At 38.7% G+C, this 144,179-nt stretch overlaps 1 protein-coding gene across 3 annotated transcripts; it reads right to left on the reverse strand.

The window, feature by feature from the left end:
- Window positions 1-15,800: 15,800 nt before the first annotated feature.
- Window positions 15,801-116,150, reverse strand: LOH1 (RNA-binding CRS1 / YhbY (CRM) domain protein). Of its 3 annotated transcripts, none has more exons than XM_089415709.1 (4): window positions 115,761-116,150; window positions 115,379-115,646; window positions 17,253-17,660; window positions 15,801-16,701 (listed from the first exon to the last, which is right to left on the reverse strand). In XM_089415709.1, the coding sequence occupies exons 1-4, from the start codon at window positions 115,859-115,861 to the stop codon at window positions 16,114-16,116; spliced, it is 1,365 nt and encodes a 454-aa protein (XP_089271835.1). In that variant the 5' UTR covers window positions 115,862-116,150; the 3' UTR covers window positions 15,801-16,113. The 3 variants fall into 3 exon arrangements, with proteins under 3 accessions (XP_089271835.1, XP_089271834.1, XP_089271836.1); XM_089415708.1 differs by having other exon boundaries at window positions 115,379-115,679; XM_089415710.1 differs by having other exon boundaries at window positions 115,379-115,657; window positions 115,761-116,149.
- Between the last annotated feature and the right edge of the window lie 28,029 nt (window positions 116,151-144,179).

Raw genomic sequence — 144,179 nt, forward strand, 5'->3', positions numbered from 1 at the left:
CTAACAGCTCTATCTCTCATAAGATTAGAGCACAATGATGATGAGACCAATGACTTCTAGACACCTTAGTCATTGTCTCTCGATGTACATACCCACCCGGGTGTTCACTAAGCATGACCTTCTAGGACTATTCTTGTCTTGGGTTCCCAGCCCTCAAACAATATCGGTCCTCTTGCCTACTCTTGTCTTGGATGCCCTACACATCCTCAAAGTGTATCGAATTCCAGATGATTAGCCAATCCTCCCATTCTTTCTTCTTGAGTGAAGACAAGAATGTTGTGTCTATCTCTTCCTCATAATTGAGAAAGACATGCCCAAGTATCCTCTGACAAGGATCTTGTCCAAGTTCCTTTGAAATTGGGAACTTGTTATAACTCCCTCTTAGTTAGGGACTTGCCCATTCATCAGCAACTTCTTCTTTATGGGTCCTTCAGCTGCTTGATCTCCTTCCTTCCTTTGATGTCATGAAGTCTTTTGTTTAAACTTCTTCTTGGTAGGGCACTGGCCATCGATCACTTTCCTTCCTGGCTTGTCATGTCATTGTTCCTTCATGGAAAGTGTCCTTCTTGATGTATGTCAGGTTCTTTCATCGTCTGGCTACTCTTTTGTCATTTGTTTATGATTTAGAATACTTATCACATAGATGATTAGTTGTATTTGCTTGTTTCCATGCTTTGATTTGGTAGCCCTTCATGCCTTCATATTGCTTCAAAATTAAATAGTGCTTTGGTTGGATGGATTCTTCATCGTGACATCTTTTGTAGAGTTGAATCAACTATCTTTATCTTACTATCTCCAAGGCTTTCATAGGTGTCAAGGGTCATTTGATCTTTTTCTTCTTTTGTCAGAGTTGTCATGCCTTCTTTCGGGAGATGTCTTTTAATGGATCTTATCATATAGTGATTTCTTATGACCATGGAGTTATTCACTTGCTTGATCTCTTTCATCATTTTCTTCTTCTTGAATTGTTTAGATAACAACCTTATACTTCCTCATGAGAGCACTTTCTTCTTTACCTGCCTCTTGGACTAGTCAACATTTCTTCTTCACTTGCTTCTTAGTCAGCAATCTTATACTCGTTAGGAGAGTATTTCTTCTTCACTTGCTTCTTGGACTAGTCAACAACCTTATGCTCCTTATGTGAGCATTTCTCTTGTTGACATGTCCATGCTCTTAAGTATGAATTCGGTGAAAGAGATCATTTTGTACTATTCCCATGACTTAATAACATATATGATGACATGACTTAAACTTTTGATGCATACATACCTCATCTTGATCCTGCTTTGATCATCTCAGCTTCATTTGATGGTCCTTCTTGATTGATGTAGCCTTTATTGCTTCATTTATTCTTGCATACATGTCATCCTTTCTTGTATTCCATGGAATTCTTGTTGATACATATGCTCTTATTTATTAACCTTCTTTTGAAGATTATTTCCATAAGATCTTGAAGATCCTCATCCTGCAAATGTTTCTTCCTTTTGATGATGGAGACCTTCTATGATTTACAATCATGATCAATTAGTTTCTTTATCATGGATGAGGTCCTATAGTAGCTATGCTCCTTCTACATGAATATTTTGAGCTATATGTACATCATGCTCCTATATTCTAGAAGATATTTCTAACCATGCATTTTGTTTTATTCTCTTTCTATGTGAATATGTTGAGTTATATGTTCATCATTCTCCTATATTCTAGAAGACATTTCTAACCATGCATTTTTTTTCTATTTCTACATGCTCTATGCTACTCAAAACTTTTAAAGAAGACTTTAAGTAAAGAAGTATACATAATCATAGTATAGATCTATAGGATCTTCCTTCTTCTGCTTCTTGTAATCTTATTTCACTTCTTGAGTCATGTGAGCTCTTCTCTTTTTATTTTGTTGTTTTTGTCCTTCTTAAGTTTACAACAATTCGTTTTGTAGTGTCCATATTCTTGGCATCCAAAGCATTAGATTTTGGACATATCTCTATTGTTTGTTCTTCCAAATTTGCCAAATTTTCCCTTTTTCTTGGTCGTGGTTGCAAATGCTTGCTCCTTTGATCCCGCATCATATTTTGCTTTGACTCTAGTTTCCTCTATCTTTCATAGAGACCATAATTCACTTAGTGGGGTAGCTTCCTTCTTGGCATATATGCTTGATGTGAAGTTGCCCCAATCCTCAGGTAGAGCATTGAGTACTACGGTTGTCATTTCTCTGTCATACATGACTTCTCCCAGCTCTTGAAGTTCATCCCTCATCTCAGATATCTTCGTGAAATATGGATCTATTCCTTCCTTGGATATCTTCATCTTGTACAAATCATTTCGAAGAGATATCACTTCTCTAGTTGTGCTTACTGATAATAGCTCTATTAGCTTGTCATAGATTTCTTTTGATGCTTCAAGTTTGGAGACATAAGGAATGACAGAGTCTTTGATGGATTCTATTAGAATCCATTGAGCTCTTGTCTCATCCTTATTGTACTTGGATAAGGCTTGAGTTTTTTCCTTAGCAGGGATAGTGATATTCCCTTTGATGTATTCTAGAAGTTCATTTTCCTTGAGAAGTAAATCAATCCTCTTCTTCCATGCAAGGAAGTTAGTGGTCCCAACCAATTTGTTGCTTTCCTTGCAAAAAGACATTGAGGTATAATCAGAAGGGGACATATAATTACTTGATAGAATTTGAAAAGTGGTGGACTTTCTTTCTTCTTGAAGGCTTGATGGCTTGCCTTCCTTAGATCTTGATGTTCTTCAAGTTGCTTTCTTCAAATGGACTTGTTTGATTGCTTGATGACTTGGCTTGTAGTTCTTTTCCTTTCGAAGATGGTGTGGCTTGATGTAGGTCCCTCCTTGATTTTCTCTTCTTGTAGGTGCCTTTATAAAAAGGCTTCTCCTCTTGGTTTTGTAGTCTTCTTTTTGTCCTTTCTTGTTCTTGATGTGATTGAGACTTCTTGGCTTGATGCTACAACTTTGTAGATGTCCTTGAGATGTTCTTCCTTGATGAGTCACCTTATGAGTGTTCTTGAGATGCCCTTTCCTTGATGTGTCACCTTAGCTCTGATACCATGTTGAATAATCAAGGGAAGTTATGCATAGTAGGATTCTTCTAGACTTGATAACAATTTGTGAATCACTTTTACAAATTATCTTTGTTAGCTTTATCTTCTTCTTATTATAAGTGTGTGTGTTTACTTCATCAAACTTCTACCAAAACACAAGAAACAAGAACACGAGATGTTGGATCTTTTCCAGGGCCAAAACATCTCTCTCTTAGAGAGGAAAACCCTTTTGTAATTTTCTCTTATTGAAGCTTTTATCGATCAATGTCAAACCCTAGACCCTAGACAAGAATGTCCTCCAAGCACAAGTCAATTCCTTCCTTTCTGCACTTTGTTCCCTGACCCTTTGTTCTCCTTCTTCTGGCACTTCGTTCTCCTTCTTCCGGCACTTCGTTCTTCTTACAACTTGTTGGTAGTCCTTGTTGTACTTTCCCTAGAAGAGACACTTATCCTTGGTCTCTAGTGAGGCCCTTTACTAAAGATGATTTCTTCCTTCTTCTTGACCAACTGAGCTCCTTCTTCAATGTGTAGGTGCAGACTTGATATGACAGTCCTGCAGCCCTAAATTCTCTCACGTGTGGGAGGTTTCGTGGTGTATTTGGTTCCTTTCTCCTTCGTATGAGAGAGTCTCTTCTTTGCTCTAGTGGGAGGCCTTATAGGCCTAAGTTTCAAGCCCAAACAATGAGGAGTATGAGACTGTTGTCTTGTTGTTGTTATGACCACAGTAAGCCCTCCTTTTCTCGCACATGTGACTATGTTTTTCCCTAGAAACAATCCTACAACCTTCACTTAGACTTCCTTCTCCTTCGCTACACTAGAGGCTCCTTATCTTCATCCTATTTCATTATTTTCTCGGCTTCTTGTCTTTGTTGATTTCATAGATGCTTGATTGTCATTATGAGGGAGTGGCCACCCTCTATATATAGAGTATTGTCCTTCCTTTAGGCCGACTTGAGGCCGACTTGGAGATTCTTCATCATTTTTTATCCTTGGATGATGTCATTGCATGGAGAGGACTTGACTTTGCTTGGAGAGATTTCTTTTTACTTTTATACAAGTATATACATGGTGTAACATGCCCTTAAGGGTCTTCAATAAATACATTGACTCTTTGACTTCCTAGAAGCACTTAAATATGTGCTTGACCTACTTCAATGAGCAAGAAACTCATTGATAAATATAACAAAAATAATTTTATTTTTCTTGAACAAATACAAATATCAAAAGTACATTTATGAAGACCGAACCTAGTTACACTTTCTTCAACAGGTCTCACTCGTCTAAATCAGAATATCATAGCAAAGATTCTTTGAAACATGAGAGAATTTCCAAATATTATTAATTATTAAATTCCATAAAACAATATGCATTAGCATGCATCAATAGATATGTAAATGATCATTTGCAATTCCTTAACTAACTATATCTAAGCATAAAGTAAACAAGACAATAAATAAGTGAGAGCTTCAAACAGTAATAAGTACAACAATAAATCCATAAAGCATGTAGTGTTAATCACTTAAAGCATATAAACATAGATATGTATCTTAACACTTGAGTAACTCTCATCTAAATATCACTATCGTACAATATAAGGACCATGATTTATAGTGGAAAGGCCATTTCAAAATGCTCTCTTGCGTTAATCAATGATACCACATTCTACTACCAACCAAACTCTACAACATTAAGAATAGATACACAAGACAAGGAACCCTATTGGGTCTTGTGATAACAAATAACAATCATATCTCACTTAGTTCACTAGAGGTCCTTCCTGCCTGTGATATCACAAGCACTTCATGTCTCAAATCTTTGAGTCACCTCTACTAGTTGGTATTGTAGTGCACCTCTCTACAAGTTGTTATGCAATAGATTATAGGAAACTAAATTCCTCCCTACTTATTGTTATTGTGACTCTCCGCAAAGATTATGAGGCACTATAATCCTCCATGTTAATATTTATTTCCACTTCCCACAGTAATCATAGGTCACTATAGTCCTCCATGCAAGTTATTGTTGCAAATACTCAAATATTATAGCACTAGTACCTTACAAACTATCATGCCTATGAATTTCCCTATTTTTCCTTGCCAATCATCTTCAATGTATGGTATGATCTAATACCCTACACATGGATAAATACCAATGTTTTCCCTCCAAATAGGAAAGCTCCTACAGTGGAAATGTCCAATTGAACTACATTATTTTTGAAAATAATTGCTATATAGGCCATACTAGATGCTTAGCCTAAAAAACTTATCCAAATGTGTTGTTTCTTGTAGTATAAATTATGTGTGCATAAATGTACAAGTATCTTCCCACTCTAGCAACTAAGTGTACATAAGCATCTAAGCCCTTCTAAATTAGCAACTCAAAGTTGCATAGTCATGCAAGCAATTTTAATCTAAGCAATGGATGCACTTAACCATCCAAATTATTTCCTAGATGTACATGTTGGAGCATCTTTCCAATTGTCCCTTATTACATCTCCTTGACATCTTCCTTTTGTGTGCATTAATTTAATTTTATGAATGTGTATCATTAATAATTTTTTGACTATTTCATTATAATATTCACCATATTATCAAAACAATCTTTCAAATAATGGTCTCTTTACACTGGCGCCCCCAACTGTTTTAATACATTATTCATCTCCTCATAAGCCATTGGGGTCCTAACTAATTAGCCTATATTCTTACATATATATATATATATATATATATATATATATATATATATAGATATATATATATATATATATATATATATAGCTTACTCATGGTCACGTTTTTTTTATGAGACAAATATTACAGTGGTTTATGCCAAATTGGATAGTAGTTTATATGAAATGTTACTTTTGTAAATTTGCTTCTGAACCTTTTGAATAGATGAGGATAAAAATCATTGAATGTGAAACGCAACATGCATGCTAGCTAAGCTCTCTCTATACATCTTCCCTGCCATAGGGAAATGTAGCACACCTCTAGGAATATACTTGTATAAGATCATGTATGGTCATTTTCATTGAACATGTTATACATGAGGTGCAACCATTTGTACCATACCAACCCCCCTATCCATCATGCAACTCCATCTCATTATCATATTCCATGAAGAACATGTCATTTGTTAAACACAATTTTTTCCCACACTTTGAAAAATTGTAGATGTTTTGAAAAAAATCCTCGAAAATTAAGTATTTAAATTTTGGAAAAAAAAAAACAAATTAAAACATTCAGGTTTAACTGATATAGAAGTCAGATCGCACCTCTAACGATCATTCTCATATTTAGTGAAGAATATCATTTTTTAAGCATAAAATGTTTCCTTATAATTTTAACTTTGAAAAATTTTAGATATTTTGGAAGTCCTGAAAATTTAGTGTTTACAATTTGGCCGAAAAAAGAGTAAAACATACAATTTTATCTAATATAAAAGCCAAAATTTTAATGTTTAATTTTTACTGTTTGGATTTCTTTATAGATAATAAAACATAGCCTTTTTCAGCGAGATAGCTCGCAAGTGCAGTTTATGTTTTAAATTTTATAATATTCTAACATAAATGAAATCTTTTCTAAAAATTCGCAATTACTATTTTTAACATAATATTATAATATTGATATCCACCTTGTTACTAAAGAGAATGGAATTAGATGTTGTTTTGGCTTTAAAAAGGTCTAAAATTGAACTATCAGGTTGACTCATTTTTTAACATTTCAGATTCTACATAGGACATCATTTCCAACATTAAATCCCAATTTGGTCTTTGAATAGGCTTCAAAACAAGTCTACTTGGACTATGTATTTGGATGTTATATGCAACCAAATTAGCAACCATTAGAAGATTCCAACATTGGTTTATAAAAAGGTCTAAAACTAAGTTATGAATTGTTGAAAATTGGTATCTTCAGTCGTATTTTCATTGGAAAAACAAAGAAGAAATTATGAATTTTCTTGTTGACCAAGTCGGCCTATGGACAAGTGAGCCCCACTCAATGAATGGGTTTGACTCTATGGTCAAAACCCTGCTCCTAGCACACATATAAATTGGCATTTGATTGACCTCATTTGGCATCATCAACATCTCATCCATTCAATCCGAAATAAGAACAGTCCACACATGCGAAGGAGAAAGAGGAAGATTATTTATGCGTTGACCAGCTCTCTTGACTTCAGTTTGGCCTCTGTTAACATTGGTTCGTTTCTCTCTGCTTGACCGAACTCTTGACTAACTTTGGAGGCCGATATTCTTTGTGATTCGTTGACTAAGGTTGACCAAAGCTTTTCTCTTGTTCTGGCTCGTTGACCACATGTCAACTTATGTGATTTGACCAAGTTTTGATTGTGGCTCATTCACTGTGATTTGATCGAATTTTGGCCCCTGTTGACTAGCTACCTCAAGACAAAATTCGGCCCTCTGTTGCATACTTTGACTTGGACCAACATTGATTATTTCTCTCTCCTTTGACTGGTTTGACTTGGCATTTATTGAGGTCAAAAGTTGGAATTTTGATTGCAATACTCTGATGTATGTTTTGATTAATTGAACCTCTGTCATAAGGAAAGATTTTTGGGTTTTCCCTTTGTGGGTTTTGCCCTAGTTATTGACCTACATATTGGTGTCTCTTGTCTCATTGTTTACAGTGATCTCTATTGCTCTATTGAAGAAGTTATTGGTTGAAATTTTTCATGTATAACTGCTTAATTATTGGAATGCTCTTAGAAGTTGAATTGTATCATTGGAAGTCATTATCAGTTTGAAAATTTGTATTATTCTTCATTGTAGTAGAAAATCAACATGGTATCAGAGCTTTGGTGAAGGGAAAGAGCATAGAGATCACCTTGAAGAGCATTGAGATCACTTTGAAGAGCATTGGGATTCTACATCTTTTGTTTTGATTGATCATCTTCATCATGAATTCCTTCATGAAGACAGTGAACAAGCTTGAAGGAGCTACAAATTACAAGGCATGGAAGACTAGGATTGACCTAGTACTTGCAAGGCATAAGGCCTCGGGTATTGTATTGGGAAAGGTTAATGAACCAATTGATCAAGCAGGGAAGGACAAGTTTCATGCGAATGACATCTTGGCCATGAGCATCACTGTGGAATCTATTAGAGACCATTGGATTCCTTATATTGTTGATCTCAAATCCTCTGAGGAAATGTATGATGCCCTTATTGGATTATACACCATCAACAACATCAATCAATCTATAAGTCTAAGGAGTCAGCTTCGTGATGTCAAGATGACAAAGAATGATATTGTGGCATCATACTTTGTAAGAATATCTCAAATAAGAGATCAACTCAAAGTTATTGATCAAGAAGTATCTAAAAAAGAATTAGTAGTTGTGGCAATAGGTGATCTTCCTAACCCTTGAGATTCTTTTGTAGCAAGCATTAGTGGCAGAGAAAATGCACCTACATTTGATAAGCTATGGGTTGCCTGCACTCAAGAAGAATCTAGGCTCATGTCCAAAGGCAAGATTCCAAATCCAACTGATGATTCTCAAGTTTTTGCAACCCATTCAAAGAATACCAAGGGAAGAAGAAACTTTGGAAGATTTCAAATAAGTTCAAGTAGAAGACTTAATTCAAGATGTGCTCCAGAACCTACTCCACGAAGAGGACCTGCTCCATAAAGAAGATCTCCTTCTCCCTCTCAAGATAGAAGAGACATGACAAATGTTCAATGTTATCGTTGCCAAGCATATGGTCATTATCAAAACAAGTTTCCTCAAAGGAATGATGATCGAAAAAGGAAAGGGAAGCACCATGCTTCTGCAACTAACCTTAATGAACCATCTCATAAGAGGAGGCCTAGGAAGAAAGATTATGATGATGAATATTCATTTTATTCTATTTTTACATGTTCCATTGCAGATCATGACGAAATTTGGTTGGTGGACAATGGTGCCTCTAAGTACATCACTGAAATTCATGAGAATCTCTCTGAATTGGTTGAAAAGAAGATAGATCAAATGGTTGAGCTTGGAGACAATGGCAAGTACAAATTCAAAGGCATTGGTTCATCATCCTTCCAATTGGAATCAAGAGGTAATGTCTTTACAAACAATATTTTATATGTTACTGGTTTGAAGAAGAATTTGTTGTCTATTTCACCTCTTGAAGACAAAGGGTATAGAATTACATTCATTGATGGACAATTTCTAGTATGGAAGAAAAACTACTCCTTTGAATCTACCAAGGTCATTGGTGTACAAATTGGAGGCCTATATCGTCTCTTTGGTCGCTCAATTCAAGCCTTGATACACAACACATTTGATCTTTGTGAACTATGGCATTGAAGGTACACTCATGTTCATTATAAAGCTTTGTCTAGAATGAAATATTTTGTTAAAAATGTACCCAAATTAAAATTGAACATGATGGAGTTTGCAAAGGATGTACCCTTGGGAAAAATGTCAAAGGACAATGTACTAGCAGTGATAGTAGATCAAAAGGAATCTTGGATCTTGTGCATTCTTATGTGTGCAGGCCTATCTCTGACAAATCATGGCATGGTCATTGGTACTATGTCATTTTCATTGATGATTACTCTCGCAAAACATGGATTTATTTCTTAAAATTAAAGGATGAAGTGTTTGGAAAATTTCGAGACTTCAAGGCATAGGTTGAAAATCATACATGAAGAAGGATTGAGACTAAGGTATGACAATGGAGAGTATGTATCCAAGGAGCTAATTGCTTTCTACAGGGATGCGAGAATTAAAAGGGAGTTGATAGTTCCCTACTATCCTCAACAAAATAGAATTGTCGAAAGGAAGAATGGGACTATTATGGAAGTTGCTAAAGCCTATGTTTCTGTGGGGAGAAGCTTCAAAGACAATTGTTTATGTTCAAAACAGATGTCCACACCAAGTATTGGATTACAATATTTTTGAAGAATTCTTCACAAGTAAGAGACCCGATGTTGAACATTTGAAAATTTTTGATTGCCCTATTTATGTTCATGTGCCCAAGGAGAAAAGGACAAAGTTGGAACCTTCTGAGAAGAAGGGAACTTTTGTTGACTAAGGTGAAAATTCAAAGGCCTTCAAAGTTTATGTACCAGGACAACGTTCTATTGAAATTGTAGGGATGTCATTTTTTGTGAGGATGTTGCTTTTTGGAAGTCCATGGGATCACACTTGGACTAGGATGATGAGATACAAGTGGCTCCTAAGAATGTGGAATCGAAATCAAAAGAGCATGAACCTATGGAACAAGATCCTCAAGAAGAGTTTTATTATCCACGCAAATTTGTTGATTCACCTAGATTCATTGTACCTAAGACTAGAAAGAGACTTGCTTGGCTTGAAAGAACTGTGAAAGAAGTTGAAGGACATGCAGCGCCTCGTGGGACCTTCAAAGAAATCAAGAGGCCAAAGAAGTATTCAGCTTAGGCAACATTGATGAGTAAGATCATTGAGTCTGAATCATCCACTATGAAGATGCAGTTGAACATCAAGTTTAGAAAGATGTTCTGATTGAAGAGTACTTGTCTATATTGAATAATGATGTTTGGGAAATTGTGACAAGACCTTAAGGCAAATTTATTGTGTCTTCCAAATGGATCTACAAAATCAAGCATGCCGCTGATGGAAGTATTGAGAAGTACAAGGCAATATTTGTGGCCCAAGGATTGTCACAGAAAGGAGAGGACTATGAAGACACATTTGCTCCCATTGCCAAGTATTCTTAGATTAGATCCATTATTGTTCTTGCTTCTATTACAGGTTGGAAATTGTATCAAATGGATGTTAAGACTACTTTTCTGAATGGAGTCATTGAAGAGGAAGTTTATATTGAGCAGCCTCAAGGCTTTGAGATTCATGATAGAGAGACACACGTTTGCAAATTGAAGAAAGCCTTGTATGGGCTTAAGTAGGATCCTCGTGCATGGTACTCTCGCATTGATAGCTATTTGTTGAGCCTTGGTTTCAAAAAGAGCGATGTTGATCCAAATTTGTACTTCAAAGTTGTTGAAGGTGAGCCCTTGATTTTATTGTTGTATGTAGATGATTTATTTCTGACAAGGGTTGAGTTTCTCATTGTTTAGTGTAAGGGAGAGTTGACTTTTGCATCTGAGATGAAGGATCTTGGTCTTATGCATTACTATTTTGGATTTGAACTTTGGCAAAAGCCAAATGAAATCTTTGTTGGACAAGGAAAGTACACCATTAAAATCCTTTAAAATTTTGGCATGATGGACTGCAAGTCCATGGACACTCCCATGGTAACAAATTTGAAGAAGATATGAGATTGTGATTATGATCTGATTGATCCATGTATGCATCACAAATTGATTGGCCCATTGAACTACTTGGTGAACACCAGACCTAATATTTGGTATGTTATGAACACGAGCCAATTCTTGGTTGAGCCCCTACACGTGCATTGGGTTGCAGCGAAACGTATATTAAGATAATTTCGTGGCACCATTGATTATGGTTTGAGATATGGTTCTAATGGAAAATGGCAATTGCATGGTTTTATTGATGTTGATTGGGTTGGATGCATTGATGATAGAAAGAGCACTTATGGTTTCTGTTTTAGCTTGGGCTCTATTATAATTTCATGGTGAAATAAGAAGCAAACTTATGTTTCTCTTAGTATTGTTGAAGTTGAGTATATAAGCGCATGTTCAACCTGTTGTGAAGTTGTGTGGCTTCGAAAGCTATTTGTTGGTTCGTTTGATCTAGTGCTAGAATAGAGCATTGTATATTGTGATAATCAAAGATGTGTAAATATTTCTGAGAACCCAGTTTCTCATGACAGGTCGAAGCACATTGAGATCAAGTATCATTACATTCGAAATATTGTCCAAAGAGGAATTGTGAGGCTCGAATACGTACCCACTGATGAGCAGGTTGCTAACGTTTTAGCGAGATCATTGTCTCCGATGAAGTTTGCTTATTTCGGATAACAACTTGGAGTTGTTAAGAATCCCTCCCTGGGAGACAGGGAGCATTGGTTGTATAGCATCACATGATTAACAATTTTCCTTGGGCTTAGTTGAGAGACCAAGGTTTATTATCGAGGAAATTGTCCTAGTTACTCCCTCGGGTCATTGAGATTGATTGAGAAACCAATGTGGTTAGTGAATTTGGTTTTGAGGTTTGGAGTGATCCCCTAAGTCATTGTGTTTCACTGAGAGACCAGTGGGTTTGGTCGGGGACATTGATTTTTAGTTACCTTCCTTGATTCATTGTGTTTAACTGAGAGACCAAGTGGACTTGGTCGGGAAGATTGATTTTGTGTACTCTCTTGGGTCATTGTGCTTGACTGAGAAACCATTCCATACGGTTGGAGAGGTTGGCCTCATTGCTTGATCCCATTGGCCAGCTAGGTGTTGACCTTGATGCCATTGTGTTTTAGCTTATGGGATGAGTTTGGTGCTATGTATATTTCCTTGTGATGAGACTTGTACATCTGATATCTCCCTTGGGTTATTACTAAGAGACCAATGGATTGGTTGAGGAGATTGATCTTGAGAGAGAGAGAGAGAATGAAAGTACCTCCCTAGTTAAGAGGGAGTGTTGCAAATTGGTAGCTTCAGTTAGTATTTCCATTGGCAAAACAAAGAAATTATGAATTTTCTTATTGACCAAGTCGGCCTCACTTGGAGAAGTCAGCCCCACTCGTTGAATGGGTTTGACACTATGGTCAAAACCCTCCTAGCACACATATAAATTAGCACTCAATTGACCTCATTTGGCATCATCAACATCTCATCCATTCGATCTGAAATAAGGACAGTCCACACATGCGAAGGAGAGAGAGGAAGATTATTTTTGTGTTGACCAACTCTCTCGACTTTATTTGATATGTGCTGACTTTGGTTCAATTCTCTCTATTTGACCAAGCTCTTGACTGATTTTTTAGGGCGAGATTCTTTGTGATTTGTTTTTCTCTTGTTCTAGCTCATTGACCATAAGTCAACTTCTATGATTGGACCGAGTTTTGACTGTGATTTGACCAAATTTCGGCCCTTGTTGACAAACTACTTCAGGGAGAAATTCGGCCCTCTGTTGTAGACTTTGACTTGGACCAACGTTGACTATTTCTCTCTCCTTAGACTAGTTTGACATGGCATTTGTTAAAGTTAAAAGTTGGAATTTTGATTGGAATATTCTAATGTACATTTTGATGAATTGAACTCTCTATCATAAGGAATGATTTATGGGTTTTCCCTTGTGGGTTTTTCCCTAGTCATTGACCTAAATTTTCATATCTCTTGTCTTATTGTTTACTGTGATCTCTATTGCTATATTGAAGAAGTTATTGGTTGAAAAATTTCATGTATAGCTGCCTAATGATTGGAATTTCTAAGAAGTTTAATTGTACCATTGCAAGCAAATATCAGTTTGAAAAATTGTACTAGTTTTGATTGCACTAGAAAATCAACATGAATAAGGTCTATTTTTTAACATGTTGGATGCTACATAGAACATCATTTTCTACACTAGCATGATATCAATTTGGTCTCTGAATAGGCTGCAATGGAAGTCTCTACTTAGATGACCTGTTTGGATACATGCAATACAATTAGCAACCACTTGAAGATTACAGCTCTGAGTAGTAAGTTTATTTCCAAGTTTTTTTTTAAACTAAGTATGCTTATAATTAGCAAGTTTGCTAGTATGTATTATCAACCCTCCCCTGGGTAGAAGTAACCCAAGGTTATTCAAGAGAAGTACTAATTAGGTTCCTATTGTAAGTAAACAAATAAAGCATTTAGCACAAAAAATCCATTGGAATCATTGTTATCTGGAGCAACTTAATTGATAATTCATTCCTTGTTGAAAACACCTTGAAAAGGTCCCATGTTTGCCTTACAATAATCTATAAAGTACAGGGTATGACATAATGTACCACCTTGGAGCTAAGTAGATTGATTCCATATTCAAGAGCGCCCAGACACCATAGACCATGGATGATAAGGGATTGCATTAAGTATGTAGCCTGAATGATGAGAGATAAAATTTATCTTGTCTATAATCTGACATGTAGGTGTCAGTTTGATCTAGTTTATATTGTCTATAAGCCGACAGATAGGTGTTAGTTTGAACTAGGCTTTTGTCCGGTGGAGGTTACGAAAGAAAATATGTTGATATCAAATAATACAAAATTAAGTGTCAAAAAAGGAAGTGCATTAAAAGGAACATTAGAGACTACTAATAAATCGACGCCCGAATTCTTGACCATACCAAGATTCGCTGTTATAGACAACTTTCTTTAATAAACTTGTTAGTAATAGGACTTGGGTTGCACAAATTGCGTAAGGAATGACCTCGCTTTCCCCAGATCTTTCTACTGCCTAAAGTTGCTCGATGAATTGGATAATTATGTTCTCTTCTAGAATTCGATTTCAGGCTCAATTACTTCTTTCTTTTGTGTGACTGTGCATAGTTCTACCTGCAAAGAAATACCAGGAAATCAACGAAAACGTTGTTTTTAGATCATCTTCTGAACCAAAAGTTTAAAACATTGATTCCAAATAAATCAACAAAGCACATGCTTCATTTGGAGATCTCCATTACAATGTGAAGGGGACCTTATCTCTTCAAGGGCTCCGCAAATCAACTCTATCTTTCCTTCGTCTCTTTGGAAATCGGGATGCCCCCCTAGGATGATCTTCTTTGCGTGGCTGGTATATTACAACAAGAACCTGTCGTGGGACAACCTAAGGAAAAGAAGTTGGCACAGCCCAAGCAGGTGTTCGATGTGCGAATCCGACAAAAAATCAAATCTCCACATGTTCTTCCAATGCAATTCCTCTCAACAAATCTGGTATGATCTGGCCATTATTTTTGGTTTTCCTCATATTGTTTTTGTCTCTATCCATGCAGCTTTCGACTGGTGGCGCAACCAACGGAAGCCAAAGTGTTTTCTCATCGTCATCATGATATGGTGCGCCTGGAAATGGAGGAACCACAAAATTTTCCGTGATTCCAAAGTTCCCTATACTTACATCCTCCATCGCATCATTGCTATTTATGATTCAATTTCAAATCAGCTGGCCATTTAGCTTCGGGATTGTCTCATCTCAATGGTTTCTGCTTTTTGAAAATCGATGTTGTTGTCTTTCAATAAGGCACTCCGAATATGTATACCCCTAATACTGCTTTAAATGTGATGGAATATGTCCCATGCTGCCTGCTTTTTGAGACTTGTTTTAATACTGCTTCAAATGTGATGGAATATGTCCACATGCTGCCTGCTTTTTGAGACTGTTTTGAACATCTGCCCACAGATGCTTTCTCAAACATCCTGGAAGTGGCTTCATATGCCACCATTATGTATCTTATGATGGCATTTATATTGTCTTAATATAATGCATTTCTGCTTTTTTCTCTGAAAAAAAAACTAAGAAGAAAGCACATGCTCCAAATTAATCGACAAAGCACATGCTTGATTTGGAGATCTCCATTACAATGTGAAGGGTGACTTGTAACTAAGAAGAAAGCAATTTGTTTCAACAAAATTATTCAAATTGAATTATCATGAAAAAAGGCATAGTCTATCTGTTATACATTTTAGAGATTTTTCCAGCATATTTTTTGGTCTAATTTTCCCAGAATCCAGCAAGGATTTGTTGGAATCACAAGTTTGAGTTGTAAACTCTTCACAATCCGAGTGCCCAGGGGTTTTTCAGGGTGCTGTATCCATATATGCAGTCAAAAACCCATTTTAAACAACAGAGATTAAGATTTGACCAAAAACAATTCGCCAGATTCTGGCCAAAAACTCCAAAACGTATTATACTTGGGCAACACCTGATAAAAATACTTATTTCCAGTTCATTCCAAAGAGAATATGGGTCATAAAAAGGCACTAGTACTGTCATGTGCATACAGAAATGTAGAGAAAACTACTAATATGACTCCTTTCTAAGACACCATTTGTTGATTTTCATGATACAAGTAAACAAGCAGCTTGTCATCTAGCCCCATGAACACTCAATTCTGCCTGCTTTCCAACACTATCTCGACTCTCGAGTACCAAAAACAATGAATCTCGTTCAACCATCCCAAACAAGTATTGTCCTTATTTTTTCTTTTTAAGAAGTGAAGCAGCACGCAGAAACATCTGGTCCACCTCGTCAAGTTCAGAAAGGCCAGGATCATCAGCTGAGCCATCAGCTTTCTCTGACTCTTCGGGCATTTTGCTCAAATGCTCTGCAAAAGATGAAACAGTTTTCTTATCCTCCAGGGGTGCAGCATCAATCTTGTCCAAATATAAAGAATGATCAGGTTCATCAGAGGACTCTGACTTCATCTCAGAATCAGTTTCAAACAAATCTGATAATGCTTCTGAATCTGAAGCCATCTCAAACTCTGCATCTGAAACATGCTCCGTTTCAGTCCCACTAGACTCAGAAACATCATCTAGCTCTCTGGTATGCTCTGCCACATACTTACTATCCATAGGCAAATAATTCTGCAAGGGAACCTGGTCTTCTAGTCCATGCTCTGTCTCAGTCTGATCTTTTATCAACAATGCCCTGCTGTGCTCAGGGTTTATCTGACTTTCAGCTTTGATCTTCTGGCGAATCAATTCCAGATCTTTTTCCAGTCTGGATATAAAAATCCTTACTGATCGAAGAGATTCTCTATAAGTAGATTTATCTAAAGCCTGTAACTCAAACAAAGGGCCACATTTCATTTTAGTATGATTTCCTGTACCCCAGTAAGGTAAAGATTAACCCACAGTAACTCCATCCAACTATCTACCTCCTCACTCCAAAAATATCAATGCACATCATAAGCAGCAACATTTTCAGTAAGACCTATATTTCCACAATCCCCAGTCCCTTTTGTCGTAACATTTCAAGTTAAAAAAATAAGAAATAAAACAAATTTGAATTAAACCAAAATGATGCACAGGATAAAGAATGTTCCTGCTATAAAATATTGCCCTAAAGGAAACAGGTAGTGCAAGTACTATGTATGATGGGAGTTGTAACTAGACAAGATAGATAGAAGTGAGAGGTTTAGCTCAAGCAGTCGTGACTGGATGCGAGATCTCTCCCCAAAGTTGGGGAGGTCACAGGTTTGATTATCTTGATCCCCTTGGGATTAAGCTCCATAATCAGGGATGACTGTTTATCACATTTACCATCCATGGATCATGGGGAAGGTTTTCCTTGGAAAAATAAAACGATAGATATAAGTGAGAGATATTACCTTTCTCTTGGACAGTGCAATTCTTGGTGACATGATCTCAGTTGGCGGTTGTGCATAATTCCTTCCGCGATACATAATAATTGTGTTTCCTTCAAATATGTCAAGTACAATACCACCAGTTAGTCTTACCAATTCTGCTGCTATTTCTCGAACCTCATCTGGAGTAAACGTCTTGACAATCACTTTAACAGTTTGATGCTTCTTCCAATGCAAATGCATATTCAAGATTACACCATTGAAAACTCCACGTCTGCCAATTGGAACATAATTCTTGGATTTATGACCCATTTTAAGATAATAGAAGTGCTCCTCGGGAGTAAGAATTTCAGGATCATGAGTGGGATCCGATGATTCTTTAGGCTCGAGTTTCTGCAAAGCTGCTACCAAGCGCTCCTCTTTTCTTCGCGCCTTTAATAATTAGCATAAAACAGATGTAAGTTTACTATAGGACTCAAGTAGCTCCTTTACAGAACAATCTACAGAAACTTCGGACAACTTAAAACTTCTAATAAGCAAGCTCAGAATCACTCTGTCAAATCTTCACTTTAAAAGGCAGAAAGAAAAACTTCAGAACAGCATTAACTCCAGTCCATTAGATTGACTGCAACAAAAGCAAGACTAGATCACAAATGTAGGAAAGATGCATGTACAAGAGAAAGACCACCAATGCAAGAAAATTCTTATATCCTTATACACACATTCATTACCTTCAACAAAATTCTTTCTTATGCAGGTTGCTAAGTTTCACATATTACTGCCTCGTATCTGCATTTTGCAACGATTTACTGGAAGCCTCTACTAACACTATAATTTCCAAAGTGATTGTGCATACATATTCTTCTATCAAAAGCTTCTCACAACAAATCAGTATGACATTGTAACAGCAGGAATGTACCAGCGAAGATTGATTCACTACAAAAAATCATATCAAATACTTGGAAAATAGCAAATTCCGAAGGAATTAGATTACTGCCCAATAGTGACCACTGACCAAAGATAAATGGGACTCAGGTGTACATCCAGTGTTAATAGCCAAACAGGGGAGTCATTAATGGTACTTTCAAGTTTCAGGGTTACTCCAAAAGTGCATGTTTGGGGGTGTTTCATGACTTGTGGGGTGCATAGTGTATGGTTAACCCTTGGTTGATCTGTAATGGACTTGCACATTGGAGGTGGCTTATTCATTGTTCATTAGACCAATGTTATGAGGATTGGACTGTTCATCGAACCATTTAACTCCAAAAATGTGAACTGGACAGAACCAGAAAAAACTGGACCAAAAACCTGGGTGACCAAAAAATACATTAAATATTTAAATTGAAATAAATAAATACATATATTCATGTGCATCTATATGAATCCAAATCATTATACACAAATATGCAAAGTTTCTCATATATATAACAATGGTGCATATAACCAAAATAACACCAAGTGCAGTCCATCTCTAAACCAAAAACACATCAACAAAGAGGCCCTAAATGGCCTCTAGAGTTCAAAAATATCATGCTACAACAAATAACTACATATCATCAAATTCATTTCCTGTATAGGGATCCTGATCATCAATATCATCCTCTAAGCATTTAAATAAGATAGAAAAATCTTAACATGACAAACCAGAGATTTTGTTTCGGTGATGGGTACGTTTTTACTAGGGTCATAACAAAGGAGTTCAACAATCAATGCCACCAACATTAAGCAACATAGGAGACTTCATGCTCTTGATTAAATACTAATTCCCTACCCTCATACATGACAGAATCCAACGGAAATGTTGCAATTGTGTCAATCCTAAAATCCTGAAAAAATGTTAAGTTCACTGAATTTTGAATGGGATCTAAGACTCTACTTTCTCCATATGAAATCCAATGAGTCTAGAACCACTCAAAAATCCTATAACAATTAGTGTTAATGTTATAAATTGAAGTAAAAGGATGAAAGTGAAATATAAAGAAGAATGCCACTTGTACTAGAGTGAGTGAATTGGACGGGTAGGGTCTCTCTTTAAATAGCATTAGTATGGCCCTAGGGTTAGGTATTGTGCTTGGAAATCGCTTATTATATTGCTTTTTCATTTTAAAAATAGGTTTAGGTGGTCCCTAGCTACACAATATGACACTGTACAAAGACGGCCCAGTTTGGTGCTTTAAGGCTAGTTATCTACCAAACTAACCAAAAATGGTTTAGATCACCCAATTGAACCAATTTTTCCTCCAAACCAATCGAACTAGGAGTTTAGACCTCATATGGATACTTTGTTGACATTCTTCCTTGGAGTGTTGGAGATCTTCAAACAGCTTGGTACATTCTATATGTTGGCCAATTGAGAGGTTGCTTGCTTGGAAAATGCCCTATGTTGTAGGAGGAGGCATTGGGGATTCCAGAGGAGGGTGTTGGGCTGTAAAGGGCATTGGGTTTGAGCTATTTTTGTCATTTTTTCTTACCCTAGCAAACTAGCAATTAGTTCCAAGCAGATTTATGTCTACTAAATAAAAGCACCAGTTAGGGTATTAACAAAATAAATTCAGCAGAAAGCAAATTTACTAATCTCAATCACACAAGATTATGGCCAATCAGAGTTGATTGAATTTTTGAACTTTCTTGGGCTCCCTTCCTGGGAAAATGGCCCACGAAGGAATTACATACAACACTGGATCTAATCCAGTTCATCAAGCCCTCCTTGGTTGATCTAGATCTCTTTGTTGCCCTTTCCTCGGACCCAACACACTCACTAAGATGCCTCTCTCAAGCTTGTGTTGTTGTATGGTATCTTCTCCTTCTCCCTAGCCTTGTTTTTATAACTTTACAATGAGCTAAATCCGTAACCCTAATCTCCTAAGTGATTGATGACCGAGATTAGATCTCGCCTCACTTGAGATCAAGGGTCAAGATTAAAACATATTCAGTAAAGTAATTTACTTTACTCTTACCAAGCTTACTTTAGCTCAATAATCCAACATAATAGTTATGTGCTTTTCCTAAGTTAGGTTAACTTACATCAACAACATTTTCATACTAGAGCGACTGTCTAAGGAGACTATGGGCAACTTCCGCACACCTAGATACTAAGGCCCATGCAAAAGTACCTGCCCGAGTTACAAACAACAACACTCACTCTTAACAAGGGAGGTACTTATGCACCTTGGAATTGACTACAATCCTACATCCGCTACCTTGGCTACTCCCTCTAATCTAGAAGCTTTTCCTGCCCTCTAGTTTGGAAACAGCATTGAAATCTTACTGTCCTTAGCCTAGTTCCTAGAAGTCTCTTGCTCCTAAACATCCTGTAAGATCATCCATCCTACCAAGAGACCTTCTTGACATATTTGTTGCATCCCTCCTAAACCTGAAGGTTGATTCATCTAAGTTGATCAACCTTCGAAGTTGCGTAATCCTTTTTCTTTGTCACTGCTCTCCTTCATGCCTTTGCTCAAATAGGCTAGCCCTTTAACCTTGTTGCTGCCTTGCTTACACACCTAAATTAATGTGGGAAAAATCCTCAATCCCACAAGAATTAAGCCTATGATCAATCTCATGATTTCTTTCAATAGTCCTAACTTGATTTTCCATGGAGAACATATTTATTTGACCACTTGTTCCCACATGTTCACCTCCCATCATGCCACTTTCCATGATTCTCCTTACAATGGGGCATGTGGCTTCCTCATGAAACTCATCACATGGTCTACAATATGGGGGAACTTGATCCACCATGTTGGTGGACTCCAATGGATTTGGAGGCCTATAGTCTTGTGAAGGGCCCTTACTCTTTTGCCATCTATCATTGGACCTAGGTTGGAACCTTTGTGCTTGAGACCTTTCCATGTTGACCAACCTATTTTGCATGGCACTTATTTCTTTTGCATGGTTTTCTTCCATGGCCTTTATTAATTGGGCTTGGTGGAGCTCCATATTCTTTATCATTTGTGTTAGCTCCTTGATAGGATCCTTATCAACCTCCTTTGCTTCAGTTTTCCCTTTGGACTCATGTGATCTTGAAGGACCCCTATTGAAACCAAGGATCTCGAACTTCCAAGAATCCTTTCTAGCCTTTTTCATATTAGGGCTTTTGTTTGAGCTGCAATTAAATTTGCAAGCTCCTTTCTTATCATCTCATAGGATTTATCAACACCAAAAGCATCAATATAATAGATCAAAAGAAACTTCTTTGGAGTTTTAACATCCTGAGGTAAACTCTTCACAATATCATTAAATCTCTTGTTAAACTCCTCAACCATCTTATTCTCATTCTTCTTAATATAGCTAATAGCGTTGAGCAAATGTATTTCTTCTCTTTTATCTCCATACCTCTCATTGAAGGCATTAATAATCAACTCCAAAGAATCAAAAGAGTTAGCAAGATACTCAATAAAACAATCAAGAGCATCCTCACCTAAAGAGAGGACAAAAGTCTCATCTTAACATCCTCATGGTTAGCATTATTACACCACTTACTCACAAAGGTGAGTCATGGCACTAATGGCATTGTTACCTTGAAATGAAGGCAACTTCTCAATAGCTTTATCCAGAATATTATTCGGATAGCCATTGATGTTAGCAAAGTTACAAGGAGAAACAAGTCATCCATGATGTCTTGTTCAACTTGTCCTTGGAAAAGCAAATGGATATCAGAAATAGCCTCCTGCCCAAGATTAGCAAGAAGTCTACGAGAAGAGAGCTTGTTTAGTCTCACTCTAAAAACCCTTTCAGGATCAAGAGTGGGGCTAACCAAGCTACTTGGATTTCTCCTAGTAGAAATTCTTGCAAAAAATGAGCCAAGTGGAGTCACCACTTGAGCAGGAATCTAACTCTAAAAATCCAAAATGCAAGAACCGAAAATTAGTCATATTCCGAGTACAAGAGGGCTTATCCCCGTCAGCGGCACCAAAAAATGTCGTTGCCTTGCTTACATACCAAAGTTAATGTGGGAAAAATCCTCAACCCCACTAGGTGTGTCCTTGGTGGCAAAGCTCAAAGAAGGGGTTGTCACCTAATCCTGACTCTCTTTGTTTGGGCTCTCTCCTAGCTAAAGCCAATGGGGGTGGACCCTAAGGAAGATTTCTAAGGAAAACTTGCTAAAACTAACAAGCTGTTAGGCCCCTATACTACTAGTGTAACCCCTTATTGTTATTAGTACAACCCCCTTATTATATTGTTGTACCCATGTAATCCCCATATTGCTACTATTGTGCCCCATAGAAGCCCACTATTGTTATTATTGTGCCCTTACATTATTATTGTTATGTCAGCTCTGATTATATTATGACCCCTTAGACTCCTATATATAGAAAGGAGGTTGCCCCCTCGAAGAGGTTGAATTCTAAGGCGTTGATCTATCTTTTCTATCTTTTTGTGAGCTGGTTTCATAACATTTGGTATCAGAGCTTTGGATTCTAGGGTTTCGCTGCTCCAAACAGGTAATCGTGGCATTTTCACTATAACTTTTTGTCTGCAACATTTCAGACGCTAAAAAAAACCCATTTGGGCCGAAATCGTTCTAAATTTCAGGCCTGAATTTCAGAGCTTTTCGCGCTATATTTACGGAGATATGATCTACGGAAGTTGGCCTTTTTGCAGACTCCCGAATTACATTCCAAACAGGGGACCTGGGGAAAACAGTCATAACTTTTGTTTTGAGCATCATATTGAAATTTCGTCAGAAGCTATAGAAAGCAGACAGACTGTAGTTTCCTATGGATATTTTTCAGATCCTAAGGTCAAAAAAGTGACACGTGGCACTTCATACAAGTTCGCTCTTCTGAAAAGGTATATAATCAATTCATATTGGGAGATTGTGCATAACTCTTTCTTGAAGAATCTAAATTCAATCAAACTGGTAGCATTGGAAAGAGGACGCAGAGGGCTACTGCAGGTCGCAATTTCAGAACTGGAAGAACAGAAATTACAGAGTTATAGTCGTTTCAAGATCGAGCTCCTAAAATCAAGAAAAGGCGATATGAGGAAGTCTGATGGCAAGGATCCGGTAAATTGGATACTTCGGATGGAGCAATATTTTGATCTACATGGTGTACCACTGTTAGAAAAGGTATGTATTGCATCTTCATATTTAGAACCGGATCAATTTTTATGGCATAAAGGGCTTTGTTATTGTAAACAACTTGTTACGTGGTCAATTTTCACGAAAGAAATGATAGCATATTATGAGGATACAAAGAGCAACACCCCAACAATTGGCATGAGAAAAAGGGCTTTGTTACAAAGTCGAAAGTAAAATTATGGCAACAAGGAAGTCTACCCCTCACAACTATAATAATGGAAGTGTTGTTTCTCCTAGCCTTCCACAACCTACAAGGGTTACACCACAACAATTGGAAGAAAAAAGAAAAAAAGGGCTTTGTTACAATTGTGATAGCAAATGTACTAAAGGTCATAAGTGTGCTGAGAAGAAATTATTTTACATAGAGTATGAAAAGGAAGAAGAAAAGGATCAAGAAACATCAAAAGAAGAGGATATGCGCCAGGACCAAATCCCAGAGAAAGAAAAAATGAATCCGACCATATCTTGTAAAGCATTGGAAGAAATTACCACTCCCCAAACTCTCAAGATAGAAGGACATATCAAGAAGAAGAAGGTTCAAACAGTGAAATATCAAGAAACAACAAAAGAAAAGGATAATCACGAGGAACCACCCCCAAAGAAAGAAGAAATGAATCCAACCATATCTTGTAATGCATTCGTCGGAATTACCACTCCTCAAATGGTAAAGATAGGACATATCAAGAAGAAAAAGGTAATAGTGTTGATTGATTCGGGTAGTACCCATAATTTTATTAATTGTAAGATAGCCAAGGACTTGAATTGCTTCCCCGATCCAGCACCAGAGTGTCAAGTGACAGTTCTAAGTGGAGGAACCATAAATTGTTCTGGAAAGTGCCATAATATCAAGCTATCCATGGGAGAATATGTATTGAATAGCCCAATGTTTTCCGTTCCAATGGGTGGTGCTGATGTTGTACTAGGAGTCCAATGGCTACATTCCTTGGGTACAATAGCTTTTAATTTTCAAGAACTTTTTATGAAACTTTCTTCAAAAGGAAAGGAAGTGGAATTAAGGTGTATCACAGGGAAACCAAGAAAGATAATCAACTCTGACGGAATGACAAAGCTTCTAAAGAAAGAACAACAAGGCATAATTGCACAATTATGTTCACTAACTTTTCGCACATCGAAATCATGTATTTCTCCAGATCCCCAAAAAGTCTTGGACAATCATTCCAAGGTATTTGAGACTCCCAAAGGTCTCCCACGTATTCGTGATAATGATCATGCTATTCATTTTATTCCAGGATGTGTTCCTCCAAACATCAAGCCTTATAGATATCCATATGCTCAAAGGAGTGACATTGAACATATGGTTGCAGAAATGGTAGAGGTTGGTACAATTATCCAACCAAATTTGATAAGCAAAGGAAGGTATGAATGGAAGAATGGTGAAGCAGGGTGGGAACTCATTCAAAAGTTGCCGAATATCCCAGTTCCAACAATATTGCCAGAACTTGAAGAGGAAAGAAAAATCATATTAGAACCTAGGGCAGTCACAGAAACAAGAACCCGACAGCTACGAAATCGATCAATTTCAAAGTATCTCATCAAGTGGAAAAACTTACCTACTAAAGATTCCACATGGGAGGACAAGAATTTTATACAGAGGCATCAAGAAATACTCAAGTGTTGAGGACAACACTTTTTGAAGGAGAGGGGCATGTTAGGCCCCTATACTACTAGTGTAACCCCTTATTGTTATTAGTACAACCCCCTTATTATATTGTTGTACCCATGTAGTCCCCATATTGTTACTATTGTGCCCCATAGAAGCCCAGTATTGTTATTATTGTGCCCTTACATTATTATTGTTATGTCGGCTCTAATTATATTATGACCCCTTAGACTCCTATATATAGAAAGGAGGTAATGTCATTTGAATCATCAAAGAATTGTTCATTTGTGTAATGTAAAGGAGGTTACCCCCTCGAAGAGGCTGAATTCTAAGGCATTGATCTATCTTTTCTATCTTTTTGTGAGCTGGTTTCATAACACAAGCTCTAGGAGATAATTAGTTTACCAATTATAGCATCAACCATTCAAAGACTTGAAATGTAACTTGAAGCAAGAAATAAAGACACAGCAAGTACAAATGATCATGAGCATGTAATAATCATCAAAATATAAAGAGATCAAAGTGGTTCAAAAATATATAATGCAATGCAAATTTGTGTAAGCAGACCAGTGCCAAATAATATAAACTTGCAAGAAATAAGTATGCTCAAGTAAATGAAAAATACTTGCAATAATCGAAATGCTTTCAAGATACTCAAGTACAATGAGATGAGATGTTGCAAGACAAGTGTTAGTAAATCAAACCAAGATTACAATCACAAGATATTAGATACAACATTGAAAAGATGGGCAACTTAAAAAAATGGAACTTGCAAGTAGAATAAGGCTTGTACTTGGAAATAAATATGTTCACATATAATGATATAGCATGAAATGGAAATTGAAGATAAGTACATGAGCATGAACCAAATAAGATACAAGGATGTAAATGAAACAAAGTACTTGCAATAGAGTAAACATAAGTGCTCACAATTCAACATGCATGTATTTGAGAAAGAGCTCAAAAAGATGAGATAAACGATAATAATATCACAATTGCATGCAAGTTAATCCAAAGTTGTTAGAGTAAGGTGTGTGAGGTAAGTGTTCTTTGTTGATTTTAAGTTAAGTGCCTATCTAAGGTATTACTTATTTTCAAATCCTTCAAACTGGTAAGGGATGAGGTGATTGCAAGAGGCCTTAAGTGGAGAGGTATAACATCATTAGCAAATATCCACTTAACCCATCAAGTCAACCCACATGCCATCGTTCCTACAAGGGACCTGGCCAAAATTGAACCGCGTAGTCATGTGTTTAACCTCTTCTCCAAACTCAAATTTGGGAAGCTCCAAGAAGATTTCCTAAAAGTCTATCAACCAAGCTTATGCTTGGAGGTTGATTTTAAACATGAAATGCAAAGTACAAGTGAGAAATGCTAAATTGCAATTGTAGATTGATACTCAAAATGGAAAAGCAAATTGCAATTAAGTTAAAATGAGGGAAGTTGTGAATTAAATAAGTGGAAACTAGATTGTTGCTTCAATAAATCAAACTAGCTAAGTTAGATATCACGTACATGTGAATGTGGTCCAAATATAAAAGCAAGTACAAGTGAAAGTGAAAAATGAATGTTAAATGAAATGACAATTATTACACGAAACTAAATCAGTATGAAATTAACAAGAATTGCATGAAAACCAAGCTAAGATGATATGAAAATTGGATTGCATGAAATTGAGTGAGCTTAGCAATGTATGAGATGAAACTTGTAGTGAAAGTAGATCCTTAAGAGTACAAGCATGTAAACATAAGATGAAATCATGAAACTTGAAATGTAGCTCAAAAGGTGGTGCGAATAGCTAGATCTATAGCATCAGCATGTGAAAATGAAAATGGAGATGCTAGAAGCTAAATAAATTAGATCTACTTGAAAGAAAGGAAGTAGAACTCAAACCAAACACCATGCAAAAGAATCCTCTCTCAAAGGAGAGGAGTGGGATGCCAAGGGGAAGATCCCAAAGCTCCCTCAAAGAAACTTTTACTTTATTATTGTAATATGAAGCCCCCTAGTAGAAAATGAGGGACTTAGGCCTTGTTACTCACCATCTGTGAGTGGGGTATCATAGGAGAATTTTTTTCCTAGATAGTCCTCATCCAGGAGCCACCAGCCACCAGATAGCTCGATGTGCCACTATCTCCGCCACCTGAGCCAGCCATGTGGTCCCTCGCCCATCTGTTATGATCGTATATTTGAAGGTGGGCCTCCCACCCCGAAAGTATGGCTTTTCATTGGTATAGTTGAGTAACTTTGTTTACTTATCATGGAGACTTTTGGGCATGGATTGGTGGGGAGATTCAAAGGAAAGAGTTGGCTAGGTTTGTACTCTTGTCTCCTTTGCCTAATTTGGTGGTTAGCCTTGTATCCTGGTACCATGGGATCTCCTTTACTGGCTATTAGCTTTAGGGCTGGCACTACAGGGGAAATCCTGATTTCAGTTATGTGATCTCGCTTCCCGACACCATATACATTACTCCCCTCCACTCATTACAACCCCATTCATCATATTTCCCATCTAGGTCCACATGTGTCCACTGGGTCCACAAGGAGTTAGCCTCCCCTTCCCCTTGTCCACACCTTGGGTCAGTCCTAGAACGATGCCCTAGAGGTTGATGCAGCTAAAAACAAAAGAAAAATCATATTTGGCCACTCTCAACAGGAAATTGTACCATAAAATGCAAAAGATGGTCGAGACATACACATTTAGCACGTGGGAAAAAGCCAAGCATAAGCTCTACCCCTTATCTGTGGCCATCACCTTGGTTCCTATGGGCCCTAGATGAGCCCCCTCCACATTAAGGAACCCATGACTGTCCCAACCCCTGGTGGGTGATGAACTGCCCCACCTTAAAAGGGGGTATCTACTGCTATATACTACACATCATGCTCTCATTCCCTGGAGCCCCGAGCAATTATGAAGAAAAATCAATCAAAGGCAAAAGGCATATGAAGAAGGGTGGAAAAACAAAGGCCTGGGGTAACTTATGTACCACGATTTCTCCCTCCTTCACTCATATACCCAAGTGTGGGCTTCCCCATTATAGCTACCCTTGTACCATGGCACGTGGCTTGGAGCTTCTCCCTTGATCCCCACTCCATTTCATCATTATATCACATGCCACCTACCACTCCAAAGATGTACCATGGACATATCACCCCCTTTAAAGGTTGAAGCCGACTAATAGGGTCATTGGTTAATCCCCTTATTGAGCTTGGAGACACCTGTACATGCCAAAGCCCACTATGGAAGGGCATGCCACTATGAAGTTCCCACTTGATTCCATGATTTGTAAACTCTTACTTGATTAATGTAATGATTCGTTGTACTGGAGGGCAAGGGGACACATTGGATCTTATGCAGGATTGCACGTGCATCTCCATTTGGGTTTGGTCTCCCTATACGGGTCCAAGCCCTCCAAAGGGTCACATTAGCACTTGTAGGGTGACCATAGAGATCCATGGGCCTCCACCATAGCAAAGAGCATTTCATGGATCCCCAGTACCATTTAGTGATTGCTTGTGCTCCACCTTTTTGGATGAGGATGATGCACCTGGATCACCATGCCTAGTCGGCATCACATTGCACCATACACTTGGCAAATGTTCCAAGGTCTAGATGAGGATCTGTCTCACCACGGGAGAAAAAAGGCGGGCTTATGTCATCATTCTATCCCTTATAGATGGTTTACAAGCATTATCGATCCATTAAGAGAACCATGAGGATGTCATTGTGCCCCCACACCCACTCCGGGACACCACATGTGAAATGCTTGGATATCAAGGGGCCAACCCCTTATTCACTATGTTTGGAGCTTACTATCACGCATTGGCACACTTTGCACTCCATTAGGCCTTCTCAATGGCCCAATGACTCATCATGCTTACTATTTTTCCAAAGCCACTATGGAAGGGCATGCCACTATGAAGTTCCCACTTGATTCACTTGTACATGCTAAAGCCCAGTATGGAAGGGCATGCCACTATGAAGTTCCGACTTGATTCCATTATTTGTAAACTACTTTACTTAATTAATCTAATGATTTGTTGTACTGGAGGGCAAGGGGGCGCATTGGATCTTATGCAGGATTGCATGTGGGTATCCATTTGGGTTTGGTCTCCCTATACAGGTCCAAGCCCTTCAGAGGGTCACATTGGCACTTGTAAGGTGACCGTAGAGATACATGGGCCACCATAGCAGAGAGCACTTCATGGATCCCCAGTGCCATTCAGTGATTGCTTGTGTTCCACCTTTTTGGATGAGGATGATGCACCTGGATCACCATGCCTAATCGGCTTCACATTGCACCATAGACTTGGCAGATGTTCCAAGGTCTAGATAAGGATGTGTCTCACCACGAGAGAAAAAAGGGGAACTTATGTCATCATCCTAGCCCTTACAGGTGGATTACGGGCATTATCGATCCATTTGGAGACCCATGAGGATGTCATTGTGACCCCACTTGGGGACACCATATGTGACATGCTTGGATATCAAGGGGCCAACCCCTTATTCACTACATTTGGAGCTTACTCTCACGCATTGCAACAATTTGCACTCCATTAGGCCTTCTCAATGGCCCAATGACTCATCATGCTTACTATTTTTCCCTCTTGAGAGGCTTATTTTTCTATTTTGAGCTATCTTGGTGGGCTTGTCACCAATGAATCATGTTATTGTTGCACATTGTTTTATTATTTGTGGCTTAATTAGGCCTAATTAGGCAAATCAAACTGTTTAAAGAGGATATAAATTGATAAGAGGCTCATTCATTCTCTCATCATCACTTGGATTGGATTAGTATCTCTTGAGAGATTTTCGCACTTTTGCTGGGATGAGTTGTTTTGGAGTTTCTAGATGCACTATGATATTTGGATTTTCGCTATTGTCTTTGGAGCTTCTTTCTAATGCAAAGTTGATGAATGGATATACTCTCTCTCTCTCATATAAGTGAACTTTTAATGTTATTCTTATTATCTTACTTGTCAAATGCATGTATATTGTTATCATTATTCTTCTATGGGTTAATGTAATGTGAAATTGTCGTGGGACCTTTGAATAAGTACTTTAATGCACAAGTTGCTCCTGAGGGATTGGGTGAATGTTCGTAGAGGCACCTCTTAGGTTGACAGACCTCGAAACTTCATCTCTCTAGCAAATTTGACATATAAATCTCTAATAACCTAGTTGTTTCCCTTGACTAGGTTGGCGAAGATGAATTAGGGCTCCTTAGCTCACGATATTCCTCAATCTAGGTGTATCTTGACTCCATTAAGCCCCCTAAGCAAGGCACTAATCCTCGCATCCTCTTGGTCGTCAAATTTATCTTTCTTTTCTTTACTCTTCCCAATTTTAGGACTAACCCTAGAGGGTCACCTAAGGCATCAATCGAATTTCTTTGTAGCCATCCAAACACTTAGATTTTTGGTCCACTATTGTGTTGGGGTTTCCTCTAGAGGTCCTCCAAGTTTGAGGCAAATCCGATGGTGGAATCCCAAGATATAGCAAGCCCTAGCCATAAGACCAATTCTTGCCCTAGGTTGATTTGGGTTAGTGTCCTCACTAGGATCATTGCATTCAAATCTCAAAAGAAGATTAGTCCTTTGATCCTATTCTCTTCCCTAATTAGGTCAAGCCCCTCCTTGATTGATCAACTCCATACCCTTGACCTAATCTGGGTCCACTTGGGTTCTTTGTGGTCCCACAACTCTACAACTCAAATTCCACAAGGATTACATAGAATCCATTTCTTCACAAGGATCCTTAAGCCTAGGAAGCCCCTTGACAAGGCATATCCTCCAGCCCTAGGCCTAGGCATCCTTATAGCCCTTCTTAGAGAGCCAATCACCTTGCTTTCAAAGCAAGCAAGCCATCTAGTTGAGCCTCTCTTGTGAATAGGCTTTAGGAATCACCTCATATCTTATCATTGACCCATCCATTCTTGTGATTCCTCTCATACCGGGACTCCTCCCATCGGTGAAAGTTCGTAAAGAGCAGGAAGCCTTAGATGAGGTGTCAGTGGGCTATCGCCCCATTGCTTCCCTTTGACCTAGTAGTTTCTCTATAGGATCCCCTCCTAGGACCCCTGCTAGTTTGTGCGGTAACATTTCTTGTGCCATTATTGTGGAAACGAGACATGTCTTGATCCCCATACGACAATATTGACATATCATTCCTAGCGACTCCACTGGAAAAATGAAGCCCTAGTTTTTCATTGAACTCAAAAGTTAATGCTTGTAGGGTGAAGCAAGCATCTATCAAGGCATTTATATCCACCCTAGCGACTCCATTTTAATCCTAATATGCAAAAATAAGTCACCCGACACAGGGATTCGAGATTCATAGGATTTGGGATTCGTAGTATCGGATTCGGACACGTTGACCCCCCGAAACAGAACACGTAGGATTCGTTACATATTATTTTATTAAAATGTATATATATATATATATATATATTAAAAATTAGATATTTCTTACACAAATTTTAATTAATGATACAAATTTATTGATTTCAAACATAGATCTTCATCTATAGCATGCATAGTACATACAAAATTCAAATACATGTCAGTGGTCACATAAATCATGATTCATAATTCATAACTGAAAGACAACTTACAACTACAAGATAGTAAGATAAACACACTGACAACTGTAGTTTTCTCATCAAGTCATCAAATCAAAATGTGTTACATAGGTAGTGCTGGTGCAATGCCAATGGCAAATAGAAATAGAAAATATAAAACAACTACAGGTATACAAGCCTCAAGGCATCAATCCTCATCATCAGCATCAGAATCAGCATCAATGTCCTCATCATCATGGTCCCCACTGCTCTCCTCTGCATCCTCCTCCTCCCCTGTATCCATAGTCGCCTCTGCATCTGCTGCTGTGGAGGATGACCCCTCTAAGTCATCAAATCTAACAGGCTCTAGCACTGGATCATTGAGATCCATGTTGGCCAATGCCAACTCAACACTGGTGTCCAGACCCATATCATCAGGAAAGACATCCCACATCTTTGTCTTTCCCCTCAACCACTCTTCCCTCTGCCTGTAAATAAGACGAAGGTTGGTGTGCACATACACCATTGTCTCTGCCCTGGACTGCTCAAGCCTGCTCTTCTTCACACTATACAAATTCCCATATGTGCTCCAATTCCTCTCGCAACAAGAGGATGAAGTCACCTGAGAGAGGAGCCTCATGGCTAACTGCTGAAGAGGAGGGCTTGTTGCCCCATGATTTGCCCACCAAGAATAGGGCTTCTTAGCCCCCCTGTCTCTAATCACATCATAACCTCCAAATCGACCACTGCCAGTGGAAAACTCTGCAAAGGCATCCTCCACCTCATCAAGCAATGCAGTATCCTGAAAAATCCGCCTGAATGCCTCTTTCCTCCCCTGTGAGATTTCACCATCCATGTGAGGAGGGAATCTGCGGGAAGGTCCACCATTCAGCCACTCATCGCTGTGGTATTTGGGGTTCAATGAAGGAGACCAACAATGTAAAGGTGTACAATTCTTGTCCCATCTGCTGACAAGAATATTTTGTATAGTATCACAGAAGGCCTCTGGTGATGTCTCATACTCGGGGCACTCACTCTGTAGAATAATGCTCCTCACAGACTCAATCATGGAATCCCATCCCTCATAAACCTTTCCTAGGATGGGTTTGCCTGTATCTGCAAATCGAAGCAAAGAAATGATAGGGTCCATGATCCGAATAATTAGATCTACCCTCTCCCACCAAGCATCATCTAGCACTGTGTCCTTCACTCTTTTAGAGGCTACCTGATCTATCTTTCTCCAAAAAGACCAAAACTCAGAAATAACCATGGACCCAAGAGCGGTCTTGACCTCCCTCAACCTCTTCAACATCATGAATGAAGAGGCAAACCGTGTATCAGCAATCTTCAACAATGATAGATTGGTGTACTCCTTGTAGATAGTGAGGGCATTTGTATGATTTTGCACAAAGTTACGGATATGTCTTGCATCCTCAATAATGCTTCCAATCCAAAGCACATCAGAAGCAATGGATTTCAGTGCTAAGTTCAATGAATGGACAATGCAAGGTGTCCAAAACACTTATGGATATTTAGCTTCCACAATCATGCCAGCAGCCTTGCAAACAAGTGCATTATCTGTAATGATTTGCACACAAGAATCAACACCTACATCTTCAATAACTTTAATAAATAACTCACCAATAAATTGTGCATCCTTGTATTCTCCAAGTGTATCCACTGCTTTCATGAAAACTGGACCACTCAAGGAAGACACCATGAAGTTGATGATTGGGTGTCGTGCTGGATCTGTCCATCCATCAGAAACAATGCTAACCCCAGATGTTGGCCATGATGCTACAACAGGCTCAAGCATTTTTTGCACCTCATTTTTTGCCTTCGTCAACAATGTGGTTCTCAGCTTCTCTGACCCAGGAGGCACATACCTGTTGGAGCCCCTTGAGTTAGAGCTCGGCACATCTCAATAAATAGAGGTGAGCATGCAACATTAAATGATATGAACTTTTGATAGAAGAAGAAGGCAATGGTGAGATCAAGCTCTTCCTGTCTCTCTTTTTGTAAAATCTTGTCCATTGGACCAAGTGCTCTTCTTTTTGCTGCTTGTCCCCCAGTAGAAGTAGAACTCTCAGATGGAAATTTGGTGGTGGCTTTCCTCAAAAATGGAAGGGGGTCTTCATTCTTGGGTTTTCTTGATTTTAAAGCCACATTTTCCATACCAACAGTGGACTCATTTTCCAATTATTTTCTCTTTTGTAAAGAAACAGCTTTACAAGCTCCAATCCCACAACCCGATAAAGCCAACAAATGTGCTTTCACACGGTAATATGTGCTTTTGAAAGAAATGTGACAAAAGTTGCATCTCCATTGCACATTGCCTCCTCCCTTTCCCTTGGTGCTTGTCCCATCCTCTCTTGTGACATATTTCCACAATGGATATTTATCAATGTTGTCTTTAGGTCCTCTTCCATCAACATTACTTGCAGCAAACTCTGATGATATTGGGGGAGGAGGGGCATCTCCAATGGAGACATTCTTGCCCTTTCCTTGCCCCCTAACTGTTGCCTTTGATTGAGCCATGAATACTATAAAAGAAATGAACAAAACATGCACAAATTTGTGAACAAGATATCATATACAAACTACTGTAATAGAATAAGAAATGCAAAAAAATGGAGCTGAAATGCACTTACCTCGTGCTTGAATCTCCTTGTCAAACGCTCTACTCCCTTAGCTCCTTGCTCCAAACCCTTCTTCACTTGCAAACAGCTCAAACAATGCAAGCAAAATGATCAACAACGTGACTGTAATGAGGAAATTCGACCTTTTTTAACCCACGGGAGTCCCTTCTCCGCTAAACGAATCCTGGAAATCGGGACACGCTAGCGAATTTCGGGACACGTGTGGGATTCAAAGAATCCTAATAGGATTCGATGAATCCTATTTTGGGACACGTTTTTTGGACGAATCGTGTCCGACACGCCGGATTCAGGTTCGCCAGGCCATTTGAACGAATCCGGTTACTTAGATGCAAAATCATGAAAAATGGCTTATTATCGAAAAGAAGATATCTTTGCAAAACTCAATGATCAAGACCTTCAAGTGTTGAGAAATCAATGTTAGTAGAATTAGGGTTCGATTTCTCTTTCTTGACTTGTGAATTATATCGGCATCTTTTATATCTTTATTATATTATCTTTCATCAATCAATTACCAAATTATGTGTATGAAGATCACAAGAACAAGAGACACAAGATGTAGGCACTCTACCAGGGCAAAACCCCTATCTAGGGGAAAACCCGGTCAAACTTCTTCCTTCAGTAGTTAAGACGAGATAATCCAAGACTCTTCAATCTAGACACAGACCCCCTCGAACCACCAAAGTCAGCCCTTCCTTCCAGCAACTTCGATCTAGATCTTCGACCTTGCAGCAGCAACATTTCGACCCAACAAATCCATAATTTCAACCTTCCAGCAGCAAAATCTTCAACCCAACACTTTCAGAATTTCAACCCTCCCAGCAGTATAACTTCGATCCAACAAATAGCCCAGCAAATTCGCATAAAAAAGAGAGAGAGAGAGAGATAGCCGAGAAACTTTGACTTGTACTTCTTCCTTCTTCCCCTTGCACTTACACTTTTTATGCACTTCATTGATGTGTATCGAACTTGTTGAGTTGATTTCCAAATAGATCGAACTGCTCTTGAATATATAGCCTCTTATGTGGGTCGAATCATCCTCTTGTAGGCCGACTTCATCAGGTTGTTGGTCAAGGTTGTCATTGATGTCAATATAGCATTGTTGGAAATGGCAAATATTCGTGTGATGTTGCCCTAACCTCATGCAAATCCTTGGAGACCTAAACCCTATCTACTTGACTTGACCCTAGGTGTGTTGAAGGAAGTGTAACTAGGTTCGGTCTTCATAAATGTATTTTTGATATTTGTACTTATTCAAGAAAAGAAATATTATTTTTATAATATATGACAATGAGTTTCTTGCTCATTGACGTAGTTCTAGCACATGTCAAGGTGTTATAGACGAGTCAAATAGTCAAGAATAAATATTGAAGGCCTTAAAGACATGTTACACCATGTATAAATATATATTAAAGTCAAAGGGAAAAACCTCCAAGCAAAGTCAAGTCTACTCCTATGATATGGCACCTTCAACAAGTTCCTTCAAGCATGCTAAATCACCATGGAAACTATCTGAACTCTGCTCAACAAATCAGCCACCAAACTACTCTCAAAGTCGGCTTACAATTAAGAGGATAAGTCAGCCTAAAGGCAACCAATCAAGTCGGCCTACAAGTTGGCTTAAATGGAGGGACAATCCTGTATTTATAGAGGTTGTCCACTCCAATTAGAATGTAGCAAGTGTGCTCTGAAATCCGCAAGAAAAAGAGGAAAAGAAGAACGAAGAAGCCAAGGGAAAAGGTCTACTAAGGTAGCGAGGTAAGGAGGATAAACAGCGAAGTCTGAAGGACTGTCTCTAGGGTAATACTCAAAGCCACACGTGCGAAAGGAGAAGGGTTTGCCAGAGGCCATAGCAGCAGAAGATTACAGTTCACCATACCTCATTGTTTTGGGTACAAACTAGGCCTACAAGGCCTCCTACTCTAGCGTGGAAGAAAGACACTCAAGCAAAGGAGAGAAGAACACATAAGCCTAGTAATCCTCCCACACGTGTGAGATACTAGGGCAACAGAACAACAACATTGTCATACACCTATATCTCAATAAGGATCTCGATTGGTCAACGTTGAAGTCTACTTGTGCAAGGGATAGAAGAGGAACACCTAACCTAGAAGACTATCTCTAGACAAGATTCACAAGAGAACAAAGTGTCGAAAGAAGGAGGACGAAGTGTCGGGAAACAAAGTGCCAGAAGAAGTGTTGGAAGAAGTGCAGGGGTATATGGTGCAGAAAGAAGTGGAGACTTGACTTGTGCTTGGAGGATCTCTTTGTAAGGGGTCTAGGGTTTGGCATTGATCAATAGAAGCTTCAATAAGATAAATTCACTAAAGGGTTTTCCTCTCAAGAGTAGAGAGGTTTTGGCCCTGGCAGAGAACCAACATCTTGTGTTCTTGTTTTTATGTTTTGGTAGCAGTTTGATGAAGTACACACATATACACTAATAAGAAGAAGAAGAAGAATAAGCAACAAGAAAAATAAAAGGACTCCACAAAATGTTATCAAGTAATGAAGAATCACACTAAACTACTTTTCCCTAGATTCTTCAACATGGTATCAGAGCTAAGGTGACACATCAAGGAAAGGGCAACTCAAGAACACTCATCAAGGAGAAGCATTTACAAAGTTGAAGCATCAAGCCTAGAAGTCTCAATCACTTCAAGGACAAGAAAGGTCTACAATCAACCATTCATCAAGGAGGTCTACAAAGCTAGAAGAAGAGCCTTACATAAAGGCACCTACAAAGCAGAGCAGATTGAATCAGGACCTACATCAAGCTACAAGTCTTCAAGCAAATCTCATCACCAAGTAAGTCCACTTGGAGAAGGCAACTTGAAGAACATCAAGATCCAAGGAAGACAAGCATCAAGCCTTCAAGGAGGAAGCAAATCCATTACATCTCAAAATCTATCAAGTAAGTACATGTCCCCTTCTGAATATACATCAATATCTTTTTGTAAGGAAAGCAATAAATTGGTAGGAACCAATAACTTTCTTGCATGGAAGAAAAGGATTGATCCACTTTTCAAGGAGAATGAACTCCTAGAACATGTCAAAGGGAATATCATTGTCCCTACTAAGGAACAGACTCAAGCCTTAGCCAAGTACAATAAGGATGAGACAAGAGCTCAAAGGATTCTGATAGAATCAATCAAAGACTCTCTCATTCCTTATGTCTCCAAGTTTGAGACATCAAAAGAAATTTATGATAAGATAGTAGAGTTATTCTCGGTATCCACAACCGGAGAAGTGATATCTCTGAGGAATGAATTATACAAGATGAAGATAACAAAGGAAGGAATAGCTCCCTACTTCATGAAAATCTCTGAAATGAGAGATCAACTTCAAGAGCTTGGGGAAGTCATGTCTGACAGAGAGATGACAACTGTAGTACTCAATGCTCTACCTGAGGAGTGGGGAAACTTCACATCAAGCATATATGCCAAGAAGGAAGCAACCACTCTCAGTGAAATGTGGTCTCTATGCAGAACAGAGGAAACCAGACTTAAGGCAAAGGAAGATGTGGGATCAAAGGAGCAAGCATTTGCTACCATGGCCAAGAGAAAGGGTAAATTTGGCAAGTTTGGTCCATGAAGAACAAACAACAAAGACATGTCCAAAATCCAATGTTTTGGATGCCAAGAATATGGACACTACAAAAGGAATTGTCCTAAGCTTAAGAAGGACAACAACAACAAAAGAAAGTGGGAAGAAGCTCACATAACTCAAGAGGTGAAAGAAGAAGGAAAGAAGCAAAAGAAGGAAGATCCTCCGGATCTCTACTATGACTAGGTCAAACTCTTTACTTCTAGACTTCTTTCAAAGTTTTGAGTAGGATAGGAGCATGTAGGAATAGATTAAAATTGCATGGCTAGAAACATCCTCTAGAATCTAGAAGCATGATGCACAGAGTTCTAGATACTCATGAAGATGTAGCATTTATGATGAGAACAAAAATGCATAAGTAGAAATATCTTCTAGAATATAGGAGCATGGCAAATATAGCTCAAGATATTCATGTAGAAGAAGCATACCTAGTATAGGACCTCATACATGATGAAAGAAAAATTGATCATGATTAAGAATCTTAGAATACCTCCATCATCAAAAGAAAGGAAACATTTGCAAGGCAAGGATCTTTAAGATCCTATGATGGAATCTTCAAAAGAAGGCTCATGGACCAAAGCAGGTGCCTCATTGGGAATCCCACTCATGGGATTCAAGAAAAGGATGATATGTAGGCAAGCTAAGTTGAAGCAAGAAGGGCCACACCAAAGGATGATCAAAGAAGAATCAAGATGAGGTATGTATGCATCAAAGTTTAGTCATGTTATCATTTGTATATTATTGAGTCATGGGTATAGTTCTATAACATGATCTAGCATGAAAGAATCCCTTTCACCAAGAACATGCTCGAAGGCATGTACCACAATGCAATGAGGGTCAACAAAAGAATATGCTCACATAAGGAGCATAAGGTTGCTGACTAAGAAGCAAGAAGAAACGCTGACAAGTCCAAAAAAAAGCAATGAAGGAATGATCTCACAAGAAGCATTAGAGGGTTGACATATCCATCTGAGAAGAAGCAAATGAAGAAATAGATCAGCATGTGAAGAACACCATGATCACCAAGAATCACTATTTGACAAAATGCTTTGAAGATATCTCCCGAAAGAAAGGCAGGACAACTCTGATAAAGGAAGAAAGGACCTTTCACACCTATGAAGGCCTTGGAGATATAAAAGATGGAGATAACTGATTCTACTCTACGAAGATGTCATGATGAAGAAATCATCCAACAAAAAGCAATGTTGAAGCAATATCAGGACGAAGTCATGATGAGGCTACTAGGTCAAAGCATGTAAACAAGCAAGTACAATGAAGCATCCATGAGAAGAATATTCTGAAGCATGGACAAGATGACAAAAGAGTAGCCAAGATGACAAGAAAACCTGATGTATGACAAGAAAGCCACTTTCCTCGAAGGAAGCAATGACATGACAAACCAAGGAGGAAAGTGATCGATGGATGGTGCCCTACCTAGAAGAAGTTCGAACAAAGACTTCATGACATCAAGAAAGGAAGGAGATCAAGCAGCTAAAGGACCCACGAAGAAGAAGCTGCTAATGAAGGAAAGAGTCCCCAGTTAAGAGGGAGCTCTGACAGGTCCCTGATCAAGAGGGAGTTTTGGATCACCCTTGATTACAAAGGAGTGACAATTGTGTTTTCCATTTCATGGGTCATGCACTAGACCAAGACTAACAGTCGTAAGTCTAGATGAATGCCATGAATGTAAATGTAGAAACAAGATAGACACAACATTCTTGTCTTCACTTGGGAAGAAAGAATGGAAGGATTGGATAATCATCTGGCATCCGATACTCTTTGAGGATGTGTAGGGCATCCAAGACAAGAGTAGGCAAGAGGACTGATATTCTTTGAGGGCTGGGAACCCAAGATAAGAATAGTCCTAGAAGGTCATACTCGGAGAACACCCGGGTGGGTATGTACCTTGAGAGACAATGATGAAGGTGTCTATAAATCATTGGTCTCGCCAGCATTGTAGCTCATGGTCTCGTAAAGAGATGGAGTTGTTAGTCAAGGCCTTGCACTATGACAATGCTGATGGATATGATGCTATAACAGATGGATTGCTAATCCGGTTTCTCTTATGTGAATTCTTCAAGATTGATAATAGCCAAACACCTTGGAATGTTATATGAATACCTCCCTAGTTAAGAGGGAGTGTTGAAGGAAGTGTAACTAGGTTCGGTCTTCATAAATGTATTTTTGATATTTGTACTTATTCAAGAAAAGAAATATTATTTTTATAATATATGACAATGAGTTTCTTGCTCATTGAAGTAGGTCTAGCACATGTCAAAGTGCTATAGGTGAGTCAAATAGTCAAGAATAAATATTGAAGGCCTTAAAGGCATGTTACACCATGTATAAATATATATTAAAGTCAAAGGGAAAAACCTCCAAGGAAAGTCAAGTCTACTCCTATGACATGGCACCTTCAAGAAGCTCCTTCAAGCATGCTACACCACCATGGAAACTATCTGAACTCTGCTCAACAAATCAGCCACCAAACTGCCCTCAAAGTCGGCCTACAATTAAGAGGACAAGTCAGCCTAAAGGCAGCCAGTCAAGTCGGCCTACAAGTCGGCTTAAATGGAGGGACAGTCCTCTATTTATAGAGGCTGTCCACTCCAATTAGAATGCAGCAATTGTGCTCTGAAATCCGCAAGAAAAAGAGGAAAAGAAGAACAAAGAAGCCAAGGGAAAAGGTCTACTAAGGCAGCGAGGTAAGGAGGATAAACAGCGAAGTCTGAAGAACTGTCTCTAGGGTAATACCCACAGCCACACGTGCAAAAGGAGAAGGATCTGCCTGCAGCCATAGCAGCAGAAGATTACAGTTCACCATACCTCATTGTTTTGGGTACAAACTAGGCCTACAAGGCCTCCTACTCCAGCATGGAAGAAAGACACTCAAGTGAAGGAGAGAAGAACACATAAGCCTAGTAATCCTCCCACACATGCGAGATACTAGGGCAGCAGAACAGCAGCACTGTCATACACCTATATTTCAATAACGATCTCGATTGGTCAACGTTGAAGCCTACTTGTGCAAGGGATAGAAGAGGAACACCTCACCTAGAAGACTATCTCTAGACAAGATTCATAAGTGAACAAAGTGACGGAAAAAGGAGGACAAAGTGCCGGGAAACAAAGTGCTGGAAGAAGTGCAGGGGTATATGGTGCAGAAAGGAGAGGACACTTGACTTGTGCTTGGAGGATCTCTTTGTCAGGGGTCTAGGGTTTGGCATTGATCAATAGAAGCTTCAATAAGAGAAATTCACTAAAGGGTTTTCCTCTCAAGAATAGAGAGGTTTTGGCCCTGGCAGAGAGCCAACATCTTGAGTTCTTGTTTTTATGTTTTGGTAGCAGTTTGATGAAGTACACACATATGCACTAATAAGAAAAAGAAGAAGAATAAGCTAACAAGAAAAATAAAAGGACTCCACAAATTGTTATCAAGTAACGAAGAATCACACTACACTACTTTGGCCTAGATTCTTCAACAAGGTGCATAAGTACATTAATGAAATTCCAGATGCTCGAAGCCCTAGATGCTCATCTATGATGAAGAAGAAGCCTTACCATGAAACCCCTGCAATATGACATCCTTGTTCTTGATGAAGAAGCCCCAAAGCCTAAATGCCTCGACTCATGATAATGATGATTGTTGAAGGTGAAGAAGCCCTAATTCTAATAAACTTAATGGCCTAATTCTATGATAAAAGAGCCCTAAAAATTGAATGCCTAAATCCTAAAGATAAAATCCCAAAGGCTACCTAAAATAAAATAATAATGACAGTTTCACAAATATTATTTTATAGATGATCAAATGACCTTATCTAAGCATGGAATTGGGATAGGAGTGTAGAGGAGATCAAGCCCTTTCCAACGAGCTATTACACGCCCTCTAACTCTTCGTAGATTGGGAGAAAATGATTTTTTAAGATGAGAAAAATATAAGCCTAGCCGACCTGTGTAGGCTCCCTCCATGGCCAATAGTCGTGTCTCTTCATTCATGGTCAAAAACCAGTATAAATACAATGTTGACACTTCATTCTTGGCATCAGTTTCGGTGAAAAATTTTCAGGAATACAGAACAGCGAGATAGGAGGTTGAGAAGGACAGTCAAGGGTATACTACAGACTTAAGGAGGAATCCGAAAATTGCAGGCAAACTACAGGTAAGAAATTGCAGGAAATCACAGTGAAGAGGACAGGAAATTAATTGTTTGGGCAACTCAGGTACTATTACAAAACTCGGATCCTGAAGCAATTAGTCCAACAATCAAAGTTACACCTTGAGGACAGCAGACAGTGGTGGTTTGAACAGTTTTGCCTGAGATATTAGCTGTGGTTAGAAGCTCGGACAACAAATAGTACACAGAACTTTGGAGGACAGACATCTCTTCCAGGAGTCTTGTTAAATTCAGATCTCTTATCAGTTAGCACTCAGACCTGAATTGAAGCTTGGTTCTCTTGAAGCCACCATACTTCATTGCAGTCTCGTAAACAACCCTCATCTCTTCAGCTCAGATTTGATTGCAGTGGGCAGAGATCAGTTCTTTGGAGGCTCGGACACCTTGAAGACAGCATTGTAAAGCTCGGTCAGACCTTTTGTCTTTGCAGCAAGACACCTACAGGACTGTGTTGTATTCTTTGGTGATGAATTTCTAAACTGTGGTGACAAAAGCAGTTCAGACCCTCTTCTATGGTGCAACAGTGAATAATACACTTTGGATCCTTAACTACAGTGAGCTCGGATATGACAGTCTTGTGGTTTGACACACCAAATCTGTGAAGGCTCGGTGAAAGCTTGCATTTCTGTGAAAGCACAAACAGTCAAGGCTTGAAGCCTTAACTAGAACAGTTGAACAGTCACATATTTGAAGCATTACACATATTTGGAAACATTACAGTCAGTTGAACAATTACACTTCAAAGAGTTGGACAGTCACATATTTGGGAGCATTTGGAACCTTGAACAAAGGAGTATTTGGAGTTTGGGCTTGAAGCTTTGAAGACTGTTTATTGTACATTCTTGTAGCAGCTTATTGAATACTCTAGAAGAGTATATTGGGGTAGACTATTGAAGACAGTTTGGGCTTTGCACACATCACCAAAACATTATTGAAAGATACTTGAAGTCTTAAGAGCATTGATGACTTAAGAATCTTGGAGCATCTCTAGTATTGTTGGAGGTCTCTTGAAATCCAGTGTGTAGATTTTGGGAAGACTTGTTGATAGATGCAATCTTGAGCAAACTATTGAAGACATTTCTTGGGACAACTGATTGAAAACATCTTGAGGCATCACCAAGCATTAATTGAAGTCTTGGAGACACCCAAATAAATATTCCCAGGTTTCTGCCATACTTCCAATCCTTGGTAATAATGCATTAGACCCAGATCCTTCATCTCAAATTCAACTGCCAGCATCTTCTTGCATTCTTGTATCCTTCGCTCTACACCTATAATAAATAAATCATCCACATATAGTAGAATAATGATTGACTCATTATCCACCTTGATATAGAGATTTGGATCAGCAGAACTTTTGACGAACCCGATCCTTAGAAGGTATGCATCCATTATTACATGCCATGCCCTAGGAGCTTGCTTCAAACCATATAGGGTCTTCTTGAGCCTACAATCATGAGTGTCTTTGCCATTTATTTCAAAGCCTTCAGGTTGTTCAATGTATACTTCTTCATCGATGGTTCCATTCAGAAATGTTGTTTTTACATCCATTTGATGGATATTCCATCCCATTGTTGCAGCCAACAAAACCAAAGATCTTATAGTAGTATATCTTGTGGTAGGTGCAAAGGTTTCTTCATAGTCTATGCCTTCCTTTTGAGAGAAACCCCTTGCAACGAATCTAGCTTTGTACTTGTCTATGCTTCCATCAACAGCGTGCTTGATCTTGTAGATCCATTTAGAGGTGACAACCGATTTGTCACTTGGTCTAGGAACGATTTCCCAAACCCCATTCTTCATGATGGATTGATATTCTTCCTGCATAGCCTTCTTCCATACTTCTTGATGAGCAGCTTCCTCAAATGTAGTTGGTTCAGCTTCTATTAGTTTTGTCATGTATGCAACATATCCATAATATCTTTTTGGTCTTTTGCTTTCTCTAAAAGTTCCTTTCGCAACTCCATGTCCTTCAACATCTTCAAGAGTAGCTTTTAACCAATTTGGCCTCTTCCTTGTGTCAGGTATGATCACAGGTTGAATAGGCTCACTTGGTCCTTCTTCTTCTTCTTCTTGATTTGTAGTAGGATTGTCGTGGTGCTCTTCTTCGAATAGTGGTATGTCTTCGTCATAGGAATCAATAGAAATATCTTTGGATCTTTTGTAGCCATCATTTTCATCAAATATAACGTCCCTGCTTACTTCAATATGTCTTCCTTCCTTGATGTAGATTCTATATGCCTTTGAAAAAAGACTATAGCCAACGAAAATCCCTTTAATGCTTGTAGAATCTAGCTTCTTTCGTTTGTCCTTTGGAACATTGATATAGACAGGACATCCAAAGATTTGGAGATGGTGTCATATTATTGAGGATTCTATGAGGACTTCTATTTGTATATATATAGTAGTTATTGCAGCTTCTCCCCCTAGAAATTTAGGAATATCTTAATCAAAAATCATTGTTTGTATACATTCTTCAAGTGTTCTATTCTTCCTTTCTACAACTCCATTTTGTTCAAGATTGTAGGGAACAATGAGCTCCCTCTTAATTCCTGCTTCTTTGCAATATGCAATTATTTCTTTTGAAGTGTATTCTCCACCATTATCAGATCTCAAAGTCTTTATTCTTCTTTCGGTTAAGGTCTCTACTTCAGACCTAAATTCCTTGAACTTTTCAAATACTTTGTCCTTTGTTTTGAGTAGATAGAGCCATGTCTTTCTAGAGTGATCATCAATGAAGGTTACATAATAAAGATGACCTCCAAGTGATTTATCAGACATAGGCCCACACACATCTGAATGGATAAGGTCCAATATTTCTTTAGACCTTGTTTCACTGCTTGTAAATGGTTTCCTTGTATTCTTTCCTAAGGCACATCCCTTGCATATTCCTTCACGATCTTCTTTAATATTGGGAATGCCATTTACCAATTTATTGAGAGAGGGAATAACCTTGTAATGTAAATGTCCATATCTTCTATGCCATAGTTCAATGGGATTGATTTCCATGTGAACTAGGGCTTGAGGAGATGGTGTTATTACTCTATATAGACTTCCTTCACGAATTCCAATAACCCTAGCTTTATCAATGCTTGAATCTTTACCCCAAGCCAAAACCTTTCCATCTACAAAAGCAATTCTATCACCTTTATCTTCTAAGCAAGAAATTGAAAGTAAATTCTTTTTCAAACCTGGAACATAGAGTATATTGTTGAGATGTAGCTTTGCTCCATTGTCCAACTTCAAAGAAGTTGATCCCAAGCCTTTCACAGCATAGCTTTTATTGTCTCCCAATTCCATTGCATGAGAAGATTGTTCCTTTGATAGAGTGTGAAGTTGTTTGCTATCTCCTGTCATGTGTCTTGATGCTCCACTATCAATAATCCATGCATTGTCATCATTGAGTGAACCTGTGAGTGCAACCAAAAACCCTTTGCTTTTGACCTTGTTGAATAAGTTGTAGATGATTCTTTTGATCCAGCTTCTTGCAATATTGAATCCCATTTTCAAGTATCTTATCATAGAGGGAGTAGTCCTTTCTTTCAAGCCAATAGAGTGATCTCCAATCTTCCTTGACCTTAGCTTTGATACCATGTTGAGAAATCAATGCTAGTAGAATTAGGGTTAGATTTCTCTTTCTTGATAATTACTTGTGAATTATATTGGCTTCTTTTATATCTTTATTATATTATCTTTCATCAAGCAATTACCAAATTATGTGTGTATGAAGATCACAAGAACAAGAGACATAAGATGTAGGCACTTTACCAAGGAAAAACCCCTATCTAGGGGAAAACCTAGTCAAACTTCTTCCTTCAGTAGTTAAGACGAGATAATCCAAGACTCTTCAACCTAGACACAGACCTCCTCCAACCACCAAGTCAGCCCTTCCTTCTAGCAAATTCGCTCTAGATCTTCAACCTTGCAACAGCAACACTTCGACACAGCAAACCTAGAATTTCGACCTTCCAGTAGCAGAATCTTCGACCCAGCACTTTCAGAATTTCGACCCTCCCAACAGTAGAACTTCGATCCAACAAATAGCCTAGTAACTTCACATAAAAGAGAGAGAGATAGCCCAGAAACTTCAACTTGTACTTCTTCCTTCTTCCCCTTGAACTTCGCACTTTTTCTGCACTTCCTTGATGTGTATCAAACTTGTTGAGTTGATTTCCAAATAGATCAAACTGCTCTTGTATATATAGCCTCTTCTGTGGGTCGAATTGTCCTCTTGTAGGCCGACTTCATCAGGCTAGGGCTGACTTGGTGTGGAGGTGACAAATTACATTTTTGACTCAATAATAATTTGTTTTACATGATACAAAAGCCCAAGAAGGGTCTCATTAAATGGACAATGACTCTAATGACTCAATATAAAACCTAGAAGTCCACAATGGGGACTTTGACCTATAAAATAATGACCCAAGCATGAAACCCATGCTTTAATAAGTCATTGTAATATTAAAATTTATTTTTTATTCTTTGACTCAAATATAAAGATGAAGACCGAACCTAGTTACATTCTTCAACATCAAGAACTACAAAAAATTGTGGACCAATATGTTGAGTTTTGTGAAGATTTACTAGAAAACATGGATAAAGAATTCATGCTCAGGTTTCATGGGATAACACAAAAACAACTCTACATAATAATGTGTGCCTATGAGAAGGATCCTAGTCGTCTCTTTGAATTTGCTAGCCAAACCTGTGCTTTTAATATTCTGACTGACCTTATCAATGAAAAATATTATAATCAATCACAAAGCCCCATAGAATGTAATCAATTGGATGATCAAGGTGACCTTGAAGAAAATTCAAGTGTGGAGGACCATCATGAAAGTGAGGAATATATGGAAGAATGAAATCCATCTAAAGAAGATCATGATGGCCATAATGCCATAGAGGACCTTCAGGATGCAAATTTAAGGATTGAGAATGTGCATGGCATGAATGAGAGCCCCATTGAAGACCATGAGGATGAACGCAATGAAGAAGAGACTTTCATTCAAGAAAGAAAATTTGGAGACATGATTATTATAGCTCCCTATGATAATGACATTTATGATTTCTTGTGCATTAATGAAGGAAAATGGGATGTGGGCAGCCATCATTTTGACTGTGACCCTATTTATGACACTGACACAGAAAATGAGCTTGAAATTGGTTCTCCTTTTCGCCAGGGCATTACTCATAATGATATTCCTGCCCTCGCCATCGAAAGGGAGGATCATTGTTTTCCCACGCATGAAGAAGGTTTGTTGGAAAGAGTAGGTATTATGACATCAATGATGACATTAACAAAGGTATTGCTTTCCCATGCCTTCTCCAGGATCCCAATAACATAGCTACATTATCCACAAGCCCTTGCCTTGCCCATTCTCACATTATCACCATCATTGACGATCCCTTTTCCCCTCCTAGGTATGATGTTGAGGAAGAACCATCCACTAGATGCATCCCTCCTTCCCCCTCATACCCTCGGGGTTGTGAATACAATCACTCCATTGAGCAACCAATTTGTTGTCCCCTTCCGTGTTCCGAGTCCCCTTTTCCTTCCCATCATAACCCTGTGGCATCCATGAGGCATAACATTATGAAGAGGGGTTGTGATAGGGAGTTCTTGAGTTTGATTGTTCATTCTTCCATCCTGTACCTAGAAGAGAAGCTCTGCACTTCTAGATTGACTTATTTGCCTTCTTCTAGGACTTCCTATTACGTTGAATGGATATCATATTTTCCCGCCTCCCACCCGCATCATCCTCCATGTGATTGTGTCCACATTCGCTTTGGGATTTGCTACATGAGTAATCATATAGGCAGACATGTTTATATTGATCTAATGATATGTTGGTTGCACTGGCTTTATGATTACACTTAGCATTAACTTTGTATCATTAGGGTAGGATGCATTGCATATTGATTTTCACATTAGAACTAACATCATATGATATTCTCATGCTAGATTAGTTGCATTTGGAGTAAATTTTATTTATTTGTTGATTTTTAGTGGCCTAATATGAGCATGGGTGATCATAAGACACCACAAAAACATGTTGCCCCTTGTGTTTGATCTTTGATATGTGCAGGTAATAAGTCTGCCATCCCAAGAGATTGTTGGTGTTCTCATGACCTCCCGCCCGAATACGTTCGTGCACTCTTCTAAGATCTCATGTCCCAGTTGGAGCCAAATGTTACCCACCGTCTATGGGTGGTATCATAGGAGAAAACTTTTCTCCTAGATGGTCCTCAGCCGGCAGCTAGCAGCCACCAGATAGCCCGATGTGCAACTATCTCTGCCACTTGAGCCAGCCATGTGGTCCCTCGCCCATCTATTATGATCATATTTTGAAGGTGGGCCTACCAACCCCAAAGATATGGCTTTTCATTGGTATAGTTGAGTAATTTGTTTACTTATCATGGACACTTTTGGGCATGGATTTGTGGGGGGATTCAGCGAAAAGAGTTGGCTAGGTTTGTACTATTGTCTCCTCTGCCTAATTTGGTGGTTACCCTTGTATCCTGGTCCGGTGGGATCACCTTTAATGGCTATTAGCTTTAGGGTTGGCACTACATGAGAAAACTCAATTTTGGTTGTGTGGTCTCGCTTTCTGACACCATATACATTACTCCCCCCCAGCCATTACAACCCCATTCATCATATTTCCCATCCGGATCCACGTGTCCACACCTTGGGGCGGGCCTCGAACAATGTTAGGTCCCTATAATACTAGTGATTCCCCCATTACTCTTGTCATTATAGCCCTTATTGTTATTGTTGTGCCCCTATTGTCCCCATATTGTTGTTATTGTGCCCCATAGAAGCCCACTATTGTTATTGTTGTGCCTTTATATTATTATTGTTATGTCGGCTTTGATTATATTGTGACCCCTTAGACTCCTATATATAGAAAGGAGGTTTTGTCATTTGTATCATCCAAGAATAGTTCATTTGTGTAATGTAAAGAAAGTTGCCCCCTCGAAGAGGCTGCATAACAATTGGTATCAAAGCTTTGGATTCTAGGGTTTTGTTGCTTCAGACAAGTCATCGTGGCATTTTCACTATAACTTTTTTTCTCCGACGTTTCAGAAGCTAAAATTAAAACCCATCTGCGCTAAAATCACGATGAACCTCGAGTATGAATTTCAAATCTTGTCTCGCTATATTTTCGGAGATATGATCCAAGGAAGTTAGGGTTTTTGCAGGCTCCCGAATTATATCTCAAACAGGTGACCTGGGGAAAATCGTCATAACTTTCTCTATGAGCATCAGATTGAAATTTCGTAACAAGTTACAGAAAGAGGACGGCCTGTAGTTTTCTGTGTATCGGTTTCAGGACCTAAGGTCGAAACAGTGACACGTGGCACTTCGTACAATTTCACTCTACTGAACCAGTCTATAATCAGGTCATTGTGGGAGATTTGGCATAACTCTTCCTTGGAGAATCCAATCTTGATCAGATTTGCATGGTTGGAAAGAGGACTTCGAGGACTACCACAGAAAGAAATTTCATACCTTGGAGATCCGCAATTACAGAAATACAACAGATTCAATATCGAGCTCCTACAAAGTGAAAAAAGGTGTCTAGTTTTTCTTAAATTTTGCATAAGTTTGGTTTGAAAAAATAGTTTGAAAGAATTCAAAGGGCATAGTGAAACAAAATTATCATTAATTGATGTGCCGAAAAAAAAAATGGAAACACCTAGTAACAACCTGAAAGCTCTAGCATGACTCATGAAGAAGAGGAAAAAATGCAACATGATATATCAAAATTACGAGACCAAGTGCAACAAAATTCACTCTCACCAAAAGTAACCGAAACTAAGATGGATGGTTTAAAGAAAGGCGTGGAAGCTAAGATGGATGGTTTAGAAGTAAACATTGAAGATTTGAAGAAAGACATGGAAGGTTTGAAAGGAGATTTGGCAAAGTTGCTACAAGAAATGCTTCCCAATGGCAAAAAGGTAGTAGAGCTAAGTTGCATGAAACAGGGAAACAGGTACGAGTTTCCGAAACGGGCACGAGTACGAAACGTGACCCCCCCAAATTTTGGAAACGGGGAAACGCAATATATAGATGAAGACATTTAAGAAATATGTGCAATCATAAAGCATATATGATACATTCTAATTTATTACATTATGGTTAAATTGTCAATTGTCAATGCATAAACTATAAATCTCTAGAATTACATCACATTTACTCATGAATGATCACATAATGAAAATAGCAATATCCAAAATCAGCGACAAGAAATTTCTAATTTCTTGTCTCGTGCTTGATTGGGAGTCTCCTCCTACATAGTTGAACGACTTTAGTGCTCTTGATTAAATACAAGTTTCATACCCTAGCACCCTATGTGCTCTTGATTATTGGGAGTCTCCACTGCATAGAGGGCTTGGTTCTCTTGATTAAATACAAGTTCCATACCCTAGTACATGACAAAATCCAATGGAAACATTGCAATCCCCCCAATCCTGAAATCCTGAAAAACAAATAAGTCTGTTGAATTTTGAGTGAAAACTAAAATTCTACTTTCTCCATATCAAATCCGATGAGGGCGAAACCACTCTCAAACATGCTAAGAGGCATCTAGAAGCATCCAGAAGATATTATAGTCCCCAAATAAAAAATTAGAAGCGAAAAAATAAAAAATAAATTTACAAGAAAAAGTGAAGTTAGAAGAGGAAACTCCAACGTACGGCCTGGAAACGCGTTTCCAACCATACTAACCACGTTTCCTCCTCGAGAAACGGGCCAGTACAGCCGGAAACGAGTTTCTAGGCCGTATGGTATGAGTTTCCTTGTTTTCGTTTCCTGTACGGTAAGAGTTTCCTTGTTTCCGTTTCATTTCCGACTAGAAACGGACCATTCTCCAACGTTTCCTGCAACTTAGTAATAGAGGAAACTCATAATGAAAACAAAAGAAATGTTAATCGTGATTTCATAAACTCTAACGTTGGATTGAAGACCCACCATGTTCCAAAGATCGATATGAAAAAGTTTGATGGAAAGGATCTTGTAACATGGATACTACAGATGGAGCAATATTTCGATCTCCATAATGTGCAAAACACACAAAAGGTACACATTGCAACTTTATATTTTGAACCAAATCAGTTTGTATGGTATTGATGGCTTTGCTCTAGTAAACAAATTGTCACTTGGGCAATTTTTACCGAAGAAATGATAGCACATTATGAGGATACAAAAAGCAACACCTTTTTTAGCCAATTGATAAATTTCAAACAAAAGGGTTCAGTGATAGAGCACATTGAGGACTTCCAAAAATTGAATATAAGGGTAAAAGATATTCCAAAGGAGCATATGATAACATCCAACATGAGGTTTGCCTTTGGGAACCTGATTCATTAGAGAAGGCATTCAAGGTGGCAAAAAATGGAAAACAAAATTATGGCAACAAGAAAGCCTACTACTCACAACTATAAAGATGGAAGTGTTTTTGCCCCTAGCCTTCCACAACCTACAAGGTTGACATCAAAACAATTGGAAGAAAAAAGGGCAAAAGGGCTTTGTTACAGTTGTGATAGCAAATACACTAAAGGTCATAAGTGCGCTGAGAAGAAATTATTTTACATAGATTGGGAAGAGGAGGAAGAAAAGGAACAAGAAACGTCAAAAGAAGAGGATATACACCAGGAACAAACCCTAGAGAATGAATAAATGAATCTGACCATATCTTGTAATGCTTTCGCTGGAATTAGCACTCCTCAAACTATCAACACAGAAAGACATATCAAGAAGAAAAAGGTAATAGTGTTGATTGATTCGGGTAGTACCCATAATTTTATTCATTGTAAGATAGTCAAGGAATTGATTTGCTTCCTATACCTAGCACCAAAGTGTCAAGTGATGGTTGCAAGTGGAGGAACCATAAATTGCTCTGGAAAGTGCCATAATATCAAGCTATCCAGGGGAGAATATGTATTGAATAGCCCAATTCTTTCCATTCCAATGGGTGGTGCTGATGTTGTACTAGGAGTCCAATGGCTACAATCTTTGGGTACGATAGCTTTTACTTTTCAAGAACTTTTCATGAAATTTTCTTCAAAAGGAAAGGAAGTTGAATTAATGGGTATCGCAGGGAAACCGAGAAAGACAATCAGCGCTAACAGAAAGACAAAGCTTCTAAAGAAATAACAACGAGGCGTAATTGCACAATTATGTTCGCTAGAGGTTCCCACATCAAAATCATCTATTTCTCCAGATCTCCAAAAAGTCTTGGACAATCATTCCAAGGTATTTAAGACTCCCAAAGGCCTCCCACCTATTCGTGATCATGATCATGCTATTCATTTGATTCCAACAAGTGTTCCTCCAAACATCAGGCGTTACAGATATCCCTATGCCCAAAAGAGTGAAATTGAACATATGGTTGCAGAAATGCTAGAGGCTAGTATTGGTGCACAAGAATGATGGATTATGGTGCATGTGTCCGAATTATAGGGAGCTCAACAAGCTTACTATTAAGATAAATTGCCCATTCTTTTCATTGATGAATTATGAGATCAATTGCATGGATCAATTTACTTCACCAAGTTGGATCTTCGTTCAGGATATCATCAAATCAGAATGAAGACTGAAGACATTCCGAAAACAACATTTAGAACTCATGAGGGTCATTATGAATTTTTGGTCATGCCTTTTGGGCTTACCAATGCACCTTCTACATTTCAAGGTTTGATAAATTCCATTTTCAAACCCTTCCTTAGAAAATTTGTGTTAGTATTTTTTGATGATATACTAATCTACAGCAAGTCTTGGAAGGATCATGTTCAACATGTTGACAAGGTGCTCAAACTATTGGAGGAGAAACAATTATATGCAAAAAGCTCCAAATGTTTCTTTGGAGTACAAGAGGTGGAATATTTGGGTCATATTGTATCTCATGAAGGTGTTGAGGTAGACCCTAGCAAAATTAGCTCCATTAAGGAATGGAAAATCCCCACATCCATAAAGCATCTGCGAGGATTTCTTGGGTTGATAGGGTATTATCACAAGTTTGTTAAGAATTATGGGAGAATAGCAACACCTCTAACAACATTATTGAAGAAAAATACATTTTCATGGACTCCAGAAGGAACGAAGGCCTTTGAACATCTTAAAAAGGCAATGTGCCAAGCATCAGTCTTAACTACGTTGAACTTCACAAAAACCTTTATTGTGGAATGTGATGCCTCAGGAAATGGAATTGGTGTTGTTTTAATGCAAGAAGAAAAACCCATTGCTTTCGAAAGTCGTCCAATCAAAGGAAAGTATTTACACAAAGCTATTTATGAGAAGGAAATGTTGGCAATACTACATGCACTTAAGAAATGGCGACCCTACCTAATGGGAAGACACTTCAAGGTAAAAATGGATCATGATAGTCTTAAATACTTTTTAGAACAAAGATTATCTTCAAAAGAGCAGCAAAAATGGATCACAAAGATGTTAAGTTATGACTTTGAAATCATCTACAAAAAAGGGAAGCAAAATGTTGTGGCAAATGCACTCTCAAGAAAGGATGAGGATGTGGAAGCATTGCTTTGCGCCATTTCTATTATCCAACTAGATTGGATAAACGAAGCAAGGGATGAATGGAAGAATGACGAAGAAATGTGGGCACTCATTCAAAAGTTACAACAAGATCCCAGTACATCTGATACATTTCGCTGGAAAAATGATTCTGTAGAAATTTCTCATTTCCCACCCCTATTTTCAGTTTCACCTTATTTCTCCAAAATAGTTAAATGCCCTTTCCCATATCCATACATTCAACAACTGGAAAATAAATTTTGCTGAAAACACAAATTCTAGAAATTTTACAGAATGTTGGAAAATGCAGAAATATAAAAATCAGAAAATACAAACAGCCATTTAACTCATTTAAACACAGTGATTTTTTGTCATGATGACCCTGGAAAAACCCCCTACAACTCTTGGGGAAAACCAGTTCGAGAGCTCTTTCTTATTTCTGGAAAATGCTTTTTACAGTGAGAAACATTCAGCAAAAAATCAGCAGGCAAACTTTTACAACTTATCTCGCTTTCGTGCCTCACAGCCAACCAGAAAAACTTGCAAACAGCGAAACAGAACAGCAATAAATGTTGTACGGCCTCCTAGAAAAGCGTGCAAGCTGCCATAAATACGTTGTACGGATTTCCTCGATTTGCGTGCAGCAGAGCAAAAAAAACAGCAGTACAGCTGTACGGATTTGCCTCGATTTGCGTGCCAAGGTACAGCCACTTGCTGTATAGATTTCTGCTCCTTGATTTCTGTGCACTTGCTGTACAGATTTCTAGAAAATCGTGCCCAATATTTGCCTTTCACTGTGTGCTAACTCAGTTGTACGGATTTGCCAAAATGCTACCTTGGAATGTGTGCCAAGCTGCTGCCTCCTTCTCCTCCCTGTCCATAAATCTCCCTTGCTCTCTTGCTCTCTTTCTCTCAATCTGCTCATGAAAGAATGAATGACCTTTTCCTCTTTTTCCTCCTTTAATCTAACCCTAAGTGACTTTTGAGGAATCCCTAAATCCAATGGCTAAAATAGATTGAGATCTAGGGCTGAGATTAAACGCTCATTTAAATCTCACTTTCTATTTTTTAATTCACCCCACTTTAATAAAGACCCACTTAGTCATTTATTTCCAAAGTCACTTTTCCTTTCTAATTTTACATTAACTTTATTAAAGTCACTTTAAAATTAGACTTCAGTAACTTTATCACTTAAAGTCACTTTTAAATTAGATTTGACTTTATAAAAATTATAAAGTTACTTTAGGAGAAAAATTAAATTCTTTTGGACACTTTTCCCTAGGCCAAAGATCAAAGCCTTAGGGAACCACCTGTCCTTCGGTACCAAATTTCAACACTCCCTCTTACCGAGGAATGTGTTCCTCACCACACCCATCTTGTCTCTGAAGTAGTCATGCTTGCCCCGTGTTAAGGCTTTGGTAAGAATCTCTGCAACCTGCTCATCAGTGGGAATATACTCAAGCTTCACAGCGCCCTTCTGAACACAGTCTCTGATGAAATGATATTTGATCCCGATATGCTTTGACTTGTCATGAAATACTAGATTCTCTGTGAGTTTAATGCAACTCTAATTATCATAGTAAATCACTGAAAGTCTCAACGACTGACCAAATAAGCCAAACATCTTGCGAAGCCAGATGGCCTCACAACTAGCTAAACTGGCTGCCATATACTCTACTTCCGCTGAACTCAATGCTACTGACTGCTGCTTCCGGCTGAACCATGACACTACTGCCGAACCCAACCCAAAACAGCACCCTGAAGTGCTCTTCCTATCAGAAGCACAACCTGCCCAATCAGAATCAATGTGACCTACCAATCCACTCCATCCCCCTGCCTGTAGTCCAGACCATAATCCACTGTCCCCTGCAAGTACCGCAAAATGTGTTTTGCAGCCACCCAGTGAACCTTCCTAGGTTCACACATAAATTGACTCATCGTGTTGACTGCAAAACAAATATATGGTCTAGTGTTGACCAAATACATCAAGGAACCAATCAGCTGCCTGTACAATGGGGATCCACCAACTCGGAATCCGAAGCATGAAGCTTCTTCCAATTGGTGATCATCGGTGTCGACATGGGTTTATAATCCTCCACATGGAATCTGCCAAGGATGTCCATAATATACTTCCCCTGCCCCAGGAAGAAATGCCCCTCCTCCTGCCACACCTCCAAACCCAAAAAGTAATGCATCAAGCCGATGTCCTTCATCTCAAACTCCGCCGCAAGATCTCTCTTGTTGTGCTCTATGAGTCTCTCTGCACCTATAATGACCAAGTCATCCACATACAGCACCAGAATGAGAGGGTCCTCACCTATCACAATATAGTAAAGATTCGGATCTGTCTCACTCTTTATGAAACCCATCCCCTGCAAGTACGTATCTATCCTAGAGTACCAAGCTCTGGGAGCTTGCTTCAGGCCATAAAGGGCCTTCTTCAGTCTGCACACATGGGACTCCTTCCCATGCACCTCAAAGCCCTGTGGCTACTCAATGTACACCTCCTCCTGTATGAAGCCATTGAAAAATGCAGTGTTCACATCCATCTAGTGGATCTTCCAACCCATCTTTGCTGTTATCGATATAATGGAGCGGATCGAAGTATATCGAGCCACGGGAGCGAAGGTCTCCTCATAATCAACTCCCTCTACCTGGGAGAACCCTCTAGCCACAAACCTCGCTTTGAATTTCTCAATGATGCCATCTGCAGCATGCTTGACCTTGTAAAGCCATCTGGAAGTAACCACGGATTTGCCATCAGGCCTCGGCACCACCTCCCAAACATCATTCTTCATGATAGAAGAATACTCCTCCTGCATGGCCTCTCTCCAGACCTGCTGGCTAGCTGCCTCCTCATAGCTAGAAGGCTCAATGTCAAGGATGCTGGTAGCCATTGCCATATAGCTACAAAACCTCTCAGGTGGTCTACTCTCTCTCACCGGCCTCTTAGGCTCAGCAATAGATGTGACATCTCTCAAGGTGTCCTGAAGCCACTTGGGCTTCCTCTTCCCTGAACATACTTCTCCCATTGGAGAATGAAACTCTTCCTCCTCACCGTCATCGGGAGCCTGAACTCTTGACTGTCTGTCTGTTGTCCTCCTGCCTGTACCTGAACCTGTAGAAGCTGAGGTACCGTGTGAACTGTCCATCAGTGGACTCCCTAGCGAACTATTATGTGACTTGCTCTGCATGCTGCCCGAAGCACCACCCCTCTGGCTCGGCAAGCCACTACTCACTGACATCCTCATAGATGTACCTCCAGATCCTCCTGATCCCTGCCCACTGGATCCCTGCGACTGACTCAACTGCTGCTGAGGGTCTGGCTGATCCAGATACTCTAACTCCTGTGATCTCCTAAAGGCCCTGTCCTCCTCGAACTTCACATCCCGCCTAACAACAACTTTCCTCTGTGCAGGAATGTAAATCTGAAAGGCCTTTGAGGTCTCACTGTAGCCCACAAAGATACCCTTCTCTGCAGTGGGCTCTAGTTTGGTCCTCTTCTCCTTGGGTATGTAGGAGTATGTAATGCACCCAAAGATACGAAGATGACCAATATCAGGCTTCTTCCCAGAAAAAGCCTCCTCCGGAGTCATGTGCCCCAAGCCACGATGCGGACTCCTGTTCTGCAAATAAACAGTTGTGTGCAGGCATCTGCGCACAAGAACAATGGCAACCCCTGATCATGTAACATGGCTTTGGCAGCCCCTTCGATGGATCTGTTCTTCCTCTCCGCAACCCCGTTCTGCTGGGGGTTGTAAGGAACAGTGAACTCCCTCCTAATGCTTGCCTCCGCACAATAGTCAACAAACTCTCCAAGGGTGTACTCTCCCCCATTGTCCGACCTCAGGGACTTGATCTTCCGACTTGTCTGTGTCTCCACAAGAGCTTTGAACTCCTGAAACCGCTTGAAGACCTCACTCTTGGTCTTCAAAAAATAAATCTACGTCCTCCTGGAGTGATCATCAATGAATAAAACATAGTACTCATATCCACTCAAGGAAACATGAGACATCCGATCGCTCACATCGGAATGAATCAAATCAAGTATCCCAGTCGCTCTGCTGTCACTGCTGGGAAAAGGGGATTTGGCAAACTTTCCCATCGCACATCCTCTGCAAGTATCAAAGTGATCAGTATTGAAATCTGGCACACCTGTAGTGATCTCCCGCAAGGTCCTCAAGGCTCCATGATACATATGCCCCATCCTGCAGTGCCAAATCTCACACAGCTCAGAACTGCTAGCTCTGCTGTCGGTACTACTACTCAATGCCAAAAGGGGCTGGAATGCAAACTTGTACACCTTTGCATGGCGTACACCTATCACTCTAGCTGAATCAGCTGGAGTGCCCCTAGGATACATCAACACCTGTCCTCCCCTGAACAGTACCTCAAATCCTCTGTCCTCCAAAGATGAGACGGATATGATGTTCTTCCTCATCCCTGGCACATAAAGAACATCTGACACCTTCAAGGGAGGTTTGGACTCCCTCTGAAATGTCAGTGTCCCCACAGCGACTGCTCTAACAACTCTGTCATCACTGAGTACTACCTCTATATCAGTGCCACTCTCTGAAAGCTCTGAGAAGTACTCACGGACTCCTGTCATGTGACGTGAAGCCCCACTGTCCACATACCAGATACCCGAAGATGCTCCGCTAATCAAGGGAAAAGCATGCTCCCTTTAAACCTGAGTGGCAGGTGATCCTGCACTAGAGGACTTATACGCAGTGAACGCAAACTCCCGATCAAAACGATCTGCAAAGTCCTCAACCTCTGCTGAAGCTGCCATGCTCTGGTTCTTCCCCTTCTTCTTCTTCTTCTCCGGACACACAACTGCATAGTGTCCCATCTTTTGACAATTCCAACACTTCACCTTGGAATAGTCCTTCTGTGTGTTACCCTGTTTACCTTTACCTTTGCCTTTGCCCCCACCATTGCTTGTGGAAGCCTGCTTCTTCCCTTTGCCTTTCTTGCCTCCTGCCAACAGTGTTACATCCTCATCCTGCTCAACTGACTTGGCTGCCCCAAGCTGACCTTTCCTGATCTCTGTCTGAATGCAATCATCCCAAAACCTCTCCCATGTGGGAAGAGTGTCCCGTGCACAACCCCATCAGCAAAGTTCATCCATGAACGGGGAAAGCCATTCACTGCAATCCGCACCAACTCAGTGGATGGAATGACCTCTCCAACTGCTGCCAACTCATCTCTCACATTAGTAATCTTTGTGAGATATCCAGATTCCAGTTGCACTATCATTGCCCCATCTTAATGGTCTTCAGCTTCTCCTTCAGGACCATTTTTCGGTTCTCATTGGTACTCTGGTAGAGATTGGACAATGTTGTCCACATCTCATGGGCATTTCTCTTTCCTCTCACATGAGGAATGCAATGGTCTTTGACTCCGTCTAGAATCAGTCTCTTACCCTTGTTATTCTTTTTATTATAATCAGCCAACTGAGTAGCATCAGTAGGCACAACAACAGGGTTCTGTGTGGTATGCACCATGATGTCCCAGACTTCTACCTCCTCAAAGATGCTCTGCATTCTCTCCTTCCAAACGTTGTAATTGGAATGCCCATCCAACCTATCCTCCACCCTCAATCCCAATGACATCCTGCTGTCCTAAAACTGAAAAATAGCACTGCTGTAGTAAAGATAAAACTGTTGTTTGTGAAAAATCAGCTTGCTGGAATTTTCTGAGTGAAAAATCAGCAGGCTGTAATTTTCCTCCTTGTTGTCCCAAACTGCACTTCAGCACTCAAGCTCTGATACCATGTAGAAATTTCTCATTTCCCACCCCGGTTTTCAGTTTCACCTTATTTCTCCAAAATAATTAAATGCCCTTTCCCATATCCATACATTCAACAACTGGAAAATAAATTTTGCTGAAAACACAAATTCTGGAAATTTTACAGAATGCTGGAAAATGTAGAAATATAAAAATAAGCACATACAAACAACCATTTAACTCATTTAAACACAGTGATTTTTTGTCAAGGTGACCCTGGAAAAACCCCCTACAACTCTTGGGGAAAACTAGTTGAGAGCTCTTTCTTATTTCTGGAAAATGCTTTTTACAGTGAGAAATATTCAGCAAAAAATCATCAGGCAAACTTTTACAACTTATCTCGTTTTCGTGCCTCACAGCCAACTGGAAAAACTTGCAAACAGCAAAACAGAACAGCGATAAATGTTGTACAACCTCCTAGAAAAGCGTGCAAGCTGCCATAAATACGTTGTACGGATTTCCTCGATTTGCGTGCAGCAGAGCAAAAAAAAACAGCAGTACAGCTGTACGGATTTGCCTTGATTTGCGTGCCAAGGTACAGCCACTTGCTGTACGGATTTCTACTCCTCGATTTCTGTGCACTTGCTGTACAGATTTCTAGAAAATCGTGCCCAATATCTGCCTTTCACTATGTGCTAACTCAGCTGTACGGATTTGCTAAAATGTTGCCTTGGAATGTGTGCCAAGCTGCTGCCTCCTTCTCCTCCCTGTCCAGAAATCTCCCTTGCTCTCTTGCTCTCAATCTGCTCATGAAAGAATGAATGATCTTTTCCTCATTTTCCTCCTTTAATCTAACCCTAAGTGACTTTTGGGGAATCCCTAAATCCAATGGCTGAAATAGATTGAGATCTAGGGCTGAGATTAAATGCTCATTTAAATCTCACTTTCTATTTTTTAATTCACCCCACTTTAATAAAGACCCACTTAATCATTTATTTCCAAAGTCACTTTTCCTTTCTAATTTTACATTGACTTTATTAAAGTCACTTTAAAATTAGACTTTAGTAACTTTATCACTTAAAGTCACTTTTAAATTAGATTTGACTTTATAAAAATTATAAAGTTACTTTAGGAGAAAAATTAAATTCTTTTGGACACTTCTCCCTAGGCCAAAAATCAAAGCCTTAGGGAACCACCTGTCCTCCGGTACCAAATTTCAACAGATTCATTATGGTACAAAGATCGCTTATACCTATGTAAGAATTCCCAACTCAAACAAAAGATTCTTATGGAATTGCACACACCTCCCTTAAGAAGGCACTCAGGGTTTTTAAAAACTTACCACAGGGTTAAGAAGGAATTTTTTTGGGGTGGCCTTAAATCTGATATTCAAAAGTTTGTGGCGGAATTTTTGGTTTGCCAACAAAATAAAGTTGAAACAATTAAAACTCCAGTTCTATTACAACCTTTATCCATTCCAAGCCAACGTTGGGAGGAGGTTTCAATGGATTTTATCACAGGTTTACCCAAGTCCGAAGGAAAGAGTGTCATCATGGTGGTTGTTAACAGACTTACCAAGTATGCACACTTTTGTGCATTATCTCATCCATTTAAAGCCAGTACAGTTTCTACTGCATTTACTGAAAATTAACAGCAATATTAAGCAAAATATGCATGCAACCTAGTAAAATTCAAACAACAATTAAACACCCATAAAATTGCACCAAAATTGTGCCAAATTGAGCCATTTTATTATCAAAAGGAGAGTACAATGCATGGAATGTGTGCACCTGGGCTTGCCAAAGCAAGCTAGACAATCCCAGGTGAGAAAAATGTTGCCTGGATGCAAAGGAAAGACTTCTCCTCAATATACCGTGATGGCCCCAGAATTTTCGCAACCGCTCGCTGGAAGAAACCCTTGTTTGAGCCTCCAAAAGTGCTTAGAAAATTCTACCAAATTAATCTTGAGCTCTCCACCACAAACCCAAAAAAAACCCAGAAAGGGTTTTGGCAAATTCTACCGACCACCCAGAACCCAAAATTTAAGCTCACTCCTCCCCACTAGATACCAAATAATTTTGTTGTTTGGGGCACCAAAACTCCCCCAAAAATTCTGCAAAATTAGGAGCCAACTCCTTGACCCTTGACCAACAAAACCCAGAAATGTTTTGGGCTAATTCCGACCTCTCGGAATTACCCAAAATTGGTGCTACACCCTCCTTGGCAGAAACTGTGTCCCCCAGTGGCTCTATCTGCTGCAAACTCTCCTTATTTCTCCTCAATCTGCAATAGGAATGATATAGGAAATTTTCCCGGATGTAGGGGAGAGGTTTCACATCAAATTCCAGCACAAGATAGCTGAACCCAGCTCCACAAAAATGCTATCCAGTGACCCCCTGCGCAGGCCCTAGGAAGATAAATTTGTTCCCTCAATAGCAATCACCTCTAGCTCCAAAACTTTCCATAAAGGCTAGACTCCCCCTCAAGCAACTCCACTAATTTTCTCTCGGCAAAACACCCTCGGAAACTAGCTGAAATGAGTGGTACAATTTCCCTACTGTGTCCTCCCTGGAGTACGAATTCACTGAAGGAATCTTCTGAAATGTGCTACAATACTCCACAAACCCTCTCACCAAAGTAGCAATAGCTTGCCTCCCTAGGGTGGCACTCAAAGTCCACCGAAAGAAGGGTGAGTTCTCCCCTTGGAGAACTTTGTGCTAAGCAGCACTTGTGACCCAGCTAAATAGCTTGAGCAACAAAGGAAATAGATGAGTGAACAAAAAGACCCCAATAGCTTCTATGCTCCTTCTATTTATAATTTTTTCTTGCCTCCTCATGTGGGTCCCTCCATCCAATATTTCGACCTCCTTCCCTTAGCAATTCAATTTTCTCTCCAAGTGGTGCATATTTCTTGTAGGTGTGGCCCCCACATTCCACTAGCAAAATAATTTTCTATTTCTCCTAAGTCCCATATGCCAAAAATGTCTCCAATGCTCAAGTTACAAAATTGTGCTATGCTTAGCACCTCCCCAATAAACTCCATTAACTCCCTCAGATGAAAAATCAAAATTGGGGACATTACAGTCCTCCCCACCAAAAATTGCTTGTCCTCAAGCAATGCCTGAACAAGCGCCCTCTCTGACGGTGGATCCCCATTGTCACTGCAAACTTCACCAGGGTCCCAAATGTGCCATTGGATCGTCCCTGAACTTTGTACTGTCCTATAGTGAAGGAGTCCCTCGATACCAAGATCCCAAGCCAACCTGATCAATGTGAAGCACCCCTTGCTCCACTCACCATCCTGCCAAATATAGGCGTTAGAAGCCCTCTGTCTACTGCCAATAAGTAGAGCATCTCGACGATGTAAAACTTTGTCCAAATCCTCATGAAGTTGCCCTACCGAGTAGTCCATCTCATGCACTCTGATTGTGGGCCCCTAAAGATACAACCCACTCCCTATGCGAATGAAGTCTCCCCTGCATGAGCTCCTCCTGAAATCCTCTTGTTGGCCAACCTGCCATGCTGATGAAGTCCTTACACAGCTTCCAGCAACAAACTTCGACCTTCCAGCAACTTCGACCCCAGCAACAATTTCTGCAACTTCGACCTCGCAGCTTCAGCAACTTCGACCCCGGCAACAATTTCTGCAACTTCGACCTCGCAGCTTCAGCAACTTCGACCTACCTAACAGCTTCGACCTTGATGCAGCTTCAACAATTTCGACCTAGCAGCTTCACAGCTTCAATCTAGAGGCAGCTTCACAGCTTCAATCTTGCAGCTTCACAGCTTTAACCTTGACACATCTCCACAAAATATACAACGTCAAGGGTCTCTTTCTTTTTCAAACTTTATCAGGATCTTCATATTTTTCCCATGGAGATATCATAATCAAATCTTCTAGTCCTTGGATGTTGATTGCCTTCTCCATAATTGCATTTTTCATGATCTCTTCCTTTCTTTATTCACACATTTCCTCCCAGGAACTTCCAATCATAGTTCCTTCGACTTTGTCAACCACCTCATATTTCATATGAGGACATATTATGTTGATTTCATCAAGTCAATGTGTGAACCATGCCTTCATGCATCCTTTCACGGGAGGAGATACTTTCTTTTGATAGAGCACTCATTCATGATATCTGCAAACATATGACATGACTCTATTTTATCAAGAATACATACCTCATCTCTTTTGGTCATCTAAACTTCTTTCAACAGCTTCCTTGATTGAAAGAACTTCAATCCCTTGACCTGCTTCACTTCTTTTGACATCATACCATCATCCCATGAATCCCATACAAGTTGGAATTCCCGGCGAGACACTTGCTTCTTCCAGAAGGTGAACCTTCCAATGAAGATTCCAACGGAGGATCTTGATCATCCTCATCCTGCAAATGCTCCTTTTGAATGATGTATAATGAGCTCTATACTAGATGACTTTATTTTTCCCATAAGTACTACTTATGCTTCTAATGAGGTTACCAAGAGCTACATCCTTCTATAGGTGACAGAGATACACTTCTATTTCATAAATATTTCATGTTTCTTTATGAAGATGTCACGAGCTCTTACTTTCAATCATATGCTTCTCTGATGCCATCTCCTAACATGATGCATCCTATCATGCTTCTAATGATTCCTACCATGATAGTTATACTTTACAACAGAAAATTTGAAATAAAAACTTGAAAAGAACTAGGTGAGGAAGACTATCTCAATCATAGTAGAGATCTTTTACTTCCTCCTTGGATTTCTTCTTTTCAGCTTCTTCCACTTCTTCAGTGATATGGGCTTCTTCCCTTCCTCTTTTGTTGTTGTCCTTCTTGAGCTTTGGACAATCTCTCTTGTAGTGCCCATATTCATGACAGCCATAACATTGAACCTTCGACATGTTCTTCTTTTTCTAAGGACCAAGCTTCCCAAACTTCCCTTTTCTTCTAGCCATGGCAGCAAATGCTTGAGCTTGCTCGCTTGATCCTACATCAATTTTTGCCTTCAGCCTGGTTTCTTCGATTTTGCACAATGACCATAGTTCATTGAATGGAGTAGCTTCCTTCTTCCCATAGATGTTTGATGTGAAGTTGCCCCATTCCTCTGGTAGTGCATTGAGCACTATGTTAGTCATTTCCTTGTCAGACATTATTTCTCCCAACTCTTGGAGTTGGTCTCTTATTTCTGACACCCTCATAAAGTATGAGGCTATTCCTTCTTTTGATATCTTCATCTTGTAGAGCTTGAGCTTCTTCTTTCGGTGGTTTGACAATTAAACCCTTAATATGACAACCGACTTCATTTTCTATGAGGATCAAATCTATCCTCTCCTTCCATGCAAGAAAGTTTGACGGCCCAACCAATTTGTTGTTCTCCTTGCAATATGAAGTCATTTTGACATATTCAAATATAGATATAAAAATACTTACTTGTTAAGTGAAGATACTCCTAGATGATGAAATCTTCAACTTGATGCCTTCTTGATTTTGATGATGATGTAGATAATAGAAGATGTCTTCTTGGTGAAGATGTGTTTCTTCAAAAGTGATCATTGGCACAAAGGGACATCGCATTGATTCCTTGATGATGATGACAACGCTTTTTCCTGCTTTTTTTCCTTCAAGACAACGCTAGTTAAACTTGTTTCACAACCTCAAATTTCGGCCCTTCTTCAAAATTTCGGCTTGATGTAGCAGTTCTGCAATTTTGGCCTTTTCTGCAATAACCCTAGTTCACACATGTGGCTAGAAGATGGACAAATTTTCCTCCTTTCTACTTCGCTTGACTTGACTTCCTTTTCTTGTTATTTCGGCTTGCATATGAGACATTTCTTGGCAGAGAACTTGATCTTTGATGGTGGCTGCAATTTAATACTTGTTGTTGCAGAAGGATGTCTTAATACTTCATTGTGTGGAGAATATAGCCCAGAAAAACATACCCAAAAGTCATTTGCTCTTCCTTCCTTGTGATAATGATTGTAGAATGTGTGAGACTCCCAAGAACGCTTCAAGTGTGGAACCCTTCTTTGCATGAGCTAGGGTTTTGAGGTCTTCTATGATGCTCTTAATTATTCCCTTTCAATATGGTGAGAGGGTTAGTCCTTCTTGATGATTGATGCTCTTGATGTTTCCAAGATGATCTCTTTATACTTCGGCCCTAGAGTATCCTTCTTCGTGTTTCCCTTCCTTGATGAAGTCACCTTAGCTCTGATACCATGTTGAGAAATCTAGGGGGCAACAAGTGTACGTGATTTCTCTTACTTTGTTAACTACTTGTGATGAATTTTTACTTTACTTCATTAACTTCTTCTATCCTTTCTTATTATTAGTGTTATCATCAAACAGTGACCAAATCATAAAAAACAATGAGACAATAGGACACAAGATATAGGCGATCAACCAGGGCCAAAACCTCTCCAACTAAGAGGAAAACCTACCAAAATCCTTCCCTTCTTATAGAACTCCAATTGACGAATTCCAAGACCTATGACCCTTGACCAAGACCCTCCAAGACCAAGTCATCTTTCCTTCTTGATGAGCTTTCCTTATACAGCCTCCAGCAACAAGCTTCAACCTTCTAGCAACTTCGACCCCAGCAACTATTTCTGCAACTTCAACCTAGCATCTTCAGCAGCTTCGACCTAGCAGCTTCAACCTTGATGTCACTTTAGCAGTTTCGACCTAGCAACTTCACAGCATCGATCTACAGGTAGCTTCACAGCGTCGATCTTGCAACTTCACAGCCTCAACATTGCAGATTCACATCTTCGATGCAGCTTCAAAATTTTGTCTAGCCTAGAAACTATAGAAACCCTAACGCTTCAGAATTTTGTCTAGCCTAGAAACTATAGAAACCCTAACGAGAGAGAGAGAGAGAGAGGCCCAAGAACTTCGATCTTGATCTTTTCCTTCTTCTTTGTCCTTTTCCAATTTCTATCTTGAGGAGATCCAACTTTCTTGACTAAGTGTGCAAATGAGGTCGAATTCCTTCTTATTTACAGGCTTGTGAGGGGTACGAATTGCTATCTTGATGTCGACTTGTCCCTTCATGTAGGTCGACTTGATCTTTGTGCCATGACAAGGTCTTTGAGGGTCTTTTTACTCTATTTTGACTCAATAAGTTTTTCTTCACAATATGTAACATGCTCAAATGGGTCTTCAATACATGACAATGACTCAATTGACTTTATGACAAACCTAGAAGCACTCAATGGGTGCTTGACCTAAAAATAAATTTTCCTTGAGCATGAAACCCATGCCTCAAGAACACAAATAATAAATTTATTTTTCTCTTTTCATTAAATACATAAAATCACGATTACATATGCCATTATGAAGACCGAACCTAGTTACATATTTCAACATGATGTGGGCTCCTATTTTGAACATACAAGGTAGTGTTGGCAGCTTCTCCCAATATGAACTTCGGTAGACTTTGATCATGGAGCATGGCATGGGTGGCTTCCATGATTGTTCGATTCTTCCTTCCAGCACCTCCATTTTGCTCAAGAATGTATGGATCAGTTGACTCCCTCTTAATGTCAGCCTCTCTACCAAAGTCATTGAATTCATTTAATTCATATTCAGTTCCATTGTCGATCCTCAATATTTTGATCTTCTTCCCTGTTTGATTCTCCACCAAGGCTTTGAAAGAACAAAACCATTTGAACACTTCATCCTTCTTCTTCAAGAAATAGATCCATTTTTTGCAAGAGATGTCATCCACAAAAAATGCATAGAATAAGTATCCTCCCAATGATATTACGGGCAACATACCAGATAGGTCAGAATTGACCAATTGAAGAATATCGGTAGTTTGGCTTTCACTTGAAGGGAATGGTCCCTTTGTAAGCTTCCCAATCGCACAACCCTAACAAACTCCTTCATGATTCATGTTGAAATCGGGCATACCTGTGACCATCTTCCTTACCCCAGCCCAAGTAAGGCTTTGTAATGAAGGTGGGCGAATCTCCAGTGCCATAATTCAGATTGAAGAGAAGTATCCAAGTCAAGGCTCCCAAAGGACTTCCTCCAATTTGATAGAGACCATCAACCCTAAATCCAAATGTGAACGCATCTTTAGGGTTTCTTTGCAAAATGTGTACATTTCCATCAATGAATGCTACCTAGAAGCCTTTATCTTCCATCGCAGAAATAGACACCAAGTTCTTCTTCAAATCGAGCACATACAATACTTCTTGTAGATGAATGGTTTGACCTTGATTCAATGAAGAGTGACAGTACCATTCCCTTTCACAGGTTAGGTGGCATTATCTCCAAGTATGATCTCCAAATTAGTCTTCTTTTCAATCAAATTTGAGAGGGCCTCTTTGTACCCAGTGAAGTGCCTTGAGGCTCCACTATCAATCAACCAATGATCCAAAATATCCGAAGGAGAGGTAGTAGATAGATCGGAAACAAGATAAAACTCATTTTCTTTTTCTACAACAATACTTTCCTCATACCTGGAATTTCTCATTCTTTTGGGAGGTCGATCATTTCCATATCGAGCAACGGGAGCATTCCTCTTTCCTTTATTGTTGAACTTGTTGTTTCTTTGATTTCCATTGCCTTTGTAATTGTTGTTGTTGTTGTCATCATCCCTTGGAGAATCCTTCTTGTGAAGACACTCTCTAGCATAATGGTCGAACCTATTACAATCGTAGCACCTTCCTTTCCTTCCTTTTTTGAATCCCTGCTTGAACCCTTGACCCTGTCTCCTTGGACCAACATTATTTTTCCTCTTTGCATGAGCGGAGAAAGCAATAGGTTCATTTCCATTTGAGGGCTTGTCTCTCTCCATCATCCTCGTCTCCTCTTGAGTGCATCTAGCCAATAATTCATCGAAACTAGGTATCCTGTCATTGTTGAGAATGGTGGTGTTAAACACATCCCATGATCTTGGAAGACCACCAAGTGCAATGAGAGTGAGCTCCCTGTCAGCAATAACTTCTCCAATAGATAGGTCATTCTTGATTTGTGTGATCCACGTGAAGTAGGATTAAATAGACTCCCCTTTATCCATCTTGACGTCCTTAAGCTTGTTCTTGAAAAAGAGGATTTGATTTGCATTGTTTACTTGGAACATCCCAACCAGCTTGTCATACATCTCCTTGGATGTTCCAAAATCAGAAATATAGGCAACCAAATGCTTTTGAATGGAGTCTATGATAATTCTCTTAGCTTTGACCTCACCTTTCCTATACCTCGACTTTGCAGCCGCAGGTGCATTTGAAGGAGGCTCCACCACTCTTCCCTGCATGTAGTACATGGCATCATGCTCTTCCATAGTCAAGTCCAAAACCATTTTCCATGCATAATAGTCAGATTTGTCCTTGAGTTTATCCTCAGATTTGAAGTAAGATGTAGTAGCCATTACTTCAACAGATCTCTCTTAGTGATTGCTTTTTTCTCTCTTGCATTGGCTTTGTCTTCACCTAAGCTCTGATACCATGTTAAATTTAGTTAACAATGGTATGTTCTATGCTTAGCACAATTACTTCAATGTTCCTTTAGCAGCCCAATGACAATTTCAAATTTAGTTTTCCAATAGCAATCACATTAACCATAAATCACATTTATAGTAACTATAGATAGAATATAAAATAAAATGCAGAAGACAAGCCAAGACAAGAGGACACCAGATTTGGCGGATGCCAGAGATAAAGCCCAATGTGGGGAAAACCCTTGATCAATTCTTCTTATTATTATATCAAATGTTCAGCACAGAGAGAAAGTACAAAAAGTCAAAATTGACTTGCCAAATAGAAGTCAAAACAACCCTGTCAAATCTGCAGTCAACTATAGTCAAATTTGGCCCTAAATAGAAAGTCAACATAGGTCAAAGCAGTCGAAAAATGTCTCCTTTGAACCTTGGTCAAACTCAGCCTGAATAGGAGTTCAAAATCAGCTCAAAACAGTCCCAAAGTCGCAGTCAAACTTGGCCAAACTTATGCCCTAAACTCTGCGGTCAATATGCAATTTCCTACTGCAGTCAAAGTGCCCAGAATGCCTCGGTTTTTGTGCCAAGGTGTACGGCCTGCCCAAACAGAAATTTGCCCAGAAAATCGATGTCAAAATCTGCCTAGAAAGTCAAGTCAACATTGATCAAACTCCTGCGCAAGTCCTCAAATTCAGCCTTGCAATTTGCCCAGAAAATTCATCCTCCTTGCAACACGTGAGAGAGAGAGAATGCCCAATAGTTGTACGAACCAATGAGAAAAGGAGAGAGAAGAAGTGTGAGTGATGATGATGCCAAATGAGGTGAGAGGTCACATGTATTTATACAATTCGTTGAGGGTGAAGTGACATGTCTCTTCGGCTTCATGAGCTTACATAATGATGTGGCTAACCTGAACAATTTACACGTGTGTGGGCATAAATTCAAACACACATTTATGCTTATCCAAAATTGATGATCTTTAGTTCAATTTTGGTCCTCTCGAAAAGAGGAATTCAATGAATCATCATCTCCATCAAATAAGTTGTCCAAAGTGGAATTTGGCCCTAGTTGCCAATTTTAACACTCCCTTTCAACTAGGGAGAATTCCACCTGCCAATCCATCCATCATCATCGATCATCATGCCATCCTATCATCATGTACCATCTTTGTATCTCATCTCAACTCTGCTCTGCTGAACATTGATATGAATAATGAAGAAGAATCGATCGAGAGTGAGTCACAAGACCTTACCACTCTCCATTAACAAAAGTCAATCCAGAGGTAGAACCTCAATCAGACCTAATCCCGGATCAAGTTGTTGAACACCATGCATCCTAGGCATAGGAAGTACGACAATACACGATGCATCCATCAGTAGTGCTATGGTCCCTATCCACTTTTCCCAACTCATTGGCCAGATGAGAGGTACTTCCCATGAGTCCAAAACTACATGGGTAGGATGTATGTTGGAGGCATCAATAGGAGAAGGTGTACCACTCATCCTGCACATTTGCCATAGGAGCAGGTGAACCACTCATCCTATGCATATGTCAACCATAGGGAAAGGTGAACCACTCACCCTACACACATGTCATCAATCGTAGGGGAAGGTGAACCACACACCCTACACACATGTCATCAATCGTAGGGCATGGGGTAACACAAGGGAAGGTGAACCACTCACCCTGTACACAGCGCACCTATAGAGGAAGGTGAACCATTCACCCTATGGTCGCTCGTAACTCCAAGAAGTACCCCAAGCCCTTAGGAGCTCCTAGAGTTCAATGTCCAACTCAAGCGGGACCCTCATGGGAGGGTCTTTCCACGACTCCAAGTCTCTCTCGGAAGGCTAAGAATTTGACCTTCCCTAAGGGCTTCGTGAGGATGTCTATGACCTACTCATCAGTGCTGATGTGTTGAAGCCTTATTGCTCCCCGTTGTACCATATCCCGAATAAAGTGGTACCTGATATCAATGTGCTTGGAGCAGTCGTGGAACGTAGGGTTCTCTCAAAGGCGAATCCTACTCTAGTTGTCGCAAAAGATCACGATGGTATCCAGCACGTGCTCAAATAGCTCACTAAAGAGCTTCCTCAACCAAATAGCCTCACAACAAACCATACTAGCTGCAATGTATTTGGCCTCGACAGTGCTTAGAGCAACTGATTTCTGCTTCCTACTCATCCAAGAAATTGAAGCAGACCCCAATGAGAAGCAACATCCAGATGTGATTTTATGATCCACCACACTGCCAGCCCAGTCAACATCAATATATCCATGTAGCCTCAAATTCCCGACAGTGTATCTCAGTCCATAGTTGATTGTGCCACGAAGATATCTCAAGAGATTCTTAGCAGCAATCCAATGTATGTGATGAGGCTCGACCATAAATTGACTCAACGTATTCATAGCGAAGCATATGTCCGAACGGGAGTTTACGAAGAACATTAAGGCCCCCACAAGTTGTCTATATTTAGAAGGGTTTGTTAATTCGGGCCCAGCAACACTTCCACATAGCTCCTTGAAGTTGAGTTCCATCAGAGTAGACACATACTTGCAATCCACCATCCCACATCTCTCGAATAGCTTCACAACGTATTTTCCTTGAGAAAGGAAAATCTCACCTAGCTCTTGCCAGACCTCTAGGCCTAGGAAGTAGTGCATCAGACCTAGGTCCTTCATCTCGAAATCAAAAGCCACTCCCTCTTGCATTGATAAATGAGAGGGGCTGCGCCTGTCAGAAAGAGATCATCTACATAAAGGACCAAAATGAGAGGCATGTCCTTTTCAATCTTGAGGTATAAGTTAGTATCAACATTGCTCCTTGTAAATCCGAGCTTCATAAGATAGCGATCAATCCTCTCATACCAAGCCCTAAGGGCTTGCTTCAACCCATAGAGAGCTTTCTTCAACCTGCATACGTGTGTCCTTCGATCTTGTACTTCAAACCCCTGAGGTTGTTCCAAGTAGACTTCCTCCTTAAGCGAGCCATGGAAGAAAGCAATTTTAATGTCCATTTGATGTAGGCTCCATCCTTGAGTGGTAGCAAGAGCAATAATAGATCGGATAGTGGTATATCGGGCAACTAGTGCAAATATTTCATCATAGTCCACTCCTTCCTTTTGAGAGAAGCCTTGAGCAATGAACCTGGCCTTATATTTTTCAGCACTCCCATCAGCTCCATGTTTAATTTTGTATAGCCATTTTGAGGTGACTACGAACTTGTCCTTCAGTCTAGGCACCACATCCCAGACATCATTTTTCATGATAGATTCATATTCCTCATTCATCGCATCCTTCCAGACTTGGTGCTTTACAGCTTCTTCGAACGTACATGGCTCAGTTTGAACAATAGTACTCATAGTAGCTAAGTACCCTTGATACCTGTTTGGCTTCTTACTTTCGCGAAATGTCCCTATTGAAGAAATGTGTCTTTCAGCATCTTCGAGAGTATCTTTGAGCCACAAAGGTCTTTTCCTTGAGTTAGAGGGATCAACGAAAGGTGAATCAATGGGATGCATTGGGCCTTCAACATCAAGTATAGGCTCATCTGTAGGAGTTTCATCCTATTTTTCCACTTCATAATTATTGTCCTTCCTAGGGATAGGGAGATCTCTGGCTTTCCCAAGGGCAGTGCCTTCATTGAAGGTGACATCATGGCTTACTTCCACATCTCTTTGACCAGGCACATAGATTTTATATGCCTTTGAATTTTCATTGTAGCCCACAAATGTACCTTTCTTCCCAAAAGCTTCTAACTTGTTTCTTTTCTCTTTAGGCACATGAAAGATACACGGGACAACCAAAAATTCTAAAATGAGAAACATCAGGCTTCTTACCAGTGAAGAAGTTTCAGGTGCCTTGAAATCCAGTGCTTGATGTGGACTCTTATTTTGAACATACAAGGCAATGTTGGCAACTTTTTCCCATAGGAACTTCAGTAGACCTTGATCATGGAGAATGGCATGGGTTGCTTCCATGATTGTTCGATTCTTCCTTTCTGAAACTCAATTTTGCTCAGGAGTGTATGGAACAGTTGACGACCTCTTAATGCCAGCCTCTCTGCAAAAGTCATTGAATTCATTTGATTCATATTCGGTTCCATTATCAATCTTCAATATTTTGATCCTCTTCCCTGTTTGATTCTCCATCAAGGCTTTGAATGAACAAAACCATTTGAACACTTCATCCTTCTTCAAGAAATAGATCCATGTTTTGCAAGAGAAGTCATCCACAAAAATTGCATAGTATAAGTATCCTCCCAATGATGTTATGGGAAACATACCAGATAGGTCAAAATGGACCAATTGAAGAATATCGGTAGTTTGGCTTTCACTTGAAGGGAATGGTCCCCTTGTAAGTTTCCCAAATGCACAACGTTGACAAACTCCTTCATGATTCATGTTGAAATCGAGCATACTTGTGACCATCTTGGGGTAAGGCTTTGTAATGAAGGTGGGCAAATCTTCGGTGCCATAATTCAGATTGAAGAGAAGTATCGCAAGTCAAGGCTCCCAAAGGACTTCCTCCAACTTGATAGAGACCATCAACCCTAAATCCAAGTGTGAATGCATCTTTAGGGTTTCTTTGCCAAATATGTACCTTTCCATCAATGAATGCTACCTTGAAGCCTTTATCTTCCATCACAAAAATAGAGACCAGGTTCTTCTTCAAATCGGGCACATACAATACATTTTGTAGATGAATGGTTTGACCTTGATTCAAGTGAAGAGTGACAATACATATCCCTTTCACGGGGTAGCTGGTATTATCTCCAAGTGTGGAGAAAGAAGTAGGTTCCTTTCCATTTGAGAGTTTGTCTCTCTCCATCATCCTCGTCTCCTCTTGAGTGCATCTAGCCAATAATTCATTGAAACTAGGTATCATGTCATTATTGAGAATGGTAGTGTAAAATACATCCCATGATCTTGGAAGACCTCCAAGTGCAATGAGAGTGACCTCCTTGACAGTAATAGCTTCTCCAATGGATAGAAGGTCATTCTTGATTTGTCTGATCCTCATCAAGTAGGATTGGATAGACTCCCCTTTATTCATCTTGATGTCCTTCAGTTTGTTCTTGAGAAAAAGGATTTGATGTGTATTGTATACTTTGAACATCCCAACCAGCTTATCATACATCTCCTTACATGTTCCCAAATCAGAAATATAGGCAACCAATGCTTTTAAATGGAGTCTATGATAATTCTCTTAACTTTGACCTCACTTTTTTTATACTTCGACTTTGCAGCGGCAGGTGCATTTGAAGGAGGCTCCACCACTCTTCCCTGCACATAGTCCATGGCATCATGCTCTTCCAAAGTAAAGTCCAAAGTCATCTTCCATGCATGATAGTCAGGTTTGTCCTTGAGCTTATCCTCATATTTGAAGTAAGATGTAGTAGCCATTAGTTCAACAGATCTCTTTAAGTAATTACTTTTCTCTCTCTTGTCTGGGCTTTGTCTTCACCTGAGCTTTGATACCATGTTAATTTTAGTTAACAATGGTATGTTCTATGCTTAGCACAATTACTTCAATGTTCCTTTAACAAACCAATGACAATTTCCGATTTAGTTTTCCAATAGCAATCACATTAATGATAAATCACATTGACAGTAACTATAGATAGAACATAAAATAAAATGCAGAAGACAAGCCAAGACAAGAGGAGACCAGATTTGGTGGGTGTTAGGGAAAAAAACCCAATGTGGGGCAAACCCTTATAGATCAATTCTTCTTACTATTATATCAAATGTTCAGCAGAGAGAGAGAGTACAAAAAGTCAAAGTTGACTTTCCAAATAAAAATCAAAACAACCCTGTCAAATCTGCAATCAAATTCAGCCCTAACCAGAAGGTCAACGCAAGTCAAAATAGCAGCAAAATGTCTCCTTTGAAGCTCGGTCAAACCCAGTCAAACTCAGCCTGAACAGGAGGTCAAAATTAGCTCAAAACAGTCCCAAAGTTAGTGGTCAAACTTTTGCCCTAAAGTCTACAATCAACCTGTAATTTTTTGTTGGAGACAAAGTTCCCATAATGCCTAAGTTTCTGTGCCAAGGTGTACAGAATGCCCAAACAAAAATCTGCCCAGAAAATCGAAGTCAAAATCTACCTAGAAAGTCAAAGTCAACGTTGGTCAAACTCTTGCAACAATCCTGAAATTCGACCCTGCAATTTTCCCAGAAAATTCATCCTCCTTGCCACACGTGTGAGAGAGTAAATGCCTAATAGCTATACGAACCAATGAGAGGAGAGAAAAGAATGTGTGAGTGATGATGATGCCAAATGAGGTGAGACTCACTTGTATTTATACAAGTCATTGACGTTGAAGTAAGGGTAACTAGGTTCGGTCTTCATAATGACATGTAATTATAACCGATGTAAATGATGTAATAAAGGGAACAAACTTATTATTGTAAACTTGCTTCATGGGTTTCATGAGCAAGTGATTTTAGAATAATAGGATTTGTCATTTAGAGTCTAGAATTAATGTCATGTATGAAGAGCTCTTCTTGAGCCTATGTTCAATGTATACAAGTCTATAGAAATGTCTAAAAGCCCTCCAAAGACAAGCACAATCCCTCTTGAAGAAGTCGGCCTCCAAACAAGATAAAAAGAAGTCATGTCGGCTCATATAAAGAGACACAACGGTTCCCTCTGTCAAGTCGGCTAATTTATGGAGGACAAACTACTATAAATACCCAGCTAGGGTCTGTGCAAAAGTAGAAGATACAAAACTCGGATTCTCTGTAATTTTCGGATGGGTATAGGTCTGAGATTCTTCGCATTACAGTGAGGTTCAGATTTTCGGATGGACAACATCTCTGTGTTTTTCGGATAGGTACAAAACAGGGATGAAGTCTCGGCATCCTCACAATCATGATGATCACAGTCTCAGCATAGTTGTGATGATGAAGATCTCAGTGCAGGGAGAGGACACAGTCACAGTCTCGGCATAGTTGAGATGAGAAGGATCTCAGTGATCCCACAGTAATACACTCTCGGCATACTAGGCACGGTCATGATCTCGGCATTGTGGTAAAGGTCATGATGAAGATCTCGGTGCAACTCACATATGTATATATATATATAGATCTCGTTGTTAAGGTAAAGGTCTTTGTGAAGCTGCAGCGATGATGCAGTTGTAATGGCCTCAGTGGTGCAATAATGATGACCTCGGTGTAGCAACAGTGATGATGATGATCTCAGCAGTGATTAAGAAGAGGATCGGTGTCTTGGTCTTGGAGTGGCCTAATAGGTCAAGGGTCGTGGTCTTGATATTCATCAATTGGAATCTCTATAAGAAGAATTTTGTGCGGGTTTTCCTCTCAAAGAATGAGAGGTTTTGGCCCTAGCAGAAAGCCAACTTTTTGTGTTCTTGTCTCTTTTGTTTTGGTAACTATTTGATGAACTAAGAAGAAACACTCTAATAATATCAAGAGAAGATTGTGCTATTAAGAAAAAGTTCAAAATACCTCACAAATAGTTACAATGGCAAGAAGAATCTTGTTAACTTAACTTGCCCCAGATTCTTCAACAATTGAGGGTGAAGTGACATGTCTCTTGGGCTTTATGAGCCTACATGATGATGTGGCCGAACTGAACAATTTACACATGTGTGGGCATAAATTCAAAAACACATTTCTGCTTGTCCAAATTTGATGATCTTTAGATCAATTTCGGTCCTCTCGAAAAGAGGAATTCAATGCAATCATCATCTCCATCAAATGAGTTGTCCAAAGTGGAATTTCACCCTAGTTGCCAAATTTAACAACCCTTGACAGAAAACATTCAAAATGAAGAGGTTAGGCATATCACAGAAAGATTGGGTATTTCAAATGTTCCATTAGAGCATTTTCAAGACAAGGCAGAGGGGTTGATGGCAATTGTGTCATCATCACCATTACAGCTAACCAAGAAGAAAAGAAAAAAGATACGAAAAATAAATCGCCAGTGTCAAACAGCGTCAAGCCTCAACAAGTTGGTAATCGAAAAAGGAAAAGGAAGAGGCTTGATGGATTTGATGGCCACAAACAAGTTACCATTGGGGCAAGTCAAAGTCCCAAGATAGTTAGAATTGGACAAGGCAAATCAGAGAAGGAACCTATGGATTTGTCTGTGAGCAGGCAGGTCCTCAAGATGGATTTCACCAAAGACATCTAATGCCATGGGGCATATTTTGTATTGTATCTCTAACCTTACTCATTGTCATTTTTATGCTACTAGATAAGTGTATATTTCATGTTATTAGAGTAGTTTTTATTTTAGCATGTTAGATTAATGTTTCCATTTCAGTATTTGATTTTATATGATGATTTCTGGAGCAAATGCTACTGATATATTTTGGGTGGATGCAGATTCTAGGTTCTCACATGCTTTCATGAAAGTACGCGTCCCCATGTGGAGCCAAATGTTGACCACTAAAGTTGCACTTAAAAAATTTTGAAGACTCCATTGCACAGTAAATTTCAAAACATCCAGAGGTCCAAAAGTCAACAGGGCTTTTAAGCCCCTTCCTTCTCTCTCTCTCTTCATTTTGTACTCAGATTCTGCAACCCTACAGGGATATTGTAAACATGATGCTAGCATGATGAATAAAGCCATGTAACAGGCCTAGGTAGCTTGGGACTTTACTATCAAGTGATTTCACTCTAAGGAGTTTTTTCACTTAACTAATTATTCGTGTTTTTTCACATCAAATAACTAGTTGAGTTTTTTCTCCCAAATATACCCCCAAAGTTGGAGTGTGGCTTGATGGTAGAGTCTTGGGTGAGTCCTAGTGTCTAGAGTCAATATAACCATGTTAAATCACTTGGAAAATTTCGCGGAATTTGATTACGTCTAGGGGTCCTTTTTTAATTGTTAAAAATTTCCCACAAGACAGGGTTTTTAATATTTTTTTAATGTATAATGTAATAAATGATTTCTAGAGAAGTTGTAAGGGGTATGAGTAATCAAAATTAGACCTCTACACCTCAACTTTCTACTATAACACACTTTGAGGGGTGAAAAATCACATATAGACCCCCAAAACCCATTTTTTCCTACATTTAGCAAGAAAATAAGAAATAAATAGCCCATAAATAAATAAATTGGAGAAAATTAAATATGCCCACATGCAAGAGTGATGTGGAAATGAGGTGGAAAATCAACCAAGTCAAAAGGCAAGTCAAAGACAAGTGTGTGAGATGATTTGGCACATTACATCAGCAAGGATTTTTGGACATGGGAAAATCGAATTTATGGGGCTAGACCTAGGGAAAAAGGGGGAAAGGGTAAAAAGAGGGTTAAAATGATCACCCATTTTGAGGGATCAGTGCCTAATTCACTTGGTGATATGGAGTCAACGATGATGATGAGTAAGAACTTGGTTTCTTGATCAAGGAGGCCCAGAAAGTCAGCTTCATCCGATGTTGAGAGAAAGAAAAGAAAAGTGACCTTCAAGCATTTATATTTCAAAGCAAACAATGCAAGCTTATCGAGACAAATAATCTCTAAAACATTTCATTCATAAAAACATTGGCCCATACATTAAATTAGCTAAAACATGCTCAATTCCACATTTCGATTATGCAGCAACTAGCCCTAATTTTAGCAGTATGCAGCAACAAGAATAATAACATCAAAATTCACTTACAATGTTATAGAGTATATCCAACCAGCATTTCGTTCACAAGACAAAGCTCCAAGACAAGATAAATAGCCCAAATCCATACGTCAAAATTCATCCATCTCCAAAAAATATCCTCCAAGGAAAAATTGTGAAGTTCTCTATAATTAGAGAGATAATAGAGAGATCCCAAATCAAGTGATGATCCAAATGAATGTATCTAACATCAATATATAGCCTCCTAAGGAGTTCGAATTAGCCTATGGGCCTACATTAGCCCCTAATGATAAAATAATGTGCAAATAAAACCCCTATTGGTGACAAGCCCACCAAACTAGCTCACAAGTGTAAAAATAAGCCTCACAAGGGGCCAAATAATAATATGTACATGTCGTAAGGCCCTCCAAAGGCTCAATAATATCCTGAAGTGCCATATTGAGGAATAAATTCCTCGGAATATGATGGACAAGGGGGTGGCCCCTTGTTCTCCAAGTAGTAGACTTATGGTGCTCCCAGTGGGTCTGAGGGCACATAAATGACCCCATGGGTCTCCATATGAATCGAAGATGCCTGTAGATCCTCTACAAGGGTCCAAGTGGTGGAATGAATGCTGCCATGACATCATACAAGTCCTGGGACACCTGTCAAGAGTGTGGGGTTCCCGTGGGGGCCTGTTGGGCATAATGTACCAAGCATATCACCATCATCCCAAAAGTGGATCGCTAGTAGTCTCTGAGCGTCCATGAAGATCCGTGGAGTGTTGTCTGTAGCTGTGGACGCCCATGGCTCTTTATGCATACTCCACATGTGCCAATGTAGACCTATGGGGGTTAAAATCCTCATTGATTCATATAAATAAGAGAGACCTCCACCCTCATTTGGCATCATCATCACACAACACATTATTCTCTCTCCTCATTCGATTGGTTCGTACACCTCAATGGGCAGTTGTTCTTTTCACGTGTTGCAAAAAGGAGGACAAATTTCAAGAGGTCGGAAATTTGAAGTTGTATGCAATTTTGACGAGCATTGACTTTGACTTTCTGGGCAAAACTTCAATTTGATCTTTTGGGCATCTTTATGTTTGGGCAGGCTGCACTATTTGGCACAGAAACTAAGAATTTATGGGCACTTTGACCTACGTTGACCGCAGGCCTGTTTGACCATAGGGTGGACTTTAGGTTGACCAACTTTGACTATAAATTTGTTGACTGTTTTGGGCTAACTTTGACCGTTCAAGAGAGGTCGAGTTCATCTCTCCTTTTACTGAGTTGTTTAGGAGAAGTTTGACTAGACTTTGACTATTGTTGACTTTCTGGTTAGGGTTGATTTGACTGTTGTTGACTGAGAGTGTCATTGCAGATTTTACAGGGTTGTTTTGGACAATCATTTGGCAAGTCAATTTTGACTTTGACTTTATATTACTGTACTCTCTCTCTCTCTCTGCTGAACATTTGATATTTATAATAAGAAGAATTGATCAAGGGTTTTCCCCATCTTGGGGTTTTTCCCTGGCTTGAGCCAGATTCTTGTGTTCTCTTGGCTTCTCTTCTGCATTTTATTGTTTATGTTCTATCTACAGTTACTGTCAATGTGATTAATGGTTTACGTGATTGTTATTGGAAATTAAGTGGACATTGTCATTGGGCTATCAAAGGGACATTGAAGTAATTATTGCAAGCATAGAACATACCATTGTTATCTAAAATTAACAGTGCCAGAGGGAGTTTTCCTCTGAGCCTTGATGATCGACTACTTGAGATTAGAGAGATGATGAGAACTTCCTCATTAAGGGAAGTATGTTGAGACTTTACATGATGAACTATACTGAAGTAGTTGAGAGACACTCCTCTTCAGACTCAGATTTGATGGATCCCATGATGAGTTGGAAATCAAATGAATTCTTGCTTTGCGGCATGAGTCATATAGAGCCTGGATATGTATATTGTGTTGCTAAACATGTGCTGAGATTTCTACATGAAATTATTAATTATGGACTGAGACACACTGCCATAAATTTGGCGGATGCACCGATGCTAACTGAGACTGAATATGTTGTTGATATAAAAAGGTACATTTGGTTGTTGGTATAGCTTGGGGTCTGCCATGATGTCCTCGATGAGCTGGAAACAGAAGTGTGTTGCTTTGAGTACAACAGAGGCAAAGTAAATTGTTGCTAGCATGGCTAGCTGCGAGCCAGTGTGATTGAGAAAGCTCTTTGAAGATTTGTTTTGGATATGACTGTCATATATTGCGATAATATGAGTGGGATCTAACTTTCAAAGAATCTCATGTTTTATGATCGGTCCAACCATATTGGTATTAGTTATCACTATATCAGGGATATGGTGCATAGGTAGCAATAAGGCTCTGACCATGATTTGTAATAAAATTGTAGTGAGGCTTCAGCGGATGAGCAAGTTTTTTACATTCTTACCAAGCCTTTGTCGAAAGGGAAGTTCTTGGTCTTCAGAGAGCAGCTTGGACTGGTGGATGTGACCCTCCCAAGAAGGGGTCATAGCTGATTGAGAACACTGAACTTTGCTCTTCCCCCCTATATGAGCTCCCATGGAGAGGAATTGAGCTGGAGAACTCTTGGGGCTAAGGGAACTCTAGACAATAGGATAGCTATTGTTGAGTTTTGGTAGCTTGGGAGGTACTCCAAGTCTTGAGGATCGAAGGTTTAGAGGTAGGAGCTCCACAAGTGGCCTTGTGGGCTTGAAACCCAAGCCTATGGTTTTGCACCCAAAGTTGTTGGGCCAAAACCATGGAGAAAATTGGACATGTGATGGATGGAGATGATAGAGGACGTTGAGACGAATCCAACGCAACGAAAATCATCGAAATCCGACATGTAGAAATGGAGATATTAATTTTTATGTGTAGTTGTTGGGTTTGCTCATGAAAAGTCAGGTCGGCTTGTGTTAAAGTAAACCCACAAGGGCAGATTCGTTGAGCCCTTGAGATGCATATAAAAAGAGGTGAAGTGTGAGGTTATTCCACATATCCAATGTGCAATCCACATCAAAGAAGAGCTTTGAAATAGGGTAGCGAAGGAGGTAGCAAGGACGCAAGGGTTAGAGCACATGTTTTAGGGTGGATACTTCTGATTTGGTGCGAGTTTTCGTGTGAGGAAGAGTCGCAGCGCTAAGACACCTTGCGTGGAGGCAAGGAGGATGATTTAGGGTAATTTATCCCTTGAATGGAGTGTGAGTTTCTTGCAGGTCCTAGCCGCAGTTAAAGGTAAGGTTTTTGGAGTATTTTTTGTGTGTGTTTGTGTGTGGGATCTCTGCTACAGGTGGTCGCAGACTGTTGTAGCAAACAACAGGTGATTGGAGAAGGGTTGGGGGTCGTGAGGCCTTGTGGAGGAGGCTCTCAAGAGGCCACATTTATCTCCAAGAACAACGCAGGTGTACAAAGGGTGGTGACGCTCCAAACAACAGTTTTCTTGTGCCTGGAGGCAGCCCTAGTTGTTGGAGCAGTTGTCTTGTACAGTAAGCCTTGTGGAGGTGCCCAAGGTGTTTTTGGAAACCAAGATAGTGACAGCAAAAGAGGGAGGAGTTTGGACAAGGGAAGAGCAATTTTGGAGCAGTGGTTTAGGGTTGTTGTGTGCCCTAACCAATCTTGTGTATGCACAGAAATCGAGGTCAAGAGGGCTGTAGCAAGGAGTTGTGGATGTCATCTTAATTGATGATTGGATGCAAGTGGATGGGTGCCCTAGGAGAGAACATGTTGAGAAGTTTGTTGCTAGCCAAGAGGAGGGTTTCCTAAGTATTAGGATGCCCTAGACAGAGGCAGATGCTACAACAAGTATTGATCACTCATGCACTGTTGGAGGATAGCGTGAGAGTGGACCAAGTGTAGACAAGGATTGGGCATTTATGGTCTGTTGAAGGACAGCATGATAGTGCCCAAGTTGGAGCTTGGTGTGCACCATCTTCATGGACTTAGGTGGTTGCTAGAGTGGAAAAAGTTGAGCTCAAGGTTTGATCAGTCAGAGGAATAGTTGAGCAACCCTAGACTTGTGTGTGGAGGACTTCTACAGCAGATGATGGGCAGTCCTCCTAGCCCGTGTTCATTGTGGGAGATGGACATCTTGCAGTGATAGGTGGCAGCCTTCCATGCCCTATGTTGGTCTTCATTGGAGCAACGCGGGAAGACCATAGGGGGTTGAATCCCCTGAGTAGTTGAGGAGTAGCAGTGGGCAGATTGAGACTTGTGAACAACTTAACAGGAGTCTCAATGTGTTGATGCGTTGATGGACGAAAGATCAACCAGTGAGCAGATTGGATAGTTGAGGTTCAGTGGCCATATGGACTTGGATCGTTGATAAAGGTAAGGTTGTAGATCGGGGGCCGAAGGACTGGGCAAGTACAAGGTACGACCAAGGCAATTGTGAGGAGCTCTACATCAACTAGACGGTCAGAGTATATTGTTGAGGGTATATTGGTTGTCAATGCACTAACACCAAGGCCCAGTTTGTATTCTTGTATCAATGGATGTATGAGGGCCATTATCCCTGATACGGGAGCCCTAAACTGTTGTATTATTCAGTTTGATTAATATAACGAAGTTGGGTTGTTGTACATATTTGTACAATGTTTTGTAAAATGTTGTTTATATTATGTGCACTAGTAGATTCACTGTTATTTATATTCTGCTATGCAAAGTAGTTTTGTTGTGATTCTTGGTTTGGTAACTTCGAAGAATTAAGATTCTATGATCTATCCCAGACGCCAAGGTCGTGGAAAAACAACAGCTATGATCCTTACCTCTCATGGTGCGTAGTATCCTGCCTATTATCACTGTAGGGTGTGTGTGATCCTTGTCATTTATGGTATCCTCCCCTACCATCAAGTTTGGGACTTGATAGAGTATACCCAAATATGCATCCTACCCACAAGTTGGGCTTGTTGGGATTGCCACCCATCTGGCATTTGGGTGAAGAGACTTGATATAGCTGTGATCCTTGCCATTTATGGTAAGTGGTATCCTGCTCAAGTGAAAGGATGCAGGTGTTCTACCACTTGGGTGAGAAGATCAATGGACAATAGGATAGGTGTGAACCTTACCTTTCATGGTCAGTCATATCCTGCCTATTTTCGATAGAATATAGGGTGGCAGATTAATCTCCCCTATTTTTCGTGGGTATAGGGTGGAAGTCGAAGCTCCCCTGTGATGATCCTTCTTCTTTAGATAGAAACATCATTGTTCAGTTGATGATCAAAGGAATCAAGTTATGACAAGAAGTGATGAGATGGATGTCTTATTAATGTAGTTGAGATGAAGGTCATAGAACCTAACCTGGTAAGTAGTAGGGTTTGGAGGATCTAATCAATCTCCTCTACCGTAAGTTGTGGATTATTCTTCTTCTATGAGTTGAGATGAGATTAGATGAGACATGATACAGCAAGCATGTTCACCTGAGATGAGACTGATGATGCAGATGGAAATTCCTCCCTAACTAAGAGGGAGTGTTGAAATTTGGGAAGTTATGGGGCGAATTTCCAATGAGAAACCCTTCTACCCCAAGGAGAACCCTAAGACCCAATAGAAGCCTCAAAGAAGAATTTGATTTGGATAAAGGAAGTTATTAAATTGGTTTGGTTTTAATCTACATAGGCAAGCAACCATTAAAGACATTTAATATTATTTTGATCAAATTCGAATTTGAGATCTTCCTCCATAAGTAAGCTTCATAATAGGCTCATGTCGGCCTGCCCAAAAGACATTCCCTTTCGCATGTTGAAACAACTATTTATTGCCATATGTACTCCTCCATTCTGGGCATGTAATTTTGCACTTTTGTCTAAGGTTATTTCGGATCTCTTCTATGATTCAAGTCTGTGACATTACAATGGCTCGCATAATAGTGTTTGTGGTTCGCTTTGTGGCTTGCATTCTCTGTGGCACCATAGGCTCGCATTCTTTGTGGCACTACAGGCTAGCATTCACTGTGGAACTACAGGCCCGTATTCCCTGCGGCCTATTACAAGCATATCTTTGTGATGCAAGGAGGCTATATTCTGTGATGCGAAGGGACTTATTTACAATAAGGCTCATATTATCTCTGTAATGAGGCTCGCATTATCTCTGTGATGAGCTCGTATTTCTCTGTGGTATGGCTCGCTTCTGGTATCTTTGAGGTTCGCTATCAGTAGCTCGTATATCCCTAAGTAGTTCGCACTTGTGGCTCGCATTCATTGGTGGTTCTCTATGACAGTGGTCCTCTGTACATTACATTGGTTCTCCATAGTCTCAGTAGCTCGCATATGTGATCTTTGATTATGACAATACCCTATGGTTACAATTCATGCTGGCAATGATACTTGTATCACTGTGATAATAATACATAACAAAGAAACCTTCGATATGCTAGTAACCTTGACATATTAGTGACCTAGTATGTCCCTGACAGTGCTGCATGACCTATGATGACCTATGATAGTGATGTATATGCTTAGCAGTGACACTTGTATCTATGACAGTGATATAAGATGATGGTTGTAACTTTATGTATGTATCTTGATGGCAGTGACATGATGAATGATGTATAACAGTAATCTTGATATGACAGTATACGTGACAAGACAATACGGTTGTGATAGTGACTCTGATGATAACATACTCTTGATGAGAATGACCTTGTTCGTGTGACAGTGACAATGATACATGATGACAGTAACCTTGTTTGTATAGCAGTAACAATGATGCATGATGACAGTGACCTTAACATGGCAGTGCATCTTTGATTAATGACTCAGTGATGACACTTATTTCTGTGACAAGGATGATGCTGCTTGAGACAGTGATATGATAGCAACTCTCTTGGACTCATTTGATTATCATAGGTCAGATCGTTTAGTTCACAAACGAAGTTGTGAACTGACTTGGGTTGGCTCTAGGAAGCCTGGTATGCTTATTGTATTTCATTGTACTTTGTATCTTTGTTTAACAATTGATAAATATCTAATACAAGAAGAATTTGGTTGGGTTTTGCCCCTTGCGGGGTTTTGCCCTGGTCTCTGACCTAACTCCTGGTGTCTCTATTGTGTATGTTTTTCTTTTATTGTTCATTATCGTTCCGCTGCATTGTTCATGTTATTGTTCTCTCTACATAAGTGCTAATGATGATATGATATAATGGGGTGAATGTAATGTGTAAATGATGAAAATTTTTGAAAATGCAATTATCTATAACAGAGAACAATCAAGCCCTAAAAAATTAACATGGTATTAGAGTTGGGCTAAAGAAAAGTCATTGAAGATCACCCCCATGATGACACCTATGATGAAGTTCATGATCAAAGAATAGTGAAAGGGATGAAGATGGTAGAGACCTAAAACAAAGCTAGGGTTTGAAGGAAGCACTAGGGAGACCTTTTGCAAATAGAAGCTAGGGTTTGGGAGAAACCCTAGGAGTGGTCTCGATATGGAAGGACCTGACATGATTCTGAATTTCCTTATATATGATCTATGAGAAGTTATTAAGTTACTTGTGACAGATTCAAAGAAACCCTAGGTGAGGGTATGATGCAAGATCCTGTACTAATCGATAGTTGGGCTTGGTTGCCGATAAAAGAAATCAAGAATACAAGTGGTGTTCAAGATAGCGCATTTCTTCTACAAGCGTCATTAACATATGATTGAAGGATTGTGGTGACTCAGCTGATACCTTCCATTAATTATCGTGAAAGATAAGCACTTTCTAGGCTCGTGTTATTTCTTCGTGACACTACTCTTGTTTAGATTTATCATTCTAAACTATTGTTTATTCTTCCTGCATGAGTATTTGAATGCTTCTTTCAATAATTTATTGGCTAAAGATGCGATCCATCGTGAGGATCATCAAGATGTAGAGTATTGCAAGAAGAGGTAGCTCTAAGAGGAAGTTGGTGCAAGATAATTAAGAAGCCACTCTCCTATCTAGAAAAAGGATGACAGTGATGCCTCATCATCATAAGGTACACTTTCATTATGTTTATCTATTTTGCTATTATAGCACTTGCTCTTGTCGTCAGGTCATCAGGTACAATGGATAAATGTAAATCGAGATTGAGAGGGATGTTGAAACATCCCATGATTAAAGTAGCACTTGAAAGATGGACAAGAGCTCAGGTCTTGAAAGAAGGATCCCAGTCTCCCAGGTTGATGTATATGATTAAAGAGGCTTCCTATTCAGAGGGAGTAGACTATCAGGTTGAATGCAACAGTCTAATGAGATGATGAGAGCTATATGTCCTTCATGCAAGGATCATTCTAGATGACAAGATGCAGTAGTGTCAAATGCTTCCGTGATATTAAACTCAATAGTGATAAGGAAGATATTCTCAGAGGGAGAGGACTGTGATAAGATCCTAGTACCTGTTGTTTAATGCACTATTATCATATCTATGTGAAATTGGCTTCCCCCATGATGTATTTAAAGAAGAAGCGTACTTAGAGCCACCTCAAGATTTCGAAGCACATAAGATAAGACTCACGAAAAAAGTCCCATGTGGACTCAAGTTAGTCCCCTGAACTTGGCATACCTAGATTGATGAACACCTAATACAGACCCCGACCTCTCTTCAAGGTTGAAGGTATGTCTTTGATATTTGAATTCAAGTGCTAACAATTTAATTCTAACAGGATCATATCATCTTTGTGTTCAGTGCCAGAGGGAGTTGTCCTCTGAACCTTGATGATCGACTACTTGAGATTAGAGAGATGATGAGGACTTCCTCATTAAGGGAAGTATGTTGAGACTTGACATGATGAACTATGCTGAAGAAGTTGAGAGAGACTCCTCTTTAGACTCAAATTTGATGGATCCCATGATGAGCTGGCAGTCAAATGAATTCTTGCTTTTCAGCATGAGTCAAATAGAGCCTGGATATGTATATTGGGTTGCTAAACAAGTGTTGATATTTCTACATGAAACTATTAATTATGGATTGAGACACACTGCCGAAAATTTGATGGATGCACTAATGCTGACTGAGACTGAATATGTTGTTGACGGAAAAAGGCACATCTGGGTGTTGCCATAGCTTGGGGTCTGCCATGATGTCCTGGATTGTTGAAAATTGGCAGCTCATGGATGAATTTCTAAAAATAGAATTTCTAAAAATAGAAATGTTAAAAATAGAAATTCTAAAAAAGGAAAGTCTAAAATTAGAAAGCCTCAAGATAGTAAATCACCTTGCATCATTTGGTAATCAAGTATTGTTGATGAAAATTCACTTCTTATCATTAATCAATCCTAATTGTTCAATCTCGACTTAATATTTTATCATTAATATTATTATTATTCTTATGGTACTGTCATATTATTGTTAAAAAGAAATTCAGGTCAATCAATCACGATTCTCAATAATGTTCTCTTATGCTCTCATTATTGGCATGGCATATTCCTCTTACATTCTCATTAATGCTCTTACACTCATTAAAGCACATCATAAAAGATTCTCTTACACTCAATAAAAGCATGTCATAAAAGATTCCTCTTACGCACTTTTTAATGCACATGTTACACTCTCTCTTAAAAGCTTAAGTTACAAAGGCATGCATACCTCCTTAATGGCATGAGTTACATTTCCTAAATGAGCATGATTTATTCTCTCTTGGCATGCGAGTTACTCCTCCTTTATGGCCTGGATTTGCTGCTCCTATATATATGTGTCTCATTCTTTCTCCCCTCACTACTTGTGCATTGTGAAAGAAGCATTCGAACTTGAGAGAGAGTTGGAGAGAGTTGAAAAAGATTGTGAGAGAGAGACATGGAGAGTAAGAACAGAACTTAGTGAATCAAGGTTGTTTCAATGTTTTAGTGTTGATTCAGTCGAAGGGAAGGTTGATTCAGTCTGTGAATCTGTTGCTGCTGCCAGTGATCTTCATGCTATAGCTTGTTCAGATTTGGGTGAACTTCATCGTACTCAGTATCTTTGTTGAATAATTTATTTCTAATAGAAGAAAAATTAGGTTGGGTTTTCCCCTTGTGGGTTTTTCCCTGGTCATTGGACCTAAATTCTTTGTCTCATTTTTGTTCTTGGTTGTCTTCTATTGTGCTTTTGATTTATATTCTATCTACAATTGTTTATCTACTATTGCAGCATACAAAAAATCATAATAAGTAATTGTTACAGCATAGAACATCAGAATTTCAACATGGTATCAGAGCTTCGGTGAAGACAAGCTCTATTTCCAGCCCTCTTTCTGCTGAAATATCTTTTGTTGTCCACTCCATTTGCAGCTCTCTTTCTGTTGGAAAATCTCTTGTTGTCCACTCCATTTTCATCTCTCTTTCTGCTAGAATATCTCTTGTTGTTTCTTCCATTTCCAACTCTCTTTCTGCTGAAATATCTTAATGTCTGCTCCATTTGCAGCGCTCTTTTTGTTGAAATATCTCTTATTGTTCCTTCTTCTTGCTGCCTATTTTATACTGAAATTTCTCTTCCTTTTTTTTGCCGAAATCTCTCATTTACAGCTGAAATATCTCTCGTTGTCCCTTTCTATTTACTGTTGACATTTACTGCTTACTGTTGAATTTTACTATTGAAATTTCGCTGATGAAATTTTACTGCTACAGTGCTTTCAAGATTCCAAGGAACCCAAGATATGGTAGTAATTTCGCAGATAATAATTAAAGTGTTGCATGTGCTTAATAGTTGTGGTTTTGGTACTTGTTGATGCATGCAAAAATAAAGAGTGTTTTACTTTTGTTTATGCATGTGCAAGAAAGTGTTACCTTGAAAAGAAGTATAATGCATAGAAAGTTATGAAAAAATAATTGATAGAAAATAAATGTTGAAGATAGGAGTATTTTAACTCTCTCATATTATATAAGAAAGATCATAATCTTAAGGGTTATGGTATTTTTGATATTAGAGTTTACTAACAATAGTGATTGTAGGAAAGAATCGTAATTTTTGCAAAAGATAGAATGATAGTTTTCTAAACTAACATCTTTTGCAGCGAAGAAAAATGGATTATAACTAATATCATTGCAGGAATGAAGTCAATATGTACAATTATTATTACCTATCTTCACTCTAGGATCAAGATTTGAAAATCTTTATAAAATGAATGGAAGATCAATCCATGCATTGATTCATGATATGTAATCATCAATATAAACTGTGGCACCAAAAGTCCACTCATCTTCACTATTAAGCATTACCTCATGAGAGAAAGATGGTTTCTGAAATACTTGAGATTAAAGTGGATCATGGTAGAGTTTGTCAAGTGGTGTTCAAGAAGATGCATTTTTATTGCCAATGACATATGACTTATGACTTATGGACAGTGGTAACCTATAGAGGCCGGTTCAAGAGGGAGCTAACAGCTTTCTTCAAACCCCATTTAAAAAACTAATAATAATAATAATATTTTCAAGTATTATGTTGTTTCTTTGTGTCATTGTTCTTGTTTAGATTTATCTTTATAAATCATTGGTTTTTCTTCCTGCATGAGTATTTGAATAATTCTTTCACTAACTTCTTGATAACAATGCGATCAAGAAAAGCAAATCTTGGAGATCATTAAGGTGCAGAATAGTGCAGGAAGAGTAAACTCCAAGAGGAAACTTGTGCAAGGATAATGAAGGAGCCTCACTCACATCTAAAAAATAAAGAAAGACTTGCCTCATCACTAGGTATACTTTCAATATGTTTATTTACTTTGCTACTACTGTTCTTGCTCTTCTTCTAGGATCAACTGGTACATTTGATGAATGTGAGAACCAAGTCCTTTGTATCAATATTGAGGAAGATGTCGAGTCATCCCATGACTTGAGTGGACATGAAGTGGACAAGAGCTCAAGACTTCTACAAGGAAGTTGGAATCAAGAAAGAGACCACCATACCATATAACCCAGAACAAAATGGGTACTTAAGGATCTTTGACTGCCCTGTCTACTTTCATGTGTCAAAGGAAAAGAGTACCAAGTTGGAAGCTTCAGGTAAGAAAAGTATGATTGTTGGTTATTCTGAAAATTCTAAAGCTTACAGAATATATGTGCCTGGTAAAGTTTAGCGGAGATATAACATTTGATAACGATGCAGCTCTTTGAAAAGCCATAAACACTCCTCATCCTACTAATGTTGAAAGACAGAATGATGCCTTGGATGCACAAGAAGATCCCGAGCCTCAACCTGATCTTGTTGATAAACCCATGCATCCTTTGGATCCTCCTCCATGTAATCCTCCTACTAAAAGGAGACCTTTATGGCTTCATGACACCCTTCAAGATGTTGATAAACATGTTGCTCCCAGAGGAACCTTCAGAGAAAGCATGAAACCATGTCAGTTCCAAGGATATGTTGTAGCCATAAGCAACATTATTCAAGCTAAACCATGCACTTTTGAAGAAGTTGTGAAGGTTCAAGTGTGGAAAGATGCAACGCTTGAAGAATATGAGTCTATCATTCATAATGATGTATGGGAACTGGTTCCAAGACCCCAAGGTAAATCTGTTGTGTCTTTTAAATGGTTGTATAAAATTAAACATGGTGTTGATGGCAGTGTTGAAAAATATAAATCTAGATTTGTGGTCAGAGGTTTCTCTCAGAAAAAGGGGATAGACTATGATGAGATCTTTGCACCGGTTGCCCGCTATACGACCATCCAATCCATTGTGGCTCTAGTTGCAATCCAAGGATGGTCTCTTCACCAAATGGATGTCAAGACTACTTTTTTGCATGGCTTCCTCAAGGAAGAAGTATTTGTGGAGCATCAACAAGACTTTGTAGTACATGACCAGAAAACTCATGAGTGCAGACTGAAGAAAACCCTCTATGGTTTGAAGAAAGCTCCAAGAACTTGGTACGCCCACATTGATAGCTTCTTAATGAAGCTTGGTTTACTAGAAGTAATGTTGATCCAAATCTTTACTTCAAGATATTCCAAAGTATGTCTTTGATTTTGGTATTATATGTTGATGATTTATTCCTAACCAGTGGTGAACCTCTTATCCTCGAGTGTAAGAGGGAGTTAGCTTCTGAATTTGAAATGAAAGATCTTCATTTGATGCACTACCTTTTGGGCCTTGAAGTATGGTAGAAACCTAGTGAGATTTTCCTTTCTCAAGGAAAATATGTTGTCATGTTGCTTGAAAGATTTGGTATTATAGAATGTAAATCCATGAGTACTCCAATGGAGATGAACTTCAAGAAGCTATATGGTGAAGTTGAAGGTCCTAATTTGGCAAATCCTTCTGAGTATCGTCAACTGACTGGGGCACTAATGTTCTTAGTGAACACTAGACCAGACATATGTTTTACAGTCAATACTCTGAGCTAATATATGATTAAACCATCTCATGCACACTGGATTGTTGCAAAGCATGTGCTGAGATACTTGCATGGGACCATCAATCTGGGGTTGAAATATATTGTCAGTGATATAAGACTACATGGATACTCAAATGTTGATTGGGTTGGTAACTATACTGACAGAAAAAACACATCTGGGTGTTGCTTCAGCTTAGGACCTGCCATGATATCTTGGATGTGCGGGATCCTTGTCGTGTGTTGACAAGTAGATCCCCCCAAGAAGTGATGAGCCTTGGATGTGCGAGATCCTTGTCATGTGTTGACAAGTGGATCCTCCCAAGCAGAGATGAGACTTGGATGTGTGAGATCCTTGTCATGTGTTGACAAGTGGATCCCCCCAAGCAGTGATGAGCCTTGGATGTGTGAGATCCTTGTCATGTTTTGACAAGTGGATCCCCCCAAGCAGTGATGAGCCTTGGATGTGCGAGATCCTTGTCATATGTTGACAAGTGGATCCCCCCAAGCAGAGATGAGGCTTGGTTGTGCGAGATCCTTGTCATATGTTGGCAAGTGGAAATCCCCCCAACTGAATATAAGGTGATGGATGAATATCCCCTATGATGATTCTTCTTCATTAGAATGAGACATCATTGTTCCAGATGATACAAAGCAGAGATGAGCAAAGAAAACAAAGATCTTTATTGAAGAAAGAAATTCCTCCCTAGCTGAGAGGAATTGTTGAAAATTGGTAGCTCAAGGATGAATTTCTAAAAATTAAATGTCTTAAAATTGAATTTCTAAAAATAGAAATGTTATAATAAGACTTTTTAAAATGGAAAGTCTAAAAATAGAAAGTCTCAAGATAGTAAATCACCTTGCATCAATTGGTAATCAAGTATCGTTAATGAAAAATCACTTCTTATCATTAATCAATCCTAATAGTTCAATCTCAACTTAATATTTTATCATTAATATTATTATTATTCTTATAGTACTATTATATTATTATTAAAAAGAAATTCAAGTCACTCAATCACGATTCTCAATAATGTTCTCTTATGCTCTCATTATTGGCATGGCATATTCCTCTTACATTCTCATTAATGCTCTTACACTCTCTTACACTTATTAAAGCACGTCATAGAAGATTCTCTTACAATCTCTTACACCCAATAAAAGCATGCCATAAAGGATTTATCTTACGCACTCTTTAATGCACATGTTACACTCTCTCTTAAAAGCATAAGTTACAAAGGCATGCATACCTTCTTAATGGCATGAGTTACATTTCCTAAATGGGAATGAGTTATTCTCTATCTTGGCATATGAGTTACTCCTCTTTTATGGCATGGACTTGTTGCTCCTCCTATATATATGTGCCTCATTCTTTCTCCCCTCACTACTTGTGCATTGTGAAAAAAGAATTCGAACTTGAGAGAGAGTTGAAGAAGATTGTGAGAGAGAGACTTGGAGAGTAAGAGCAGAACTTGGTGAGCCAAGGTTGATTCAGTGCTTCAGTGTTTCAGTGTTGATTCAATCGAAGGGAAGGTTGATTAAGTGTGTGCATCTGTTGTTGCTACCAGTGATCTTCATGCTACAGCTTGTTCGAATTTAGGTGAACTTACACATTCTCTTGATCTCTCATTACACTCAATATCTCTGTTGAATAATTGATTTCTAATAGAAGAAGAATCTGGTTCAATTTTCCCCTTGTGGGTTTTGCCCTAGTCATTGGACCTAAATTCTTTGTCTCATTTTTGTTCTTGGTTGTCTTCTATTGTGCATTTGATATATGTTCTATCTACAATTGCTTATCTAATATTGCAGCATAAAAATAAAAATAAAAATAAAAAATTGCAATAAGTTATTGTTACAGCATAGAACATCATAATTTCAACATGGTGTCAGAGCTTTGGTGAAGACAAGCTCCATTTCTAGCTCTCTTTCTGCTGAAATATTTCTTATTGCCCACTCCATTTGCAGCGCTCTTTCTGCTAGAATATCTCTTGTTTTCCACTCCATTTCCAACTCTCTTTCTACTAGAATATCTCTTGTCCATTCCATTTTCAGCTCTCTTTGTGCTGAAATATCTCTTACAGTGTGCTCCATTTACAGCTCTCTTTCTGCTGAAATATCTCTTGTTGTTCCTTCTTCTCGCTGCTCATTTTCTGCTGAAATTTCTCTTCCCTTTTTGCTGTTGAAATATCTCTTATTGTCTCTTTCTATTTATAGTTGAAATTTTCTACTTACTGTTGAATTTTACTGTTGAAATTTTGTTGCTAAAATTTTACTACTACCATTCTTCCAAGATTTCAAGGAACCCAAGATATGATAGTAATTTTGCAGATAGTAATTAAAGTGTTGCATGTGTTTAATAGTTGTGGTTTTGGTACTTGTTGATGCATGCAAAAGTAAAGAGTAGTTTTACTTCTGTTTATGCATGTGCAAGAAAGTGTTGTCTTGAAAAGAAGTATAATGCATAGAAGGTTATGAAAGAATAATTGATAGAAATTGAATGTTGAAGATAGGGGGATTTTGACTCTCTCACATTATATGAGAAAGATCATAATCTTATGGGTTTTGGTAATTTTGATATTAGAGTTTACTAACAATAGTGATTGTAGGAAAGAATCATGATTTTTGCAAAAGATGGAATGATAGTTTTCTAAACTAATATCATTGCGAGCAAAGAAAGATGGATTATAACTAATATCATTGCGAGCAATGAAGTCAATATGTATAATTATTATTACCTATCTTCACTCTAGGATCAAGATTTGAAAATCTTTATTAAATTAATGTAAAACCAATCCATGCATTGATTCGTGATACGTAATCATCAATATAAATTGTGGCACCAAAAGTTCACACATCTTCACTATTAACCATTACCTCATTTGAGAAAGATGGTTTCCAAAATACCTGAGATTACAGTGGATAGTGATGGAGTTTGTCAAGTGGTGTTCAAAAAGATGTATTTCTTCGGCCAATGACATATGACTTATGGGCAGTGGTAACCTATAAAGGTTGGTTCAAGAGGGAGCTAACAGCTTCCTTCAATCCCCATTTAAAATAATAATAATAATAATAATATTTTCAAATATTATGTTGTTTCTTTGTGTCATTGTTCTTGTTTAGATTGATATTTATAGATAATTGGTTATTCTTCATGCATAAGTATTTGAATGATTCTTTCACTAACTTCTTGATAATGATGCGATCAAGAAAAGTAGATCTTGAAGATCATTAAGGTGCAGAATAGTGCAGGAAGAGTAAACTCCAAGAAGAAGTTGGTGCAAGGATAATGAAGGAGCCTCTTTCACATCTAAAAAAGAAAGAAAGACTTGCCTCATCACCAAGTATACTTTCATTATGTTTATTTACTTTGATACTATTGTTCTTGCTCTTGTTTTGGGATCCACTGATATATTTGATGAATGTGAGAACCAAATCCTTTGTATCAAGATTGAGAAAGATGTCCAGCCATCCCATGACTGAAGTGGACAAGAGCTCAAGGCATCTGCAAGGAAGCTGGAATCAAGAAAGAGACCACTGTACCATATAACCCAGGCAAAAATGAGTACTTAAGGATCTTTGACTGCACCGTCTACTTTCATGTGTCAAAGGAAAAGAGTACCAAGCTGGAAGCTTCAAGTATGAAAGGTATGATTGTTCGTTATACTAAAAATTCTAAAGCTTACAGAATATATGTGCCTAGTAAAAGAACTATAGAGTTTAGCAGAGATATAACATTTGATAAAGATGCAGTTCTTTGAAAAGTCATAGACAATCCTCATCCTGCGAATGTTGAAAGACAGGATGATGCCTTGGATGCACAAGAAGATCTCGAGTCTCAACCTGATCTTGTTGATAAACCCATACATCCTTTGGATCCTCCTCCATGTGATCCTCCTACTAAAAGGAGACTTGGATCCTCCTCCATGTGATCTTCCTACTAAAAGGAGACCTTTATGGCTTCATGACACCCTTCAAGATGTTGATAAACATGTTGCTCCCAAAGGAACCTTCAGAGAAAGCAAGAAACCATGTCAGTTCCAAGGATATGTTGTAGCCATGAGCAACATTATTCAAGCTAAACCATGCACTTTTGAAGAAGTTGTGAAGGTTCAAGTGTGGAAAGATCCAACGATTGAAGAATATGAGCCCATCATTCATAATGATGTATTGGAAGTGGTTCCAAGACCCCAAGGTAAATCTGTTGTGTCTTCTAAATGGTTGTATAAAATTAAACATGGTGTTGATGGCAGTGTTGATGGCAGTATTGAAAAATATAAAGCTAGATTTGTGGTCAGAGGTTTCTCTCAAAAAAAGAGGATAGACCATGATGAGATCTTTGCACTCGTTGCCCGCTATACAACCATCCAATCCATTGCGGCTATAGTTGCAAGCCAAGGATGGTCTCTTCACCAAATGGATGTGAAGACTACTTTTATGCATTGCTTCCTCAAGGAAGAAGTATTTATGGAGCAACCACAAGGCTTTGAAGTACATGACCAAAAACTCATGTGTGCAGACCGAAGAAAGCCCTCAATTGTTTGAAGCAAGCTCCAAGAGCTTGATATGCCCACATTGATAGCTTCTTGATGAAGCTTAGTTTACTAGAAGTAATGTTGATCCAAATCTTTACTTCAAGACAATCCAAGGTATGCCTTTGATTTTGGTATTATAAGTTGAAGATTTATTCTTGACCGATGATGAACCTCTTATCCTCCAGTGTAAGAGGGAGTTAGCTTCTAAATTTGAAATGAAATATTTTCATTTGATGCACTACCTTTCGGGTCTTGAAGTATCGCAGAAACCTGGTGAGATTTTCCTTTCTCAAGGAAAATATGTTGTCAAGTTGCTTGAAAGATTTGGTATGACAGAATGTAAATCCATGAATACTCCAATGGAGATGAACTTCAAGAAGCTATGTGGTGAAGTTGCAGGTCCTGATTTGGCAAATCCTTCTGAGTATCATCAACTGATTGGAGCACTGATGTTCTTAGTGAACACTAGACCGAACATATGTTTTGCGGTCAATACTCTGAGCCAATATATGATTAAACCATCTCATGCACACTGGATTGCTGCAAAGCATGTGCTGAGATACCTGCATGGGACCATCAATCTGGGGTTGAAATATATTGTCAATGATATAAGACTACATGGATACTCAGATGTTGATTGGGTCGGTAACTATACTGACAGCACATTTGGGTGTTTCTTCAGCTTAGGATCTACCATGATATCTTGGATGCGCGAGACCCTTATCGTGTGTTGACAAGTGGATCCCCCCAAGCAGTGATGAGCCTTGGATGTGAGAGAACCTTGTCATGTGTTGATAAGTGAATCCCCCCAAGCAGAGATGAGACTTGGATGTGCAAGATCCTTGTCATGTGTTGACAAGTGGGTCCCCCCAAGCAGTGATGAGCCTTGGATGTGCGAGATCCTTGTCATATTTTGACAAGTGGATCCCCCCAAGCAGAGATGAGACTTGTTTGTGCGAGATCCTTGTCATATGTTGGCAAGTGGAAATCCCCTCAAGTGAATATAGGGTGATGGATGAATCTCCCCTATGATGATTCTTCTTCATTAGAGTGAGACATCATTGTTCCAGACGATACAGAGCAGAGATGAACAAAGATGAGCAAAGAAAGCAAAGATCTTTATTGCAGAAAGAAATTCCTCCCTAATTGAGAGGGAGTGTTGAAAATTGGTAGCCCAAGGATGAATTTCTAAAAATTGAAAATATAAAAATTGAAAATATAAAAATAGAATTTCTAAAAATGGAAAGTCTAAAAATAGACTTTCTAAACCTAGAAAGTCTAAAAATAGAATGGTTAAAGATGGAAATTCTAAAATTAGAAAGTCTCAAGATAGTAAAGCACCTTGCATCAATTGGTAATCAAGTATTGTGGGTGAAAAAACACTTCTTATCATTAATCAATCATAATAGTTCAATCTCGACTTAATATTTTATCATTAATATTATTATTATTCTTATGATACTATTATATTATTATTAAAAAGAAATTCAAGTCACTCAATCATGGCTCTCAATAATGTTCTCTTATGCTCTCATTATTGGCATGGCATATTCCTCTTACATTCTCATTAATGCTCTTACACTCATTAAAGCACATCATAAAAGATTCTCTTACACTCAATAAAAGCATGTCATAAAAGATTCCTCTTACGCACTTTTTAATGCATATGTTACACTCTCTCTTAAAAGCATAAGTTACAAAGGCATGCATACCTCCTTAATGGCATGAGTTACATTTCCTAAATGGGCATGAGTTATTCTCTCTCTTCGCATGCGAGTTACTCCTCCTTTATGGCATGGATTTGTTGCTCCTCCTATATATATGTGCCTCATTCTTTCTCTCCTCACTACTTGTGCATTGTGAAAAAAGAATTCAAACTTGAGAGAGGGTTGGAGAGAGTTGAAAAAGATTGTGAGAGAGAGACATGGAGAGTAAGAGCAGAACTTGGTGAGTCAAGGTTGATTCAGTGCTTCAGTGTTCCAATGTTGATTCAATCAAAGGGAAGGTTGATTCAATGTGTGCATCTGTTGCTACTATCAGTGATCTTCATGCTACAGCTTGTTCAGATTTGGGTGAACTTACACATTCTCTTCATCTCTCATTGTACTTAGTATCTTTGTTGAATAATTGATTTCTAATAGAAAAAGAATCTACTTGGGTTTTCGCTTTGTGGGTTTTGTCCTAGTCATTGGACCTAAATTCTTTGTGTCTCATTTTTGTTCTTGGTTGTGTTCTATTGTGCATTTGATTTATGTTCTATCTACAATTGCTTATCTAATATTGTAGCTTAAAAAAATAATGTAATAAGTGATTGTTACAGCATAGAACATCATAATTTCAAGATGGATGAGCCGGAAATAGAAGTGTGTTGCCTTAAGTACAACAAAGGCAAAGTAAATTGTTGCTAGCATGGCTAGCTGCAAAGCAGTGTGATTGAGAAAGCTTTTTGAAGAGTTGTTTTTGGATATAATTGTCATATACTATGAAAATATGAGTGGGATCTGACTTTCAAAGAATCCTACGTTTTATGATCAGTCCAAGCATATTGGCATTAGTTATCACTATATTCGAGATATGGTGTAGAGGAAGCAGTAAGGCTCCGACATTGATTTGCAGTAAAATTGAAGTAGCGAGGCTTCAGCAGATGAGCTAGTTTTTTACATTCTTACCAAGCCTTTGCCAAAAGGGAAGTTCTTGATCTTCAGAGAGCAACTTGGACTGGTGGATATGACCCTCCCGAGAAAGGGTCACCCTTGATCGAGAACACTGAGTTATGTTCTTCCCCCTTGTTTGAGCTCCCGGGGAAAGGAATTGAGCCGAAGAGCTCGTGGGGTTGAGGGAACTCTGGACAATAGGATAGTTGTGATCCTTACCTCTCATGGTAAGTAGTATCCTACCTATTGTCACTGTAGGGTGTATGTGATCCTTGTCATTTATGGTATCTCCCCTGCCATCAAGTTTGGGACTTAACAGAGTATACCCCAGTATGCATCCTACCCACAAACTAAGCTTGTTGGGACTGCCACCCATCTAGCCAATGGGTGGGGAGACTTGAGATAGTTGTGATGCAGGTGTTCTACCACTTGGGTGGGAAGATCAGCAAACAATAGGAGAGTTGTGATCCTTACCTTTCATCGTAAGTCGTATCCTACCTATTTTCGGTCGGATATAGGCTGGTAGATTAATCTCCCCTATTTTCCATGGGTATAGGGTGGAAATCAGAGCTTCCCTATGATGATTCTTCTTCTTTAGATCGAAACATCATTGTTTAGTTGATGATCACAGGAATCAAGTTATGACAAGAAGTGATGAGATGGATGTCTTGTTGATGTAGTTGAGATGATGGTCATGGAACCTAACCTAATGACTAGTAGGGTTTGGAGGATCTAATTGATATCCCCTATCGTCAGTTGTGGATTATTCTTCTTCTATGAGTTGAGATGAGATGAGATGAGACAAGATGAGACATGATACAGCAGGCATGTACATCCGAGATGAAACTTATGATGCAGATGGAGATTCCTCCCTAGTTGAGAGGAAGTGTTAAAATTTAGGCGACTATGGGATGAATTTCCCATGAGAAACCCTTCTACCCCAAGGAGAACCCTAAGACCCAATAGAAGCCCCAAAGAAGAATTTGGTTTGAATGAAGGAAATTATTAAATTGGCTTGGTTTTAATCTACATGGGCAAACAATCATTAAAGACATATTTAATATTATTTTGATCAAATTCGAGTTTGAGATCTCCCTCCATAAGTAGGCTTCATAATAGGCTCATGTCGGCCTGCCCAAAAGACATGCCCTTTCGCATGTTGGAACAACTATTTATTGCCATATGTACTCCATTTTGGGCATGTTATTTCGCACTTTTGTCTGAAGTTATTTTGGATCTCTTCTATGATTCGGGTCTGTGACATTATAGTGGCTCGCATAACATTCTTTGTGGTTCGCTTTGTGGCTCACATTACATGCTTGCATTCTCTGTGGTACTATAGGCTCACATTCTCTGTCGCACTACAGGCTCGCATTCATTATGGCACTACAGGCTCGTATTCTCTACGGCCTATTACAGGCCTATCTCTGTGATGCAAGGAGACTATATTCTTTGTGATGCGGAGGGACTTATTTATAATGAGGCTCACATTATCTCCATAATGAGGCTCACATTATCTCTGTGATGAGGCTCACATTATCTCCATAATGAGGCTCGCATTATCTCTATGATGAGCTCATATTTCTTTGTGGTATGGCTCGCTTCTGGTATCTCTGAGGTTTGCTATCAGTGACTCGTATATCCCTAAGTAGCTCGCATTCATAGCTCACACTTGTGGCTTGCATTCATTGGTGGTTCTTTGTGACAGTAATCCTCTGTACATTACATTTGGTTCTTCGTAGTCTCAGTAGCTCACATATGTGATCTTTGATTATGACAATACCCTATGGTTACAATTCATGTTGGCAAAGATACTTATACCATTGTGATAATAATATATAACAGAGAAACCTTCGATATGGTAGTAACCTTGACATATCAGTGACCTAGTAGGTCCTTGACAATGATGCATGACCTATGATGACCTATGACAGTGATGTATATGCTCAGCAGTGACACTTGTATCTATGACAGTGATATAACATGATGGTTGTAACTTTATGTATGTATCTTGATGGCAGTGGCATGATGAATGATGTACAACAATAATAGTATCTGTGACTTTGATGATAACATACTCTTGAAGGCAGTGACCTTGTTCGTGTGACAATGACAATGATACATGATGACAGTATCCTTGTTTGATAGTATTAACAATGATGCATGATGACAGTGACCTTGACATGGTAGTGCATCTTTGATTAATGACTCAGTGATCGCACTTATTTTTGTGACAAGGATGATGCTACTTCAGACAGTGATATGATAGTAGATGCCTTGGACTCATTTGATGGTCGGAGGTCAGATCATTTAGTTCACAAACAAGGTTGTGAACTGACTTGGTTTGGCTTTAGGAAGCCTGGTATGATTATTGTATCTCATTGTACTTTGTATCTCAACTAAAAAATTGATCAATATCTAATAGAAGAAGAATCTGGTTGAGTTTTCCCCCTTGTGGAGTTTTGCCCTGGTCTCTGACCTAACTCTTGGTGTCTCTATTGCGTATGTTTTTCTTCCACTATTCTTTATTGTTCTGCTACATTGTTGATGTTATTGTTCTCTCTCCATAATTTGTTAATGATGATATGATGTAATGGGCTAAATGTAATGTGTAAATGATGAAAAGTTTTGAGAATGCAATTATCTACAACAAAAAAACAATCAAGCCCTAAAAAATTAACAATACTTTCAGATCATTTAAAGCCTTAGTTGAAAATGAATCAATCTAAGAATCAAATGTCTAAGATCAAATAGAGGAAGTGAATTTACCTCAAATGATTTTAATGAATTCTATGGGAAGTTTAGAATCAAGAGACAACTTTTAGTTGCAAGAACTCCACAACAGAATGGAGTTGTAGAAAGAAAGAACATATCAGTGCAAGAGATAGCAAGAGCCATGTTGTTAGAGGCCAAATTACCTAACAAGTTTTGAAGAGAAGCAGTTGTTGCAACGATACACATCACGAACAAAGCACAACTCTGAGTTAACAGTGATAAGACACCATATGAGCTATGGAAACGCAAGCCAGCTTTAGTTAAATATTTCAGAATTTTTGGAAGCAAATGTTACATGAAAATAAATGATGATAAACTAGGCAAATTTGATTCTAGAGTACATAAGGGAATCTTTCTTGGATACTCAATAAGAAGTAAAGCTTACAAATGCTACAATAAAAGACTACGCAAAGTTGTGGAAAGTATTGATGTAAGAATAAACAAAGCATGGCCAAAGAAAGAAGCAAAAAAAACAAGTGAGAATTCAAAATACCATCTACATGGACCAAGAAGATATTACTACAAAGAAAGAACAAGAAGAAGAAGCACAATCTCCATCCAAAATAGCTTTCAAATTTGTACAAAAACATCACCCAAAGAACCAAATCATTGGAGATGTTGATGCAAGGATACAAACCCGAAGAAGCACAATCTCCATCCAAAATAGCTTTCAAATTTGTACAAAAACATCACCCAGAGAACCAAATCATTGGAGATGTTGATGCAAGGATACAAACCCGAAGAAGAATGACCAATACACCAGGAAAAGGCAATTTTGCTTTGCTATCCAAAATAGAGCCAAAGGATTTTGCAGAAGCCAGTAAGGACTAGCATTGGGTGAATGTTATGGAAGAAGAATTGAATCAGATTGAGAAAAATGGAACCTGGGAACTTATTCCACGACCAAAAGATAAAAACGTGATTGGGACTAAGTGGGTATTCAAGAACAAGATGAATGAAGAAGGACAAATTATCATAAATAAAGCAAGACTTGTTTGTAAGGGCTATGCACAAATTGAAGGAATTGACTTCGAAAAAACTTTTGCTCCAGTTGTTAGATTAGAAGCAATAAGAATGTTCTTAGCATTTTCATGTTCGAAAGGCTTCAAATTTTATCAGATGGATGTTAAATTAGCCTTTCTAAATGGAGACTTAAAGGAGGAAGTATACATCGAACAACTAGAAGGTTTTGACTTGTCCGAAAATAAAGATTATGTGTACAAATTGAAGAAAGCTCTTTATGGGTTAAAGCAAGCTCCAAGAGCTTGGTATGCCAGGCTAGACCACTATCTTCAACAACAAGGTTTCAAAAGAGGAGTTGTTGACAATAATCTATACATCAAGATGGAAAAGGACAACTTATTGATTACACTTGTATATGTGGATGATCTTATTTTTGGAAGAAATAACAATGATATGAGTCATGGATTTGCTTAGAAAATGTCAAAGGAATTTGAAATGTTAACTATTGGAGAATTGCTCTTCTTCCTTGGACTACAGGTTTCTCAAAACAATAAAGGAATATTCATTGCCCAAACCAAATGCATCGACGAGATGCTCAAACAGTTTGGAATGGAAGAATGTGCACCAGTCAATACCCCTATGATTATCAGATGCAAGTTAAGCAAAGATGATGAATCCCCTGAAGCCAATTCCACACTTTACAGATATATGATTAGAAGAATACTATACTTGACAATCTTAAGACTAGACATAATGTAGGCAGTTGGAATGGTTGCAAGATTTCAATCAGCACCAAAGGAATCACATGCAAGTAGTGAAAAGGATATTTTGGGCTTTGGTATCCCAATAGTACAGATTTCACATTAACAACATACATAGATGTTGATTGGGCATGTAGCATTGATGATAGAAAAAGCACCAGTAGGAGTGCATTTTTCATGGGAGATTGTCTTGTATCTTGGTCAAGTAGAAAGCAATCATCAATTTCTCTTTCTACAGTTGAAGCCAAATACATAGGTTCGGTCTTCATATGTACTCTTGATTCTTGTATATTGTAAAATGAAAAAGAAATTATTATTATTATTATTATTTTGTAGCATGGGTTTCATGCTCAAGGTCATTTTATTTTAGGTCAAAGCACCCATTGAGTGCTTCTAGGTTTTTTCATTGAGTCAAGAAGTCAAAGAGTCATTGTCATATGTAAAATACCCCATTGAGCATCTTGTAACATGTCAAAAGAATTATTTTTGAGTCAAAATAGTCAAAATACCCCTCCAAGACCAAGTCAGCCTGGCAGCAGAGAAGTCAGCCTAATTAGGGCATGTTGTCCTCCTTGGAAGCCTATATATAAGAGAGCATTTGACCTCCTATGGACTCACTCACTCATTCACTCATCTATCAAGCGAAGGACTTGAAGGACGAAGGAAGATTTTCAATCTCTCTCTCTCTCTCTCCATCTCACACGTGCGAAAGGAAGGCTAGGGTTTTGCAGCTACTAGGTCGAAGTTCTCAAGAAGTCAAGGAGGGTCGAAGTCTAAGGAAAAAGAGGCAATTTGATCTCTCACAAGGCATAGAAGAAGAAGCAGTCCAAGCGAAGGAAGGAAGAAGCTCTAGAAGCCCTAATTCAGCCACATGTGCAAAGCAGTAGCTAGTTGCAAGGGGTGAAAATTTCAGACCTGCAGTCGGGACCAAAAATCTGTAGCTAGGGTTGAAGTTGTGCAATTGGAAGATATTTGACTTGGTTTGACTTGGTTAGAAGAAGCACATCATCAAGGAGGTTTGACTTGGTCTTGGAAGGGTATCGATCTTGGTCTAGAGGTCTTGGAATTCGTCATTTGAAGAATCTATAAGAAGAGAAGAGATTTGTGGGTTTCCCTCTCAAGAGGAAAGGTTTTGGCCCTGCCTTGCAGCGTACACTTGTGTCCTTGTGTACTATTGATCTATGTTTTGGTAGTTGTTTGATGATAAAAACAACATAATAATAAGAAAAAAGAAGCTAATAATCAAGAAAATTAAAAGAGCATCAGTTATCAAATTTGAGAGAAATCACCTCTTTTGTAGCCCTATTGATTTCTCAACAATAGCAAAAGTAGGTTGTTGTACCCAAGTTCTCTAGATGAAACAAACTTTACAATATCAAGGGGAATATGATTAGCCCATTGTTATTTTCTACAACAACACTAGTGCAGTCAATATCTCAAAAAATCATGTCATGCACTCAAAAACAAAGCATATTCCAATCAAGTACCAATTCCTTAGAGAACAAGTTGTTGAGTGGAATGTCAAAATGGAATATATTGGCACCAAAGAACAAATTGCTAACATCTTTACCAAACTTCTACCCAAAGAAACTTTTGAATATTTTAGGCAGAAGTAGGGAGTGATCTCTCTTTTATCTCAGTGAAGGAAGCAAAAATTCAGGGGGAGCACCCTTTGCTATTGATGTCAAAGGGGCAGAGAATGCAGACAGGGGGAGTAGTTGACAAGAAGTATGAAGAAAATGCAGACAAGGGGAGTAGTTGTCAGAAGTAGATATCAAAGTATTTCCATCAATAACAAAGGGGGAAATTGTTAAAAATGGTTGTTATTGATGTCAAAGGTTGTCCAGATGAAAGAGGAAATTACATAGTCAAATAGCATACTACAAGACCTTTCCAATGGTATATGGCACTCTCTTTAATTCCATAGAAATGAGTATATATGAAATATTTTGTCAAGATGACCCAACCAAAGTACAAGCAAGTCCCATTTGGATACCCTATCTTTGAAGACAATTTTACTCCAATTATCTAGCTCAAATGGGAGCATAAAATGTATGGTTGGAAAGCTTACTCTGAGACCTTTTCAATGTTATATGGCACGCCTTCTAACTCCTCACAATTGAATAGAAATATATTCTTTTAATATTCACTATACATTCTACCAGTTGCACTAGTCGGCCCTGCCCAGTGTCCAAGCGCACTATAAATACGCATGAGAATGGGCATTTCTAATCACTCGACTCAAGAATTCGGTTTTGTGTTTAGGGGAGCGAAGGAATAGGTCTGAAGTTTATACCTCATGAACTAAGAAGTGAAGTGAAGTCGAGTTGAAGCAGCTTTCTGTGGAAGGGTTTTGGAACATCTTTTGAAGGGATTTTGGCATTGTTCTTGGGAAGGGTTTTTGGTATGTTTGAGGTTTGTTTTTTAAGGTTGAGTACTATTGTTTTGAAGGTCGAGTTTTAGGGGACGAGTTTTATTATTTGAAGGCCAACTTTCAAGGCTAAGTTTTGCTATTTGAAGATCTAGTTAAAGCATGATTTGAAGTCCATGTTCTAGTATATTGAAGGTTGAGTTCAGGTTTGATCCTATAATTAGTGTAAGTTGGTAATTGCAGAGGATTGGTGTCCTAATCTTCTTGATACGTTGGAGCCTGGAATTTTTGTAAGTTGGTGCTTACAAAGGATTAGTGTCCTCACAACTACAAGAGATTGTAATAAATTTAAGATTATTTTCAAGTATTTCTTCTTCAAATTTTGATTTGCACTTTAATCTTTGTGTTCATACATTGTGGATGATTGATTATGTAATGTGAATTCAATTTTAAGATTAACTAAGTGAAAAATTGTCAAAAGTGACGAAATATTGATTCACACCCCCCTGTATTTCCAACATATTTAGTATTCGCTTCATTGTCCTTGTTAAACTTAATCCTCTTCCAAGTGTTTGAGGAATAGAGAGAGTTTTCTCTTTCCCATAATCATCTTGAAAATTCAGAGCCTTGATCTCAAACCCTAAAGTAAGTTAATTTAGTTGCCCTAGCTCGTTTGGATCTTGTTATCTCTCCATGGAAACCCTAGAATTATTTGATTCCTAGAGTCCACTTGCCCTATATAGAGAAGGAACTAGTCCATCTCTTGTGGTATTCACCTAAATTAATAAAAATTGGTTTTCTTTTGTTTTGTGGTAGATTAGGATAATTCACAGCAAAATCTAATACTTTCAGCATTTAATGACTTGTTGATCCATGTCCTAGGGTCAGAAATTGTTGAAAAGAATACTGGATCAGTAAAATTGTTGTTTTATATGCATTTTTTAGCCATTTTTTAAAGCTGACATCAAAGTTTTATTTATTGTTATGTTCAAGGTTACTTGGGAGTGGGAGCGAAAACAGGGAGCAGGAGCGACATTTTTAGAAGCTCCCGATTTGGGAGCAATTCCAGGAGCATTTTTTATATAATATATATATTTTTATATTTTTTATATTTTGATGCATATATGTCAACAAAAGCATGCAGAATGATGATTTAGATATAAAAAAACATAGATTAAACCATAGAACAACAATCATCTAGAAGTTATAATCTTCATCAACCACATTGTTAAAATTGGAACTAGGGCCAAACTCCATGTGGATCATCTTATTTATGGCAGCTGATATTTTTCCTAGATTCCTCTCATTGAGAGGTGTAGGATTGATCTAACGATCATCCCATTCCGACAAGTATTTATGGAGATATGAATTTATTTGTAATTACTTGACAAATTGTCAAGGTCGGCCAGTAGCTAAATGTGTGGCACACATGTTCAACATCTCATATAAATACAAGATAGGTGGAGGCATTATTTCATCATCTCATCTCACTCATTCTTCTCTCTCTCTCTCCTTAGCATTGGGTTAACAAGGAGCAGCGAACGTGGGAGAAGAAGGACGCAGCAAGGAGGCAAGGAAGACACAGTTTTGGAGGACGCAGAAGCAGCAGGTCATCTCTTTGACTAGCGTTGACCAGCATGGACAATTTAGGGCTGCGGTTTTGGTGTGGCTTCCTCTCCTAGGTAGGCTGCAAATTCTGGCACAAAAATCGAGGCATTCTGACCTACGGTTTGACCAGGGTTGACTACCCTAGTTTGGGGCAGCAGGCTGATTACAGTTGACTGTTGTTTGACTGTGTTTTTGGGGTTGTTTGAGGGTTGCTTCTTCTTGTTGTTGGAAGACTAGATGACCAGGAAATTGACCAAATATATTGAAGGTCAATTTCACCTTGTTTGACCATATTTGACTTTGTTGGTTAGGGTTTACTGTTGCTATCATAAAATTACAGATTTCTGAATTTGTACTATTTCTCTCTATTGAACTACTGAAGATTAAAGAAGAATTGGTCAAAAGGTTTCCCCACATTGGGGTTTGTCCCTGGCTAGCCGCCACATCTTGTGTCTCTTGTCTTGGCTTGTTTTATGTCGATCTATTAATGTTCTATCAGCATTTTACTTTATGTTTATGTGATTGCTAAACAGTGGCTAATAAGAAGAAATCGAAGTAAACTGCACTAAGCATAGAACATACCATAAATTAACATGGTATCAGAGCTGAGGTGAAGACAAAGCCCAAGCAAGAGCAAGAGCAAGAGCAATCACCGAAGGTTGTTGAAGCTATCTCAAAGACTTCATGGGGTCCTCATCGCACTTCCCCGCTGAAGACAAGCTCCGTGAGAAGTTTGACTATCACGGATGGAAGATGTCTCTCGATATGACATTAGAAGAGCAGAATCATTGAGCCTCCATCAAATGCATCCGCTGCTGCTAGGAACAAATGGACCAAGGGAGAAGTCAAAGCAAAGAAGATCACCCGAGACTCTATCGACAAGCGTCTGGTGGCCTATGTTTTCGAGCTGACCACCTCCAAGGAAATCTACGATAGACTGGTAAGCTTATTTAAAGTTAATGATGCAAATCAAGTTTTGTTCCTTAGAAATAAGTTGAAGGAAATCAAGAAGATAAAAGATGAGAGTACGCAAGCATACTTCTTAAGGATCACCGAGATCAAGAATGATCTCCTATCAATTGGGGAAGTCATTTCTGACGGGGAAATGACTATCACAACTCTCGAAGGGCTCCCATCTGAATGGTACATATTTAGAACCACTCTTCTCAACAATAATGTAATCCCAAGATTTGAGGAATTGATGGCGAGATGCATTCAAGAAGAAACAAGGATGGAAGAGCAAGAAATGCCTGCACTTAGAGGCAATCCCACTGCATTCTCCTCTCATGCTAAAAGGAGAAACAATTTCGGGGCTAAATCTAAAGGAAAGGCCGGACCGAAGGGTGGAAGAAAAGGAAGATGTTACAATTGCAACAAAATGGACCACTATGCAAGGGAGTGCCCTGATAAAAAGGACTCACATCATGACGATGATCAAAATCACTCCCGAGGAAATCAAAGGAATGGCAGGTTCAATGGAAAGAGGAATGTCGGAAATCAAGGAAGTGGTCAACCCTCCAAGAAGGCAAGAAACTCCAAGTATGAATCTAGCATTGTTAACAATAAGAAAGATGAATATTATCTACCAACGGCCCTCTCTACTACCGCTCCCCCGAACTCGCTGGGAAATTGGCTTATTGATAGTGGTGCCTCAAGGCACTTCACTGGTTACAAAGAAGCTCTCTCTAATCTAATAGAGAAGGAGACCAACCTGGAAATTGTTCTTGGGGACAACTCAAAATATCCCATGAAAGGCGTAGGGAATGTCACTCTTCAATTGAATCAGGGTAATACAATTCATTTGCAAGAAGTCCTATATGTACCTGATCTCAAAAAGACCCTGGTGTCCATTTCGGCAATGGAAGACAAAGGCTACAAGGTGGCTTTCATCGATGGCAAGGTACGTGTATGGAAAAAGAATTTTAAAGATGCTTTCACTCATGGGTTTCGAGTTGATTCATTATATCAGGTCGGAGGAAGTCCGGTGGGTGTCATGTCTTGTGACATATCCCTTCAGTCCGAACTATGGCATCGGAGGTTTGCTCATATTCATTATAAAGCTCTACCCAATGTGAGACAAATGGTGACAGGGATGCCCAAGTTCAAAATAGAGTAAGAAGGTGTATGTCCGGGATGCGCCGAAGGAAAGCTCAAAAGGGGACCATTCCCCTCAAGCCATAGCAAGACCTCTGATATATTGTAGTTGGTTCACTCAGATATATCTGGTATGATCCCTGTGAACTCCTAGGGAGAATATTTATATTACTTCACTTTTACAAATGATTATTCTTGCAAGACTTGGATATACTTCTTGAAAAAGAAGGATGAAGCGTTTTCTTGGTTTCGTCACTTCAAATCCTTGATCGAGAATCGAACCGAAAAGAAGATCAAGATCTTAAGGACTGACAATGGGACCGAGTATGAATCCAATGAGTTCCATGACTTTTGCAAAGAGGCTGGCATTAAGAGGGAGACTACAACACCATATTCTCCCAAGCAGAATGGTGTGGTGGAAAATCATACGATTGTGGAAGCTGTCTGTGCTATGCTCCATGATCAAAGGCTTCCGAAGTTTCTATGGGTCGAAGCTGCGAATACCGCCGTATATATTCAAAACCGATGCCCTCATCAAGCATTGGGTTCCAAGACTTCTAAAGAGATGTTTACCGATAAGAAACCTGACGTATCTCATTTTAGAATTTTTTGAAGTCCTGTATATTTTCATGTGCCGAAAGAGAAAAGGAATAAATTGGGTGCATTTGGAAAGAAAGGAATCTTCGTGGACTATAGCAAAAATACTAAGGGCTATAGAATCTATGTGGTTGGTCAAAGGGAAGTCGAGATTAGCCATGATGTCACCTTTGATGAAGATATGTCTCTTAGCAAGTTGACAATCTTCCTACTCTAAGGGAATCTAAAGAAGCTGACACCAGGAAACTGGAGGAAAAGGAAGACAAGATGATGCCCGATGTGGAAGAACCTACGGATCCTATCGATCCCCCTCTGCAAGAGCCTTCCTCTTCTAGGAAGAGGCCTTCATGGCTCAAGGGGACACTTGATGATGCCGAGGGACACATTGCACCCAGAGGGACTTTCCGTGAAAGTAAGAAGTCGGCCAAGTATCAGGGATACTTGACCATCATGAGCACAATCATTCAAAATGAGCCTTCGTCATTCGTAGAAGTTGTCAAGCATCAAGTATGGAAGGATGCTATGACTGAGGAATACGAGTCCATCATGAAGAACGATGTATGGGATGTGGTCCCCAGACCCCAGGACAAAGCAGTTGTCACTTCGAAATGGCTTTACAAGATAAAGCATGGAGCTGATGGAAGTGTTGAAAATTATAAGGCTCGTTTTATCGCTCGTGGCTTCTCTCAGAAGGAAGTTATAGACTATGACAAGATATTTGCACTTGTTGCCCGATATACCACCATCCACTCGATCATAGCCCTTGCTGCTTCGCAAGGATGGAACCTACATCAAATGGATGTCAAGACCGCATTCTTGCATGGTTCGATCAAAGAGGAAGTCTATGTGGAACAACCCGAAGGATTTGAGATTCATGATCAGGAATCTCATGTGTGCAGGTTGAAGAAAGCCCTCTATGGGCTAAAGCAAGCACCCCGAGCGTGGTATGAGAGGATCGATAGCTACTTGATGAAGCTGGGATTCACTAGGAGTGAAGCCGACCCTAACCTTTACTTTAAGGTTGAAGATGACAAACCTCTCATACTGGTGTTGTACGTTGACGACCTCTTTCTGACAAGTGCAAACCCTCTCATTCACAAATGTAAGAGGGAATTGGCTTCTGAGTTTGAAATGAAGGACCTAGGACTGATGCACCTTTCCTAGGACTGGAAGTCTAGTAGAACCCAGGGGAGATTTTCCTATCTTAAGGAAAATATGTGGTGAAGATATTGGAGAGATTCGATATGGTGGACTGCAAACCCGTGACTACCCAAATGGAGCTTGAATTCAAGAAGTTAAGCGGTGGTGCTGCCAGACCTGTTTTACAAAATGCTACCGAGTATCGTCAACTCATCGGAGCATTGATGTTCTTGGTGAACTCCCGTCTAGATATATGCTTTGCAGTCAACATGGTGAGTCAACATATGGTTGAGCCTCACCACACACATTGGATTGGTGCCAAGAATCTGTTGAGATACGTTCGTGGCACAATCTCTCATGGGTTGAGATACACTGTCGAAGATATGAGGTTACATGGATATACCGATGTTGATTGGGCAGGCAGTGTGGTGGACGGAAAGAGCACTTTCGGTGCTATTTCTCTTTGGGATCTGCCTCGATATCCTGGATGAGCAAGAAGCAGAAATCGGTGGCTTTGAGCACCGCTGAGGCAGAGTACATTGTTGCGAATATGGCCTCTTGTGAGGCGGTTTGGTTGCGGAAGCTCTTCAGGGAGCTGTTTGGATTTACATTGGATACTACCGTGATCCTGTGTGACAACCAGAGCGGTATTCGTCTATCAGAGAATCCTGTATTTCATGATCGCTCTAAGCATATCGATATCAGGTACCACTATATCCGAGATATGGTGCAGCGAGGAGCAATAAGGCTCCAACATATCGGTACAGATGAGCAGGTCGCCGACATTTTGACAAAGCCCCTAGGAAAGGTCAAATTCTTGACTTTCTGAGAACAACTTGGTGTCGTTAAGAGACCCTCTTATGAGGGTCGTGTATGATGCATACATTGAGCTCTAGGGGCTTGGGGTACTTCTTGGAGCGACATGCAACCACAAGGCGACTCACCCTCCCCTAGTGATGCGCTATGTACAGGGTGAAAGGTTCAACCTTCCCCTATGATACCCCGTGGCGACTTTGGGACAAGATGATTGGTTCTCCTGTCGAGGCATCCTACCCATGCAGTCTAGGACTCATGGGAAGTACCTCTCATCTGATCAATGAGTAGGGAAATGGGGTTAGGGACCATTAGTAGTATTATCGATGGATGCATCGTTGTATCTACCGTACTCCCTATGCTAGGATGACCTCTATTGATCTGGGATCAATGATACTAATCTGGGATCAGTGAGAGTGGTATGACACACTCTGAGACTGACTTCGGGTCAGTGGAGGATGGTATGATACATCCTCGATCATTTCTTCTTCTTCATAGTTCAACAGAGCAGAGCGAAGCAGAGCAGAGCCGAGCAGTGCAGGGCAGTGCATTTGATGGTAGAGATAGTACCGACGGTCAGACAGAGTAGCAGATGGAGTTCTCCCTAGTTGAGAGGGAGTGTTAAAATTGGCAACTAGGGCCAAACTCCATGTGGGTCATCTTATTTATGGCAGCTGATATTTTTCCTAGATTCCTCTCATCGAGAGGTGTAGGATTGATCTAACGATCATCCCATTCCAACAAGTATTTATGGAGATATGAATTTATTTGTAATTACTTGACAAATTGTCAAGGTCGGCCAGCATCTAAATGTGTGGCACACATGTTCAACATCTCATATAAATACAAGATAGGTGGAGGCATTATTTCATCATCTCATCTCACTCATTCTTCTCTCTCTCTCCTTAGCATTGGGTTAACAAGGAGCAGCCAACGTGGGAGAAGAAGGACGCAGCAAGGAGGCAAGGAAGACACAGTTTTGGAGGACGCAGAAGCAGCAGGTCATCTCTTTGACCAGCGTGGGCAATTCAGGGCTGTGGTTTTGGTGTGGCTGCCTCTCCTAGGCAGGCCGCAAATTCTGGCACAAAAACCGAGGCATTCTGACCTACGGTTTGACCAGGGTTGACTGCCCTAGTTTGGGGCAGCAAGCTGATTACAGTTGACTGTTGTTTGACTGTGTTTTTGGGGCTGTTTGAGGGCTGCTTCTTCTTGTTGTTGGAAGACTAGATGACCGGGAAATTGACCAAATATATTGAAGGCAGTGTTTTTAAAACCGGAACCGGTGACCGGACCGGTCCACCTAATGAACCGGTTTACCGACCGGAACCGGTCTAACCGGGACTGGTTTGGTCTAAACGAACCGGTTTTAGAAAAATACATTAAATAATTATTTTTTAATGAAAAAAACTATTTTTAAGATTTAAAACCATGATTCCAAGCCAATAGAGACAAAATATGGAAAGATTGCTCATTGATATACCATGTAAAGCCTTAAAGGTGAATATATCAAAATGGCACCGAGTGCAATACATATCATCGACAAAATACATAAGCAATGAGGCTCTAAATGGCCACTAGAGTGCAAAAATAAAGCCTACAAACTATGGGGCCAGTGGCCTACTACAAGACTTCAGTCTAGACTCTAGACTCTACATATATGATAATAGCAATACTATAATAGTGATCAACATTATCACTTGAAGTTGAAACTTCTCATGAGTCTCAGTCATCATGATCAAACTCAGTTGGTTGAGTCTCGACTCCCAAACTGTGTAGCCACAAACTTCTCTATTGGTTCAGTGACTTGAGTCTCAAACTTCTGAAGGTATTCTGCCCTAATATGCCCTATTATTTCATTTGGTGCTCCACATGGCTTTACATGGCCTCCTATCCCAGCCAAGTGTTGCTTGAACCTGTTAATACCCCCTCCTTGAATGGATTTTTGGCAATATTTGCAGATCATTTTGCCATCAATCATATCACAATGAGCCCATGCAGTATCTTCGGCTTTTGGAGGCATGATGACTCCCTGGATGGTAGATCATAGAAGTGAGAAGTTTATAACACAAAAAAAAATTCATGGACAGCAGACTCAAATGAGGAATTATCAAGTGCAAATCCTTACCTGGAAATGCAAACTAGCTCCCTTAGCCTCCTCTTGAAGATGGCAACTCCACTGACAGCTACACACTATCTCCAAAATAGCTCCAACTCCAACTCCAAGATGACTACTTCAGCAAAAACTCCACACTCTCCAAGCTCACAAACAAACTCACAAACACTCCAAATCAGTTGTGTGAGACAAATGAGAGTGAGAGGGGTGTCTTATAGCAAGTGTGAGGGTGTTTTTGGAGGGAAAACACCTTTCCCTGCCCCCCAAAACCCCTAAACCACCACTAACAGCCAAAACCGCAGCGCTTTTTCCTTTTACCGGCGGCCTGTCCATAAACCGGCCGGTTTAGGACGGAACCGGCCGGTTAGCTATAAACCGGCCGGTTCCGCCCTAAACCGGCCGGTTTTTACCGGTTAGGGCTGTATTTTGGGCGAGTGAGGGAGGAAACCGGGTTAGAAGGGCCGGTTCGGACCGGCCAGGCCTCCAACCGGCCGGTTACCGGTTTTTAAAACTATGATTGAAGGTCAATTTCACCTTGTTTGACCATATTTGACTTTGCTGGTTACGTTCCTTACTAATCATCAAAATTTGTTGTAACTTAGTCCTTAATTTAGTCTTCATTTTGCATTGCCTATTCATAATTTTGTGGGCTAGATTTGTTGTTGTCATAAACTATTGTATTGCTACAATTTGTTGATTTAAAAACCTAGCTTATGATAGTTTTAAGTATTTCTTCTTTTGGTATTTTTGGGAAACCTGTTTGAGCCTCTATAGGTCAACTATAGCCTTCAGATTGAGCCATAGCTACTTTGAACCCAAATCTGGAAATTACTCTTTCATCCACCTCAAAACCTAATTTATTATACTTATATCCAGCAGATTTTCATTGTCTGATCCTTAGTTTAAATTCCTTGGATTATTTGATTCTTAAGCCCTACCAGGGAAGCTTCCTTTGTGTTGGATTGCATCTATCAGTAAAACAAGAGGAGTAGTTACTAAGGTGACAGTGATGACACCCCATGTGTTACACATTGTCTAGATCACTTAGTGAAACTTTATACTAGGTGCTAGATTTTGTCGTAACACGCTTTATAGGGTTGCACTTCAACCTGTTTCCCTGTGTATGTGGTGAGCCCAGGTGCATGTCCTAGATGAAGTTTCCATAATAAATACCCCTCACTATTTGTCAGCAAAAGAATTCCAATTTGAATGTTGTAAGTTTGATATATTTATTGATCGTCTCCCATATTGGGAGGAGCTGAATTTCCCGCATCCCGATAAGAGGAAATGCCACAAACTAAATACGCATATTTCAGACAAATTTAGTGATGTTTTTCAGCATTGGTTCAATATACTCAAAACTATGAAAAGTAGATGCGCTGATATACTGCGATGAAGCGGCCCTTAGTGACTCTAACATGATCTTGATTATAGTTAAAAGGGGCTTCCAGACTTACCTTTTTGAGCTTATACATGAGCTTCTCCTCCGGTGTCATCCGCTCGTATTCCTTTTTCTTTTTCCACCGGAAAAATTTAAGCCATTTGGCGACCGCCCTCCTTCCTTTCAGCTTTCTCCTCTTCGCCTTGGGTTTCTGTTGTGACTCCTCGCTTTCTTCCGGTTTCTCGTTTTTCAGGGCAGAGTCGACGCCCAAGCTTCTGATAAATACGGCATTACACACTGGAAAATGAACGACTCCTCTGGTATTGAGCTCGGGTTCGTAGTATCTGAGCCCGACCTTGTAAAACCCACCAGACAAACTATTCAATAGTTAAAAGGCCATTACAGATTCAAATCACAGCAACTAAAAGAAAACGAGAGTTGAAGATTGGAGTGAGTACCTATTCAAAAAGTTTACAACGGAGCTCCGCTCCAACATGCGCCTGGGCTCGTGTTTAGCCGTCCCATGGAGCCGAAGGAGATCTTTGAAGGACCTTCTCATGTTCGGAAGCACGATGAAACGGTATTGCCTGACAACGTAGGCTTCCACTTACAACCAGAAGACTTCTACATGGCCCAAAACGTAGGCTTCCATTAACAACCAGAAGGCTTCTACATGGCCCAAAACAAACAGAAATTTATTAATAGCAATAATCTTTAGCACCCCTTTCCTATCTGACCAAATACCCACACAAGAAGGTTACAGCAACCCCTTCCATGCTATTCCCTTATACCCAAACATGGAATCTAAAACATTCCCAATGACGGTGCAGAATTGGTACAAAAGGTTCATAACTCTAAATTGCGTTAGCCCCTCTATGAAATAAAAATGTTAAATACTAAATTGAGTTGGACTTTCATAAAATAAAGGTTTTCATAATGGATATAGATTTAGTTAATTATTTCCTTGAATTCCACATCATTGTTAAATACTAAATTGAGTTGGACTTTCATAAAATAAAGGTTTTCATAATGGATATAGATTTAGTTAATTATTTCCTTGAATTCCACATCATTTCGGTTATTATTTGTGTGTTAAGGTTTTATTTTTTTTTGAGGGCGGGGGCGGCGGGGGCTTTTTTATTAGGAAATTTTTATGAAAAGTATGAGAGTTCTAAGGCATGGTCGGATGCTAGAGTAATAGGATTTGGTGAGGTTCATTGTAATGATGACGGAAGGTCCAAAGGAGGTGTAATTGTTAGGTGTAATTGTTAGTTTGAAGCTTGAGTGTATTCATTAGACAAATGTTGAACCTAATGCTTTTTTGGACTATGACTTGTTTCTCTCATTACTTTTGTAGCATAGTAATGATTTTTCAAGGTGTGATTGTAGGATTTTTTTTCGGATAAAGATGCTTTGAGAGATGGTAGTTCTAATGATATCTCAACTACATCCAAGGAAACTAGGCTAGTGGTGATAAGGTTCTTAAGGTTTATGAATCTTCTATTGCTCCCACTAATGGAGAAGGCAAAGTGTTTTCCTATAAATGAAAATGTGTGTGAAGAAATCTAGTACTCTCATCAACGTAGTTCTTAAGGAAGAAGCAAACTTGAACAAAGTAGTGGTCGTAGTGGAGAAAGGGGTGGTTGGTTGTTTTTGAGGCATTACCTAGGAGAATAAATTGATTAGAAATTGAATTCAAGAAAGTGGAAACCCTTGCTATGTTATCAACCAGTTTTTAAGATCTTACCTAGGGGTTGGATGGTTTTCTTCCTTCAATCGTCGATGGATGTGGAAAAAATGTTGGTTCCCCAATAGGTGCTAAAGGGGTGGAGATTGTTTCTTAATGCAAAACAGAAGAAGTTTGAGATGATAACATCTTGGATTAAATTATTATGTCTTAGTATGGAGTTTTGGTCATTAGATGTGTTCAAAGAGATTAGGAATGCACTTGGGCAGTTTCATGGAGAAGAATTTTCATTTTGTGAGGAAAGCTTGATGGCCATTGTATGTGTTTTGATTTCCTTAGACTTGAAGAAGGGCTTAGCTGAAAGGATATCCCTGAAAAAAGGGCTCCTCTATAGTAGATCAATGTTTGTATATAAGAATCTCATTTAGATGCTTCTAATGTTAGTAGTTTCAAAGGAGGTTGTTCAATCTAGGTCTAATGTAGGTAGTCAAAAAGAGCCTTCATCATTGTTGGAGAATGCAAAGGAACTATAGAAGGTTGGAATGCTAGAAAGGCTTCTTGAGTTTCTATAGGAGGGAGATATTATTATATCAGTTTAGCCTATTCAACTCCCAAATCTCATGAGATAGAAGGTTTAAATGTTGCAATATCGTTATCAATCAAGTCAAGTCTATTCGGAACTTGGTGGCTCTTTCTTTTCATTCTTCACCTAAAGATCATATAGTTTTTAGTTCATGGTATAATGCGGAATGTGGAGACCCTTGGGGATTGGTGGAAGGAATTAGAGAGTTAGAACCACCAAAGCATCCCAGGTAATGAGGTAGTTGTTTTGCCTCTCCTACCCTTATAAATATCTAATCTTATAACTATATAATTATAATTATATTATTAATACACAAGAATAAAATTAAAATAGATATGACTATTAGGTTTTTATAATAATCATTATCATTTAAATATAAAGATTATTTTAATAATAATAATATTAATTTGTTTATAATAATAACAAGAATAAAATTATTTATAATAAAACTATTAACGATAAGTTTTTTAACAATTAATAATATCTAGTTTATATTTATATAATAAGAATATAATAAAAACTATCTAATCAAATATAGTTTATAAAACTAAACAAACTAACCATCTAATCTTATACTTAATAAAATTAGAATGAAATTGTAATTCATAAGAATAATTATTATTGAATATGTATTATTAATATTTATCATAAAAGTAAGGAAAATAAAGATTATAAAAATTATTAAGGTGAAATTTATGATATTAATAATGATTATTAATTCAATTAATTAACTAATATCAAAAATTAAACAATTAAAATTAATAATAATAATAATTTATTTATGTTAATAATAATGACTATTATTAGTGATTATTTAGAATAAAAATTAGTTTGTTTTTTTTTAGAGTTAAGGAACTAATTAATCAAATCAGCTAATATTAAGTCTATTATATAAATTTATATAGAAATAAATAAATAAGTTATTAAAAAAAAAAACCTCCAATTAATTAATTATTCAACTAATATGAAATCTGTTAAAAATAAAAATAAAAATAAATAAGAAACAATTTATTAATGATTATGATAAAATTAAAATTAAAAATATAAATATAAATTAGAAATTATCAGTCGACCAATCAAAACTATTTCTTTAACTATTTATCTTATTTATCCTATCACATAGCTCTTCTTATATCATCATTCAGATTGGTCTTAATGATGAATCCCTGTTGGGATTTGAAACGTTGACAAATATGGTTTCTACTGTGGATACTCCGAGACAAGGCTCAAAAGAAATGAACCACAGATGCCTAAAATCCAAGGAAGAAGTATTTTCTAAATTCATTTTTTAAAGGAAAGGAGTCAAATGCCTATGGGGATTTTAGCTTAAGCCTTGAAATGGGATGGGAAGAGAAGTTCCATCCTCTTTACTTCTCTTATAGATGAAAATCATCATGTTTTAAAAGTGGGGAATAAGGAAGGGTCCTTGAGGTGTAATTTGAGGTCAGAAAAGAAGTCTCGTAGGATTTGATGGGGAGACTAAAGGAGGCTTGAGTTTGAATGGAGGCAACATATTGAAAGGGGTTAGTAGAGTAAGAAAACAATTTATGGCTTTGGCTTATGAAAAGTGGTTAATGAAGTTCCAGCTAACAAATAACTCTCTTTGGATGGGGTTCTTAAAGAAACATATACCCCAATAAAGGTTGAAAATTTATTTGTTTATCCTTCAATCGTCAAGGTTTAAGAAACCCCTCTAACAAACAAACCCTAAGGAGGGTTGTGGGAATTCGCAATCATTATGTTTAGTTATTACAAGAATTGTGTGTGAAGTTGGGAAGATAGTGAGCAAGTTTGGGAAGCTATTTGAGGGTTGGGAATTTATTTCCATTAACTCTAAGGGTCAATCACAATGATTAATTCCTAGTTGGATGATAAGAGCTTTGCTTTATACTAATTGTTGGTCCTTTGCTTTGGGGTTGGGAATAGATATCATAAACATTTGTGGACCATATTTAGACAATTTGTTATTCTGGGATAAATTCTTCAATTGAGAATGGATTAATCATGCCTATTCTATCACAGGGGGTGTTCTTCTTCTTCTTCTTCTTCTTCTTCTTATTTGTTAAGGGGTTAGTAGAGAAATAAACAATTTATGGCTTAGGCTTATGAAAAGTGGTTAATGAAGTTCCAACTAACAAACAACTCCCTTTGGATGGGATTCTTAGATAAACAAATGCCCCAACAAAGGTTGAAATTTTTTTTGTTTATCCTTTAATCGTCAAGGGTTGGGAAACCCCTCTAGCAGACAAACCCTAAGGAGGGTTGTGGGAATTCACAATCATTATGTTTAGTTATTACAATAATTATGTGTGAGGTGGGAAGATAGTGAGCGAGTTTGGGAAGTTATTTGGGGGTTGGGAATTTATTTCCATTAACTCTAGGGGTCAATCAAGACGATTAATTCTTGGTTGGAGGATAAGAGCTTTGCTTTATACTAATTGTTGGTCCTTTGCTTTGGGGTTGGGAATAGCTCTTTACTCCTAGGAATTAGGGAAGGATATCACTATCCTAAACATTTTTGGACCACATTTAGACAATTTGTTATTTTGGAATAAGTTATTCAATTGGGAATGGATTAATCATGACTATTCTATCATTAGGGGTAATCTTTTTTTTTTCCTTTTTTGCACAGTAACACCCTTAGGAGGCCCCACCCGAAGTGGCATCATTCCCAAAGGACTCTAATAATGGAGTCTAACCTAGCTGGACCCGAGGAGGATCAAACCCACACCTCGTGACGAAGGGCCAATGACTTGATGGGGGGCATCAACCAACTGGGCTAACATTAGGGATGATTTTGGTATCACATTGGGTAGCTTGGAGATTTCGGGTCCATCAACTTAGTTTGACACTCTCTTGTATTATTTCTTGGGGAAGCTTGATGATGTAGATTAGTGTGATATTGAAACTACTAAACTAAAACCCATTTGGAGGAACAAAAGGGTGTGTGAAGAGAGAATAACAAAAATAAATAGATAAATTCTTGATGTTAGAGTCTTGGCTTAATGATTGTGTCATCATTAGGAAATGGATAAGCACTAGAAGGGAATTGGATGATTTTCCAATTCTCATTGAATTAGTCCTACTATGAGGAAACCTCCTGGTTCATATAAATTTAACCTGAGGTGGCTAGTAGAAGAGGAATATATTGGGTTAATAAAAGATAAATGGGTTCCCTTTGATGTGTCCTTGAGGAAATCAACTACAATCCAATTTGAGAAAAATATAGAAAAAGTAAAACAAGCATCTATTACATAGGCTCCTATTAAGACGATTAAAGATGAAAATTCTCCATATGAGGTAGAAGGTAAAATAGAGATTTTACCTTTCCGAGGAAACAAAAGTTGAAGCCATCCTTCTTGAAGAAAAGAGAGAAAGTTGTTCAAAAAGGAAGAAATTTGGAGATTCAAGAGCAAGGCCATTTGGCTATCAAGTTGGGATGAAAATACTAAAATTTTCCATCGTGTTGCAAATCATAAGAAATATGCCAATATTGTCTAGGTGGTGAGAAGAGATGGGTATGTGGCTTCAATTTTCAAGGATATTGCTCAGAGAGGGTGACCATTTTATGGATGTCTATAAAGCTAACGGTAAAGTTGTTATACCAAAGGTAATCAAGATGACTTCCTATTTTGCTAGTTTTGTAAGTGGAGAAGAAAATATTTATTTAATGAAAGAGGTATCCAAGCAACAATTGTGCTTTATGCTTCATAGTTTCCAAAAAAGACAAAAACTCATGACTAGATAGGTCTATAATGGAGTTATTCTTGTGTTTTTTAAACATTATATATGAGGGTGTGTTGAGATTGGTCGAGGATTCAAGATCCTATGGGCAAATTTTGGCACCATTTAATGTTACTTCCATATCCCTTATTCTAAAATTAGATTATCACAACATGTGAGTAACTCCACGAATTGATGATATTTGCATTAATAAATCATTGATATATACATTGAATGGAGACTCTTGGAATTCAAATTCCAATGTCTCTTCACCTTCCTTATTTTCCTATTTACAATATTTACATAAATTTCATAATCACAAAGATTGGGTGTCAACATTCCCCCCATTAATTTGAGGGGATGTTGGTGAGTCCAAGCATCATTCTAAATCTTTCAAACTTTTATCTTCCAAGTGCTTTGGTGAAGATGTCTACAATTTGCTCATTTGTGGAACAATGTTGTAGATGGATAGTCTTGGCCTCAACATAATGTCGAATCAGATGATACTTTGTATTAATATGCTTGGTTTGATCATGGAACTTTGGGTTCTTGGCCAACTTGATTGCAGAAATGTTATCAATAAAAAGAGGAGTTGAATGCACTTGTTTCTCGTGCAAATCTTCTAGAATTTTCTTGAGACACACAATTTCCTTCGTTGCTTCAGCTACTGCCACATACTCTACCTCAGTTGTTGAATTTGCTGGAACTGGTTGTTTGTGTAACCTCCAAGAGACAAGTCCCAATCCAAGACTCATAACATAACCTGAAGTAGATACTTCAGTTTCTTTATCTCCATCAAAATTTGAATCAGAGTATTTGATCAAGCTGAAGTCATCCACCTGTGTATACTTGAGTCCAAAGTCTTAAGCTGCCTTCAAGTACTTTAGAACTCTTTTTCTAGCAGACCAATGACCCTCATAAGGATTTTGCATAAACCTGGAGATAATTCCAACAATAAATGAAATGTTTGGTCTAGTGGTAGTCAGGTAGTTGAGACTTCTTACAAGTTGTCTATATTCGTTGCATCCTCAAATTCATTTCCTTAAGTGGATGTGAGATTTAAATTTTGTTCCAATGGATTACTCAAATGTTTGCACTCAATGATGCTAAACTTGTTCAACATAACTCCAATGTACTTCTTCTTAAAGAGGAATATAAACTTCAAATGTTGGGTTACTTCAATACCAAGATAGTAGTGAACATATCCCAAATATGTGATTTCAAAACCTTTCCTCAACTCTTTCTTTATGGATGCAATGCAATTCTCATTGTTCCCTATCATCAGAAGATCATCTATGTACACCACAATATATACAATTGTTTTTCCAACTTTTTTGACAAACAAAGCCGCATCATCAAGATCGTAGTCAAAGGTTTGCACTCAACGATGCCAAACTTGTTCAACAAACCTCCAATGTACTTATTCTTAGAGAGGAATATAAACTTCGAATGTTGGGTTACTTCAATACCAAGATAGTAGTGAACATATCCCAAATATGTGATTTCAAAACCTTTCCTCAGTTCTTTCTTTATGGATGCAATGAAATTCTCATTGTTCCCTATCATCATAAGATCATCTATGTACACCACAAGATATACGATTATTTTTCCAACTTTTTTGATAAACAAAGTTGCATCGTTAAGATCACAGTGTTTGAAATGGATTTTCAAAGATGCTCATTAAATTTCTTGTAATAGGCTCACGGTGCTTGCTTGAGGCCACATAAGGATTTGACAAGCTTACATACTTTATGTTCTTGACCCTTCACAACAAATCCTTCTGGTTGGGATGTAAAGACATTCTCTTTCAGATAGTCATTCAAGAAATCAAATTTTATATACATTTGATGGACTTTTCAACCGTTATGAGCTTCCAAGGCAAAGAGAGTCTAGATGGTAGCCCATTTTTCTATGGGGGCAAAAGTAGCCTCATAATCAACCCCTTCCTTTTCTGCAAAACCTTTTTCCATGAGCCTAGATTTATGCTTATCAAGTAGCCATATGCTTTATACTTGTTCTTGAAGACCCACTTGTAGCCTATTGGTTTGGCTCCCAATAGAGGATCAACCAACTTCCAGGTGCCATTCTTTATCAAAGCATCATAATCTTTTTGCATCACTTCTTTCCATTCATCATGAGAAGCAGCTTTTTTGAAGGAAGTTGGTTTGAAATCTATAGATAGATTTAATTCATAATCATAAGAAACATCCATATCAATAGGTGAATTAAAATCATCTACATCACCTCCATTCCATCTACCAGAGCTTCTTATCCTTGTCTTTCCAACCTCATCAAGACACAAACTTTCAATTGTCTTTGTGAGCAATTTGGAGGACCATTTTGAGATGGCCCAAGATGCTTAGTTGACTGAGATGGGGCTGAAACAAGATTTAGTCTCCTAATTCTCTCAATCGCATCACTTAAAGTGTCTTCTTGATCAATGGTTGGAGCTTCACGAAGGGGAGAGAGTGCTTTAGAAGGAGATTCCACAAATTGATTCAGTATAGGAATCCCCCCTTCAAGATGTGGAATCCTATTATCAAACCCTTGAAAACAATTCGCATACCCGAATTTGTCTAAGTGATCAAGTTGCTGCTCAACAACATTGTTAGTCTTGGAAGATTCAAGAAAGACCACATCTCTAGATATTAAAATCTTCTTATTTACTTCATCACAAAGACGGTACGCTTTGTAGGTATCTAAGTACCCCAAGAAGATAGATTTGTGACTCCTTGCACAAAGATTGTTTCTTTGTTCTTTAGGTATCAAGTCATAACACGTGGAACCAAAAGCCCTTAGATGGCTCCCCGAAGGAATGTGACCATACCACATTTCATAGGGAGTCTTGTTTTTCAAAGCATGATATGAACACCTATTCTTCATATACACAACACATAAAACTACATCATCCCAAAACATCAGCTTAACATTCTTAAAAGAACATCATTAAACACATCATATTTAAGATTGTCTTGTTCATTCTTTCATCTACTCCATTATGTTGGAGCTTATAAGGCGCGATTGTTTAATGTTTGATCCCATGTTGGTGAAGATAGATTTCAAATTCATTTGAAGTATATTCTTTTCCATTATAAGTACAAATAGAGCCAATATGAGATTGTGTATCATTTTAAATCCATGCATTGAAGTTCTTGAATGTTCCAAAAGATTCATATTTGTTCTTCAATAAATATACCCAACACATTCTGGTAGTCATAAATAAATGTCATCGTGTATTTATATCGACCCCTTTACTTTGAAGATTATAGACATATGTCTTTGTATTAATGCAATTATAATATTATTGCAAAGGTCATTGTGAGAAGGATTAAATGTTTGTTGTCAAAGTCCATTTATAGTGAATAATTTATTTTTCTGGAAGGGAAGCAAATTTATGAGGCCCTTGAGGTGCTACAAGAAGGATTACATTCAATAAGAAATAGGCTTATCAGAGGGATAAGGGCAAAGTTCAACTTATCCAATGCTTATGATCATGGTAGTTTGCTTTATTTAAAGTTAACGCATATTCATCTCGGATTACATGTCCCCTATGTGAATTGGATAATGAATTTTGTTATTATAGTTTCCTTTTTAGTGTTGACGAATGGATCTACTCCTACTATTTATAGGCTAGAGAAAGAAATAAGGTATGGCTATCCTCTTATCCCCCCCCTTTTTATAGTAACAAAAGTTTTGAATATGGCCCTTTTAGATGCCAATATATCTAGTGCATTTAAAGGTATTAAAACCAATAATAGTGGATTTTTTTATGGTGTTCTAGTTTGTTGGTCAACCTAAGGGAATGATTGCCTCTACATCGTTTTTGGAAACCCTAGATGCTACTCTATTTTCACCCCTTGCATGGGCTTGGTTGTTGGAGGAACTTTGCCTCCTCCAAATATTGGTTTTTTAATGCCATTGTCTCTTTGAACTCCAAATATTCAAAGCCCCAACTGTGCCACTGCATTAAGTGCCTCGAGGAGATCCCCAATGTGCATGTTCACACATTGCAATCCAAATCTATGGTTCTCCATCTGGAAAATCAAGGTTTGATCAATCAATTCAATGGGATCTTTCCTTCCACACATACTTTGGAAACATGGGTCGATAAGGATCGATGTACTCTAATAAAAGGAAATCTCTCTCTCTCCTTTTTGTGATAGGGGAATTTTTTCCTTCTTGTTTGAGGAAAAGGAAGATCAAGATATGATCTTTAGGAGTGGCCATTATTTCATGGGTTATTAAGGATTGTATCTAAATTGGTGGAATCTTGATTTGATTTTGGAAAATGATATTTTGTCAATCCCGTTCTAGGTCAAGTTCCCTCACCTTCCCCTTAATTATTGGAACAAGGACACAATAAAAATATTGAAAACACTCTAGAGAAATATATTGACCACTTCAAACCACAAGATCGCATGTTCACTCATGCTTGGATCTTATGGATGTATATCTAGAAAAGGGATTGTTAGAATCCTTTCAGCTCTCCCTAGACAAGTGGATTTTCATCCAACTAATTAACTACAACCAGACTTTAGTTTAAATGCAAAGTATGCCATGAATATGGACACTTTGCAAGAAATTTCCCTAAAGCATCTCCTAAAGATAAGTAATTTGAATAAGGTGAGCAATGGCAACAACCAAAAAGACTCTATACAAGGTAGGAGGCCCCTACCAAATCTACTCATCCTATCGCTTCTACTCCTCAAGATTTGTTTTATTTGAGGCATAATTCCACCCCCTATATGCACTCCAATAATAAGAAAAGTGACAAAAATTCCCAATGAAGCGAGTACAAAATATTGGTTCAATTGGAAACCCCAAAAAAATAATGAAGCTCTAATAAAGGAAGGTGAAAAACCAGAGGACCTGCCTCCTTTAGAAGATGCTCCCATTCGTGATATGGAAGCTAATGCTGACAATTTTCCTACCTGGGAGGTTCCCCCCCATGCATTCAAGTCCTTGGTGGATCTAACCCTGAAGAAGGGGTTCCCCATTTAGTTCACTAGTCTTTGGGGCTTGCCATTTTTGGCTTGGAGTTTGCAAATGGTATATTTCAAGATGAAGTGGATTTGGAATCTATAATCAACAAGTAGTCCAAGAAGGTGGGAAGGAAGCCTAACATGGGTCAATGTGAAGAATATGTTGACAAATACAAGGAGCTTGGAAACTGACCCACCATAGAAGGCATGCACATGAGGAGCACCAAAAGTACAAGAAATCAAAGTGGATTCGTTCCTCCCTTAGGAGGAAACCCCAAAAGCATGAGTAAGTAATGAAAGTTGTCTCCTAGAACTATAGGGGTTTGGAAAGCAAAGGAAAATTAACTTTAGTAAGAGATTTGATTAAAGTGGAAACCCCTAAATTCTTCAACTCCATGAGATGGAACTAGAGGAAGAGGATACCCTTCAAAAAACCATGTATTCTATGTAAGTTCCACAAAAGTAGTAAATTCAAGGTGGGGCTTTGTATGTCTCTGTACTTTTTGTTCTTCTTCTCTTTTCCAACTAATCAAGGTATTATCCTCCCCTCTTGGTTAGATATTAGTTTGATCCATATTCCTTCTAAAAGTATTTGTAATATCATTAATATCAATATGCCCAATGCATATATAGATAAAATAACATGCTAGAATTCTCTTTGTAACTTTAAGGAGTTGAATTGGGATTCATATTGTGTTTTTTCTATGGATTTTAACACCATTTTACATTCCTAGGAAAAAAAGATGGAAACCCTAATAAATTTCCTTTTCGAGAAAGAATGGAATATTTCACCCCGATCTTAAATTTGATACATTTGAACCCATCCAAGGGGAAGTTCACTTCGACCAATGATAGAATTGGGGCTGGTCACATTTCAACTCATCTTTACCATTTCATGGTCCATACTGCTTTCTTGGATGATAATGTTTCTCTCCATTCTCAAATCTTCACTTAGAGCAGTTATGATCACCACCCTATTACCCTCTCCATTGTCCCTCGAGAAAATTTTGGACCTTTCCCCTTTTGTTTCAATCCCCTTTGCACTCAGAACCCTAAGTTCATGGGAATAGTTTCTCATGCATGGTGTTAATGGATCGAGGGGTACACATTTCACATATAGAAATAGAAAATAAACAAATGCTAAAATGGCCCTCAAGGTTTAGGTAAAAATATGATTTAAGGGCTTGGAATCTATAGTCAATTATCTTAAGTCAAATCCAGGAGAGATTCAATGCAAGTTGGAGCTATTCCTACCATCTCCTTAATTAAATTTATAAGAACAACAAGTTTTCCATGGCCTATAAATAGCCTTAAGGGAAAAAGAGGAAACTTGACACTTGAATTCTAGGAGTTTATGGTTGAAGGTGAGGGATAGAAAAACCTGCTACTTCCATAGCCAACTAAAAATGCATATTTGGCTCAACAATGTTAGATCTATAACAATGACTAATGGGGACACCATAGAGGTAGCCCAATCTCACTTGCCAGCCTCTATTCTTAGCAAGACACTACAAAAGGCATAGAAGTCATGCTAGAACACATTCCCTCTCTAGTTTCTCAATTAGATGATGGGAAGCTTATGTAATCAATCTGAGAGGAAGAAATAAGGTCTATTATTTACTCCTTTGAACCAAAGAAGGCTCTTTCATAGATGAGTTCAATTCTCATTTCTATAAGAGTTGTTGACTAATAATAAAGTTCAATTTGATAAGGATGATCAAATATGTCCATTTTTCATTGCAAATAGAGAGGGGAAATAATTTTGCTTCATTGCCTTGGTCTCAAAAGAAGTGAATCATTTTGTCTTTTGCAATATTCAAGCCAATTTCGTTATGTATTTCTTTTTTACAAAATTATAATGAATAGGATTAAACCCCTTCTTCCCAAGTTAATATCTGAAAATCCGGGAAGTATCATTAGAAAAAAGTGATTAGTGGATAACATTTTCCTAGTTTAGGAGGTAATCTACTCTAGTAGAGCATGGAGTGAAAGGAATGATACTAAAATTTGACGTGGCCAACGCTTTCAATAGAGTACATCACAACTTCCTCTTCTATGTGCTATAGCAATTTGGCTCTAACCCCAAATTCTTTGGGTGGATCTCAACTTGTATCAATGTAACACACATAGTTTCTTAATGCTTGACTAAGGATATGGGGTATCTAAACCCGACCAAATTGGGCACCTTAACGAAGTGGTTTAATCAAAATTCCTCATTATCTAACTTCCTTAAAATTCATTTATGATTTCACCACCATATTCTACTCTTCAAGAGCTTTCCAACAATATAAATTTTTCCAAAAACTAAGCTCTAGACAAGAATTTATGTCCCTTGAAATTTTTCCCCTTCAGGGGCCACATCATCCTTTATACTATCATGTGTCACCACCTTAATGGTTTATGTCAGCCAACCTACCCACTTAAGCATATTGGCTATAGGGCACCCTAGGTTAATATTTCACCATTTAAACACACCTATCTCAGTTCCACTCACCTTGACATCAGGTTGTCAATTGATGGATTATGGCTCCTATTAATTGTCATTTTGTTTACTGTCTCCCCAAGCCCCAACCACTAGGACATACCTAACTGCTACAATTCTAAAACCAGTTGATAATCGACACCCCATATGCTGATAAGGCAGACCACCGAGCCCCCCTAGAAAACTAAAGGAGCCCCAAACTATTGATACTTCACAATCTAACATCACAACGTCCATGCCACCAATATCCCTGCTACCACCTAGATGCCATGCTGATACTACATTTCACACCTCTTCTACTTTGGTTGCCATCTAGCCACCACGATGGCACCACTGCGCACTCTAGTCTCTATCATTTTATCATGTCAACAAGGGATTGCTTGGTGGCACATCATCATGATGCGTCAACAAGCCAGGTCAGTTACTATGTGCATGACATGTGGTATATTCTTGGGTCCACATTAGCTCTCCTTGTTAGATCAAGTCCTTTATTAGGTTTCAGTTGTGTCATATTAAAGTTTGATATTTGTGTGATAAACTCTTGATGCCCATAAAATGATAAAAGATAAGCCAATACACCCCCATCATATGATGATAAAATAACTCTAAATACTTGTGTTACACTAAAAAATGTCACCATGACTATTTGCAGTTAGTATGGCTCCATCCACTGTCATACTATCCTCCTTGGCAAGTCTCATGCCTCTGCTTTCCATGTCAAACTCAAAGAAAGAGAGAAAAGTCATTTAAAGTCAATTATTTATGGGTACGCAGTTTCTCTCAGCCTTACCTGTGTGTACGCAACCCAAGTTCACAATACCTGCGTACTTGTACGCTCTGTATGTAAAGGGGTGGGTGCGTACCCCTGTAAAGGTCAAAAGGAGCGAGTTTCATCTTTAAAAAGTTACTTGTGGTCATTTCTAGAGCATTCTAGAAGCTTGTTTGACGTGTATGAAGCGCCTCCAGATGGTTCATGTATCCCTATAGAAGAGGAACTTATCCCATCAAGAGGGGAGCTGACCCACTCAAAGAGGGGCTTATCCCATTGATGGTGGACCTGATTAACTTCTTCTACAGCATTATAAATACATGCATTGGGCCAGAGGGAGGGGAGGTTGAAAGCTGAACATTCCTAAGGGTAGATGCTGCTGAGATTAGGACTTCCTTGTAGAAGCTTGTGAGGAGAGATTGTCATCCTTCTTGTTTCATTTGGAAGTGGGTGAGCTGATCAAAGTAAAGGAAAACTCTTGCTGGACCCTGGGAGGAACTTGCACAACACCAAGGCTCAGGTTGTAATGGTTTTTTTTGTTTCCTATTAATACAAATAAGTCCATTCTTCTCAACAATTTGTTATTTATGAGTTGTTTCATATACTCCTTGGTCTGTATGTTAAATATGTTTTATTTTATGAGATATTCAGGTGCTATTTAATCGTTTGATTGTTAGTGAATGCAGGTTTCGAAGAGAAGGAGGAGCTCATCCGGATCGACGAGGCTGGACTACTACAACAGCGTTGGACTACAGGTAGGATCTAAACACTTGATTTCTTATATGGTAAATGCATATTTAGAGAAGGATTGTTCTTAATTGTCTTGTTTGTCACTAAAAAGCCTTAAGCTTCTAGGGAGGTTGGTTTTGTCCGCAAAATTGACTCTTTCCGCATGACAAAATGGCGACTCCACTGGGGAGCATGTACCTCGCTTTGCATCATTATACTGGGGGCATGCGAACTTTTTGAGCATAGTTCCTTGTCTTGTGTCAAGCTCGTTAAAAAATGAAACAAGGGTAGGTTAAGTAGGTAGATTGTAGAGAGTAGTCATGAGCATAGTTCCTTGTCTTGTGTTAAGCTCATTAAAAAATGAAACAAGGATTTATGAGCATAGTTCCTTGTCTTGTGTCAAGCTCATTAAAAAATGAATCAAGGATTTTAGAGCACAGTTCCTTGTCTTGTGTCAAGCTCGTTAAAAAATGAATCAAGGTTTTTTAGAATATAGTTTTTTTTAAGAATAAAGTAGGTAGATTGTAGAGAGTAGTTATGAGCATAGTTCCTTATCTTGTGTCAAGCTCGTTTAAAAAATGAAACAAGGGTTTTGAGGATAGTTCTTTTCCTGTGTCAACCTCACTAAAAAATGAAACAACTCCCACGAGTCTTTCCAAAATTTTGAAAGTAAAGCTTCATTCCATCCACCTCATTAAATGCAATGAAGCTTGGGGGGCATGTACCTCGTTTTGCGTCATTATGCTGGGGGCATGTGAACTTATAACAAGCATAGTTTTTCATTTCAAGCTTGCGTAAACATGAAACTGAATCCGAGCATAGTTCTTTTCCTGTGTCAAGCTCGTTAAAAAATGAAACAAATCCTCCTCTACTTGAATCGAGAGTTTGACTAGATCTCGTAAATGTTTTTTTTTTCTATGTTAAGACTAAACTAAGCACCCACGAGGAATTGAACCGGTGACCTATCGCAAGGAGTGCCTTAACAGCGCACCCATTCACCATCAATCCAAAGCCCCGTGGGCTAGATCTCGTAAATGTTAAGTTGTATATTTAGGTTAGTTATTTCAGTGTTTTTGCATAATTTTCTTACAGTTTTAGGTCAAGTCTTTCAAACGATCTCGTAAATGAACCTTCATTCCATCCAGCTTGTACTTAGTTGAATGAAATGAAGATGGGGGGGCATGCGCTCTAGCAATTACGCTTAGGGGGCATCAAGCACAGTTTTCTCTCTGTTTCAAGCTTGTGTAAAAATGAAACTACTTTAAAGCATAGTTTTTCTCTGTTTCAAGCTTTTGTAAAAATGAAACCTATCTCGAGTCAATTTCAGTTATTTTCAAGACTCGTTAAACTCATGAAAATGCCGAGATTATTTTGCTATCTTTCATTCTCGTAAAACAAATGAAAATGCCGAGTTCTTTCCGTCTTTTCCTGCTCGTAAATTAAATTGAAAGTCCGCCATATGAGTACATTTTTATCATTTTTTCGAACTCATTAAAACTTACGAAAAAGTGAAAACCATGAGTACATTTTTATCATTTTTTCGAACTCGTTAAAACTTACGAAAAAGTGACACCTTGGAGTCATCTTTTAAGCCCTTTTCTGACTCCTAAAACATGAAAAGATTGCCGAGCGTTTCTTTTACACTCGTTATAACGGAATTAAAAGACGGTCCCCTTATAGCCCTTTTCTGACCATAAAAACAGGAAAAGATTGCCGGATTTTTGTCGTTTCAAATTCGATATTGGAAATAAAACGACGTGTCCTTGATCGCTTTTTACTTTTCAGGTCAAAGACACTAATCATGAAAGTACTCCTTGGTCGCAAGATCAAGCGGTTCTCTCAGGTATTATTTTATACTTTTTTGGGCTTGGGAGACACAAATTTACGAAAAAGTTCACCTTGGAGTCTTCTTTAGTTTTTTCAGACTCTCTAAAATTGAAAAATGCCGAGTTTCTCCTATACTGGACTCGTTAAAATTTCACAGTAAAGGACCTGTTCGATTACAAACAGGAACGGACCACTCCTTCTTAGGGTCCGAATCTAAACTAAGTTGGACTCATCCGAAGGATGAGCTTATAATCAAGCATATGTTATCCTCCTCAAGCTTGTAAAAAATAAAGAGGTACTTGCCAGAAATGGTGGGGAAAAGAGAGAAGAATGAACCTATTTGTTATCCTTTGTTACAGAAGAACCTTATCACCGCTCTTGAACACGACACTTTTCATTCACCTGGGTTGGGAAATCCTTTGCCTTAAAGTTGATCAAACCACTTTGAAAGACTTCAACCGTTTCTGGGTATTAACTTTGGGTCAATCATCACCAAGCCATCTGTCGTGTCGTTATGTGTTCAAGAGGTCTCTGCAAATAAACCATTCATATGCAAAATACTTTTCATCCATTTTGACCATCCCTGAGTCAGTCCTTACAGCAACATTTCTTCAACTTGAACAATGATTCGTGTTGTGGGCTTGCCTGCAACGGGTCGCTTTCTATCGACATCATCACATTATCTAGAAAGATGACTTAGAGATCGTCAGTACCTTGAGGTCTGCATGCATCAATGGCAGGTTTCTCGCCTTTGACGACAGTTTACATCATTGACTTTCGATCAAAGGATTCCGTGACGTGTTCGACATCAACTCATTCATTCACATTTCATGGATTGTACTGGGTACTTTAAGAACCATTGACATCACTGGTGGTCTCTCTCACACTTGTTAACAGTTTACATCATCGACTGGTAATCAAGTGGTTTCTGCCATGTTCGACATCGACTCATTTATTCACATGGATAGAATCGTACCAATTCGGGAAGTAGAAATGAAGACCCTGGATCTAGTTTCCACCATCCAGGCTGCGAGGAGTTTTGTATTCATTATATAGTAGACTGATCATAAACAGATGGCTGCGTCCATACTGTGTCTACAAAAGTCTATAATTGTGATGTACTGCAAAATCATTCCTGTATCAGAGCAGTAGTTAGATTGTTAGTTAAAGTTTTCAATCTGAGTATGGGAATGCCTACCTCAGCGATGATATCATCTTATATATGTATTTTGTGTTGAATATTTGCAGGTTCTGACTAGGCTCTTCGCAAGATACTCCTTGAAATGATAAAGTACTTCACCCTTCCTAGATCATATAAAACCCTAATCTACTACAGGCTTCGCACTTTAGGGGGCAATCTGTTACACTAAAAAATGTCACCATGACTATTTGCAGTTAGTATGGCTCCATCCACTGTCATACTATCCTCCTTGGCAAGTCTCATGCCTCTGATTTCCATGTCAAACTCAAAGAAAGAGAGAAAAGTCATTTAAAGTCAATTATCTCTGGGTACGCAGTTTCTCTCAGCCTTACTTGCGTGTACGCAACCCAAGTTCACAATACCTGCGTACTTGTACGCTCTGTATGTAAAGGGGTGGGTGCGTACCCCTGTAAAGGTCAAAAGGCGCGAGTTTCATCTTTAAAAAGTTACTTGTGGTCATTTCTAGAGCATTCTAGAAGCTTGTTTGACGTGTATGAAGCGCCTCCAGATGGTTCATGTATCCCTATAGAAGAGGAACTTATCCCATCAAGAGGGGAGCTGACCCACCCAAAGAGGGGCTTATCCCATTGATGGTGGACCTGATTAACTTCTTCTACAGCACTATAAATACATGCATTGGGCCAGAGGGAGGGGAGGTTGAAAGCTGAACATTCCTAAGGGTAGATGCTGCTGAGATTAGGACTTCCTTGTAGAAGCTTGTGAGGAGAGATTGTCATCCTTCTTGTTTCATTTGGAAGTGGGTGAGCTAATCAAAGTAAAGGGAAACTCTTGCTGGACCCTGGGAGGAACTTGCACAACACCAAGGCTCAGGTTGTAATGGTTTCTTTTGTTTCCTATTAATACAAATAAGTCCATTCTTCTCAACAATTTGTTATTTATGAGTTGTTTCATATACTCCTTGGTCTGTATGTTAAATATGTTTTATTTTATGAGATATTCAGGTGCTATTTAATCGTTTGATTGCTAGTGAATGCAGGTTTCGAAGAGAAGGAGGAGCTCATCCGGATCGACGAGGCTGGACTACTACAACAGCGTTGGACTACAGGTAGGATCTAAACACTTGATTTCTTATATGGTAAATGCATATTTAGAGAAGGATTGTTCTTAATTGTCTTGTTTGTCACTAGAAAGCCTTAAGCTTCTAGGGAGGTTGGTTTTGTCCGCAAAATTGACTCTTTCCGCATGACAACTTGGTAGACTTGTTGGGTTATGTTACTATTAGGGTACTTGCCAATAAACTCTTTTTGAATCCCCTGATAATTGATATTGTGGAGTTCTGGAAAAACATATTAACCTAACCTCCATTATGCTCACTAGTTAACACTCCACTCATAGCTAACTCCCCTGATATGATACAGACATCAACCAACAACGATAGTCCCATCATCTTATAGACTTTTTAGATTTATCAATATCAAGGAATGTACTTTGTGTATAGTTCGAAATATTCTCGACATTAGAGATACTAACACTTTGGTAGTCATAGTTCTTGGTAAATATTCACCCATAGATAATGTGGTTCTCAATCATCTAATGAGTAATTTTGTATTTTTTAGTGTTGCCCTCGCTGAAAGAGATCGCTCATGAGAATGTTGCCCTCACTGAGAGAGATCGCTCAAGAGAATGTTGCCCTCGCTAAAAGAGATCACTCATGAGAATGGTCCTAATACCCAACTCTCGATAGCCTAATACTTCAATAATTTACCTACCTAAGGCTTAAACCGCCTTTTGATGAGGCTCTTAGTCATGGCCCATGATGGCCATGGGATTTAAGGCCAAGTCTAGGGTCTCCAAGTTCAAATTTATGATCATTCCATAGACATAAGGGCAATTAATCCCAAAATTTCTATTTAATATGAATCCAAAGGGTTTAATCCCTGAATTTCTCCAAGGAAAGCATGCATGCAGAGGGGATCCTTAACCTGACCCAAGCATTGAAAATGATACTTTGATAGGGTAATGGAATACCTAGAAGACTTATGAACTACAAAGATCTTCACTAACCATGAATTTAACCAAACAATTCATCCTCAATATGAGTAACCAATCAACTTCTCAAGCAATACCAAAGAGGTTGTTGTTCATAGTTTGCCTCATTTGAGGCCTTCTAACCTTTTCTTCCAAACTAGGTGTTAGTGTCAGTGCTTTCACACTGCCATCAGTGATCAAAATTTATCTTTTGCATTTCATATTAGGTGTCCCATTCTGATGAGTTACACTCCATTAGGTCATGGATCAACTGATGGTAGATTTATTTCCAGTTTTTGCTCCTCATCACATAAGATCTGCTGACCTCCTTCAGACACAATTCAGTTAAATAGTTTAGAGTTAATTCTTATCTTTTGTCCATTTGATTTAAAGAAGTCTTAGGTCTTAGGGTTTTCAATGTCATTAGGTATTAGGGTTTCTATTTGAGTCAAATTTCCAAAAATAAGGGTCATGTAGACATGTGAAGGATATATAAATCTTCAGACAACTTTGAATTCTCAGCATATGTAAATTTAATAAGTCTTCACCTCAAACTCAGTTTGAGGTGAAAACAGAGTATTGTTTCATTTTTGTAAAATTTGATGTAATTTTATTGTTTCTATATGTAATAAGCACTCAGCAGCTGTTCCTGGTCACCATGCCAACTCCTGCCACTGCAAAAGAAAAAACATCAAGACATCAGTCCATCAAATTTCCAGAAAAAGAGTCAAAACTTCAAACTGAAAAACAGAGTTTTTGAAAAGGTCATCAAGACTTTAGAAAAGTGGGTTTGAATAAAAAAAATTAAAGTGAGAAGGAAATATAAAGCCAAGTCATTTGTGGGAGTCATTTCATTGTGCAAACTTCAAAGAAAGAGCAAAAATCGTGTTTTGAAGGGAGATTGAGCAAAAGAGAAAGAAACTACAAAATTTAGTGAAAATCTGCCTGGCGCTGTGCATCAGAGCCAAACTTCCTTCAGAAAAATACAAGGGCGCTGCACATCAGGGAGGCACTGCGCATTGGGTTCAGGGCACTGTGCATTGACCTGTGAGGCTCCAAAACCACCAAATTTCATCTCCAATCACCCTAATTGCTGCATTTGCCTTCTAAACAAGTAAGTACACTCACTTTTGAGCTTAGATAGGGTTTTCATGCTTGAAATATGGTTTTTTGCCTCCTAAGACTCAAACCCTAGTTTGTTTTTCTACCTTATTTTTCACCATTGCAAACTCTTGTTCCTTGTCTCAATATTCCCATTTTCACTTGCCCTAAATCTACCCTTTAATCCTATCTCACTTCACTCATATTCCCTTCCCCCATTTCCTTATTAAAATTAACCCCTTTATCAAACCCTAAACTCCCTCACATCAAACCCTAGCTCCCTTATAAACCCCACTTACCCTCTTATTTCACTCCATCACTATTTCCCTTTTATAAATCTCTTCATACTCATCTTTCCCTAACCTAATTATCCACCATTCATCAAACCATCCCAAGAGAGACAAACATGGAGAGGGACAATGACTATGATTATGAGGAGGACACTCTTAGTGACAACTCTAGAGAAAGAAATTTGCAGCAGAGGAAGCCTCACAAAGGTGGCAAGATAATCAGGGAGGAGCCCATCAGTATGAGTGAACTGCTTGCTTGCCCATTAGCCACCTCATGCTTCAGACATCAGTCATGTTTTGAGTTTTGTGAGATGATAGAGAGAGTTAAATTCCATCATGAGTTAGCAAGACTGTTTGTGACAAACTTGGACAACAATGTGGTCCATCTTGTCGGGGTTACATTTACTCTATCATCCACCATCATTGCAGAGGCCATAGGAATTCCAGATGTAGGGGAGAAATGGAACAAGAGGCAACATATTCACAGGGAGTATTATGAGCCTTACATCAAGGCTAAATACCATGGCAGAATCAGTAGAGTGTTTCCTTTCAGATTTTTGGAGGACCGGTATGCTCCACTCATGAAGCTCATCATTAAGTATTTTACTTGTGAGGGTAGGTTCTCCAGATTATATGCCTACCATATCAGATTGTTGATGCATTTCACTAGGGTGAAAATGATGAGTATTCCTTATTTCATATGCAAGAACATAGAGAGAATGACAGTTATTGCAAAGAGGAAACCATATCCACAGCAGCTCAACAGTATTTACCATTTCTCTATTATTAAAATTATTGTTTTACATCAGCTCAATCAGTTGGGAATACCATGGAAAACCTTCATTTCTCATGAGGTGTTCAAAGGCCCTCAAATATTTTCATCAGTGCATCAGGAGGAAGGTGGACCTTCAGGACAGCAAAAGGTTCAAGAAACTGAAACTGTGGGGGTACCTATGTTTTTGACTTATGAGAGAGGCACTAGGATGCTCTTTGCAGCTGCCAAGTGAGTACTATCTCCACAAGGAGTGGAAGGGGTCTCGCCTTCATCTACAAGCCACAGGAAAATGCTATCTCCACAAGGAGTGGAAGGGGCTTTGCTTTCTTCTTCAGCAAAATAGGTACATGTTGGGCAGCACAGCAAGGACAAAGGTAAAGCCAAAGGAAAAATGCAAGAGGTGGATCCTAATGATGAGCAAGAGAGGGACTTTGACCTAGTTGTTCATGAGGAAGTACAGGGAATTGATGTCATTGATTTGGAGACCCAAAGTGCTAAGGATACCATCAAGAAACAAGAGGTTGACATTCAAGCCTTATCAGTAAATTTGGAAAGGGAAAAATGGATCATCAATTACCTTGAGCAGGAAAACAAGCAATTAACTGACAAGCAGGTTATCATGGAGTTGCAAATGCTTAGAGAAGAGAAGCAAAAGGCAAAGAAGGCAAAGGTCAAGATGACCTCCATTGAGCAAGAAATTGAAAATGACCGAGAAACTTGGTTAGAGAGGGTGAACATTCACCTTGAGAAGCTGCTAGAGAAGGCTAATAAAGAGAAGAAAATGCTTCACCACATGGCCTATCACTATATGACCTGGAACAAGATATGCAACATGAGGATTAAGCAACTTAAGGCAAGATTAAGGAGGGCCTTAAGAAGCAAAAAGAGGGGTGACAAACTTGAGATCTTGGCTGATGTTACACTTTCCCAACAAAGTAACCAATGAAGTACATTTGAGCCAAAACTGGGCAGATTTTGGAAATTTTTTGTAAATTTTGATTTTTGGAAATTGGAAAAATAGGAAATCTTGGTGGTGGCGCTGCGCATTGGATTGGCACACCCATTTGCAAAATGGCTTGTAGTTTTGGATTCAGAATCAAAAGTAAATCAATCCTTGAAAGTTACATCTCATTTGGAGCAAAACTAGGTCTCCTAAAGGGCAAAAAACACTCAAAAAGTACCCTCTCTGCCACTTTTTGCACCCATAGGAAGCAGTATTGGGAGAATTCATTTTTGAAGGGGCAAATGATCTCCAAATCAAGAATTCAAGATGTTTCAGAAACTAGACAGACAGAGCTTTCCAACAAGCTATCTTGGGCCTGATTTGGTGGAGTGAAAGGCCTCCAAAAGCTTGCTTGAAGCGGCGCTACGCATTGGACTCAGGGCGCTGCGCATTGGATAGTTTTTGTCAATTTTGCCTAAAACTCAAAATTTCGCCTAGTTTCATCACTAGTTGACTTTTTCTCCTCTTCTTGGTAAATTTTTTATGGTAAATGATGTAATATGATGTAAATTTGATGAAAAATCACTTGGGGAGGTAGATACATCAATCAAAAGTGGTTTGAAACTGAATGTATCAGTTTCCTTAGTTTTAGATGCAAGCTGTTCCACTACCTATTTTCTTGTTCCTAGTTTAGATGTAGTTGAAACAACTCCTTAACTCTTGGATTCAACCTCTGATGGATAGCTCAGATGGTTTTGATGTCTATATGATGTGTTTTTTCACTCGTTGGAAAAGGTTGGACTCTTTTGGAAGTGGTGCACACATTGTATACTTGTATCAGCAGATTGGCAAGGAATAAAACCAGGTTTTGCAGCTATTTTTGTGGGATTCTTGTGATACTGTGTTTTTGTATTGTTTCTTCTTCTGTAATAAGTTATTCTTATGTGTTATATGTTTCAAAATCTTTCCATTCTTCCAAACTAAATGAATCAAGAGAAATATGAAAAATACCTTGATAGCAATGCTTTGCCTTTGGAATGCATTTATTTTTTAATGTTTTCAGCAGTCTGAAGAGGATTCATGGTCTTTGCATGCCCTCCTTAGCCCCTCAGCAGTCTTAAATCAACCATCTCATTCAATTCCAAGTGCATAAACACTTATCTATGTCACCCCACAGAACATGTCTGCAAATCTGACTTGATTTCCCGGACCCAAGCTGCCTGCTCCATTTGATCCAACAACCAAAATCTTCAAAATCAACCAAACACCCTAGAGCTATTATACCTAGCCTAAAATATAATTTCAATTCAGTCATCTTAAGCTGTAATTGCAGTCATCTTAATTGAGATTGACAAGGAGAGAGCCCTCTCCCGACCTGGTAGGGCTAGCTACCAGGTTAAGCGTGGTTTGTGGTTATCCTAGGATTGTCCCCCTTCAGCCTGAGGTCAATCTAGGCTCTAACACTAGGTATATCAACAGTTCAAACGGGGAATAATGCATAGTTGTTTAATCCCTTAACCAACATAGCAAGGCCAATGCAATCACAAGGAACCACACTAGCCTATTTAAGTCCTTCAACAAACTTCCACTTTTTAGGAGTTCTTCAATGGACTCTTTAACACTCTTAATTAGATGTTCTATGAAGACACCTCTCATTCAGGTCTTCATCTTACAATTCAAGCTATTGCTCTTACATCTAGTTCCAAATCACTAATAGGACCATCTAACTTCCATAGTGGACATAAAGCTTCTCTAATCTATCTAAGGCAAAACAATATTACTAAATAAAACTCACCCAAAGCTCTCTACAACCAATCAACCATCAAGGTTGTCCAAGACACTCAGGGGTTAATTTCTCCTACCATCTCAACCATAATTCTTACATGGTCTAGGCCTATAATCTACAAGGAACTTTAACAATTACCATGCCTATAGATTTAACATTCTTCTTCTCTTGGAAGCACAACATAAAAGCACATAAGGATATTCAAGTAGGTATATGAACATTACGCAACCATTAAAACCGAATTTATTGTCTCATCTAATAAATAAGTAACACAAAGGAAATCATATCCACTCAATAGGTAAGGATATAGATAAATAGCCCATCAACATAATTTATATTTCACTAAATATGATTCACATTATAGGTTGAAGTCCCCAAGGGAACTTATCTGATTATATCTAATTGTTGCCTACAACTATTGAAGGGCGAGCCACGTTCCACCCCACCATAGGCTCATTTTCACTATAATTTGCATTGTAGTTGACCACCCCTATGCCAAATCATGAAGCCATGAGAAAAAATCTTTCTCAATAATGTTGGGTGGAGTCATGAAGGAAATTCTCCTTCATCTAGTTAAATTCATCAGTTCTCTGCCTATTTGTCTGTCTGTCTTTTGTTTTATTCTTGCACTCCCATTAAGCTTGGTCTCTCTCTCTCTCTTCAATTATCTCTCTATCTCTCTCTCTCTCTCTCTTCCTTCAATTGTGTCTTTACTTCCATGGGTAAATTCCTTCATGAATTTGCTTCCTGGTCTCTCTCTCTCTCTCTTCCTTCAATTGTGTCTTTACTTCCATGGGTAAATTCCTTTAGGAGTTTTGCTTCTCTCTCTCCCTTCTCTCCTCAATTGTGTCTTTACTTCCATGGGTAAATTCCTTCATGAATTTGCTTCCTGGTTAATCATGCTTTAGGCACACACTCCCATGTTTCTTTCTTTAAATGTTCATTCTCCTTCACGTGCACAAGTGCTTCTCTTCATTCTTTCTTGCATGTGCTTCTCTTTCTATCTTTGTCTATGTTTATTCATTGAAGGGTTTATATTAGGTTTGTCAATGCTTATCATATCGAAAGCTTTTGTTTATACCTCTGAAGTATTCTATAGGTATGCTACCCATACCCTAGATAAGATAGGTGGGGGTATAATCCCACTACTTTCATAAATATGGAAGTTATTTCCACACCTTCCCACTAGATATTTTCTTGGGTAAAGTTTGACAATCTCAGATCTCATGATACTTTGTCACAACCAATAATTCATTAGTAAATATTAATTCTACAATCCCCCTTTGTTGGCTTCCCTCCTCCTCATGCTTCTCATTGTCCGTATCAAGGCATCATCTCTTCATTAATTTTTATTAAATTATAATTACAATTATTTCATGCCTTTTTTTCTTATTTACATTTATATGTCCATACAAGGATCGTTAACATAATTAATTACAATCACAATATTAGTGGGGGATTAAAGGTTGTGATGTTACAATCCCCTCCTCCTTCAAGGAACATTGTCCTTGATGTTAACACCCTTCTAGGTGTCATATTCAATGACCTTAGACCATTTAAGGTTATTTATTTCACTGCGGCAACATTCCTCAATGCTTCATCATCTATGATATCAACACAATCCTCTCCACCCATTCTTTCTTATCATTATGTCAACACTATTTGGCCACCTCTAAACCTTTGGCATTCATATAACACTTACTAGTCAACAAGTGTATTAAAATATTTCTTTACACACAAGCATTCACCTGAATTTTCACAAACATGGATAAAATATTTATTTGACCATAATACTTATCTGTATGGTTACCCTTCACTTCATCAGGTTGCCATAGCGAACAATTTCAAATCACTATTTGGATCAAACACACCCATCCACACTCCCAATCCGATGAATGTGCAACAAGTCTCCTCTTTCTAACTATCACTCGTCATTTTGGGCCCAACCATTCTCCTTCCTCGATCGATATACCTAATCGATATTTTCCTTTATAGGAATAGTGAAGGAACTATTATAATATTATAGCTACAACATCCTGTTAGATTGCTTTTAACATGGTTCACGTGCCCTAGGTTTGGTGTCACTATAGTGGCCTTGTTCATGAGCTCTCTACTTCACAACCTTTATCTATCCTTCTTGGATAGATTCATCATTTCACCTGTATCACAACATACAATTCTTGTCAGATTAATCATAAAATTTTCAATCAAAAATTTTATTTGCCAAAATTACTTCATATAGAACCATGTCTTACAAACATGAGACTATTCTCATAGTATTTGGGTATTTGCAGGTAGTGATATTTTTATCTTTCATTATGGGCTTATATCTAAGGCACTCTACCTACATTATGTATTCTCATTTAGGCACAACATGTCAGTTTCTTATGCATAAAATTGTTTCAATATACAATTTACAACATTTACAAAATTTGTTTCAAAACCATCACATAGTCAATGATTTAATCATGTTCATTTGCATACCAAGCAAATTAAAAGAAAACATCATTGCATTACTAAGGTAGTTGCAACAAAGGTATGTTTCAGTGATTTAAGATATGTATGCTGGTTTGCTTTAGAATAGTCACGTATATACACGAATCTATTTCTATTGAGTTGTGTATATATTATGAGATTTGTTTTCCAGTATGTTGAGATCTATACGTTGGTGTTTCACATTATTGGAGTGTATATACGTAGGTTTATTGAATAACAATGACATATATATTCTGAGATAAATATGGTCATGGTTTGAATTGCTATTTGATGATGACTATTGAGGAGTTTTGTTATATTTGTTGTTGTCTGTAGATGATGTCTTGATCTAGATGGTTTATATATACCATGGTTTGGTTGTTCATTAATATGATCTAGTTTCAATGGGTGATTCAATATTCAGTGGGATGATGTTACAATGTTTCAGTTGGTTCAATGATTGTATTTTAGATTCAATATTCAATTTGGTATTAAGCATAATGTTGGGTATGGGTCCAGTTTGAAAATATGATGAAAGGTGGCCTACAGGTTTTGATGTTTTCAGGCAGATGGATCCATTCTTAAATATTATGAAACGTGGTCTATAATAGGTGTTGACAGTTGGAGCCTTCAGTAAGGGAGTCAGAGCTTCCTTCCAGTGCCAGTTGGTAAATTTGCTATGGGGCTATGGCTCCCTTCTGGTAGGAGTCGGTAAACGAGATTAGTGGGTTGTAGCTCCCTTCCAATGGGTGTTGGAGAATGAGTGGAGCTTGTAGCCTCTTGCAGGTGGGTGACTGCGTGTTGGTAAGAGTCTGCATCAGTACATGATGTAATGAAGATTTTCTTTGTATAATAAGAAAGAAGACAAAGACGACGACAACGGTGGTTTTCTCCCACATTGGGTTTCCACCTAAAATCCTGGTGTTCTATGTGTGTTGCTTATGTGATGTAATTTATTTGAATACTGGATGGTTAATGAATTAATAATGCAATGGTTAATTTAACTCACTTATGAAAGTTATGAAAAAATAAGTAAAATGTATATGTGTTGTTTTCCTTCACTGAAGTCACGTACACATGCTGGTTGCATAAAGAATAGGAGCGTAAATAATTCAAAATATGAAAGGAAAAGTTAAAGTGGATTAAAAATACTAATTCACCCCCCCACCCCAATATTTTTCCTAACAATTGGTATAAGAGTAGGTCCCTCAAAAGAAGCTTGACCACTTAAAGGGAAATCTATCAAAATGAGCAGTTGAGAGGGAGTATTTTCTTCCAGGCCACCCTTGTTTAATGGGACTAACTTTGTATCTTGGAAAATCAAAATGAGAGCATATTTGCAGGGACTAAGAGTTGAAGTATGGGAAGTTGTTGAAGGTGGATATCAATACTCAGCCTCTATTCCCACAGATACTATAGGGAAGAAACAATGTGAGATCAATGCAAAAGATGTAAATGCTATATTGGGAAGTTTGGATGAATTTAAGTTCGTGAAGGTCATGTAATTGAGCACCGCAAAGGAAATACGGGATAAG

This window comes from Pinus tabuliformis, chromosome 3_2 (assembly GCF_031772625.1).
Source record: "Pinus tabuliformis cultivar Carrire ecotype Pingquan chromosome 3_2, CPIR1, whole genome shotgun sequence".
NCBI classification, from domain to species: Eukaryota; Viridiplantae; Streptophyta; class Pinopsida; order Pinales; family Pinaceae; genus Pinus; species Pinus tabuliformis.

Coding starts and splice junctions, on each gene's coding strand:
- LOH1 (XM_089415708.1), bottom strand. CDS start 115,861: ATGAGAAGGTCCTTCAAAGATCTCCTTCGGCTCCATGGGACGGCTAAA. Junction 115,680..115,760: donor GTTGTAAACTTTTTGAATAG/GTACTCACTCCA, acceptor ACTATTGAATAG/TTTGTCTGGTGGGTTTTACA. Junction 17,661..115,378: donor TCATGTATAAGCTCAAAAAG/GTAAGTCTGGAA, acceptor TAATTATTAAAG/GCGCGAAGAAAAGAGGAGCG.